At 52.2% G+C, this 143077-nt stretch overlaps 2 protein-coding genes across 2 annotated transcripts; one reads left to right on the top strand and one right to left on the bottom strand.

The window, feature by feature from the left end:
• Positions 1-26851: 26851 nt before the first annotated feature.
• Slc29a4 (solute carrier family 29 member 4) lies at positions 26852-47435 on the top strand. The gene is made up of 11 exons (XM_052167900.1): positions 26852-27027; positions 30197-30376; positions 37448-37579; positions 38367-38480; positions 39166-39294; positions 40231-40305; positions 42952-43196; positions 43794-43935; positions 44026-44213; positions 45492-45732; positions 46306-47435. The coding sequence occupies exons 2-11, from the start codon at positions 30208-30210 to the stop codon at positions 46446-46448; spliced, it is 1578 nt and encodes a 525-aa protein (XP_052023860.1). The 5' UTR covers positions 26852-27027; positions 30197-30207; the 3' UTR covers positions 46449-47435.
• A 2034-nt stretch (positions 47436-49469) lies between these two features.
• On the bottom strand, positions 49470-141334 carry Tnrc18 (trinucleotide repeat containing 18). The gene is given in 31 exon segments (XM_052168745.1): positions 49470-50649; positions 51775-51849; positions 52380-52616; positions 55675-57032; positions 57347-57514; positions 58133-58249; positions 61321-61429; positions 61556-61631; positions 62344-62461; positions 64277-64418; positions 64967-65116; positions 68058-68485; positions 75854-76087; positions 80660-80938; positions 84531-84891; positions 87479-87650; positions 89013-89141; positions 89291-89427; positions 90368-90543; positions 95875-96876; positions 97987-98416; positions 99254-99444; positions 99903-100049; positions 100269-100474; positions 100759-100855; positions 109679-110792; positions 110794-111308; positions 113082-113207; positions 116180-116335; positions 138948-139378; positions 141244-141334. Coding segments are annotated over 30 exon segments (8844 nt in total). The 5' UTR covers positions 139135-139378; positions 141244-141334; the 3' UTR covers positions 49470-50442.
• Positions 141335-143077: the final 1743 nt, after the last annotated feature.

Below are 143077 nucleotides of genomic sequence, written 5' to 3'. Positions count from 1 at the left end.
CTCTCCAGCTCCGCACATAACTTTTTTTTTCTCTAAGGTTTTAATAGACAGTGCTTCCCACCCTCTGGCTTGGCTACAATCTACAAGTACACACTAACTGTAGGCATTGGTGAGGATGTGGGGAGACAGTTCCCCTTGTCCCGTGGCTGTGTTATGAACGGTGGTGGTACACCCACCGTAGTTCCATCTGTGCACCCATCACCATCCAGATCCGTGATTCCACCCCCCGTGCTTGTATCTGAGAGAACAGAAGAAGACACCAAACCCACACTTATACACAAACATCTCCACAGTGTTTAACAGGCAGTCGCTGGGCATCAACAGAACGTGAGGTCTCTACATGACAAAATATTATTCAGCTTTAATAAGAGATTGATGTTTTGGCATGTTGGAGAAAACAGATGAGCTGTGCACATTGTGCTGAAGCCCCCACCAAAGCATGTGTCGTCTGTGATTCAGGGAGGACAAACTCCTTAGCACAGGCAGTGGGTTCCAGTGTAGGCAGATGGGGCAAAAAATGCTAATGAGGTCTTCTCGGTGAGGCCTGGGCTCTGAGGCAGGGAATGTACTATTTGTTTCAGAGGATCAATTGTAGCTGTGAATGTAGCTGGGTTGGTAGCGGGCTTGTCTCTAATGCAACAAATCCTGAGTTTGAATTCCAGCACCCAGGTCAAGGTCAGCCTTTGCTACATAGTGAGTTCAGGGTCAGCCTGGGTTAACATGTCTGGGAGGTGGGAAAACAGGGACCTGGGGGTTAAGAAAAAGCAGGGGCAGGACCAAAAGAAATCTATCCAAAAATTGCTATCAGCAGAGCCGCCATGGCTCAATACCACAGTGTGTGTCTTCCGGTTCCCTTTCCTGTCAAAAGCAGACGCATAAACTGATTTCCTAGCCACGTGTGCCTTCACAGCAGCTTCCATCTCCCCGCATTATTGATGAATCTTTATTTTTACAGACATCCCCTCCCCCATTGAAATTTGCTCTCCAAAAAATACTTATGTACTGGGTAAAAAGGCCTAGACCTAGGTATGGGGTACACATCTGCGATCCAAGCACTTGGGTAGTGGGAGGAGAGGAGAATCACAAATTCAAGGTTATCCTTGGCTACTTAAGGGTGAGGCCAGCCTGGGCTACAAAAGACTGTCTCAAAAAAAAGGGGGAAAGGAAAGAAAGAAAAGAAGGAAGAAAGAAAGAAAGAGAGAGAGAGAGAGAGAGAGAGAGAGAGAGAGAGAGAAAGAAAGAAAGAAAGAAAGAAAGAAAGAAAGAAAGAAAGAAAGAAAGAAAGAAAGAAAGAAAGAAAGAAAGAAAGAAAGGCCAAAGCAAAAGTAGGTGACTTGGAAATAAATGATGGAGGCTGCATGATCAAACATGGGCGCCTTTAGCTTAAGGCCATGGACAGAGAATGAGAAGCCATACAGGAGCAGCTTGGATTAGGGCCAGAGCACACATGAGGGCCTGGCGTGGGGCTCATGTGTGTTTCATGAGCTATTTGCATGGTTCACATGTGCATGTGTGCCTATAGTAAATGTGAATATGTACATTGTGTGTGCGTTACATGCTCCTGGGAGGGACCCAACACCCCCATTTCTGTAAAGGACTCAAGACTCAGGCTCCCGTAAGAAACCCTACTCAAGTTTCTGTGGGGAACCCGCTCACCCAGGCTCCTGGCTGGGATTTATCACCTACACTCCCGGGAGGCCTGCAGATAACTCGCTGGTTACAAGCTACCGTTGGGTGCTGTGATCCCCTTGGCCTGTCCTTGGTGTCTGTCTAGGTGAATAGACATTCGTGCATATCACCCCAGGAAAAGCAGATCACATGGTCTGGGGTGGGGGATGGGCATCCCTGAGTCATCTCTGTCCCTGAGTGGTGTTCCAGACCCGAGCTCCCACACGGAGAGGGATCTGAGACTGCTGTAGTTCCTGTCACCCAGCTTAGAGCCCCTGACCAAATTATGTGAAGACATAGAGGCCAATTCCTGTGACAATGACCTTGGCAGGCCCGCTGTAGTGGCCTTCACGGGCAGTTATGATGTCAGTAGCTCCTAGGAGATGACCCTCTGGACACAGGCCCTGGCCCACCCTCCCCCAGCCAGTAACAGAATCAGACAAGTCCCTCTCTGCAGGCCACGGGCAGGTCGATAAAAACCTGTCCTCTCTAATTTATCATTTGCTTAAGTACCACCTAGCAGGGCCCTCCTGGGAGACACCAGGCTGTGATCACAGCTACCTGCTTGTCACAGATGGCACAGCAGGGAGGTTGCAGCTCTGTGACCTAGACCTGGCCCTGACTGCCAGAAAGAAACCAGTATGAAAGCCAGCCTGAGTCACCACCCACCCCAAGTCTGTGCCACCTACTTCTCCGTTAGCAGACATGTGTCGTGACTGGGTGGCCAGGTTGTCCTCTGTCTCCCAGCCTGGGCACCGGAGTGCTCCAGTCTCTGTAGGCAGGGATGGCCCACAAAGCCAGGCTGTATACACTGAGTTTCTGAGTATGTGAAAGATGAGAAATTTTCACAAGGCTCCCCAGAGGGAGGCAAATTGATTTTCAAGTGTGTATGTGTGCTACATGCACATGAATGTGTATGTTACATGTACATGGCTGTGTGCTATATGCACATGAGTGTGTTATGTACACACAAGTGTGCATATTATGTGTACATGAATTGTTACATGCATATGAGTGTTATATGCACATGTGTTACATATATGTGTATGTGCATGTGCATGTATGTCACATGCACATATGTGAATGCATGTGTGTTACATGCACATAAGTTTTACATGCACTTATGTGTGTGCATGTGTGTGTACATGTGTATTACATGCACTTGTGTGTACATCTTGGTACATGCATATGAGTGTGTGTTACATGCACATAAATATATGTTACATGCATGTGTGCTACATTCACTTATGTATGTACAAGAGTGTGTGTATGATTGCACCCAAGTGCACACACAGAGCTCAGAGGAGGACTTCAATATGTTTTTCCATTTCTTCTGTCTTATTGGCCTGAGATAGGATCTCTTACTGGGGTAGAAGTTCATTATTAAAGTTAGGTTAGCCAGTCAGCAAGTTCTCAGAATCTGCTAATCTCTGCCCCACCCCCCCAACAAAGCTGTGTCTGGATATATATATACACACATACATATACATGTATTCGTGTATGTATGTATCTCCCTTGAAGAATGCATGACCTGGGTTAGTTTGTGGGGTTCATCCTCACCTATCAACTTGACTAGCTTTTAGGGAGTTACAGCTCTGGGCACATCTGTGAGGACATTGGCCAGAAAGTGATGTAGGAAGACCCAACCTACATATGGGCAGCACCATACCATAGGCTGGAGTCCTGACTAAATAGAAATGGGAAGGGAGGAAGTAAACTGAACACCAGCATTCACCCTGACTATGGATGCAGTGTGAGCAGCTGCCTTATGCTCCTGCCCCCATGCCTCCCCCATCGTGATGGACTGACTGTGCACCCTCAGACTGTGAGCATGCCTCCCCCATCGTGATGGACTGACTATGCACCCTCAAACTGTGAGCATGCCTCCCTCATCGTGATGGACTGACTGTGCACCCTCAGACTGTGAGCATGCCTCCCCCATCGTGATGGACTGACTGTGCACCCTCAGACTGTGAGCACGCCTCCCTCATCGTGATGGACTGACTGTGCACCCTTAGACTGTGAGCATGCCTCCCCCATCGTGATGGACTGACTGTGCACCGTTAGACTGTGAGCATGCCTCCCTCATCGTGATGGACTGACTGTGCACCCTCAGACTGTGAGCACGCCTCCCTCATCGTGATGGACTGACTGTGCACCCTCAGACTGTGAGCATGCCTCCCCCATCGTGATGGACTGACTGTGCACCGTTAGACTGTGAGCATGCCTCCCTCATCGTGATGGACTGACTGTGCACCCTTAGACTGTGAGCATGCCTCCCCCATCGTGATGGACTGACTGTGCACCTTCAGACTGTGAGCATGCCTCCCTCATCGAGATGGACTGACTGTGCACCCTCAGCTGTGAGCATGCCTCCCTCATCGTGATGGACTGACTGTGCACCCTCAGACTGTGAGCATGCCTCCCTCATCGTGATGGACTGACTGTGCACCCTCAGACTGTGAGCACGCCTCCCTCATCGTGATGGACTGACTGTGCACCCTCAGACTGTGAGCACGCCTCCCTCATCGTGATGGACTGACTGTGCACCTTCAGACTGTGAGCATGCCTCCCCCATCGTGATGGACTGACTGTGCACCTTCAGACTGTGAGCATGCCTCCCCCATCGTGATGGACTGACTGTGCACCTTCAGACTGTGAGCATGCCTCCCCCATCGTGATGGACTGACTGTGCACCCTCAGACTGTGAGCACGCCTCCCCCATCGTGATGGACTGACTGTGCACCCTCAGACTGTGAGCACGCCTCCCTCATCGTGATGGACTGACTGTGCACCCTCAGACTGTGAGCATGCCTCCCCCATCATGATGGACTGACTGTGCACCCTCAGACTGTGAGCCAGATAAACCCTTCCTTTCTTTGAGTTGCTTTTGTCACAGCAATAAGAAAAGTATCTATTGCACCACTCTTGGGTGACAAAGGAAAACTGCCACCACCAGCCAGCTGGGTCAGTGTGCAGGGGCTACCATAAGAAAGTACTATGACGGCAGGCAGTGGTGGTGCACACCTTGAATCCCAGCATTTGGGAGGCAGAGGTAGATGGATCTGTTGGGGGAAATATTAAAAAGAACCGGCAAATTCCCGCACTACTGCCGGCAACTCTCTGGCCCAGCACAGTCCTGTCTCCTCTGTCTCTAGCTAGCCCCCTCCCCACCTCACCCCCCACAGCGACTGGTCGCTGCTGTCTCTGGAGCTGGGAGTTCCTTCTCAGTCATAAACCCCTGTGGTTGGCGGTCCCACATTCCAGTAACCCAGTAAAACAAGACTCTTGAAGCTTATAATTAACCATTCAGATTTATATATCAATAAATTCTCAATTCATAAGATGCCCAGACAATAATTTCTATGCCAATTGATAATGATATAAGCTGCCCACCTAGATTAGACAAGTTACCCCAATTATTTTATCCCTATAGAATAACATATCCACCTGTGGCCATTCAAAGCCACGCTGGTTCTGAATCATCCTGTCATCCTCCATCTTGCTTCCTCTCCCTTCTGAGTCTCTTTGTCCCTGCAGCTCTTAGCCCCACCTCCCACCTCCTGTCCAGTCACAGGCCTCCTGCTGCACTAATATTTTAATGTAATTGGATATGTAAAATCCTGCCACATAGATCTCTGACTTTGAGGCCAGACTGATATACAGAGTGAGTTCCAGAACAACCAGGGATACACAGAGAGACCCTGTTCAAACAAACATACAAAAGCAAACACTATATTTTATATACTGAGATGGGGTCTTCCAGTTGAATACAGACCTCATCAATTGAGCAGGTCTAGTACCAGGATGTTCCAGGGATCCTGTTTCTGCTTTTCATTCACTGGGTTTCCTGATAGGTCACCACACACAATCAACATGTCTACAGGAACTGGGGATCCAAACTCCAGCACCACACTTGTACAACCAGCCCTTCGCCCGCTGAGCCATCTCTGCTGTCCCTGTCATCCTGTCTTCTTAGGTGGACAGCAGCCATCCTGTTGAGGACCTGCCCTGATCAAGTACAACCTCATCCCAAGATTCCAAGGGCCACTCAACTCACAGACCAACAACCAAGATCTAAACCCAGCTTGCCAGGACCCTAAAACCCTAAAACACACACTCACACCTAACCAGGACACATATGTTTTTTTATTTAAATGGAGCACGTGGAGCCCAGGTAGGTGGTATACAGCTATAAACCAACACTTGGGATATGGAGACAGGAGGACCCAAAGTTCAAGGGCAGCCTGAGTTACATAATCAGCTCATGGCTAGCCTGGGCTACATAATGAGTTTAAGATCATCCAGGGCTACATGAACTTCTATTCTGTCTCAAAACTCAAACAAATAAAGCTATGTTCTTGGGAACTAGTGAAATGGCTCAGTGGGCAAAGTGTTTGTCACTCAAGCCTGTTAACCTGAATTTGCTCCTCAGAACCCATAACAGAGATGGAAGAAGAGGACCAGTCCACCGTGTTATGATCTGATCTCCACTCTGTGACACACATGTGCACACACACACACACACACAGATTTCTTAAAACAGTGGTTCTTAACCTGTGGGTCAAGACCTCTCTGGAATTCATAAACCAAATGTTTACATTGTGATTGATCAGGGTAGCGAAACTATACTCATGAAGTAGCAATGAAAATAACTTAAAGGGTCGCAGTGTTAGGAAGGCTGAGAACCACTGTCTTGAAAGGTCTTTGTTCAATTGAGCACCACAGCTATGAAATACCCACCCGTCTCCCTCTCCACGTGGCCTCTTCAGCTGCCTTCCAACATGGCGGCGACGAGTCCACCCAATGGTTAAGTAGCTGCTGTTTCAGAGGACTGGACGACGCAGAAGCTGCCAAGGTTCTCACAGACTTGGTCCAGAACTGGCTGAGAGCCACCATGACTTCATTCCTGAAGCCAAGACAATCTAGGTCAGGGCAGGAATTGAAGGGGAGAAGCCAGCTCCCTGGGGGAAGCAATCCATGCAGGAGGCGACCCTGACTGGCATCGTGAATGGATGCAGCGAGGTCTGATCTCTGTTGCTAGGTGGGGGTCTTGGTAGATTCACCATGAACATTGTTAACACATTTGGAAGATTTGTTCTAGTTTAAATTCAGGGAGGGCGGGGGGGGGGGGGCGGGCGGCGCATTGAAACAGGGTTTCTCTGTGTAGCCCTGGCTATCCTGGAACTCACTCTGTAGATCAGGCTGGCCTGGAACTCAGAGATCCACCTGCCTCTGCTTCTCGAGTGCTAGGATCAAAGGCTTGCGTCACCACTGCCCAGCACACCCAGAAGTTTAACAGAAAGCAAAGAAGCACTCTGGGGTGCCCCGTGTACCCAAAGGGCAGGGCTGGGTGTTTAATGAAACCAATAGAGACCACGGGTGAGGCCCCATGCCCCAGCCAGTCCCAAGTCCCATCTTTGTGTTTCCTGTTGGCTGTGAAACCCAGAACCGGCTGTGGTTTCCCCATCTCTGTTGGTGGCAGTCGGTGTGGGGGCTTGAGATTTGCATAAGCTGGGGGAGAGAGCTGCAAAAGAGCTCTCAGAGAAGGTTCTCCACAGCAGCCCAAATGCTCTGAGGTACTGAAAATAAACCAGGAAAGAAAGAGGCCAGCGAGGAGATGCATGTGGACGCAGAAGTCTCCAGAGCTTTGGGACTCCGGTCCTCAGTGGCCATTCAGCTTTGCGCTTGAGTTTCTCATTGAGCAGTGACATGCAGGGTCCATCTCCTCCCTTTTCTTGAGTGTATTTGGTGTGAGCGTGTGGTGTGTGCACACTCAGAGGCCCGAGGAGGATATCAAGTGTCCTGTGTTATTTCTCCCTGCCTTATCCCTCGGGATAAGCTCTGGGTACCGGTTTCTCTTTCTAGTGCTGTGGCGAAACACCTGATGCAACAGCGTAAGTGAGGAAGGTTTGCGTTGGCTCACAGTCTGAGGGCGCACAGTCCCATCACTGTGCGGATGGACTTTGATGAAGTCTTTGATGAAGAGTCTCTTTGTTGAACCTGTAATTCAGTCGGCATCTATGAAGCCCTAGTGATCTCCCTGTCTACACCCTACCCCACCCCACTTACATACGCAAAACTCAGGTTATATAAAGCCACATTTGTAGGTGCTGGTGATTTGAACTCAGGTCCCCATTCTTGTGCAGCAAGCATCTCTGGGTATTCTCAGAGGTTTAACTGAGCAAGGAGGGTGTACCCTGAACCCACCCTGAGTGTAGACGGTGTACCCCGAACCCACCCCGAGTGTGGATGGTACTGTCCCACAGGATGGGGGCAGCAAGAGCAAATGGGTTGAGCATTCATTCATTCTTTCCACCTCCAGACTGAGACCGCCATGTGACCAGCAATCTCACGTTCCTGCCACCATGTTTTCCGCACAGTGATGGACTGTGCACCCTCAGACTGTGAGCCAACGCAACCCTTCATCACTTACGCTGTCGCATCCAGTGTTTCGCCACAGCACTAGAAAGAGAAACCAGTACCCAGAGCTTCTGTCTGGAATGGTGACATACTCTGTCTGTCACAGGTGGGCGCACCACACCATCAACGTGCTTGGTACTGCTGAACCGTACACACAACAAGGCTAGAATGGCAAAGTTTACATCGTGAATCTTTTACTATGATTTAAAAAAATAAAGAGTTAGAACTGAGGAGGCGGATTTGCCACTGTTTGCAGATAATGTAACTGTCTACCTGTGGAGCCGTGGAGAATAGTGTGTGTTTCTTAGGGAGTTTTTAGGTGCCAGAGATCATTTAAAGACACAGGGTTGCAAGAGATCACATTTGAACTGAGCTGGATGTTTCATCCTTGGGGGCTGGCATTCCGCGGGCTGGCATTCCGCGGGCTAGCATTCCATGGGCTGGCATTCCTCGGGCTGGCATCCCCGGAGTGGGAGCATACTAACCATCATAAATAGTCTTACCTAGCTGAGAACCCTGTGAAGGGCAAGAGCAACCTGGCAGGCCAGATACAGCTGCCAGTGCAGCTGTGTCGCGGTGACTGTTCCATGGTAACCAGCCCCTTTCCGAGTGGTCTTGGTATCTGCTCTACCAGAGTGAGTTCTCGCCTGCTGTAATCATAGTCAGAAGCCTTTGGATTGAGCGACATATTGTTGTTTTACAAAAAGGACATGGTATCAAAGTAGCTTCTACACGCCGATGTTTTTACCCACAGAGAAGTGATACTCAGCCTGGGTTAGAGAGCCTGTTTGAAGTGTCACAGGTGACTTTAGAGAGCCATATCTGGTCCGAGTTCTGGGAATAAATGACGGTTGAGTGCTTAGTTCTAAACAGGACATCCATGACAACCACACAAGGCTCAAGATGCATCAGGGGAGAGGGAGAAGAATGGAAGAACCGTAGGACGGGAGGCAAGCTGCAAACTGTCTTCAGCCTGTGACATGGCCCTTGTACTCACGACCCCACAGTAGCTATGGTTACCTGCAGAAAACTCACACCTGGGGGAGCCAGTGACCATGCCTGCATAGGTGGGACAGAGCTTACCCGTCTGAGCGTTCCTGTTAATGGTGCTAGGGGAGGGGAAGCCATTTTCCTCAATGGTGGAGCCACTGGCCAGGTGTCCACAGTCTAGTAAATAATCTAGGTCATGCAAGCGACCCTAATGAAACTCAGGGGTGGCAAATAAAATTAGAATTAAGAAGGGATCTATTGAAAAAGAGTTTATTAGGGATGTGAGGGGAATGAGAGGTAGTAGGGAAGAAAACCAAAATGTGTCGTATATCTTTATTAAAGTGTCAAATCATGACCATTGTGGTCATCACTACCATCACCACCACCACCACCACCACCACCACCACCATCAGCACCATCACCACCACTACCACCACCACCACCATCACCACCACCACCACCACCACCATCATCACCACCACCACCACCACCACCACCACCACCACCACCACCACCACCACCATCAGCACCATCACCACCATCACCACCATCACCACCACCACTATCACCACCACCACCACCACTATCACCACCACCACCACCACCACTATCACCACCACCGCCACCACCGCCACCACCATCACCATCATCACCACCATTACCACCACCACCACCACCATCACCACCATCACCATCATCACCACCATCACCACCACCACCATTCAGCACCATGAGCACCACCATCATTAACGCCACCACCATCACCACCACCACCACTATCAGCAGCACCAGCAGCAGCACCAGCAGCACCGCCATCATTATCACCACCATCACCACCATCACCATCATTACCACCATCACCACCACCACCACCACCACCACCATCACCACCATCACCACCATCACCACCATCATCACGACTGTGAAGACAATTGGTTGCTGAAGTTCTAATGACAGGAGCGTGGAGCTATGGGTCTGATTCACGGCATATATCATAGAAAGCCAAGCATAGTGACACATGCTTGTAATCCCAGCCCTGGGCACAGGAACAGGAATATCCTGGAGCTTCCTGGCCAGCCAGTTGAGATGAATTTGCAAGCCCCAGGTCCTAGTGAGAGACTGTTGGTAAAATCAAGGAAAATGGCTCCTGAGGATGACACTGAAGGTTGACCTCTAACCTGTGTGTGTGTGTGTGTGTGTGTGTGTGTGTGTGTGTGTGTGTGTGTGTGTGTGTGTGATCCTTGTTTTGTAGGTGATAGCAGTCTCTCAGAGCATGGCCCAGAACCTCAGCCTTAGTCCTGGGGCTGCACCCTTTCATCTTCCGGGCTGTAAAAGCTGAAGTTATTTTTGTGTGATCAATATTCCTTCCCCCCAGGGAGTCGAGATTTCAGAACCTTCTTTTTTAGGTCAAGAGCCCCCTAGAAAATCCAATAGGAGCTGTGTGTGGTGGTTTACATTTGTAATCCCAGCACTCAGGTGCCTGAGACTCCTATCCTATGAGATAGGAGCAGTGCAATAAATAAATAAATAAATAAATAAATAAATAAATAAATAAATACAAGGCTAGCCTGGGCTACAGAGTAAAACCCTAATGATGATGGTGGTGGTGGTGGTTGTGGTGGTGGTGGTGGTGGTGATGGTGGTTGTGGTGATGGTGGTGGTGGTGGTGGTTATGGTGGTGGTGGTGGTGGTGATGATGGTGGTGGTGGTGGTTGTGATGATGGTGGTAGTGATGGTGATGGTGGTTGTGATGGTGACAATGGGCTGGAGAAATGGCTCAGCTGTTAAGACTGCTTGTTGTTCTTCCTGAGGACCTCAGTTCTATTCCCAGAACAGGTGACTCACAAATGCCTACAACTCCAGCTCCAGGGCTTCCAAATCCCCTCTTCTGGTTTCTGCAGCACACATGCCAATAAACAATAAATTTTTTAAAAAGAATAATGACAGAAAGAAACTGATCAGAATGTGGCTTAGCAGCTAAGAGCACTGGCTGTTCTTCCAGAGGACCCAGGTTCGATTCTCAGCACCCACTTGACAGCTCACTACAGTTTATGAGGGGAGGGAATGAGGGGGACACGGCAGGAGGCAGCAGAAGGCATCCAAAGTTGCCTGGACAGCCCCTACCCCAGGTGCCCCGGAACTAGGCCTATGACCCGCTTGGAGGCTTCAGGACCCCTCAGAGTCCTGCTGTGCCTGCCACACCCCGAGAGAAGGAACATTTGGAACTGTCTGCAGAGATAACAAAAAAATTACCGCTGTTGTTTCAAAAATCATTCCTGGCTTGGAAGCGCTGTCTCCTGTTGTCATGGAATTAACAATGCAGATAAAGATCAAAGAGACTAGAATAGACTCAGCTCCGTTTCCCACTAAACTCCTGGACTCCCATTCCCCTAAACTTCAGACTCTTGGTTCCCTCCAAAGAGCATTCTAGATCAGTGGTTCTCTACCTTCCTAATGCTGCGACCCTTTAATGAGATTCCTTGTGTTACGGTGAGCCCCCCTACACACCCATAATTATTTTCTTGAAACTTTATAGCTGCAATTTTGCTACTGTCATGACTTTGTAATGTAAATTGCTGTGTTCTCAGAGGGTCTTAGGTGACACCTGTGAAAAGGTCATTTGACCCTCAAAGGGTCATGACCCCACAGGTTGAGAACCACTGTTGTAGATGCTGCAGGGCAATCCTCCATCACCCCAAGTGTAGGGACCCCAACCTTCCTACACGTCAGTCAGTTCCTTTTAAGCAAAGTTCCCTCCCCAAGCCCCACCCATTGCCCTGTCCATCACCGCTTGCACACTGGAAGCAGAAGAGAGCTGTCGGTCCAGCTGGCTGGGCGGTGGGGGACTCCCTTGAGCCAGAAGATGCGGGTGCTGGGAGACAGAGAACTCCCTCCGACTCTCCTCCCTGGTTCCAGCCACCCTTAGGGCTCAGCCTCCCCTATACCTGTGTCAGTTACTGTGACAAAATACTGAAGGGAAAGCACCTCAAGGAAGAAAGTTGATTTGGCTTCCATGGTTTCTCTTAGAAAGCCTGAGGCCTGTTAAATCCAGGCATTCTTACTTTGGGCCTGAGGAAAAGCAGGACAGCACGAAAAGAGGGTGGATGAAGAAGACTGCTTACCTCATTGCAGCCTGGAAGCAGAGAGAGAGAGACAGAGAACTCCAAAAGGCAACAATGGATGAGAACGAAGATATGTCTTTCAAGGCTGTGTCCCACCCTCGGACCCAGTGACCCACTTCTTCCAAACAGGCCCCATCTGCAAACAGCTGTTCCAGCTCTGTCCCCATCAATGGATTGATACTTTCATTTGTTGAGGAACATCCATACCCTAACTAGGACATTCTAGGCTCTCCCACTGAGCCACGCCCCAGCCCCTCCCTGGGGGATTCTAGGCAGGGGCTCTACCACTGAGGCTATAGCCACACAATTTAGGCCTTCTAAACACAGTTCATTGTGGACCACCTGTCCAATACCAACCCTGCCCTTTACACACACACACACAAAGAGGGAGAGGGAGGGAGGGAGTAAGAGGGAGGGAGGAAGGAAGGGAGGGAGGGGGAAAGAGAGACAGAGACAGAGAGACAGAGAGAGGGAGAGGGAACACCACAGACCACAGGCCAAGGTCACACACACGAAGTCAGGAGCTTAAGTAAGTCCTTCAATTCTCATCCAGGGCATTCTCTTGGGAAGCCTGAAACCTATTAAATCTTTAAAGGACATTATCAAGGGAAGCACGTTTCCTTAATCCTTAAGGAGGATTAGAGGATTCAGCCAAGATAAACTCCTCTGCCAACCCAGCCATGCTCCCCACCCCCACCTCTTCACTCTGGTCTGCAGCCTGGGAGATGTCTCCACTCCCGTGGCCACAGCCACACTCGCTGGCTAGCTCATAGCTCCTGTTCACACTCATGCGAACCTCCGAGAATCCCGACAGCTGAGGGCAAGGGTCTGGCAAAGCAGGAAGAACAAAGACCAAGAGTGTAGGGCTCCACCCTACCTGAGGGAGACCTGGGGACGTAGACCTGGAGATCAAAGGCTCCGTGGCTAAGTGTTACAATGCAGTGCAGTTGGTAGCGGGCTAGCCTGGCACGCAGGAAGCTCTGTGTTGAATCCCCAGCACCCCTTAAAACTGTTGTGGTGCAAACCCGTACTTCCAACGCTCAAGGCAGAGAAGGGAGAGTCGGAAATCCAAGGTCATCCTCTGCTGCACAGTAAGCTGAAGGTTAGTCTAGGCTGCTTGAGACCCCGTCTCTGTATCAGGAGTAACAGGTAAACTAAAGTGAGTGCATTTGTCCATCTTTCCCTTAAAGGAGTAGTGCACCCGATGACGTGGCCTCCCATTGCTGCTTTTGGTCAGCCCAGGGCTGCCCGACACCCCCATTTCTTTCCTTACGTGCCAGTCTGCTCTGATTCTGTTCCCTGAAACACGTGCCCTGGTTTAGTCTCAATCCAAAGGACAGAAGCAGCAGTCAGATGGAAGCAGAGGACCTCAGGACTTAACATCCAAAGCAGGGCTAAAGGTCAGGACCCTGAAACCTGGTCTGCCAGAGACTGCTTAGCTGTGTCTGGTTAGCTGTCTAGACAGTGACAGGGATTTGCAACGTGACAATGGCCTGCCTTGCTGGATCTTGATGCTTTGGCAGGCTGAGCATAAGCGGGAGTCACGGAGACGCTCAGAGACTCTGGTAATGTGCTTAGCTTTATTCCGGGAGAGATTCTGTGGAGGGACGTGTCCTAAAGGGGCAGGGAGCTACCAGGGGGCCTAGAGAAGGCCATAGCTGTCCAGGTGGCAGACAAAGGGACAGGGACCTGCGATGTATTTGGGGGACACTCATAAAATGATAATGGAATCCCCTCAGTGTGGAAAATTAACTGTAGTATGGGGACAACAATGGGCTGTTTGGTGAGAAAAGCCTTGATCTTTATCATTGGATAACGTGTGTGTGTGTGTGTGTGTGTGTGTGTGTGTGTGTGTTAGTATCGGTGCATGTGTGCTAAGGTGCATATGTGGAGATCAGAGGTCAAGTCACAGAAGTTAACGTCTTCATTTCATGTGGCTCCCAGAGATTGAACTTGTTGCTTGACGAGGCGGCAAGCGCCCTTACCCACTGAGCCACCTCGCCAGCCCAGGTACTGGTCCATTGCTACCGTGTGTATCACACCATGGCTGACCTGAAGGTAACCACATCATGTGGAATCATTGAATATGGAACTGGAAACAGACCCTGTGCCTCCACCCCGAAGGCAAGTGTAGAAATAACCTTCCCTACGCTGAGGACTCAGAGTGTGGACCCCTCCTGTGAGTTTATTCACCTTAAGTTTTATTTGTTTGTTTGTTTGTTTGAGACAGGGTTTCTCTGTGTAGCCCTGGCTATCCTGGAACACACTCTGTAGACCAAGCTGGCCTCAAACTCAGAAATCTGCCTGCCCCTACCTCCCAAATGCTGAGATTAATTGGAGTTTAACAGTCTTCTTGAAACTTTTCCTGAAAAACATGTAATCAGTTCTCGGGAGCTGGTGGTCACAGCTCCAGCTAGCATTCTCAAATGGAACTGGCCAAAGCAGGTGTCCACATTTGCCTCAGGGATGCACAAGAGGCACAAACCAGCTTCACAATAAGCTCTACTCAATTAGTACTGGCCTCACCCACCAGGCACAGGCCTCTCCCACCAGGCACAGGCCTCACCCACCAGGCACAGACCTCATCTACTGGGCACAGGCCTGACCCACCAGTCACAGGCCTCTCCCACCAGGCACAGGCCTCACCTACCAGGAACAGGCCTCACCCACCAGGCACAGACCTCACCCACCGAGTACAGGCCTTACCCACAGGGCACAGGCCTCATCCACTGGGCACAGGCTTCACCCACTGGGTACAGGCCTCACCTACCAGGTACAGGCCTCATCTACTGGGCACAGGCCTCACCCATAGAGCACAGGCCTCATCCACAGGTATAGGCCTCACCCACCGGGTACAGGCCTCATCTACCAGGTACAGGCCTCATTCACTGAGCACATGCCTCATCCACTGGGCACAGGCCTTACCTACAGGGCACAGGCCTCACCCACAGGACACAGGCCTCACTTACAGGGAATAGGCCTCACCCACAGGGCATAGGCCTCACTCACAGGGCACAGGCCTCATTTACAGGGCACAGGCCTCATTCACTGGGTACAGGCCTCACCCACAGGGCACGGGTCTCACTTACAGGGCACAGGCCTCATTCACTGGGCACAGGCCTCACCCACAGGGCATAGGCCTCACTCACAGGGCACAGGCCTCATTCACTGGGCACAGGCCTCACCCACAGGGCATAGGCCTCACCCACAGGGCACAGGCCTCATTTACAGGGCACAGGCCTCATTCACTGGGTACAGGCCTCACCCACAGGGCACAGGTCTCACTTACAGGGCACAGGCCTCATTCACTGGGCACAGGCCTCACCCACAGGGCATAGGCCTCACTCACAGGGCACAGGCCTCACCCACAGGACACAGGCCTCACTTACAGGGAATAGGCCTCACCCACAGGGCATAGGCCTCACTCACAGGGCACAGGCCTCATTTACAGGGCACAGGCCTCATTCACTGGGCACCGGCCTCACCCACAGGGCACAGGTCTCACTTACAGGGCACAGGCCTCATTCACTGGGCACAGGCCTTACCCACAGGGCATAGGCCTCACTCACAGGGCACAGGCCTCACCCACAGGACACAGGCCTCACTTACAGGGAATAGGCCTCACCCACAGGGCATAGGCCTCACTCACAGGGCACAGGCCTCATTTACAGGGCACAGGCCTCATTCACTGGGCACCGGCCTCACCCACAGGGCACAGGTCTCACTTACAGGGCACAGGCCTCATTCACTGGGCACAGGCCTCACCGCCAAACAAGTGTCTCCCTCATCACTCCCCACCCACTACACAATGGTTTTGCACCAAGCTATTCAATGCTCATCTGTTTGTGTTACTGACTATCGAGGACTTACTTGACCAAATTGATTGATCAATAGTTGTCACATATCAATTAATGTGACCCCCCTCATCCTGATGCTTTATCTGGATATACAGGTGACACAGCTGAGTCTTAGGTGACCCTAAAGCACTTGCCTTAGGTTACACAGTGAATGCAGGCCAATTTTTATTTGTTTTGTTTTTGTTTTTGTTTTTTTTTTTGAATTTGGTTTTATCAAGACAGGGTTTCTCTGTGTAGCCCTGGCTATCCTGGAACTCACTCTGTAGACCAGGCTGGCCTTGAACTCAGAAATCTGCCTGCCTCTGCCTCCCAGAGTGCTGGGATTACAGGCATGCGCCACCACTGCCCGACTGCAGGCCAAGTTTTATACCTGTTACCTTTCTACTCTCTGGAGGACAGGGTTTATGGGACAGTGTCCTCAAGAAACCACATTGGGGGGGGGGGAGGCTATAGTCTACAAGGGTCCTGACAGAGAACTGAAGGCTCCAGGAGCAGAGAGGTTGTTCCCTGTCTTTCTTTCCTGTCTGTCTGTCTGTCTGTCTGTCTGTGTCTCTCTCTTTTCCCCTCCCTTCTCTATCTGTGCTGCTAAGAATCAAACCCATGGCCTTGCCCATGCTAAACAAAACAAAGCATAACAACAAAAACAACAAAAACCCTCTATCTGACTGACCCCATCTCTGGGATTACTGGAATCACTGGGGGGATTCTAGGCAGGGGCTCTACCACTGAGCCACACCCCCAGCCCCTCCCTGGGGGATTCTAGGCAGGGGCTCTACCACTGAGCCACACCCCCAACCCCTCCCTGGGGGATTCTAGGCAGGGGCTCTACCACTGAGCCACACCCCCAACCCCTCCCTGGGGGATTCTAGACAGGGGCTCTATCTCTGAGCTATATTCCCTAACCCCTGTGGGTCTCAAAATATCTAGTCCATTCTCCTCATCCTGAACCCCAGACTTGGCAAACCATTTAGAGAGTCATCTGAAAAGTCGCTCTCCTCTTTCAGGGGAAACAGATGTTTCCCCTGATGCAAGGGACTCTCTCTCTCTTTCTCTCTCTCCATTTACCCTCCTACATCATAAGTTTTTGGATTGGAAAAATGGCTCTCTTTATTTTCAGAGGAAACAATAAAGCTATTTCCAGCCTGGGAACGAATGAGGGCAGTAGTCATAAAAGTCTAAAAGCTGGTCCTAGGGAGCCCGCATCCGAGATGTCAGCGACCTGTTCCACGTGGGGGAGGGGGCATTTAGTTTCGCGGCGTGAGGGTGTAAGTAAGAAAAAAGAAGGCTATAAGAAGAGAGGAGCAGGGAGGCAAAGAGAGGACACTGGAGTCACACAGCTTGACGAGACACCCAGCCACTGAGCCCCACAGGGAGTGCGTGCCCCGCCTTAGGACACACAGCCCGTGGGTGCCAGGGACCCACTCCGCAAGGCTCTGCTGGGCACCGGGGCTGTAGCGACAGTGGCTACGGTGTTTTCTCAGCGCCTGGGAACAGATGGCCCCAGCTCCCACCCACGGAAGCCAAACATTTTCCCTGGCTCATTCGCTCAGAAGCCTGCTCTTGTAAATAGAGAGTAGAAGAGCTTTCTCAGGCAGTGTGTGTGTGTGTGTGTGTGTGTGTGTGTGTCTCACATAGACCTGACACCACGAGGAGAAACCCTGGAGGGAGCTCAGACAGACTCAGGTAAGCAAGACTCCCCGGGTGTGGGGGCGGAAGCTGGGGGTCATAGAGCCAGGAGTCTCTCAGCAAACACCGAGCCCTACGAGGGTGCAGTGTGGGCCCAGCAGGCTTGAGACCATTCGTCCCTCTGCCAGTCCCATGGGGTCTGTCTGGGGGTCTCTAGCATCAGTTTTCCTGCCTGTGAAATGGACACACTTAGGAGCTTTCTGGAAAACAAAGGAGTCTGTAGGAGTCTGGTGCTTTTACCTTCCTTCATCTGGGGGTGGATTGTCACCTTGGGGCATCTTTTATGGCCTCTTTCACCAGCGAAGGCCATTATTTCCCCTGCTGTGTGAACTTGAGTAACCGCCTTCCCCTCTCTGGGCCTCACCCCAGTGGCAAAGGGAAGTCACAGGAGGATTCCTGGGGAAGGCGGAGTAGGCTGGAACTTACAGCGAAGCGGTAGAAAGGAGGCGATTATGAGGGGACTCTCTGGGAGGGAGATGCTTTGTGGACAAAACAGACCGAGAAGCTGGGTGGGTGGGGGATGGGTGTGGCTGAAACTCCGGCGCTGACGGGGAAGCAGGAGGGTCAGAAATTCAAGACCAGTCCCGCCTGCCTATGTACCAAAGGGAGGAAGGAGGGGAGGAAAAGAGAAAGGAAAAAAGAAAGAAGAAAGGAGAGAACACCGTAGATGCGGAAGCCACTGATATACAGCCAAGTTTCAAAGGATAGGCTGGGGAGCTGCCCACGGATGCAGCCAAGTCAGCATCAAGGCTAGGTGTCCCCTAAGGTGTCACCCCCATCCCCTCCCAACCCTGCAACCCTGCCGTCCCGCACCCACAGCGGCCAGTAATGAAGAGTTATTTCCAGCTAAAAGCCCTTGGAGCTGAGCCAGGTAGCTCCAGGATGCTGAGACAGCCTCCAGCAGTGGTCCCTGGCTCCTGCCGCCCTCAAGAGCCTTTATTCTCCTCACCAGGCCAAGCCCTCTACCGATGGCTGGGAGTCCTCCGTCCCAGGAAGAGGCTGATGCAGGGGGCAGGGGCGGGGGGGGGGGGGGCGGGGGATAGCGGACAACTGTCTGATTGCCAGGCCCAGCAGTCTGTGTGTGTGTGTGGGGGGGGGGGTGTTCAGGGGCGCACTAGATGGATAGATTTGAGGGTGGGGAGGGATGGACATCTGCCCTTCTGCAGCCTGTGACTTGAACAAACCCCTCCAGGATCCTGGGCCACCCTCTGTGATAACTCCCTCCCAACAGCAAGATGCAGATCTCAGCAGAAGATGCTCTCCCTCCCCATCCCCACCCCCACCCCTGGTAAGCCTGGCAGTGTGCCACAGGCAGCCTGCCCCACCCCACCCCCCACCCCCCTGCACGCGCCCTCTCAGGACAGTCCCTGCCTCTGTTCCATTCTTCTTTCTTTCCTTCCTTCTTCCCTTTCTTGGCTTTTATTTCTTCCAGTTTCTTTGTTTTACTTTTACTTATTTTTTTAATGCCCTTTTTGAGACAAGGCTAGCCCAGAACTGATTCTCTTGGCTGTGCCTCCCCAAAGGCTGAAGTTACAAGCGTGTGCTACCATCCCCTGATAAAAAGCACGCACAGCTCTGGGAGCTGGCAGTGTTCTCACAACCTAGGACACAAGTGCTTCAAGAATCAAGTTTGAATGGATTGCATGGGAAACGTAATTTAACTTCTTTTTTATTTTAGGTGCATGTGTGTTTTGACTGCATGAATGTTTGTGTACCGTGCCTGTGGATGCCCTGGGACTGGAGTTATGGCTGATTGTGAGCTGCCATTGTGAGCTACCTACCATGTGGATGCTGGGAATTGAACTCAGGTCCTCTGGAAGAGTAGCCAGTGTTCTTAACCACTGTGCTATCACTCTGACCTGGAAAAACTGGTTTATTTTTCCCTCATACCACAGCCCCTAGTGCTGGGTCTGAATTTGGAGCTTTATGTAAACTAAGCAAGCTGTCTGCCTTTGTTATTTTCACAGTGCTGGGGACTGAGCCCACAGCCTCTTACACACTCAGCAAGTCTCTTACACACTAAGCAAACGCTCCACCTTTGAGCCGTGCGGGGGAGGGGGGGTGATTCTAGGCAGGCATTTTACTGCTGAGCTGCCAGTTTGCTCTCCCTCCCCAGAGGCCTTGGGAATCTGTCCATGGTGCTGGACTTCAGGGCGAGCAGCACAGGAGTTGCTCCTCAGGTCCCAGACAGCAGCTCAGGCATGTTCCTCCGCAAATCTGCAGGGGACACTTCTTCCTGGGGCCAGGATTTGATGCCTCTGATTTGGTGTACCCAAAGAGCGCCCAGAAGTTCCAAGCTCTGGGGTTGCTATGAGGATAAGTGTGGCTAATTGTCACAGGGATGTGTCACTGTATTTTATTATAACACCCACCATCTCCCAAGCTTCCCCTTTTTACCAGCTGGCCTCTTGTCATCTGTGATCTATGAAAGCATTCCCTGGACACCCCAGTCCCTGAGAACAAGAGCAGGTGTTAGCATGAAGGCCACACCCACACGGGCTCACTGTGACCAGCAATGGCCCTCCCTCGCTCCCTCCCTCCCAGCGTCCTGAGCAGGCCTCCTACACAGGCTCTGGCTGCTTGTGAGTTGATGGAAAAGATCCTAATGACTTTAAGCTAATAAGTTGGGAATAAATTGGGTTTGTGTCCACAGAAAGCAGCTGGCGGGGGCGGGGGGGGGGACCTGAAAGGGTTTGGGGAGGGTGATGGGGGCACCTTTGAGCGTGTCTCTCTCTCTCTCTCTCTCTCTCTCTCTCTCTCTCTCTCTCTCTCTCTCTCTCTCTGCATTCACTGGTTCTGGGGAGCACACACTTGTGGAAGTGGGAAGACAACATCAGGAGTCAGGCTTCTGCACTGTGTGGGTTCTGGGATTGAACTCGGGTCTCCAGGCTTGCCTGCAAGCACCTTTACCCACTGAGCCCTCCCTCCCTCCCTGCTCTACCGTTTTGTTATGCAAATGCTAAGCGTAAGTGAGAGCGGCAGGAGTTACCACTCGGGCTCCCAGCCTATTCTGTCTCTTCTCTCCCATCAACCCCACCTCCCCACTGCACAGCCAGCCTCGGGCCCAACGTCTGCTAAACGGATTTCAAAGGCGCAGGCCTGTCATCCCTGCACTTAAGAGTCTGATGCAGGAAGATTGCAAGTTCAGAGTTAACTTTGGCTAAATGTTGAAACTGTCAGGAAAAAAAAGGAAGGAAGGAAGAAGGGAAATAAGAAGGGAGGGAGAGATGGAAGAGAAAACAATTGCAGATGTGAGGGTGCTGTGAACTGGACATCTCTCATGTGTGTGTGTTTGTGTGCATGTATGTGTATGCATGCATGTATGCATGTGTATGTGCATGTATGTGTGCATGTGTGTGTGCACACATGTATGCATGTGTGTATACATATGTATATGTGTGTATGTGTGTGCATGCATGTATGTGAGTGTGAGTGTGTGTGTGTGTGTGTGTGTGTGTGTGAGAGAGAGAGAGAGAGAGAGAGAGAGAGAGAGAGAGAGAGAGAGGAGAGAGAGACCCAGGCTGGAGCAGAGTTCTGACCTTTAACTTCGGAACAGCCTTCCTTGAACTCCCAAGTGCCAGGATTATAGGTGTGCACCATCACGCTTGTGTCCTATGCCTGTGTTCTCTGTGTGTGTGGGTGCAGGTGCACACCCTTGTGTAGGGCATAGGAAGACATCCAGTGTCCTGCTCTATCACTCTTTGTTCCTCTCTTGAGGCAGCTCCTTGGACTCCGTCAAAAGCTAGGCAGGCAGGCAGGCAGCCCCGCCCATCCTCCTGTACCCATCACTACCATAGGGCTGAGCATGCAGGAGTGCCTGGCTCTTTACATGCATGCTTGGAGATCCAAATTTAGATCCTGTACTTGTGCAGAAGCACTCTCGCCCCTGGGCCATCTCTCCACCTCTGGTTTATTTGGCTGGTTTCGTTTGTTTTCTGTTTTGTGGTTTTATTTTCAGACACGTCTCAGATTGATCTCAAACTGAATACATAACCAAGGATGACCTTGAACCCCTCATCCTCCTGCCTCCACCTCGGAAGTGCTGGCATGACAGGTATATTGCCCATCACTGGCAGGATCAGTTCTTCTGCTGACTTTTGACAAATCCTTGCAATGTGCACGGCACATGTGACTAGGACACAGAGCATCCCCACTCCCATAGCTCCCTCCAGCCCTGCCTCTCCCCCAAACGCCCGCAGAGGGTAGCCAGCATCTGATTGCTTTAGAGTACTCCTCTCTGTTCTAGGGATTCACAGAAATGGGGCCACATGATGTCTGTTCGCTCCAGTAACACATCCGAGGCACACGCAGGTGCAGGCCACAAGGGAGGTTTTACTTTACATTCCGAGTGGGTGCTGTGTGTGGGCATGCTGCAGGCTTTTATCCATTGCCTATGCGTAACACATGGCCTGTCTCCAGTTTACTACTATGAATAAAACGTACAGTTGTCCCTCGGTATCTGCAAGGGATTCTATATAAAACCCTTCTGGTACCACAGTCCAAGGTGGCTTGTTAGATGGTGCTGTGCTTTGTATAGAACCTGAACACATCCTTCCATATGCTTTGTTTTCAAGTTTTTTTAAAAATTTTATGTATAGAGTACACTGTCACTGTCTTCAGACGCACAAAAAAGGGCATCGGATTCCATTACAGATGGTTGTGAGCCACCATGTGGTTGCTGGGAATTGAAGTCAGGACCTCTGGAAGAGCAGCCAGTGCTCTTAATCACTGAGCCATCTCTCCAGCACCCCCCCCCCCCGCCCCCTTTTAGGAGTAGAAGACAGGGTCTCTTGTAGCTCAGACTGGCCTCAAAGTTTCTATGTAGCCAAGGATAGCTTTAGACTTCAGTTCCTCCTGCTTCTACCTCTCAAGTATTAGAATTGCAGGTCTGTACCATCCTGCCCTGTTTTAGGAAGTGCTGGTGATTTAACTCGTGGCTTCACACATGCAAAGCTGTGTTGTACTTACCCAACCAACTGAATTACACTGCTGGCTATGTTACATTTAATCAAAAGGCTTTTTTCCTTTTTAGTAACTATGTAGATAATTATATGATTCCCTCTTCCCATAAGCTAATGACTAAGTACTGGAGTGTGGCCCAGTCCACATGTGTGATGTCCATCTTATGCACTTATATGCGCGCGCGCACACACACACACGTAAAAACAAAATCTTGGGGCTGGAAAGAGGGCTCAGAGTTGAGAATACTTGCTCTTGCAGAGGTCCCCGTGGTCAATCCCAGCACACACATGGTGGGTCACTATTATAATTTCAGTTCTAGGGGACCCGAAGCCCTTTTCTGACCAGCTTGGGCAGTAGATAGACACGGATGCACATCTAAATGTGCACAAGCATAAAATTAAAAAATATGTATTTTTTAGAGCGACGCCTGTTACCCGCAGTGTAGCATATCCCTGTTTTCCAAAATCCCCGCAGATCTTGGTCGCTATAGTTAGAATTTCTTGCTACTATTCAAAGATGAAACAGCTATGTTGTTTTCTTAGGGTAATCTTCACGGAGTTGAAGCATCTCTCTTTCTCCCTGTGTTTTTACAGAACTTGGGTTCCGTCACCTTTAAAACTTTCATAGGATGCTTATATTATTTGAAGCCCAGTGTGTGGGAGCAGAGAAATAAGAATTCTTTATTATAGACTCCAGACTTTGTTTTACATAAGTTGCTTGCTTTGGGTGCGTGTGTGTGTGTGTGTGTGTGTGTGTGTGTGTGTGTGTGTATCACTGAGCCATCTTGTCAGTCCCATCATATTTGTTGAAACAGAAGCTCTCACTGAACCTGGAGCAAGTTGACATAGCTGTGGCGGAGAGTTAGCCGCAGGGACTCTCTCTCTCTCTCTCTCTCTCTCCTCACGTCACCATTTTTAATGTGGGCTCTAGGGATTTTCACTCGGGTCCTCAGGCTTGCCCAGCAAGCACGTTATTGATTGAGCCGCCTCCCCAGCGTCCAAGTTCCTTTCTCTTCCTTCTGGTGGCAGGTTTCTGCTCATTTGTCGTTTCCCAGAAAGCCATTTTACCCTGCTCCTCTGGTTTTTTTAGACTGAGAGAGTGGAAGTCATCTTTTGGATTCTGCCCCACTTCCTATTTCTGTGTCGCTTCACACTCTCACACTTCTGACTTTCCATATCATTCTAAATCCTTTCTAACCGTGTACATAGCTTGGGGACTTGAGATTTCGCTGTAGGGCTTACACATGATTTCACTGATTTTCCTGGGTTTTTCAATATAGCGTTCACATTGTTCCCCGCTGCGAGGCATGTGACATCCGCACTTTCTCATGCACCTCAACCACCTGCAGTGCTTGCTATTGCCACCAGCCTCTTAGAATGTAAAACCTTTCTATATTTAGAACTAATTCCTTGGGTTAGATTTTCTGGACCAACCGTTTTTTGCTTTTTTTTAAAGGCCAATTTACTTTCCAGAAGAGTTGTCCCAATTGACACATGAACCATAAAGGGGATTGTTTATATACTTATTTAGTTTGCACTTCTGGGGATGGTACCAAAACCCTCTTACTAGGCAGGGGCTAAATATCACTAAGCTACACTCCCTGCCCCTCACTGGAGAATTCTAGGCAGGGGCTCTACCACTGAGCCACGCCCCCAGCCCCTCCCTGGGGGATTCTAGGCAGGGGCTCTACCACTGAGCCACGCCCCCAGCCCCTCCATGGGGGAATCTAGGCAGGGGCTCTACCACTGAGCCACGCCCCCAGCCCCTCCCTGGGGGATTCTAGGGAGGGGCTCAACCACTGAACCATGCCCCCAGCCCCTCACTGGAGAATTCTAGGCAGGGGCTCTACCACTGAACCATGCCCCCAGCCCCTCACTGGAGAATTCTAGGCAGGGGCTCTACCACCCAGCAACACTCACAGCTTTCTTTTTACTTTTCATTTTAAGACAGCGTCAGTCACTCTAAGCTGCTCAGCCTGGCCTTCAGCTCACCCTATAGCCAGACTAAGCTCAACTTTTGATCCTCCTGCTTCGTCCTCTCAGGAAGAAGACATTAAAATTGAAATTGGATCTAGTCTTGTCCCCTCCATTGACAAAATGTATCCTCAAGGAAAAAAAAAAGACAAAATGTATCCAAGTTCCAACTGCTTGCTGGCCCTGTCTGATTTCATGTCCTGACCCCACCTCCTCTCTCTCTCTCTCTCTCTCTCTCTCTCTCTCTCTCTCTCTCTCTCTCTCTCTCCCCTTCACTCTCTCCTTCTCTCCCTTCATTCCTCCTTTAGTTCCATTGTGGGGTAGGAGTAAGGGCAGGGTCTCTGTAACCCAGGCTGGCCTTGAACTTCTGGGCCCCCACCTGCCTCCACTTCCCAAGTGCTGGGACAACAGACATGAGCCACCACACGTGGTTGATGGTCGTAGTGCTGAGCTACGACTATACCCCCAGAGCTGTGGACCATGCAGAGCCTCGGGGTCCTGCACACTGAGATTATTATAACTCCCTGGAACCTCCAACAGGCCACCTTCTGTGGCCTACAGAGTTGCAAAAGGCCAGGGGGACACACGCTGTCCTTGAATGTATACATGACACTCTCTAGAGTCAGGTGTGGCAATACACACCTGTCATCCCAGCACCCGAGAGGCTGAGGCACAAGGATCCTGAATCCTAGGCCAACCTGGGCTACAATAAGAGAGGCTGTTAAAAAAAAGAAAAAGACACGTCTAGGAACTCTGCTCTGTGAGAGGGAGGCTGGCAAGATGACAGGAAAGTCCTCAGCCATGGGCAGAACCAAGCAGGCTTCCGGGATGAGTTAGGGGTGCAGGCAAGAGGGGGGTATCCAGACAAATGCGTCTCTCTGTGCTTCGGTCCTGAAGACTCCTGTCCCCAAATGACAGGTCCCAGTCTGTAAGGAATTAGGGTACTGTTCCCACTTAATTCCCGGACTCATCTTTATGGCCCCCATCGGGCATGTGGCCAGGAGCAGGGCCAGAACAGACCCTTCTGCAGCCATCAGCGCCAGCCCCAGGACTATGTCACAAATAGTAACCTAGAGCTCCCGGCGAGTAAGCCCGGCAAGAAACTTGAAGTGATTGATTGGGCAGTGAAGACACCAAACCATCCTGTGTGCTAGAACGTCAGATACTATAACCTGAGGGTGGAGAGAAGGAAGTGGGCAGAGACAAGTGGGGTGCGAATGGGTAGAGGGCAGCGCTTATGCTGAAGACCATGGTGCCGGAGAGGGATGATTCCATACCGTGCGTGGGGGAGTTGGGGAGATAGGGACACAAGCATGGGAGCGGAAGGGAGGCGGGGCGGAGAGGCAGGGCAGGTGTGAAGGCTGTGGGAGGGGCCATGAGGGGCGTGGCACAGGGAAGTGATGGGGCGGAGCTAGCAGGTAGTCTAATAAGTCAAGTATGAGGTCTGGAAGTTAGGCCAGGTAGGTGGGACGACGAAGTGAGCCCAGAGGAGGAGAGTGGAGCAGGCGGGAATAACAGGGGTGGAACTAGACAAATGAAGGAGGAGGAGGGGAGGAGGGGCAGAGAAGAAGGGCTAGGCACGCGGCAAGGGAAGCGGGGAAGGAATAGGGGGTGAAGAAAGTATAGGGGTGAGGCTAGGGCAGGCAGAGAGGAAGGCAGGGAAAGGGGGCAGGCTCTGTGGTCTGGATTGGGGCTGGCTAAGGGCACAGAAAGAACGACCGTGAAGACAGCAAAGAGAAGTGGGGGCTTTAGAGTGGGCGGTTCAGAGGCGGAGCTAGAGGCGGGGTCATGTAGAGTGAGAGTAGCATAGGTAAAAGAAAATGGGGCGGGGAATATGGTAAAGACTTGGTAGGGCCTGGGGCGGAGAGCGCAGGGAGAGATGGGGCGGAGTGAAGAGGTGAGAAAGAGGGGCTTGGGGGTGGATTCACACAGAGTGGATGTAGCGCGGGCAGGGAGACTGGGAGACTGAGTGGCGGTGGGCCCCGCTGGAGGCTGGACCTGGGTGGAACCCTGTGGAGTGGGCGTGACATGAGGGGCGGGGTCCCAAGGATGGGGCGGGGCATCTGGATGGCGGAGAGTATGGCTGGAGGCGGGGCTTAGGCGGAGTCATGTGGTGGGCGGAGCTGTATGGGCGGAGCTAAGGAGGAGGGCGGGGCGTGGGCCGGGCTAGCTCGCCGCAGCTGCTGCGCCCCCCGCACGCGCTCGCGGACCCGGGCCCGCGGACCGGGACACCGAGGAGGACGCCCGCCGCGCCCGGCCCAAGCCTCGAGAAGCGGGGCGCAGCGCAAAGGGTCCGGGCGCGGGCGGCGGGCAGTCACCGAGGATCCCAGCCTGGGGCCGGCCGAGGTGAGTGTCGCCGAGGAGGTGGCGGGGAGACGCCGGCGGGGACCTGTCGGAGCCTTTGTCTGCGGCGCGCAGCCCCAGTCGCGCCGCCTCCCCCTTCCGCCCTCCCAGGCACCGGATGGTTGCCGCACCCCTTGTCCGGGGAGGATGGATACCCTCGCGCTGTGCAAGATGCCCTGCACCCGAGCTGCGAGAGCGGGACGCAGGCTCTAGAAGGGGACAAACGCTGTGGCCTTGGCCGACGCGGGTCACGGCATTGTCTCCTCCCTTGGTCACACCTCAGGGGTCCTTGCACCTGAAGTTCCTTCCGGACCCATGTCCTTCCATCACTCCCGTCTGCTGAGCCAGCTTCCTTCTAGTTCTGAAAAATGTTATGACAGAGGCGGGGCCTGGGCACTGGGTCACGACCTCCGAGTTGCCCCCGAAGTCTCTCTCTGCTGGTGGCCCTGTGGGGCGGGGTCCAAGTTTGATACTGCTAGGGCTGCTTGCGGAAGAAACATCAGGGTCTGCCAGTGTCCGGACTGTGCCGGAACCTAAAGCACGGAGAGAGATGGGCCTGGGCTACCCCTCTGCCCTGCGGGCATCCCAGGCCTTGACCAGTCTGTGGCACTGACGTTACAGTCATCTGTCCCCTGGCACTCAGAGGAGCTGCCCAAAGTAGCTCAAAACCCACAATCCTGCAGCGGGGAGTGGAGCCTTATGATGCGCGTGGAGACTCCCTAAACAACGTCTGGGCATGGGACAGGGGCATCCAAGGGCATCTAGTAAACAAGACTTGTGGCTGGAGCCGGAAGTTCAAGGCCTGAGGAGGTTGAGCAGGCTGGCTTTCCAAGTGAAATGTAATTTTTTCTGCCCCTTCTGGCTGCACATGTGGGACAAGCAGCCTGAGAGACAATCCCTACAGCAGCTGGGAGGGGCCAGTAGTGGTCAGCCAGGTCAGGGTTCAGTTAGAGCTGTCTGGCTGAGGGTTTGGCTCTCCTCTGCCTTTTTGGTTGTCTCTTCTGCAGACTGGCACTGTGTGCCTAGTTTTACAGGTCTACTGAGAGCTCCGAGCCCTCTTTGACCCACAGGGTGCTTCGGGGTGGCTTGCCTCGCTATTAAAACACCAAGTGTGTGTAGCTAAATTTTGTCTAGCAACCACCCAGTCCCTCTCTGTGAAGTACTCTCTCACCCTCTAAGTGGGTGCACTGGTGCCAAGGATAGTCTGAAAACTAAGTAAATGTCCTGTGTCATTCACAATGCTTCCGTGACAAGCACTGACAGGTCCCAAGTCAGGAGCGTAGAGAAAAGCTTCCTTTCCCCTGTCTATCTGCATACCTTAAATTTTTAATTAAAGTGGATATAGGAAAAGAAGGGATCTGAGCTCCTGGATGGGGAGTGTTGGGGGCTGGGATGAAAGCCGTGGGGACAGTGTAGGTGGCAGCTGCCCGCCACGCTGACTGAGCCAGAGCAGGCAGCCTGGCAGGGTGCCGAACACATCCGCCTTCCCGGATGGTGTGGTCTCGGCCAGGCAGAAACCTCTCCTGCCGGCTGGCTTGTCTGGGAGACTGCATCATGGGAGCCCCTACTGAAGATAAGCCAGGCTTTTTGGATCTCAGGTGTCCTCTGGGAATGAGCTTCCATTCCCGGTGGACCAGGGGACACTGTGAATGACATTACAACTGTGTCCCCTTCCCCAGCCCCTTCCATCTAAGATTGGCGGGCAGGAGTCTGATCCGGTAAGTCCAAGCCTTCGCTCACCCAGAGCCTTTGGAGATCAGGGAAGTGTATCCTGAGTGACCGACAAGACTTGGATTGTACCCAATGCCACTGTCATTCAAGCCCAAGCCAGCTATGCCTTAAGCCCTTCTAAGTCTCTCCCGGATCCAGATATGGCTAGCTAGGACCAGAGCGACTGGAGGGGAGGTTCACCTGGCTTCCTAGCACTCAGAAAGAGAAGTTTCCCGCCTCTTGTCCACTGACCATGAGTACTGGGCCATTACCAATAGATGTAGAGTTCCTTAGGTCCCAGATCTTAAATATGCTGCAGACTCCAAGGCCCCAAGAAGACCACGTTTCGATCTCTGCCCCTAACACCTCTCTGTCAGGAGTTAGAGAATAGGAGATGACTTATCCAGGAACTGGAATCTGTAACTGGTGGGAAGGTCTCACCTGGGGATCTAGGAAAGAGGTAAACTGAGGCAGCAGAGCTGCAGAAATGAAAACAGGTGTCTATGGCACAGGGCACACTGGTGGCACAGGTCCAGAAGCAATCAGTGTAGTCCTTAAAGGTGGAGTCCTTTAGAGGCGGGTCCTCCGGCTTCTTTCATGGCTTCTCTCACTTGTGCTTGCTGAGAAAGAGAGGCTGTCTCTGTCCAAGGTCTGGGTCCACTAGCCAAATGTTCCCATCGCTATGTAAGCAGCATGCTGTAGAAGGAGTCTTCTCATTATCAAATAAAAATTTCAAGAGTTTGAAAATTCACCTGACGAAAGTGAAAGGAAGAAAAACTAGATACTCACTCCATGCACACGGGATTACGTACATGTTGGGACATTTCCCACAGTTTCCCTTTCCTCCAAAACAAGGGCTGGAAGATCTGAACTGAAGCAAGAAACACTGAGTTAAGACTATAATCGGTATGGCTCCGTGGTACAGCCCCTGCCTACAATCCCCCAGTGAGGAGCTGGGGTGTTGCTCAGTGGTAAAGCACCTTCCTAGAATCCCCCAAGAAAGGGCTGTGAGCGTGGCTCAATGGTAAAGCCTCTGCCTAGAATCCTCCAATGGGGGGCTGGGGGCGTGGTTCAGTGGTAGAGCCCCTGCCTAGAATCCTCCAATGAGGGGCTGGGGGCGTGGCTCAGTGGTAGAGCCTCTGCCTAGAATCCTCCAATGAAGGGCTAGGGGCGTGGCTCAGTGGTAGAGCCTCTGCCTAGAATCCCCCCAGGGAGGGGCTGGGGTGTGGCTCAGTGGTAGAGCCTCTGCCTAGAATCCCCCCAGGGAGGGGCTGGGGTGTGGCTCAGTGATAGGGCACGTATGTGTCTCTGAGCTTTATCCTCAGTCCCACAAAATATATTTAAACAAGTAAACCAATGGGCGAGTTATGAATGGACAGAATGACCCAGGTACTCGCCCTGACGAATCAGCTGTGGGATCACAGCTCCCCTCCCCTTACTGCCTCATCTCCTTTCCTCACAGTGTGATTTGCCATGGGCTCCATTGGAAGCCAGCGCCTCAAGGAGCCCTGCGTGGCAGCCACGTCTGGCCAGAGTGTGGTGACAAGCTTTAGCTTTGACAACTTCCAGCTGGAGACAACAGCAGAGGGAGCCCAGGATCCAGGCATCAGAGTCAGGGGTGCCCCCACTTTCACAGACTCTGGTGAGTAAGTGACATTGTCTGCCCCGGGGCAGTGACTGGCCGCATGGCCCCTGGTCAGTCTTTGGGGCAGGAGGAGCTTCAGGTTGTCATAGGGCCTAAGAGGCAGTCAGGATGAGGTAGGTGGCTAGGGTACCAAAGAACGACTATGCCCAGACAATGACTATGGTCCATTGTCATGTGACCTCCACAGTGGCCATCCACAGCACTGTCCCTGGCCGTAGCATCTCCTTCTCACTTGTGTTCTTCAAAGCAAACCATTCCTGGTTGCAGAGAATGAATATTGGATGTGAAGTTCAAGTCGCTGCTTTTCAGTCCTTCTGTGTGACCTGGAGCAAAGACCTAAACATCTCTGAGACTATTTCCCCAAACTGAAGGGCTGGTCCAAATGACTGCATTTCGGACTTTCAGAGCAGCTGTGGGGTTGATGGGTCTGGGTTCAACCCTACCACCCTCCCTCGCTTGTTTGGGAACTTTGTACTTTCTTGAGGGACAAGGCCCAGGCCTCAACACAGCTGCAGCAAAAGTCACAGTGTCCTTTAGCACTGTCTGGGAGCCCCCTGGGAGGGTAGCGTCTCGTGTGCATGGTTGTCTGAAGGAGCACTGCTTCTGGCTCGGACGTGTTCTCGGTTCCTCCACCCCTGTGCAGTGTTCTGATCAATGAGCCCCACGTTGGCTTGCGAAGAACACCTGATCCTGTGCAGGATGGAATCACTTCAGTTCCAGCCCCCAGGATGACAAGAGACACGGTGGGGGAAGGGCCCGGCAGACAGGGCCAGGGAGTAGGTGGGACTTAGGTGTCAGCCATGACTTAAACTGTAAAGGCTACAGGTGTGGTGCACTTGGCATTGGAGGCTACGGCAACCAGGGTTCAGTTAGAGAAAAAGAGGCAGGAAATGCTAGATAGAAGGAAGGAAGGAAGGAAAGAAGAAAGATGGGTGATAGATACCTACATACATAGATACATAGATGATAGATAAGTGATGGATGATGGATGATACATAGATACAGAGATAGATACAGAGATGATAGATAAATGATGGATAGATACGTAGATTGATGGATACATACATACATAGATGATAGTGATGGATGATTGATAGATAGTTATATAGATGGACAGACAGATAACAGAAGATAGATATTGATGGATGATAGAGAAGTGCTTCACAGATGATAGGTAGGTAGATAGATAGATGATAGATAGATAGATGATAGATAGATAGATAGATAGATAGATAGATAGTAGAAAGCCAGGCATGGTGGCTCATACTTATAATCCCAGCATTCGGGAAGCTGAGGGAGGATTACCACAAGACCAGCCTGGACTGCATAATTTGACTTTGTTTTAATAAAGCCAAATAAATAATAGATATCTGAAATAATAGATGAATAGGTAGCTGATAGATGGTTGAGTAGGAGAGTAGATAAATGGACAGAGAGCTAAGTGATAGCTGGGTGGATAGATAGGTTGATTAAATAGACCACAGACTGGGTAGATGGATGGATAGGCAGATGGGTAGAGAGATATTCAGATGATGGATGGATGGAGGATATATGGGTGTATGAACGTAGATTGATGGAGGATGGAGGGATAGTGGGGTGGAGGATGGAGGATGGATGGATGGATGAATAGAAGATGGATGGGCGAATAGATAATGGGTGAATGGATGGATGGATAAAGGATGACTGAGGAATGGGTGGGGGATGGGTGATTAGATGATAGGTGGATGGAGAATAGATGAATGGCAGATGGATGACTGATGGATGGATAGATGGATGGATAAGTGGATGGATAAATGGCTGGCTGATGGATATGGGATGCATAGGTGGGTAGATGATGAATGGACGGATGGATGGATGGATGGATGGATGATGGATGGATGGATGATGGATGATGTATAGACGGCTAGCTGGTGGATGTAGAATACATAGGTGGTTAGATGATGAATGGAGAATGTATGGATAAATGGATGATGGATGGATGAATGGATGATGGATGGATGATGGATGGATGATGGATGGATGATGGATGAATGGATGCATAGGTGGATCAGTAGATGGAAGGGTGGGTAGATGGCTAGGTGGATGGATGGAGGATGATGGTTGGATGTATAGACGGCTGGCTAGTGGATGTAGAATACATAGGTGGTTAGATGATGAATGGAGAATGTATGGATAAATGGATGATGGAGGAGGCAGAGGCAGGAGGATTTCTGAGTTCGAGGCCAGTCTGGTCTACAGAGTGAGTTCTAGTACAGCCAGGGCTACACAGAGAAACCCTGTCTCAAAAAACAAACAAACAAACAAACAAACAAAAACAAATTAAAAAAATGGATGATGGGCAGGAGGAAGCATGGTTATAGACATGATATGGATTTGGACACATGTACAGATTATAGATATTTATTATAGGAACTGACTTACTAGAGTAGGGCTGGTGAAGCCAGTATCTTAGAGTTCTGTTGCTCTAACAAAATACCTTAGGCCAGGTACTTTATAAAAGATAGAGGTTTTTTAAACCTTCAGTGGCTGGGGAATCAAGAACTTGTCACATGCTTCTATTTGGCTTCGGTGAGGGCACCACAACGGCAGGAACCTGAGGGAGGTATCACAGGAGGAGAGAGAAAATAGGAGCAAGTCACAGGACATGCCAGGCTCCTCGACTCCTGAGGGAGAGATGGGTGAGAGCACCTCCTTGCAGAGAGACATCGACTCATCTTAGAGGTCCAAACACCTATCATTGCAAACCTCTCCAGCATGCGAGCCCTTGGTAGGGACATACCGACCACAGCTCGTCACAGCAGACCATCCAAAGTGTACAAAGCAGGCAGGTGAGAAGCAGCCTGAGTCCCCACCCAGGCTGAGGTCACCAGAAGACCAGGAGCCTCACCTGATGAGGCCAGGCCCATTCAGAGCCGTTAACCTCTCAGATGAAAGACCTCAAAGACCACTTTCTGCCGGACTTTCCCTGGCTGCACCTCAATGAGGCGTGGGACAGCCAAGCCTCAGGCCTCAGCTGCTGAGCGACAAAACAGCCCCTCACAGTGTATCACTTACCAACTCAGCTCCTTAACCATACTTACCCAAATAAAGCCAAATCAGGGTCATATTACCACTAAGTGTGCTACAGTTCATGTTTTTTATATTAGGGATCTTACGCCCTCATCGGTAACAGAAGCTATGTTCACAGAGGGCTGGAGAGATGGCTCAGTGGGTAGCGGTGAGTGCTGCCAAACCTCACAACCTCAAATTAGTCTTCAGAACCCACCTGGTGGAAGAAATTCAACTCCTGTACATTGTCCTCTGACCTCTACAACACATACATGCCCTGCACCCCACTCCCACTAGAATAATAAACAAACAAACAACAAACAAGCAAATACCTTTCCCCACGGCCCACTCCTCAGAGGCCATTGCTAACTGCTAGCAATTCTTGCAGTTCCTGTAACCTCAATACAGCTAGCAATATCAGAGCATATCTTTTTTTAGTGACTTATTTTGATTTTATGTACATTGGTGTTTTGACTGTATGTCTGTGTGCGGGTGTCAGATCCCTTGGATCAGGAGTTACAGACACTTGTGTGCTGCCATGTAGGTGCTCAGAACTGAATCCAGGTCCTCTGAGGGAACAGCCAATGCTCTTAACTGCTGAGCCATCTCTCCAGCCCCAGAGCACATCTTGGAAAACAAAAACAAAAACTTGGGTGTGGAGGTGCATGCCTTTAATAACAGCACTTGGGAGGCAGATCTCTGTGAGTTCAAGGCCAGCTTGCTCTGTAGAGCTTGTTCTGTGCTACACACAGAGAAACCAGACCCACCAGAGAAAGGGGCCGTGGGGAAAGAAAGAAAGGTATTTGCTTGTTTGTTGTTTGTTTGTTTATTATTCTAGTGGGAGTGGGGTGCAGGGCATGCACGCGTTGTAGAAGTCAGAGGACAATGTGCAGGAGTTGAATTTCTTCCACCAGGTGGGTTCTGAAGACTAATTTGAGGTTGTGAGATTTGGCAGCACTCACCGCTACCCACTGAGCCATCCCTCCAGCCCTCTGGGAACATAGCTTCTGTTACCGATGAGGGCCTAAGATCCCTAATATAAAAACTATTTGAGAGCTGGTTAGATGGCTCAGTGGGTAAAGGAGCAAGCTGATGACTTAACTGTCATCTCCAGAATCCACATGGTAGAAAGAACTGATTTCTAAAAGTTGTCCCTGCCCTCCCACATGCAGCCGGGGGAGTGGGGGAGGGTGGGGGTAGGGGGGTTGGGTGGAGAGCTCAGCAGGTAAAGTGCTTGCTGTGCAAGCAGCAGGGCCTGAGTTCAACCCCCAAGGTGTACTTGAAAACTAGGTGTGGCGGCTGGAGAGATGGCTCAGCAGTTAAGAGCACTGGCTACTCTTGCAGTGCACCCACATGGTGGCTCACAACTGTCCTTAACTCTGGTCCTGGGGGATTCGATACCTTTTCCTGGCCTCCACAGGCAGCAGCAGCACGCACAAATATACATTCATGAAGACACTTATACACATGAAATAAGTAAGTAATTTTTGAAAGCAAATATAAAAAGACCTGCTCAGCAGTAGTGGCGCATACCTTTAATTCCAGCACTCAGGAGGCAGAAGCAGGAGGATTTCTGAGTTCGAGGCCAGCCTGGTTTACAGAGTGAGTTCTGGGACAGCCAGGGCTACACAGAGAAACTCTGTCTCGAAAAACCAAAAAATAAAAACTAAAAAGTCCCAAGCAGGTTACCATGCCAGCACTGGGGAAGTGGAGGACCCCTGGCTTCTTTAATCAGGCAGTCTAGCTTGACTGGTGATCTCCAGGCTCAGGAGAGACTGTCTCAAACATGAGGTAGAGTGAGGCACCTGATGTCACCCACTGGTCTCCACGAGTGCAGCCCCAGCACGCACGCTCAGTGATATCTGTCATGATAGCATTCACTCATGACCGGCTCATTCAGGCTCTGCTGCTGCTGCCAGACACCTCCCTGCTCAGAGCTCTGGTCCTGACAGGTATTTCCTTTATTTCCCAAGGCTTGGGGCATTAGGGACCCTGCATGCACCGCATTCTTGGGATCTCCCCTTAGCTGTGACATGTGGCATGGTATTGCCACAAGAGGCCAAGTGTCCCTCTCAGACTGGGTTTATTCTTCCTCATTCCTACAGACAGCAGCAACTTGCCAGGCCCTGGATGGTCGGGATTTATCCCTCAGTCACAAAGTTCTCCCTTGGCTATTGAATCAGGACCAGATTGGTAACTCTTTATGCCCAAAATGACAGAATCATGGTATCTTGGGGTGAAAGCTATAACTCAGGGGACATAGCCAAGTTGGTGGAATGGTTGTTTAGCATGGAGCCCCAGGCTCCATCTTCAGTATTCAGTAAACCAAGTATGGTGCTGTATGCCTGTAATCCCAGCCCTCGGGAGGTAGAGACAGGAAGATCAGAAGTTCAAGGTCATCTTTGGCTACATGATGAGTTGGAGGCCAGCCTGGGCTACATGAGCGCTTGGAAGAGAAGAAAGGAAAAAGAAAGAAAGCTGCTATATGAGCCTTTGTCAGCATTTGCTAAAGGGACAATCACAGGTGTCACTGCATGTCCGTTCTGGTTCCTGGATCCCAGCATTCTACCTGGGGAGACAACTGGACACCCTGGACACTTCATTAGAGCATTAGACCTTGTTAGCCCCACAAAGCATTGCCATGACTGGTCCCCATTACAGGGTCACCCCACCATTCGGTCAGGCTTGTGGCTGTGGCTGTAGTGTGATGGGGTGACTTCTGGTGGACCGTGGCTGTGACACTGGTGGACAGCAGGGACAGTGATAGCACTCTTGGTGACCAGTGGCCATAGTGGCTGGGTTCGCTACGTGTCTCGTTGCTGTGACAAAATGCCTGACAAAGGCAACTTAAAGGAGGGAAAAGGTTCACTGTGGCTCACAGTCTGAAACCTACACACCATCATGGCGGAGAAGGCATGGCAGCAGGAACAGGAGCTGGTTGAAATGAGAGTGCTGTTCTTTCCTGTTTCCTTTCAGTCCAGGGCCCCTGCCGGTGGGATTGGTGCTACCCATAAGGTGGGTGTGTCTTACCACCCCATTTAACCCAATCTCACCAACACAGTCAGAGATTATTTTCCATTATGAAGTCTAAACCCCACCCCTTTGACAATTGACATTGGCTATCACTGGGCCTCAGGAAATGGTTCAAAGTTTAGAGCACCCTCCAAGGGAGTATGAGTTCAAATCCCAGAACCCATATAAAAAGCCAGGCACAATAGAGCACATCTATAATCCACCTGCCTCTACCTCCAGAGTGCTATGGTTAGAGACCTGTGCCACCACACCCAGCTAAAATTTAAATTAAAGGGGGCAGGGGCTGGAGAGATGGCTCAGCAGTTAAGAGCACTGACTGCTCTTCCAGAGGTCCTGAGTTCAAATCCCAGCAGCCACATGGTGGCTCACAGCCATCTGTAATGGGATCTGATGCCCTCTTCTGGTATGTCTGAAGATAACGACTGTGTACTTATATACATAAAATAAGTAAGTAAATCTTAAAAAGAAAAAGCCAGGCACAACAGAGCACATCTATGATCCACCTGCCTCTGCCTTCAGAGGGCTGTGGTTAGAGACCTGTGCCACCACACCCAGCTAAAGTTTAAAGTAAAAAGAAGAGGAGATGGGGCCAGAGAGAAGGCTCAAAGGTTCTGTAAGAGTTCTTTGTGCTCTTTGAGAGGATCCAAGTTCAGTTCACAGCACCCACATCCAGTGGCTAGCAACTGCCTGTAACTTCAACTTCAGAAAATGGGACACCCTCAGGTTCTGTGGGCACCTGCACACACACACACACACACACACACACACTTGAAAAATAAATAGACAGACGGACGGATGGATGGATGGATGGATAGATAGAACAGGCTAGGAAAGGTAACACTGGCGTGGTATTTGTGGTCTTGTAGATCGTGGTCGGATGCCTGGGCCCCTGGTGGTGGCAAGGGCTGTGGTGGTGTAGATAGCAGCCATGATGCCGCGCCACAGCCCGAGGTGCTCACCAGTCTCTCCTGGTGTCTCCCCACTTAGCGGTAGAGGAGCCTGTGCCAGACGACCGCTACCACGCCATCTACTTTGCCATGCTTCTGGCTGGCGTGGGCTTCCTACTGCCATACAACAGCTTTATCACCGATGTGGACTATCTTCACCACAAGTACCCAGGTGGGTCCCTCCGCCATCCACACAGCCCCCAAAGGCATCTCAGCATCCATTCCCCGGCCCGGGGCCTTCGGGGAATCCCAAGGGGCGGGGCCCTGCCTGGGGATTGCCTGGAGACACAGCAGATTCCTGCACCACGCTGCATGGATGAATACCTGTGGTATTCATGAATACCTTTATTTGGGGGAGCGTAGTAGTTACTTTTCTCCTTGCTATGGCAAAATGCCTGACAAAAGCCATCGAAGGGAGGAAGGGCTTATCCGGCTCACGGTTCGCTGGCTATGCTCCACCCCGAGAGCTCAGGCATGGCCGCAGGCAGGGAAGGCACCGCGAACAAGGCAAGAGTCTGGCTGGTCACACTGCAGTTACACCCCGGAGGCAGAGTGTGAACAGGATGTGGCTCCGCCTATAAAATCCTAAGGCCCTCCCCTGGTGACTTGGTTCCTCCAGTGAGGAGGAACCTCTAAAGTAACTCTGCTCCCCTAAAGGTTCCACAGTCTTCTCAAAACAGCGCCACCTGCTGGGGATCGGGTGTTGAAGTCTGTGAGCCTGTGGGGGACATTTCATATTTAAACCTTGACATGGTTTATGGACCTGTGTGTGGGAGCCGAGTTAGCCAGGCACAACCGTGGCAGACCAAGTGAGAACCTCGGCTCCATGTTGAGTAGCGTCAGCCTATCCACTGATTTACTCTGAGAAATAAGCCCTTTGGGGAGGGTGAAGAGTCCTTGCAGGGGTGACTGAGGAGGCCGGAAGTCCCTCTCTGAGTCACTGTCCTTCTTATATCCAGGGACCTCCATCGTGTTTGACATGAGCCTCACCTATATCTTGGTGGCATTGGCGGCTGTGCTCCTAAACAACGTTGTGGTGGAGAGGTTGAACCTGCACACGAGGATCACCACAGGTAACCAAGGCCACCCTGTGTCATCCCCTTCCGGAGACTCCACACTCCTCCTTCGAGCTCCTAGCCCATGGCACCTGCCCACCCAGCTTCCCAGCCTTGCCTGCGGAACGGGTGCTCTTTCTAGGACCACTGCAGGCTTTGTGCTTGGAAGTCGGGGTGAGGATGGCTCTTGTGGTCTCACCCTGCATCCCTAGGTCCCTACATAAGTCCTCCCCTTTGTCCATGTCCATGTCCATCCCCTGTGTCCTCCTCCAGGAAGCTCAACTTGTAGACCAGTTTTCCTCAACCACCCTGATGCTGCGACCCTTCCACACTGTGATGACCCCCCCAACCATAAAATTATCTTCATTGCCACTTTGTAACTGTAAACATGCCACTGTTATGAATTGTAACATAAAGATCAGTGGCTTTTGATGATGGTAGACGACCCTCGGACAAAAGTCAGCTTTCGACCCTTATGGGGGTCGCGACCCACAGGTTGAGAACCGCCCCCCAGACTCTCCCGAAATCTTTTATCTGTTTGACAGCCCCTGTTCCAACCGATAGCCTCCCTGTTGCTGCAGTCTGAAGAAAGGCTGAGAATAAGGCCCCGTCTTTAGACACAGTGTCTAAAGCGGTGGGAGGTGAGGGGCTCCCACCTGGCTGCTCTCTGTGTGCTCACCGCGTCTCCGGCCCCTCCCTGCAGGTTACCTTCTGGCCTTGGGTCCCTTGCTGTTCATCAGCATATGTGACGTGTGGCTTCAGCTCTTCTCTCACGACCAGGCTTATGCCATCAACCTGGCCGCCGTGGGCACTGTGGCCTTTGGTTGCACAGGTAGGGAATGGGGCCAGGATGCCCCAGGAGCGCTGAGCCCACGTGCTCTGTGGCTCTGTGCGGGTAGCACACTGTTCAAGGCGAGGGCATGCGTCCGTCTACTGGGCACACCAGAGTGTGCATGCACACTGCACACACACACACACACACACACAGGCTGTCACAGACACTAAGGTCACTCTCGTGTAGCACGGGCACAGTTGCAGCTCCCTGGTTCTCTTGAACCCCTGATATTCCTGTCTCCACCTCCTTAGTGCTAGGATTAAAAGTGTGTGCACGCACACACACACACACACACACACACACACACATCATCTAGTTTGTGCAGTGCTGGGTGTGGAACCAGGGTTTCATGGATGCTACGCAAACTCTATTCTAAGCTATATTCCCCAACGCACTCCCCTCTTTATTGAGACAGGATCTCATGCAGTCCAGGCTGGCTTTGAACTCCTAATCCTGTTGCCTCCAGCTCCCGACATTACATGTGCACACAGATCTCTCTTGCTTTTGGTGCATGGTCCATACCCATTGGAAATGGAGGTGGGTGGACTCTGTGCTCCATGCAGCCACTGGGGGTGAGGTTAGCTTGACAGCCCCATTCCAACCGATAGCCTCCCTGTCGCTGCAGTCGGAAGAAAGGCTGCGAGTAAGCGTGCCCTGTCTCATCCAGTAAGAGGCAACTGTCACCCCCACTCCCATCAGCCCGGACTTGTCAGTGACGCTGAGCCCCAGGGTCAGAAAGGTGACTGTGCTCTGTGAACTTTTCGGGGCAGCGCTGTCTCCTTCCTGTGTTTCTGTATGGCTGTGCTAAACCCTCCATTGCCTCTGACGCACATTCCCACCTCCCAGGGCCAATGTAGCACAGGAGTCCGCTTTGTCTCTGCGGCAACCAGAGGCACGAGGTATCTGACCACGTCGCCCTCTCTCTCTCTTAAGTGCAGCAATCTAGCTTCTATGGCTACACGGGATTACTGCCCAAGAGGTACACGCAGGGCGTGATGACTGGAGAGAGTGAGTATTCAGATATGCATGACCCCCCCAAGGGGACATACCATGGGGCATGCCCTGGTTGGGGAGGTGCGCTGGAAAGGCCTACACACTCTGGACTAGGGGTGGTGACTGTGAGGGATGGACCCCTGGGTGGGAGGGATACGTGCATGCGCACACCTGTGTATGCCAGGGTTCTAGAGGGTGAGCGGCATGTGGGATTGGGAAGTCACATTGCAGTGAGCAGGCAGGTGGGCATAATATGTGTGTCCGTTGTGTGACTTTTTCCCTGAGGGATGTTAACAGACAGGGCACACAATCTGCACACCAAAAACAACAACAACAACAACAACAACAACAACAACAACAACCAGTTCCACCCTATCTAGCTTTGGAGAGTTTATTCACAAGAGAGCGGGTGACTCAAAGACAGCCGCACTGAAAAGCCCACCCTAGCCCCGGGTGTTAACTCAGGAAAGCTGTGTTCCGGGGGCTGCCAGCACAGCCTGAAGGCAGCTCTGCTGGAGAAAAGAGACTCCATTTTCCCAGTAATTATCACTGCTTGGCTGATCTTGAGGAGAGGCCTTGAGCATCTCCTTGTGTGGTTGAGCTGGACTTTTAATCTTTATATTTTTATTCCCTGAGTCTTTTGAAGCGCCCCTTCATCTAAGAGGGAGTGTTTCAGTTTTGGAAATTTGCAACATTGTATGTGTGTGTGTATGTATGTGCATGCACACGCAAGTGTGCTGAGGGTTAGCCTGCCCAAGCCCATGACATCGGCTGGCGCCACTCAGGACCAGGCCGATGTCCTCGGACCCCCCTTCAGCAACCGCCCTGCTTAGCGCTCTGTAACCTAATTGCTTATCTGCCGAGCCACCTCCCAGATGCCCCTCTGACACCCAGCACCCTTACTCAAGCCTGAAATTTACCCAGCGCCCAGTCCCCTAACAGCCCCTGGACATGCAATCTGAGTCTGCCCGGTCTTGCCCTCTATTCTGTAGCTAGTCACAGCGAGACAAGAAGGCAGTGTCATCCTCAGAGGCTGCTCTCTGCATCCCCACCCCGCCCCTCCCCCCCTGTGTGGACTCCTTCCGCCATGTGCTGCCTGGATCGTCAAACCTCAAACCGTGCCACCTGGGGCTAACTCCTGGGAGGTGGCCAGTACACAGGTGGCTTTGCAAGCCCACAGCTATTTTGTTGCTGTTGTGGGTCTCTTGTAGCCCAGGCTGCCTTCCAACTATGTATAGCTGAGGATAACTTTGAACTTCTGATCCTCCTGTTCCCAACTCTCGAGTGTTGGGATCCTAGGCACGTGCCACCGTACTATCTTGACACAGTGTTGGGACCAGGACGCCATGCATGCTTAGTAAGAACTCTACCAACCGAGCCTGTTCATACCCGAAACTGGTAGATTTTTATGGTGGAATCCGCGAGGCTGGGCCGTGAGCATGGTGATGCTGGGTTGCTTGAGGACTGTAATGCAGTAGCCAAGAGCCCCACCCTGCCCTGCCCCGCCCCGCCCCGCCCCAACAAGACAGACTTGCCCAGAGCCCTGCCCACCTTCATCAGCTCATGGTGGACATAGCATGTCCTGCCCCACATTGCCCTGTGGCTATGGGTTGAATGTAGGCAAGCCTCTGCCCACCCTAACCCTGACCCTCCTCCAGCTGGCCCCTGCTCTGGGGAAACCTCTCAGTATTTCACTCCGCTCCAGACTCTTAACCTGCTCAGTCTCAGCCTGTGTGCCTGGCGCCCGTGTACTGCAGTCTCTCTGGCTTAACTGCCCCCTTCCGGGCCCGGTGTACACCCTGCACCTCTGTTATGGATTTCTGTGGCTTGTCTGTGGCCTCTTGCCATCAAGCCTAGGAAGGCAGGAGCCTTGTGTCCTCCGTGTGGGGAGCACCTCAGGGCAGGACGCTGATGCGGCCCGTGGTGTATGAGCAGATGACAGGGATTGTGGGAGCTCCTGGGGGAAAGGGGGCTGAGGCAGGCTGGATGGATAGACAGGCAGTCTAGGGGCGGGGCTGGGGAGGGCAGATTCTATAGGGCTGGGGGCGGGGAGACCAGGAGAGGAGCTGCAAGTGTCTGGGGAGGGCTTAGAGAGAAGCCGGGACAAGATGGAACTGGTAACTGGTGGGGCTCGGCAAAGTAGGGTGGGGCTGGGAGGGGCCTTGGCTTGGACAGGATGCAGGTGGTGTGGTCTTGTAGGGTGATGGGCCAGCATGGACCAGGTGCTGTGGGCTGGGGCCCAGAACAGTAGAAGGATGGAGTGGAGGAAGCGGGGGGGGGGGGGGGGGGGGGCGGGGGCGGAGAGATGGCTCAGTGGTTAAGAGCACTGACTGCTTTTCCGAAGGTCCTGAGTTCAAGTCCCAGCAATCACATGGTGGCTCACAACCATCTGTATTGGGATCTGATGCCCTTTTCTGGGGTGTCTGAAGACAGCTACAGTGTACTCACATACAATAAATAAATAAATCTTTAAAAAATAAAATAAAAAAGGATGGAGGGGATAGGACCCAGTGAGGATGGGGTGGGATGGGGTGAGATGGGGTGGGGTGGGGTGGCGTGGGGTGGGGTGGGGTGGAGCAAGGGCGATAGAGGCGTCCATCGGAGGGGTGGCACGGGTGACAGAGGCACCGGGACGCTGATTTGCCGCCGCCTCCCCTCCAGGCACGGCAGGCGTGATGATCTCTCTGAGCCGAATCCTCACTAAGCTGCTGCTCCCGGACGAGCGGGCTAGCACCATCATCTTCTTCCTGGTCTCCGCCGGCTTGGAGCTCCTGTGCTTCCTGCTGCACTTGCTGGTGCGGCGCAGCCGTTTTGTGCTCTATTACACCACTCGGCCCCGTGACAGCCGCCCTGTCCGGGCAGGCTACCGAGTGCATCATGATGTCGCGTCAGGAGACATCCACTTTGTAAGTGCAGAGGCCTGGCCTGGCCTCCTTCTCCCGCGCAGGTGCCTGATTGGCCCTGTTATTGATCCGTTCCCGTACTCTGAGAAATTCCATTCTGTGGGCCACCTTCCATGACACCCTGTCGGGACAGTAGAAGGTGAGGGCTTTCCTGCTATGGCCAGATCGAAACAGGGTTTCTCTGTGTAGCCCTGGCTGTCCTGGAACTCACTCTGTAGACCAGGCTGGCTCGAACTCAGAAATCCGCCTGTCTCTGCCTCCCAGAGTGCTGGGATTACAGGCGTGCGCCAGCACCCGGCAGGGTGGCCTCTTAGTACTACGTCCTTGAGTAGCTTCAGCCTGGCTTAGCCACTCTGCAGTTCTGGAAAGCGAGAGTGCCCTCTAGTGGTCGTATCCTGCATTACCCTTACACCCCATCCCACCCCAGGGTCCAGAGGAGGCTGCTGTCGGTGTCTTAAGGTTGAGCAGAGGGAAGCAGGGTAGGTAAATATTGACAAGGAAGTGCACACAGTAGGTGCTAACTTAATGTCTGGCTGACTGTGGCTCTTCGATTTGCCCTGAGTACCTGGCTCACGACTCCCATCATCCCTTTCCACCCAGGAGCACCAAACTCCAGCCCTGTCCAGCAGCAGGTCCCCGAAGGACAGCCCGGCCCATGAGGTGACCCACAGCAACAGTGGGGTCTACATGCGATTTGATGTGCCTCGGCCACGAGTCAAACGGAGCTGGCCCACCTTCAGAGGTAAGTGGGATACTGTGGGGTCACCCAGGCTGAGGCAGCAGGGGCCCCCATGGGCACCAACCAGCCTCTAACCCACCTCAATTGCCCCAGCCCTGCTGTTGCACCGATACGTCGTGGCGCGGGTCATCTGGGCCGACATGCTGTCCATCGCGGTAACCTACTTCATTACACTGTGCCTGTTTCCTGGCCTGGAGTCCGAGATCCGCCACTGCGTGCTGGGGGAGTGGCTGCCTATCCTGGTCATGGCCGTGTTCAACCTGTCGGACTTTGTGGGCAAGGTGAGCTTTGGGGAAGCCCAGGAAGGCTCTGGTCTTTCTGGAGCAATGCCAGGCTGGGAATGCGTGTGAGTTCCGGGCAGGGAGAATGGTAGCCATGAGTGTCACCATCTCTAGCACTGTCCTGGTGGGTGTAGCCCCTGCCTGGTCTCTCTGGCATCAACTACGCTTCAGGCTAGAACCAGCCCCATTCTCCCGCTTCAATCACTAGACAGGCACAGCTGCCAGCTGGGCAGCACGTCTGTCACACGAGTAGATGAGGTTGGTGTTCAGGATGGCAGTTGGTGTCCAGCCACCCTGCAGCTCAGGTGACCTATGTCTCTTTGTGGTCAGTTTGCTGCTACTGTGCTTTATGGGGTATGCAGGGTGGGACCCAGGGCCTTGGCCTTCTTAGGCAAGCATTTTACCACTGAGCCACACCATGAGCCCCTCACTGGGAGGGCTCTAGAATCCCCTAGTGAGGGGCTGGAGGCGTGGCTCAGTGGTAGAGCCCCTGCCTAGGACCCCCGAGTGAGGGGCTGGGGGCGTGGCTCAGTGGTAAAGCCCCTGCCTAGGACCCCCGAGTGAGGGGCTGGGGGCGTGGCTCAGTGGTAGAGCCCCTGCCTAGGACCCCCGAGTGAGGGGCTGGGGGCGTGGCTCAGTGGTAGAGCCCCTGCCTAGGACCCCCGAGTGAGGGGCTGGGGGCGTGGCTCAGTGGTAGACTCCCTGCCTAGAATCCCAGTGAGGGGCTGGGGGTGTGGCTCAGAGTAGAGCCCCTGCCTAGGACCCCCGAGTGAGGGGCTGGGGGCGTGGCTCAGTGGTAGACTCCCTGCCTAGAATCCCCTAGTGAGGGGTTGGGTGTGGCTGAGGGGCTGGGGGCGTGGCTCAGTGGTAGAGCCTCTGCCTAGAATCCCCCAGGGAGGGGCTGGGGCGTGGTTCAGTGATAGAGCCACTGCATAGAATCCCCTAGTGAGGGGTTGGGTGTGGCTGAGGGGCTGGGGGTGTGGCTCAGTGGTAGAGCCCCCGCCTAGAGTCCCTTAGGGATTGGTTGGGGATGAGGGGCTGGGGGCGTGGCTCACTATTAGAGTGTTTGTCTAGCATATTCCAGGTTTCACCTTCTATCGCCAATACTGTAAAGGGGGCAGGTATATGGCACTGAGTGGCCCTTCAGAGGTAAGCTGGACCGAGTCAAGGTTGCTGGGGACAGGGTATAGCTGGACGGCCTAGCGGGGAGACAGGCTCGTGGTGAGGTGGTTAATCCACCCCCCTCCCGCCACCCCCCCCCCCCCCGGCTCTCTGCAGATCCTGGCAGCCCTCCCCGTGGACTGGCGGGGCACTCACCTGCTTGCCTGCTCTTGTCTGCGCGTGGTCTTCATCCCGCTCTTCATCCTGTGTGTGTACCCCAGTGGCATGCCTGCCCTCCGCCACCCTGCCTGGCCCTGTGTCTTCTCGCTGCTCATGGGCATCAGCAATGGCTACTTTGGCAGTGTGCCCATGATCCTGGCAGCTGGAAAAGTGAGTCCCAAGCAGCGGGAGCTGGCAGGTGAGACCCGCAGGCTTGAGTGCCTGGCACTCTCCTAAGCAGTGGGGACACGACGCTGCCCACATTTGCCGGGTTACAGTTCTGAGAGAGAGAGAGATAGCCAATAAACAAGAGAGATAGAAGACAGACGTGATGTTTCACGGTGGTGAGTACCAGGGGCTATTCGTCTGAGAAGTTAGGGCAGATGCAAGGACTGGGGGTGGCAGCATGATGTAAAGAGAACAATATTGTAAGACTTTACTGAGAAGATGGCTTTTGAGCAAAATCCTGGAGGAAGAAATGAGGGAAACCGTTACAGGGCGCTGCAAGGAACAGCATCCAAGCAGAGGAAGCCAAGTGTGCAAAAGTCCTGAGGCGTGGCTCAGTGGTAGAGCCCCTGCCCAGAATCCCCGAGGGAGGGGCTGGGGGCGTGGCTCAGTGGTAGAACACCACCGGTCTCACAGGCTCCGGAGCCCTGGTAATTGCCACCACAGTGCACACGTGAGAAGCCATAGCCGCAGATATTGTTCAGCACGGTGCAGCTTCAAGCCCCACGGCTGTCCTTCGCCCTGCTCAGGCCACTCTCGTCCACAGGAAACACCATGACCGTGTCCTATATGTCGGGGCTGACCCTGGGCTCTGCGGTGGCCTACTGCACCTACAGCCTCACCCGCGACGCCCACAGCAGCTGCTTTCAAACTGCCACCGCCAATGACTCCATCCCTGTCGGCCCCTGAGCCAGGCCCACCCGATCCTGCCCCCTACCCGGGAAGGGATGCTTGGGCCCGTTACCCCAAGGCCTGAGGACCCTCCCACCCCTGCCTCAGTGCCTGCGGGGTCCTGGCCACCTCCTAAGCCACTAACGCCACCTTGCCACCTTGTCCCAGCTGCCCAAAGCAGCTGGAACTTGTCTTCCCCATGCAGGGCATCGCCTCCCCGAGTCCTGTGTTTGGTCAGACACCTGCCCTCCACCCTCTGTGTCCAGAGGCTCAACGTTTGTCACACATCACGGTGGGGCTATTCAGCCTCAAAGTCACTCAGAATAGCTGACCACAGTCTTGAGCTCACGCCCTTCAGGGTGACCCCACCGTGGGGTCCCATGGTCTTCAATGTAGTTTTCAGTTACTGCACAGGGGGCACCTCCTTGTATTAGAAATCTCAGAGGAGAGTCCCGAACCCCGTTCTGTCCCTTTCTTGTTCTTAGACACTTCTTCACAACCCTCGCCCCCCGACCCCCACACACATAAAGCATTAAGTCTGGAAAACTCATTCCTGGGTCTACACGGGGCCTCTTGTAGTCATAGCAACAGAGCTGACCTGGGTGCACCCAACTTCGGTGGAGGACTCCCCCCCCACTCACCTCCCTCTCCCCCATTAGAGCACAGGCTAAGGGCCACGCCTAACAGGGATGTCCCATTTCCTTTCGGTTCCATTCGGCTTATCCATAATGCAGGGACAGCTGAGATCCACTCATGACCTAGGCATGCCCCTAGCCAAGTAAGGGCATGACACACTTAGAACCCCGGCGAGGGGCAGAAGTCGCGGGGCCAGGATGGGCTGTAGGACTCCTGCCGAAGAGAGCTCTAGCTAAGCCGGGACGTCCCATTTGCCTCTCCACACGCTCTGGCTCCAGCTGTGACCACCCTGCCCAGTCCCTGCTGTGTCCTGTCTACCTGTGTGTTCTCTGACTACCGCACTGGCCATTAAAGATGGCAGAGACTGCCCGCCGCTGTCCTGAGGAAGTGTTTGTGGGGGAGGGCTGGGAAGTGAGCCGCCGCCGGGGTAGGGTGGGGGAGATTAGGATGGGGTCCTGATGGGATGGATGTCTTCCCCACAATGCTGAGACATTTGTGGTCGCACCTATGAGACAGCCCGCCTGCCCTGAGCTTGTAGTTTTTTAGGACTGATGCTTGGTCCGGAGTCTGCTCTTGTGCCTAAACATCTGGGACTTACACTGGCCTTAGTGACCACTGGCCCCATGAGGATGGGAATATATGAATATACGCATCTGCCTCCTAGGAAGAAGAACTCAAACGGGAGGGTCGGGGGGACAAAGGGGGAGCGTGTTGGTCCCGGCTCTACCCCTCCAATGTCCATTATCATTACATCACCCTGTCTTTCTTAGCTTGACTCATCTAACCTGCTCCTCAACATTTAGGCTAGACTGGCTGGCCAGTGAACCCCCGGAATCCATCTGTTACCACCCCTACTGCCCATACTAATTTCTTGAACAGAGTTCTGTGGATTCGAACTCAGTCCTCCCGCTTGTACTGCGCTATTACTCACTGCACGGCCTCCCCAGGTCCACAGGGCCTCCTTTCCATGTTCTGCATCCAATGGAACTGGAAAATGAGGACTTGGGGGAGGCCCCCACAAGTCCTGTAGCCTCAGAGACTTGCTATGCAACCCTTGAGGGTCTCAGTTGGGCAGCCTGATGAAATCAAGACCAAGGTTGTGGTGATACCACAGGTGGACGCTAGAGGGCAACAGTGTGACTCTTCCCACACACCACCTCGCTGTTTCCCTGGCAACCTCTAGCTCCGCCATCCCGGCTGAGCGCTAGTTGCCAACCTCCTCCCGGTCTATCTGTTCAGATTTACACTCGTGGCTGGCCAGTCCTCCACTTCAGCTTCCACGGGCCACACCTCCACCCAGACACAGGTGTGTGACCCCGACCCTTCCAGATGTGGGCTTCTCTTGTTCGTGGCGGCCAGCGGGCATCACTGACCCGGGGCTTGTTACTTGGCTGGGCTGGCTACTCAGCTCTGGACTCCCAGGTACAGCCACGCCTGCTTGCTGGGTGTTTCCTGGGTATGGGACTCGGGCAGCCATTTTACTGACTTTCTCCAACCTGTAGCTCTGCCATCCCGGTTTTAGATTTGTATGTTTTGCCTGCATGTGTGTCTGCACTACATGATGCTCAAAGGAGAGCATCGTATCCTCCAAACTAGAGTTACAGATGGTTGTGAGCCACGCGGGTGCTGGGTACTGAACCCCCGATCGTCGTGTTCTCGGAACTAAAGCTATAAACGGTTGTGAGCCACGTGGTGCTGGGTACTGAACCCGGATCTTCCGCTAGGGCAACGAGCACTGGTAACTCCTGACACATCATCTCGCCAGGCCCTTGCTCTTGGATTTTAAACAAGACGGACCACTCTGGCTTGGAGAACTTCCTGAAATGCTGGACCAAACTCATCTCTGCCCAATGAGCAAGCTCCAGGCCACACCCTCAATTTTGCCACCCTCTCCCTGGCATGTGGGGCTCCTGTCACTCGGTGCTCCAGAACATGGGACCTGCCTGGATCCTCCACACTGATTCTACCATCCCAGGACCCCAAATAAGCCACTCCAAAGACATAGTATTTTTCCAATTAAATTTTTTCTTTTCTCTTTTTCTTTCTTTTTTTTTTTTTTTATGAAAAAAGATCACACAGAATTTGCCAACAAACAAAATTCCAAAAGAAACTTTAAAAAAAAAAAACAAAAACCAGGAAACAGTAATTACCCCCCACCCCAGAAAGAAAAGAAAAAACGAAACCGAAATCTGGCTTTTCCTTCCTTCAAGATTGTCTGCTCAAAGCCTCCGGGGACCCCACTGGGGTCTGGCAGGCACAGGGGGACTGGTTAAGTGCTTCGGGCTGAGCTGAGGGCTGGGCTTGGGCCCCCCCTTTCTATCTCCACCTCTCATCCATTTGGGGCACATACAGTACACAAGGGCAGGGGTGAGTATGGGGGAGTGGGGGCAGGGGTGAGGGTACGGGGGAGTGGGAGGGAGGCATGAAGCCGGTGCTAGACATTCACGATCTAACAGGAAATAAAAAATAATATTCTGCACGTCAGAATGTGTTTTTTTTAATAATTTCATAGCTATTTTTCACAGTTTTAAAAAGTTTATATATATATATTTATATATATTTATCTTTATATATATAATTAAAAAGTTGACTCCATTTAAAGGTGTATGATACAGGGTCAGGCTACAGTAAACTGTACAGGTAACCTTTCGGATCCTCCTGGTGGAGGGGCCGGGCGGGCCGTGCCGGGCATGGGCGCGGATTTCAGCACCAATGGGGATTTCTGTAGTGTAAGGGTCTGGGCTGGGGGGCCCATGGGGTATGATGATGCTCCTGGGCTGCCCTCCCACCTTGTTCCCCAAGTCCAGGCTGTCCTGAGAGGGTGGAGGCCAGGCATGCGGACGCCCAGATGCCCGGGTGATTGGTGAAGCTGGCTGGCGTTGGGGCCCCCCGGCCCATGTAGGAGGTTTTGGATGGGCTCCGTGCTGGGTGGTGGCTGAACTCTGTACCAAACGTCAGTCTGGGTCCTTGGAACTCTCCCTTACCCCATCCACACGATCAAAGAGTCTACACAGGCCCAGAGCTCAGAGAGCAGCCGCATCAAGCGCATACAAAGTGCTGGAGGGAAGCCCTCCTCGCTGAGGTGACCCTGAAGGGACAGCAAAGTCGGACCCTGATAGCTGAGGTGGGGGGAGGGTCTCAGCATGAGGGCACCAGGGGATGACCAGAAAGGGTCTGGAAATGTGTGCACATGTGTGCACACACGTGCATGCATACGGGCACACACATGTACACACTCACACTTGCCTGGGGCGTCCGCCTGGCCACATGCACACACCCACGAGCACACTGGCATGCACACAACACACGTGGTCCCGCGCCATGGCAGTGGTGGGGAGGGAGGGGGGTCTCTGTGGGCCCCGCTGGGTGGCGGCACTCAGCAGAGCACAGGCACACCATCTGTGGAGAAGATCATGCCTGTGGTGGGCTCATAAGTGCCCGCGAGGTAGTAAAGGCCCTCGCTGTCCTGGTATTTCTTGGTCTTCAGCATCTGTTCATACTGTTCCAGGCCCACCACCAGGCACTTGTGGGACACTGTCTGAACGTCATTCTCATCCACGTGGGAGGACTGGTACAAGGCGCGCTGTGGGGGCAGAGTGTGGGTGTTAGAAACTGGAGGGAGGGGCTGGAGAGATGGCTCAGTGGTTAAGAGCACTGACTGCTCTTCTGTAATGGGATCTGTAATGGGATCTGACGCCCCCTTCTGGTGTGTCTGAAGACAGCTACAGTGTTCTTACATATAACAATAAATAAAAATCTTTGGGCCATAGCAAGTGGGGCTGGAGTGAGCAGAGGTCCTGAGTTCAAATCCCAGCAACCACATGGTGGCTCACAACTATCTGTACTGCTACAGCGTACTCTTATACATAAAATAAATAAATCTTAAAAAAAAAAAAAGAAAGAAAAGAGAAGAAAGAAACTGGAGGAAGACCCTCAGATGCCTTAAGGGTAGAGGCCTGGAGACAGAGATGGGGTGAGAGACAGATGGGGACAAAGAGAGACAAGCAAGAGATGGAGAGACAATGACAGAGAGCCCAAGCCCGAGAGAGATGAAGAGACCGAGGGGGAACAGGTAGCAAGGGAACACAGGATGCCCAAAGGTAAGAACAGATATAATGTCATCCCCATTGTGTTCAGATCCCCAGAATCCATGTAGGCAGCAGATGGGTGTGGTAGCCTGCCTGAAATCTTGGCCTTGAATGACAGAGACAGGACTGGAGCAAGCCGGCTAGGAAGACTGGTCATATCAGCGGGCTCTGGGGTTGGTATCAGGACGCCTCCCAGTGGCAACAGTGAACCTCCATCAACATCCACATGCACACTCGCCACCATGGGTACAAACGTGTGTGTGTGTGTGTGTGTGTGTGTGTGTGTGTGTGTGTGTACACGCGCATGTGCGCACACGCTCACAGACACACGGAAAAGAAATAAAACTGAGAGAAACAACAGAAGAAAAAGTGAACAGAGGTGCCTATAAACACCAGAGTAAGACACAGAAGGGGAGGGCCACTAGGAGGCACTGGGCCAAAGGCACAGTCAGTGAGCAGGGAGAGCAGAGACAGAGACTCCAGTAGCCCAGAGATGGGGAGAGGAGGGGGGGGAGGGAGAGAGGGAGGGAGGCTCGTAGGGGCCGAGCAGAAAGCTTGAGGCTCACCCCATCGGGACGGAGCTTGCACCCCAGCACCAAGAGCCCACTGCCGCTCCTTACCTCCATAAAGTCCTTCCTCTGGCTGGAGGCCCGCAGGGCTGCAGGAAGGCTGTGTCCTGACTTCTGGTCCCAGTGCTGGGGGAGGGATGGAAGAGGGTAAGTCTCAGCCGTGTTTTCCTCCCATCTGAGGTCCCAGGGCCACCACACAAACTCCCTGGACTCAACCTTCCCACTTGTAGGGCCACTATTCCCAGCATGCCCAACCTCAAACGGGGTGATGGCTTTTAATTGTCAATTTGATACCACCTAGGATTATCTGCGGAGAGTTTCAATAAGGCAGTCAGCCAGGCTGTGTGGTGGGTACATCTGATGGGGATTATCTTGATTTTGTCAATTAAGGTGGGAAGACCCAGCCCACTGTGGGCGGCTCTATTCCCTGCGCAGGAAACTACAGGAGCAGAGGAGACCAGCTGAGAACCAAAATCGAATTTGTTCCTTCTCTCTGCTCCTGTCATGCTCCTGCCACCGCGACTCCCTGCGGAGCTAAACCTTACTCCCCCAGGTTGCTCTCCTTAGGGGATTTTATCACATCAACAGAAATGAAACAGCACGGGTCAACCTTTACACACCAGGGTCTCTTTTCAGTTCCCAGCAGGGAAACTCACCTGGCCCTCGTGGAACTGCTTCCCCGGGCTGGTCTCTTCGGGATGGTAGAACCACTTGACACGCACCACCATGTTGTTGCCCCATGACTCCCACATGCTCTGGATCCGGCCAATATAGGGCAGGTTGGGGCGGCCAGCTGACAGGAAGACTGCGCAGTCGCCGATTCGGATCATCTCCTTGCCTCGGACGATGGCCTTGTAGAAGAGCTTGCGAGCTTTGCCTTTCATTCCTCGCCGCTGTGAGATGCGATAATCAGAACCAGCGCCCGGCCCTGTGCCCGAACCCACAGCCAATGGCAAGGCCCCACCAGGCCCTGTCTGGGCAGACCTGGATCCTCAAACCCTGGACCTAAGTCACCTGCCATGAATCCTGGGGGGCTGCATGGAAGGGATGCCCTCAGCTTCAGTTCAGAAGTGCGCCCACCTACCCTCTGCCCAGAGTGAAGGAATGACCAGGGGTGGTGCTAAGGGACTGTGGGAAGGGAAAAGTTTAGAGCTGGTGTCTGACAACAGCAAGCAGGTCACTGGAGGTGTGCGGTCTTGAGGAGCTATCAGGCCTCTGGCTCTTTTCTCTGTTTCCTGCCAGTCAGGAGTAGTTTCTGCACCATGTGCTCCTGCATTAGCCAAGTGAGGCCAAACCAAACCTTTCTTTTTCATAAATTGATCAAGTAACTTCTCCTAGCAACAAGCGGGAGTGTATGTGTTTGTGAGCATGTGTGCCACACGCACTGTATGTCCAGGCAGATGTACGTGTGTCCAGAGCATGTATGTGGCAGCCACAGGTATCTTCCTTTACTGCTCTCCATCTTTGGTTGAGTGTGTCTTTGTGAGTGTGTTGTGCATATGAGTGTGCAGATGCCCATGGAGACGGAAGAGAGGTTTCAGATCCTTTGGAACTAAAGTTTACAGGCCTTTGTGAGTCACCAGTGTAAGTGCTGGCATTCAAACTCCGGTCCAGTGCCCTAGTGATTTCTGAGTCACTTCTCAGTCCTTGGGCCTTCTTTCTTTCTTGGAGACAGGGCCTCCTTATGTAGCCCTGGCTGTACTGGAACTCACTATGTAGACCAGGCTGGCCTCAAACTCACAGAGATCAGCCTGCCTCTGCCTGCTGAATGCTGGGATTAGGGACACATGCCACAAGGTCTCTCACCAAACCTGGAACTCCTCAATATGCCACTGAAAATGGGGGGAGGGGGACCGGAGAGGAGGCAGGAAAGGAGGGGAAGGGATAAAGAAAACGCGCCCCCCCCATCCTGATATTACTGAACCCCCACCTCTCCAGCCTCACTGAACCTAGGAGCTGGTGACACACACACAAGCCAGGGTGTCCTCAAATGCTGAGGGAAGTCACCAGATACCCCCAAACCTGTCACCGTTAATCCCCAACTCCTCTAGAGTAGCACAACTGGGCAGAAAAGGGGTTCCAACCTCTAGGGGCACCCTGTCGGAGCTGGTCACACAGCCTGGGACTCTGACCTAGGCACACAGAGGCTAAGAGTAAGCCCAGGCTGGGCCTGTGGAAAGGGAATCCCTACACGTGAGCCAGGCTACTAAGGGTCAGTTCCTGGATCCAGAGGCTCCGGTGTAGGTCTTGGCTGCCCAGGATGGAGTTACTGGGAAGAGGTGAGTAAGTAGAAGGGCAGGGCTTGTGAGGTCAGTAGGTCATTAAGGAACACCCTTAAGGGAATTCAAGGCCTGGGATACTCCCGCTCTTTTTCTTTTGCTGCCCTAACACGCTATGAGCAGTTTATTCCCAGAGAGGCCTCTTCACTATACCTGGCCCTTCACCAGACTAAAGCGATGGTGTCTAGGACTGGTGCTGGGCTCACTCGGTATGCAGGGAGCCCCGGGTTCTACCCTCAGGATGCCATGAAGGGGACATGGCCGCACGTGTCTATAATCCCAGCGTGCAGGAGGATTAGACATCCAAGTTCGTCCTTGGCTACACAGAGGGCATTTTGTGAGGGAAAGCTGAGAGACAACACTGGAGCTCTGAATCTTTCTCCCCAGCTATGGGGTGGACTGCTGACCTGGAGGGCGGTATCCACCCACGTGGAAGCATCCAGAATAGCTCCTGACAATACCCTCCACTGAGAAGTGTAGGTACACTGTACCTCGTCCTTATATATTGCATGTATGTGTAAGTGGACATTTATTCCTGTGTATTTCTATCTAATGTGTCTATGTCTCTGTGGTCCGTTTAATCTTGTTCACTGCTAGCCAAATACTATGTGATAGATTAAACACACACACAAACACACGAAGAATTTGTTTTGTTTGTTATTTTGAGACAGGGTTTCTCTGTGTAGCCCTGGCTGTCCTGGAACTGGCTCTGTAGACCAGGCTGGCCTTGAACTCAGAGATCCACCTGCCTCTGCCTCCCTCCCGAGTGCTGGGATTAAAGGAGTGCGCCACCGCCTCTCCTAGCAAGAAAACTTTGAAAAAGAGGGAAGATTGATTTTGGCTCATGCTTTCCAAAGATCTCACGGCCATTTGACATTATGTGCTTGGGTCAAAGCCCTGGCAAGGAGAGAATGTGACAACTGTTCTCTTCACAACTGACTAGGAAGACAGGAAATGTTCTCCTCAGGACCCACCCTGCCAGTGACCTAGCCAGGGACCACTTTCCACAAGTTTCAACAACATCCAACATGGCGCCACTACTGTGGACAGAGTATTCAGAACACAGCAGTGTGTGGTCGATGGGGGGGGGGGGGACGCAGCGGGACGGAAGTTGGCACTGTTCAATTCATAATAGCACCTGTGCATGCACGTGTGTGCCTGAATGTGCATCTGCATGTGCATTTAGTGCATAAGCAGGTATGTGCACATGTATACACGTGTGTACGTGTGTGTGTGTGTGTGTGTGTGTGTATGTGTGTACTTTTTGCATATGTAGGTGGATAGCTGACAGACAGTGGGGTGGGGGTGCTTAGAACTGGCTTCTAGAAGACCATCCCCAATCGTCAGGGCAGAGGTAGGACCTGTGACCCCTGGCCTGCTGCTTCAGTGTTCAGAACTTGAGGTTCAAAGGCAGGGTTATATGACAAGCAGGCTGGCTGCTGACGAGTTTGGAAAGGCCTCTCTTTCTGGCTTGAGCCATCATAGGAGGGCCTGTGTGGATCCCTGCAGAGTCCGTACGTGAGCTTCAAAATGAAGGTTGTGAATTTTAAGGGCAGGGCCACTCTGTACAGGACATGGACTCTGGGCTACAATGACTTTTGGAACCCGGGGTGCTCTTCTGGAACTCAGGACCCCCCCCCCTTACCCCATGATTCCCTTCCAGGACCTTTACCTGGGTGGGCTTGCCAAACCACTTCCAAAGCTGCCGGGCAGGTAGGAAGGCAGCGATCTTGGGCCTGTTCTCCACGGAAGGCAGACGCTGCCGTTTGGCCAGCTCCTTGGTGGTAGGCAGGTGTACGCCTTCTCTCTTCTTGGGCCTGCTCTTGGCCCCAGCCCCAGCCTGGGTCTTGGGCTGAAGAGTCTGCTGGGGCTGGGGTGGGGGCTGGGGTGGTGGCTGGGTGGCGGGGGGTGCCTTCTTGCCTGGGGAGTGAGCTGAGGAGCGTGCCTTGCTAGTTGGCTTGGATACCTTAGTGGGGAGCGCTGGCTGTGTGGAGGGACCAGCTGCGGGGGCAGGGGCTGCTTCATCATCTGAGCTGCAAGAAGAGTCCTCGTCTGTGGTGGAAGAGGAAGAGGAGGAGGAAGAAGAAGAGGAGGAAGAAGATGAGGACGAGGAAGAGGAGGAGGAAGAGGAGGAAGAGGAGGAGGAAGAAGAGGAGGAGGAAGAAGAGGAGGAAGAGGAGGCAGGAGAAGAGGCCCTGGAGCTGGTAGCACTGCAGGTACGGCCCCCTGCACCCCGGCCATCCTCCCCATTCTTCTCAGCATCCTCCTCGCCTTCTGTCTCTGAACCGCTGCTGCTGCTGCTGCTGCTGCTGCTGCTGCTACTGCTGCTGCTGCTGCTGCTACTGCTGCTGCTACTGCTGCTGCTGCTGCTGCTAGACGTAGTCTCTGACTCCTCTGCCCCATCTTGTTCAGCCTGGGCCTTGTCTGGGCTTTTGGAGTTGCTAGGATCTTCTAAAGGAAGCCCCGGCCCGGGCTCCTGAGCGAGGTCTCCATCTAGACCCTTGGGCCAGGTGGCCTTGGGCTCACTGTTGCCAACAGTTGGTGAGTAGCTGCCCAGGCTGAGCAGCCCTGTGGACTCTGGCCAACCCCCGGGCCCTGGATCTTCCCGCAGGAGGAGGGCCTCTTTGGCCTTCTTGCTTTTGGGAGACATGACCCCCTCGTGGTCCAGTTTGACAAGCAGTTCGTCATCTTCCCCTGGCCTCCGGGGACCTTTGGCACCTGACCCCTCAGTGGCCCGAGCCTTCTTGGGTTTGGGGCGAGTGGCAGGCATGGTGACAGGTATGGTGACCAGTGGGGCTGTAGCGGGGGTTGGGAGCTCCCCAAAGGGCTCTGGAGCTGGGCAGCTAGAGAAGGCGGGTGATACGGGGCTGGGCTGTGCAGAGACCGAGCGTGCTTTGGGGGCTCTGGCCCGCTTGTCCACTGGTTCTGGGGTACTCTTCTTAGAATTTGGAGTGCTGACGGGTTCCAGGGCCAAAGGAGCACTGGGGACCTCATTGGTAGCAGCCCCTTCCTCCAGGACAACAGCTCTGTCTGAGAGAGAGATCACAAGTAGAGGTCAAGGGTGGAGAACGCTGGGAGAAAGGTAGGACTTCCTGCTGGATGAGCGAGAATCCTAGTTAGAAAGGGCCTCGTGGAACCCTAAAGTCCCTCCCTGTGTAAGCCCCTGGGGAGGTCCTTCAGACATTCTCCAACTCCTTGAATCGTGCGGTGAACCATACGAAACTGCCCAGAGGCACAGAATTCTCTTAAGATGGAGATACGTCATTTACAGGAAGCCCCAAGCCCCGGCATCCAATTCCCACAGTGGTCTCTTCCCCACACCTCCTAGGACAGGGAAAACTCACCAGCCTTGGCTTTGGTGCTAGGTTTCCGCCCTCGCCCCCGAGCCTTGCCCCCTGTAGCCTCCTGAGGCCCCGTGGCAGCTCCTTCTTTGACTTCCCCTGTGTCTTTGCTGGTCTTCCTACTACGCCGTTTTGCGCTGGGCACTAAGAGTGCTGGAGAGGGCTCAGCACCTTCAGGACAGAGGGACAGTGTCTCAGCTGTTACTGATCCTGGCTTCTTGCATATAGGGGGGGGGATAGCCTGCAGCTAACCCAAGCTAGAGAATTCAGCAATAGGGCCTACAATCATTCTGTGCTGGAGTTGTAGCTCAGTGGTACAGCCCCTGCCTAGAATCCCCCAGTGACGGGCTGGGGCGTGGCTCAGTGGTAGAGCCCCTGCCTAGACTCCCCCACTGAGGGGCTGGGGTGTGGCTCTGTGGTAGAGCCCCTGCCTAGACTCCCCCAGTGAGGGGCTAGGGCGTGGCTCAGTGGTAGAGCCCCTGCCTAGACTCCCCCACTGAGAGGCTGGGGTGTGGCTCTGTGGTAGAGGCCCTGCCTAGACTCCCCCAGTGAGGGGCTGGGGTGTGGCTCCATGGTAGAGCTCATATCTAGCTTGTACAAAGAAAAGAAACAAAGAAGAGAGAGTCGAATGCCAGCCTGAGCCCAGAGATCTGTGGAGAGACCCTAGGCAACACAGAGCAGGTCTATGAGCCGCTGGGTAGCCAGGCCAGGGCCTAGGTGTGTGGGTCCCATCCGGGCTTTTCAGGAACCCTGCCCTCTTGTTCCCCATGGCATAAGTTCCTCACTTACATTGGATTTTATAGTCCGGCGGCAAGAGGCGGATGTGTGAGAGGGGGATCCTGCCCGTGTCTCCGTCATCAAACTCCACAGTGATCAGGTCTCCGTCGTCTTCCAGGTCCAGCAGCCCTGAGAGGAAGGGCAGGTCAGGGAGGCGCCTGGGAGTACAGCCCAGGCCACAGAGGCCCGGCCTTCGAGGCCCCTGGGGTGTACACACAGGTGTGCAAGCGTGGGAGTTAAGGGCCACAGCGGTCACGGATGGACAGCCGGCGCTCTCATTTCCGGCTCTGTTTCTTACACTCTAGGGGCTATGGATGAATGATATACATCTCTGGGTTTTCTCATACACAAGACCCAAAGCCACTTTGAAAAGCCTTACCAAGTACATAAGCTCCGAATGTCAAAGACAGGGAGTGAGGCACAGGTCCACATTCTAGAACATTCCATAGTAAGAGTCACAGTTGATGGTGGTTCTGAGGTGAACCTCATGCACGCCAGACAAGCATTCTACCAACCAGCCACCTCCTAGACACTGTTCTTACTTTTATTTGTTGAGACAGAGCCTCACTTAATTATCCAGGCTGGCCTTGAACTAACTCTATAGCCAAGGGAGGCCTTGACCCTGAGTTCCTGACAAGTCTGGATGACTTTGGCTTTGGCAGGAGACAAGGTCAATAAGGGATAAAGTCAAGGCTAACAACACAGGAGACCCAAATACCTACAAGCAGGATGAATAGAAAGATTTGTACAGCTTTAGAAAGGTACTGGGTATATCCAAATACTAAACACGGGGACACACCAGCCCTTCCTAATATGCAAATGCTAAGGTCAAATCCTCAAACACACAGGCCTTATGGCCCTGACCCAGTTGAGGCGAAAGGTCCTATCCAAGACAGTACTGGGGAATCCCTGAACACAAGCTTCCGCCCACCCACCAGCACGCAGAGCTCCATCCAGACTGGCTCTTCAATCTCTCTCTCCACCAAGGATCAACAAAGATGCCTGGGCAATCTCTAATTAGAGGAAGCGGAAAAGCACCTGAGACCAGGAAGGGACACAGAGGCGAAAAGAAATCCAAACCAATGAACAAAACACCCTGTGAGAGATTCTTCAAAATCAGATGGGCTGATGGAGCAAAGATCTCCTTGAAAATTAACCCTCAAGGGAGTGGAAAAAGTCACTCGGAGAGCATGCTGGCCAGGCTTAGTCCTACAACTCTGAGGGGCCCCCAGAGGCAGCTGGGGCGCACACAGCCCTTCATGGTACTGGAAGACAAAAATCTCAGAATGCCACACTCCTAAGCAAACTTTTACTGTAGTAACACGATCTCTGGAGATTGATCAGTGATTTACAGACGGGGAAAGAAATATCGTCTCAGCTCAGTCGTGGCTCAGACCACACTGAACACCTGCTGCTCAGTGGTATACAGTCTCCTAGTGTGTAAAACGTGAGGCAGCCAAGGGCTGTGTCATGTTTGGCCTTTTGGTCGGAGAGACATCCACATCCTCGGGAGGGCTGATTTTGGAATGACTGAGGCTTGAACTGCTCAAGTATCCGCTTCACCTGTCTGTCCTGACATCCTTACTATTTATCTTCTTAGGTACCCATTTTATTTCCTTGTTAAGACTTACTGCTTTGTTTGTTTTTCCAAGACAGGGTTTCTCTGTGTGGCCCTGGCTGTCCTGGAACTCACTCTGTAGACCAGTCTGGCTTCAAACTCAGAAATCCTCCTGCCTCTGCCTCTCAAGTGCTGGGATTAGACTTACTGATTTTTATTATGTGTATGTGTGTGCCCCTGCATGAGTTTGTGTACCATGTGTATGCAGAAGACTGGGAGGCCAGCAGGCGGCATTAGGTCCCCGGGACGGGCGTTACAGATATCTGTGAGCTGCCAGGAGGATGCTAAGGAGGGCGTCTTATGCAAGAACAACCGCCGAGCCGCCACTGCAGCCCCATACCCATTTTTTCTTTTGGCTTTAAAATATGTATTTGTTTGTTTGTATACGCACGCCTGTGAATGCCCAAGCACACGCAAGTGTGCAGAGAGAGGGCCAGCGGCAGAGGACATCAGGTGTCCTCCACTATCCCTTTCAACCTAGTTCTTCAAGGCAGGAGGGTGGCTCTCTGAAGCCAGAAGCTTACATTTTCTGTTAGGCTAAAAGGCAACAAGACCTCACTGACCCTCCTGTCTCCACACCCTGCGGAGCTGGAGTTCCAAGTGTGTATGAGATGAAGAAGATGCAGCTTACTGCACAGAGCGGGGCTAGCATCTGAGTTCTGACTTTCCTGACTTGGAAGCAAGCGTTCCTGGCCTCTGACCCGTCATCCCATCCCCCACCCCTTTTGTTTTCTGTCTATTTGTCTTCTCTGTGTGATTAACAGCATCCCAGACTTCCCATGCGTAGAATACTCTGTGCCCAGAGTATTGCTGTGCTACTATGGGGTGGGCACCGTCAGAGGTGGGGCCTAACTGCAGTCGCCAGTCACTGTGGGCATCCTTTTTGAAGGTTGTATTGGTGTGTCGTCTCCCTGAACTCTCTGCTTCTTCCTGTTTACCATGAGGTGAACATGATGTTTATCATACTTCATGTTATTATCATGTCCACATGACTGGACAACCACGATGCTCTACTACACAGACCCAGAATCAACAGACCCAAGGACACGAACAGCAACATGCCTGCTGAGACTTGCAAGTCAAAACAGGTCCTCCTGCCCTGACATTTTCTGCCGGGTATTTTGTCCACTATAATAGATTATCCATGGAGAAGGGAAGCCAGCCTCATTCCTTAGCCACAGGAACAGGGTTTTAATGGGCCCAGCCCAGTGGACTCAACTGCAGTGACCTTAAGGAAACCTCATGAGTCAAGTCGTTTCCCCCCTGACCAAAGCAGGAAAGAAAGCAGGGGTGTAAACCATTCCCTGATGGTATGTGTGAAGCCGGAACGCCTTCCCAAGAAGCTGGTGTGTAGCCAGCCTACAGAATCCATTCCAAGGTCAGATACCAAGACCCCAGGTCCTGCTGACTTCATCTGAATAGCGGGGATCAAGCCATACCAGAAAGGCCTCCCAGGAATTTATTTATGCAAACCAGCAACAGTGCCTGCTGGTTTAAGCCAGCTGGGAGCTGGTTTCACTGAGCAGATGAACAGATAGTGACTTATTAGGAGTTGGGAGAGCTTAGGAGGAGGGCGTCTCACCTCGGACCACCGTGCCTGGGTACAGGCAGCGGTACTGCTGGCTCCAGTAGGCAGCGATCCTGGTCCCCTGGGGCAAGAAGCGTGTAGAGGCCGGCCTCACATCTATAATCTGGTAGAGTACAGACTGAGGGTCAGAAGGTGACCGGGAAGGAGGGGATCGAGAGCTGTGCTCACACAGGCCACTGCCTCAGAGCCCCTCCCTCCTGGTGGGGGTCCCCTCCCATCCCCCACTCACCGCCTCCTGCAGTAGCTGCTCCAGGCAGTAGATGTGGGGACGATTCCCACGCTCACCTTCCACCACCACGCGGTATCTGCAGGGACAGAGACAAATATACAACAGGGCAGGGGCCATAGAACCCCGGTCCAGAAACTGAACTGTCCCAAGCCAGCAATGCCAGCTCTGCCACCTGATCCATGGGAATTAGCTTTAGGGTCAGATGTCTGTTAACTATATCAATATAGATTTATAGTGTATGTTTTACATATGCATATATAATAAGATATATCATGTTATATCATATCATGATCAGCCACGATTATACAGTCACAATGCTCTATTTCATAGACCTAGAATCAACAGACCCAAGTAATATATATATATATATAATAGTAACTATATAATATATAATAACATATATGCTATATATATTAATATATAACATATTAATGTTTTTATATATTAATACACTACTATATAAATATGGATTGTGTTCTCACTCTTCCTGTATCCAACTTCCTCATTTCTATAATTCGGGCTAGAAAGCTGCCCAGCCAGGACCCCTCATTCCTAAGGCGGTCCATACACGTCACCCACTTCCTGCTGGGCTCCATGGGACCTGGCTCTGCCCAACAGAAGTCAGGGTCAATTTTGGCCCCCAGTGACTCCACAGAACTCCCGGCACTGTTGCTCTCCCACCTCAGAGAGGGTGAGGAGCAACCTGCCCAGGCGGCCCAGAAGCAGAGCCTGGCGTGGGCGTGGGCGCAGGAACCGAGCGGGCGGCGGGCCCCACGGTGAGCACTCACATGTCGGGCGAATGCACGGTCTGCACGTGGCCCGCGTACAGCAGCTTGTCGTCCATAGGGATGAGCACGCGCAGGCCGTCCTTCAGCTCCTCCTTGTCAATGATGCAGGAGCGGGGGGCTGCAGAAGGTGGGCGGGGAGGCCAGGCAGAGTCAGAGGATGTCTGGGGGGACACCACCCCGGGCCTTCCTGGGGACTCCGCTAGTATCCTCCAGGAAATAAAGGCTGTGGGGTGTCCAGGTAGAATGGCGGTGTATGTGTGTGTGTGTGTGTGTGTGTACACAGCTGTCCTCATATACACTGGGTCCCAATTGCACGCGGGGTAGGGGATAGGGGCCCCCCTTCCTGGTCTGTATGGACAACTAGGAAATCTCAGGTGAGTGGAAAGCCAGGAGTAACAAACCTCTCCATCCCACAGATGAATACGCTCAAGGTCCTGGGCTGTGAAGACCCCCCCCAGTGGATGTTAAAGGTACCTGCTTCAACACAGTGCCCAGCCCTGACCCCCTGACCCACAGACACGGCCCACCCCAGTTTCCCTCTTTCTCTTCACCATAAGGCTTTATAGCTGGTCCCTGTCAGAGGCAAACATGTAAAAGATCCCACCTGGGGCTGGTGATCGTGGCCTATCATCCCAGTGACACAAGAGACACAAGACTGAGGTTTATGGCCAGACTGATGTACACAGGGAGCTCAAGGCCAGCCAAGGCAACTTAGCGAAAGTCAAAAAGGATCAGGGCGTGGCTCAGTGGTAGAGCCCCTGCCTAGAATCCCCCAGGGAAGGGCTGGGGGCGTGGCTCAGTGGTAGAGCCCCTGCCTAGAATCCCCCAGTGAGAGGCTGGGGGGCGTGGCTCAGTGGTAGAAGCCCTGCCTAGAATCCCCCAGGGAGGGGCTGGGGGCGTGGCTCAGTGGTAGAGCCCCTGCCTAGAATCCCCCAGGGAGGGGCTGGGGGGCGTGGCTCAGTGGTAGAGCCCCTGCCTAGAATCCCCCAGTGAGAGGCTGGGGGGCGTGGCTCAGTGGTAGAAGCCCTGCCTAGAATCTAAGAATAAAGGGCCCAAAAATACTTGTTTAGAATGGCTGGAGATGTGGCTCAGCCTATGTGAAACTCTAGATAGATAGATAGATAGATAGATAGACAGACAGACAGACAGACAGACAGACAATTAACAAGTACATGAATCAAGCATCTCTGGAGTCTGGTGGTGGAAGAAAAACCCACTCCTCCACCCTACCTGCTTCTGTACCCATGCTCACTTTAAAGTTGGGCTTGATCTGGTCCCAGGCATGCCCATGGGCCCTAGGGACACCACCCTATCCTTGTAGTGCATACTCCATGGCATTCCAGGCAGAGTGCTGTGGCTGGGACCCTCACCTCCCCAGCCCCCCCCCCCCCAGCGTGCCTGCTGCAGTCAGCGCGGCTATCCAGACACATGAGGATGTTGCTGGCTGCCCCACCGCCAGACGCCCCCCCCCACGTGCCAAGCACCCACCCAACCTGCTCCCCACAGTTCATACCCACCATCCCTCCGCCTAGATCAGACTGTAAGGTCCCAAGCACCCTCCACAGGGCATGGTTACAACACCCCAAAACTGAAGCCCTCAAACACCAGCGTGTGATCACCCACACCCCACCCATCTTACGTCTCTGTGGACCCCCTAACATCAGCCCTTATCTCTTTCTGCTCACGTGACCCACCACCCCACCCGTCCGTTCTCCCAACTAGCCCATCAGGCACTAAGTAGTCCCTGCCCCCTGTTGTCCCAACTGTAGCTGAGGCTTCCTGCTCGCACAGCCTGGCTTACATTCCAATGCACACTGACATCCATGCCTCCTCATCTCCACCACAGCCTGGAGAGGCCAGAGTTGAGCTGCCCCAGCCTCAGGGCCTCATCCTGGGCTGCTAGGGAACCCCTGAAGCCTCTCGGGACACTCACCTGGGGTCAAAGGTCTCTCTGCGGCCCCCCCACGGGGCAAGTGCTCATCCTCAGAGAAACTTGAGTCCTGGTTGGGTTCAAAGTCTTCCTCTGCCGCCATGCTCTCCATCAGCTTGCTCACAGCACCCCCTTTTCCTCGGCTCTGGGGAGGACACACACACACACACACACACACACACTGAAGGCTCTGCATGAGGCACAGGCCATCCCATCATGCTGGGAACATTCCTGAGAAATCCAGGGCCGAGGTCAATTTGTAGAGGCACACTGGTCATGCGCACTGTAACCCAAGCCTTGTGTACTTAGCACAGTGCTTCGTACTCAGTACTGTCCTCATGTTAGCACAGCGACACCTTGCTACTGCCTTAGAGAAACTGATCTCTAACCACATAGAATGAAGTGGAGGCTGAAATAGGGTTATGGGAGTCGCTGATAGCACACCCAGGCGCGCCATGGCCCTCTGTCAACAGACAGAAGCCTCAGCACACCCACGGGGAGCCCTGCTGAGGAACAGGTCTTTAGGGTAGTGGTTCTGTGGCCCTGGGTTGCTAATAAGGTTGGAGTCTGGTCTGAGAGTGGAGCTTGTCACACCCACGGGACAATGATGACAGTGGACTAGGGGCAGTGCTTGCCTGCATCTGGAACTAGGCCAGTGCAGCCTTGATGTAGAAGTCGCCCTGGCACACTTACCTCCTTCTTTGCTTCTTTCCCTCTGGCCTTGGCCTTGCTGCGCTTGGCAGTCGGCAGGGCCCCTGGGTGGGGTGCCCTGGAGTCAGGCAGGGTGGCAACACGCGGTGGTGGCAGCGAGGCTGCTGACCCAGCCTCTTTCCCTTTCTTCTTCTGGAGGAGAAAGCCAAAGGTAGGGAGTTGTCACAGGGCATGGAGGGCCCAGGCCCCCATGGCAAGGAGGCAGGGTGTGGAAGACACAGCTCACAGAAGGGATTAGAAAACCCAGACTTGGTAAACACGAAGGCCTGCTTAACTCAACAGAAGAGAATGACGGACGCCTTCACCAGAAGGCTGGGGTGCTTACCGTTTAACAACCTGTGATCTTTGCTGTTCTGTGGAGCCGGCCTTCCAGGATCCCCCGCTATCCTGGGCATTGTCTAGACCCTTATCCTGAGCTGTGTCTCGGTGAACAGAGCCCACACTTATGAGAGAGTCCCACGCACTGTGCACCCTCCATGGACACGATCCTTCCAGATGCTGTCACAGGTCCTCCCGCCCTAGGCCCCAGCCCTGAGCTCCGTTTATCAGACAATACAGCTCCTTCTTAAAGGTCACAGGGGCTTTGCTCCTTCGCAAGGGAGTTTAGCTGTGTCTAGGCCTGAAGCTTTGTTGTAACTGTCACGTGGCCATCTCTTCCCAAGGTTTTACGATACTTACATGTGTAAGAAATAAACCGTGAGGTCAGACTCTGGGAATTTCCAACCAGAGCCTGCTAAAATGGGGCTAACCTGGGCTTCATTTTTCACCTCCCACAGATCACCTTCCTGTGAGGTTTATCCCTTCCTCTCTCTTTACAAGTATTCTACGTTTTACTCATAAATTATTTTTATTAAATCTTTGTATTTATTTATTATGTGTGTGTGTGTGGGGGGGGGGATGTTACTGCCAGTGTGTATGTGAAGACTAGAGAACACCTTGCCAGAGTCAGTTCTCTCCTTCCACAATGGAGGTTCCTGGGATCGGACTCGGGGCATCAATCATCAGGCCTGGGAGGTAGTGTGTTTACACACTGCGCCATCTTGCCAGCCCTCATAAATGATTTCTATCATTACCATATACTTTATTGTACTAACAAACAAAAAAAGTGCTGACACGAGAGTCTCCGCAGCAACTCCCCTAAGTGACAGCCTGGGCATCTTTACAGAACTTTCCAGAAACACATACAACCAGGTCACTATACAGAAATATTCACGTATGAGCTTTGGGCCTGCTAGGGAGGGCCTCTACCACTGAGCCACACCCCCAGCCTCTCACTGGGGGATTCTAGGCAGGGGCTCTACCACTGAGCCACGCCCCCAACCCCTCACTGGGGGATTCTAGGCAGGGGCTCTACCACTGAGCCACACCCCAGCCCCTCCCTGGGGGATTCTAGGCAGGGGCTCTACCACTGAGCCACACCCCAGCCCCTCACTGATGGGTTCTAGGCAGGGGCTCTGCTCCTGAGCCACGCCCCAGCCCCTCCCTGGGGGATTCTAAGCCAGAGGGCTATAGACAGGCACTCTGTATTTTGCTTTGCTCACACAGGCTCACTGAGGTCTCATTTTGAACATCTCCTCTGAGTCTCCCTGGCATGCACCGAGGCTCTGTTTTGCTTAGGGCTATCCTATGGCACAGAGGGAACAGCTTTATTTCCCATTCAAAGGCTATCAAACCCCAAGAAGAACGATAATAAGATCTTACCAATGCGTTCTAGCGGCCAGACTCCTGGAAGGGCATTTAAAATGGTTTAGCTGTTGCCCAGTCCCCTGTGTGTGAGACTCCTCAGGACTCTGCAGTGAGGCAGCCTCCTCCTGGGCATCTCAATATAGAGATCTACACACTCCGCCCTGCAGGTGGGGTGGGCTAACCAACGTCTCACAGACAGGGACGTCCAAACATAGAACTGGAAATAACCTAGGTGTCCAGTGAACTGTCACGGACGGTGGCACCCACACGTCCTGCCATCCCAGACCTCTGCTACAGGCTCTGAGTTGAAGGCCACCGCCCAGGTAACCAGCATGCTGAAACTTTGCTTCAAACCTCAAGACTACAACACACATGTGGCAGTGGTAGAGGAATCAGAAGTTCAAGGCCAGCCTGGGCTACAAGAGACCCTGTCTAAAAACCAAACTGGAGCTGGTGACAAGGCTCAGCAGGTAAATTGGCTTCTCATGCAAGTCTGCTGGTCTGTGTTTGATTTCCAGAACCCACATAAGGGTCAACGGAGAGAACCAACTACACACAGTCATCCTCCGGCCTCCACACATGTGCCAAGACACATAGCCTCAGCAAACACACACACACCATACACATGCACACAAACCATACACACACCATACACCCATACATATACCATACACACACACACACAAACCATACACACACCATATACACAAACACAAACCATACACACACATACATATACCATACACACATACACACAAACCATACACACACATACATATACCATACACACACACAAACCATACACACACCATACATACAAACACAAACCATACACACACATACATATACCATACACACATACACATAAACCATACACACACACACACAAACCATACACACATACACACAAACCATACACACACATACATATACCATACACACAAACCATACACACACATACATATACCATACATACACACCATACACACACACACAAACCATACACACATATATATACCATACACACACCACACTCACACGCCATACATACACACACCCATACACACACACACCCCATACACACACACACACACACACACACACACATCAAATATGTGCTGTGGTTAGAGACAAGAGTCACCAAACCCAGAAACCTTTTCTCTTTACCCGCTGCCTGTGTTGGATATTTTGTTAACAGTCACCTCAACAGGGTTCCCGGTATTTATTCACATTTTAATCCATTATCCTCACACAGTGAGAGACTAAGGCCCTCTGTGTGGAACAGGAAGAGGAAGCTGGGTCTCTCACGAACCTTCTATGGACACACTGCTCACATCAAAGCCGCACCCCAAGGATGGAGACCAGGGGACCTGTGCTGAGACCTTACCTTCCTGGGGTCCTTCCTGTCCTTGGCTCGCCCAGTGTCCTTCCGGGGGCTAGGGGCACCACCCCTGCCACAGCGGCCAGGCTTGGTGGCTGGCGCGGTGTTGCTGGGCGCCTGGACTGCAGCGGAGGCGTCGTGTAAGAAGATGCGCTCGCTCCTGCGGCGCGTCCACAGGTCGTCATCACTGGCCTCTGGCCCCGCCTCAAAGCCGGGTTCCTTGGGGCCACGAATCTTCCGGGCTTTGCGTCCCTTCTCTGAGGCCAGCTTGGCCTTGTCTGGGCTGGTGGGACCAGAGGCCCGGGCGCCAGGTCCGGGTGCAGCCAGAGACTGGCCTGGCTCCCCGACCCCTTTCTTGGCCCGTAGCAGCCCAGCAGGCGACTGCTTGGGAACCTTCACTTCACTCTCCGAGTCTGTGTACTCGAACTCTGTGCCTGGAGGTGGGAAGGAGGAGGTGGGGGCTGGTGGGTGGGTCTCCACGGGGCCCGTCTTCCCACCCACATGCCCCTGTGAGGCCACCAGCAAGAAATCCACAGACCCATTTCACCCAGTGGCACACTCTCTCCTGTTACCAGGAGAAGGTAAACTGAGGCTCAGAGAAGGACAAGGGTTTGGCCAAGTCCCCTATCCCCTACCCCACGGATGTTCCCCACCTCTCACCCCAAGAACATCGCTCAAGTATATCAGTCCTAGGCCCACATGAGGCCCTCCACGCTGCCTCTCAGGAATCCCCAGAAACTAGACAGGTTGGGGCAAGGGGTACACAGGGAGGCAGTGGGGAAAACCCCAAGAAAGCCCCAAGCCTGAGGCCTGTTCCTACCTCCCGACAAACCCCCTTCCTGCTCTTGGGGTCCCTAATCATCCAGGCCCACTCCCTGCTGAGAGGCTCCTCAGAGGTCCCCCCTCCCACCCTCCATAACAAGTCTCTACATAATGAGGACCCTTTTCCTTGTGCCCTACATCTCTGAGACACACTACTAGACTTCAAGGCCACTGTCTCTCCTCCCTCTTCTACCTTTCCTGACCTTCGAGGTGCTGTTCCACTGTTCCCTCAGCCTAGGGTACGACCACCTCAACAGGAAACACAGGTATGCCACAACCCACTTTATCCCCTGGGTGTTTCCTCTCTATTCACAATGCCCCTGCTGCTGTCATAACAATCCTTCCCCATGCTTCTAGCCTCTCTGTCCACACTGTGGCCCATCCCAGACTGCCCTGGTCTAAAAATAGCTCTCTGAGTTCTGTTGGGTTCTCTCCTGTCTATAAAGTTCAAAAACAGAAAGGTATATACATATCTATCATCCCACAGACCAGATAGCCTGTTGGGTTGACAGTCCCATAGAGGGCCAGCAACCCCTCCAAAAGGACCTGGGGGTCCAATCCCAGCCCTACTGACTCTCAGGCAACAGGAAGCCTGTTTACAGGGGTCCCATGTGAAGCCCTCTCAGAGGCAGCCATAGAGGCAGGGATGGGTCAGGAAACTTGGTGAACAAGAGTCCCTTCAAAGCTTAAAGATCTTGTTAATGAACTTGCTAATAAGTTTGTCCCTGATGAAATTTTCCCTTGTGCCCATATGTTCAAGGCTCTTCCCCAGTTTCTTCTATTATTTTCAGTGTGTCTGGTTTTATGTGGAGGTCCTTGATTCACTTGGACTTGAGTTTAGTACAAGGAGATAAGAATGGATCGATTTGTATTCTTCTGCATGCTGACCTCCAGTTGAGCCAGCACCATTTGTTGAAAAAGCTATCTTTTTCCCCCCACTGGATGGTTTTAGCTCCTTTGTCGAAGATCAAGTGACCATAGGTGTGTGGCTTCATTTCTGGGTCTTCCATCCTATTCCATTGATTTACCTGCCTGTCACTTTACCAATACCATGCGGTTTTTAACACTATTGCTCTGTAGTACTGCTTGAGGTCCGGGATACTGACTCCCCCGGAAGTTCTTCTACTGTCGAGAATAGTTTTAGCTTCCTGGGGAAGCGGCTGGAAGCAGAAGGAGGGGGCATTCCTGTACATGAGAAGGTTCAGGACATACAGTCAGGTTTGAGAGTTGAGCTTTTGGGGTTCTGGTGTGTAGGGTAGTAGCTGCTTGCCTAGCATGCATGAAGCCCTGGGTCCCATCACCAAGCACCGCATAAAACCTGCTTGGTGGTGCATGCGTGTCATCTCGGCACTCAGAAGGCAGAGGCGGGAGGATCCTCACCGTGTAGCCCCTGTGAAAACACTAGACCATGCTGCGTGGAACAGGTACAGAAAGCTGACTGACAGCTGCAAGAGGAGAGTGTTCTTGGAAGAGAAGCATGGAGCTACAAGGGTCAGGTCTCAGCCTTGCACCCCCTACTTGGGGATTTGGGCAAGGTATGGAGCACATGTGCAAAAGAAATGGATCTGGATCTCAGAAATCAGAAACCTAAGAGTCACAGAGAAAAAAGCAAAAGAGAGGCCATTCCAAACTGTCTAGCCACACCTAGGAGTAAGCCTTAGGGACAACCACCCAGTGAACCACAGTACCGCAAATAAACTTGCTAAAGAGACCTATATCTGAATGGGTCTGATAAAGTCAAGTCCTGGTAGGTCAATTCAGTCGTGATCCAAACTCCTGGGAAAAGAGTCTCCCTTACTTCCTTCCTTCTTTCCTTCTTTCCTTCTTTCCTTCTTTCCTTCTTTCCTTCTTTCCTTCCTTCCTTCCTTCCTTCCTTCCTTCCTTCCTTCCTTCCTTCCTTCCTTTTCAAGATGCAATTATTTAAGACAATTACACGTCATTGTCTTTAGACACACCAGAAGGGGGCATTGGATCCCATTAAGGATGGTTGTGAGTCACTATGTAGTTGCTGGGATTTGAACTCAGGACCTCTGGAAGAGTAGTGCTCTTAACCACTGAGCCATCTCCACCCCCGAAAAGAGTCTCAATGAGGATTGTGTAGATCAGGTTGGCCTGTGGGCGAATCTGTAGGAATAGTCTTTACTGAGGTAACTGAGGTAGGAGCCGCAGGCTACTGTGGGCAGCATTGTTCCCTAGACAGGAGAAGCAGGCTGAGCACCAAAGCTCTCATTTTCCCCCTGCTTCTTGACTGTGGTTGAAACGTGACCAGCCGTTTGAAGTTCCTGCTACCTTGACTGCCCTGCTGTGGCGAAAGGTAAACTATGAACTAAAATAAACTTTCTCTCCTTGTCTTTTATCAGGATAGTTTATCACAGCAACAGAAACGTAGCTAGGACAGCCAGTAAGATGCTCAGTGCTTTAAAGCATGTACCACTCTTATAGAGGACCCAAGTTCAGTTCCCAGGGCCCACATGGGAAAGCCACCTGTGACTCCAGCTCCTGACAGCATCTCTCATCTCTGTGCACTCATGTGTGCGTTCTCTCTCTCTCTCTCTCTCTCTCTCTCTCTCTCACACACACACACACACACACACACACACACACACACACACACGCAATTAAAAAGAATATTTAAGGGCTGGTGAGAGATGGCTTAGTGGTTAAGAGCACCAACTGCTCTTCTGAAGGTCCTGAGTTCAAATCCCAGCAACCACATAGTGGCTCACAACCATCTGTAATGTAAGAGATCCAATGCCCTCTTCTGGTGCATCTGAAGATAGCTACGGTGTGCTTACATGTAATAATAAATAAATATTATTTTTTTTTAAAAAAGAATATTTAAGATCAAAAAAGGAAAAAGTTTAATAGTTCCTCAAAAGGCTAATAAACAAACTTTACAACGCACCTAGCAATTCAAGTATAGAAGAATTAAAAAAAAATTCCTCACACAAAAAAGAAAAAAAAAAAAACCAGCCCACAGACAGTTGAAAGTAACATTAGCTACAAAAGCCTAAAAATGAAAGCAACTCAAATATGCATCCACTAGCAAGTAGATGTGGTCCAGAGCCGGACCACGTAGCTATAAAAAACATGGCGTCCTAGCAACTGTTACTATGATGAGTTTCAAAACCAAAATGCCAAACACACAGGGCTACGCACGACAGGGTCCACCTCATTCTCCGTATTGTCAGAAATAGGTAAATATAAGAGGGGAGAGCTAGAGGTTAGACCTAGAGGAGAGCTAGAGGCTAGACCTAGAGGAAAGCTAAAGGCTAGACCTAGAAGATTTATTTATTTAGTTGCTTGGAGGGAGGGAGCGAAGGAGGGCCAAAGGGAGACAGGTGGATGTATAGTACACGTATGGAGATATCTCCTCCCATCATGCACTGTGACATACATGTCCATTATACACATCACACACATGATCATAATACATTTTTTTTAATTGAAGAAGAAAAAGAAAGAAAGAAAACCAGAATGACTATGGAGTATTAGATAAAAGTGGATTTTAGGGTGCTGGTGAGATGGCTCAGTGGTTAAGAGCATCGACTGCTCTTCTGGAGGTCCTGAGTTCAAATCCCAGCAACCAAATGGTGGCTCACAACCATCTGTAATGAGAAACAAACAAATAACCTATGGGCCGGAGTGAGCAAGAGAGAGAAAGGGAAGGGGGAATGTGGATTTCAGAACAAAAACATAATCCCAGAGAGGAGAAAGGAACACTTAATAGTGAAGATCAAGAGAATAACAAAATATCAAACTTGTATGCCCTCAATAACAGAGCTACAAATACATAAAGCAGAAATTGACAGAATTAAAAGGAGCAATAGTGAATTGTGCACATTACAGTTGCAGGTCTTAACACTTGTCTCTAGCACAATGGAAAGAGTAAATCTGAACTGCAGAGAATCACACAGGTGTGACTAAGAGTTAATAGGATATCAGTATGCATTACATGTTTACCTCCTAGGAAGTACCACAGGGCTTCAAATTAATTTCCTTTTTCATTGAAATTATTGAATGTACCTTCCGACTAGAATGAAATCCAAGCAGATCTCTACAAGATGACCAAGCAACTGCCCTCAAATGTCTGGAGAATAAATAACTTTCTGAGTCATCACTGCATCAAAGCGGAAATCACAAGAGAGATTCAAAATGGTTCCCAGATAAGGAGAATTCCACAAGCATCGAAATGTGAGAGGTGTGACTGAAGCCGTGCCTTCAGAGGGGCTCGTATCTTTGAACAATGTTTCTACTGGAAAAGAGTAAGGCCTCCAATCAGTGATCTGAGAGGCTACCCTGAAAAACAGGAAGTAGCTGCAAATGACTGACACGCCCAAAGAAATCGAAGGGAGCGAGGGTCAGTGATCGATCAATGAACCTGGGCAGGCCTGATGGTTCAGTAAGGAAGGAAACTCGGCCGCCAGGCCTCATGACCTGGACTCAACCCCTGGAACCCAGACAGTGGAGAGAACCAACTCCAGAAAGCTGTCTTCTGATCTTCACACAAGCACTAAGGCAAGTACATGCCCACATGCATGCATGCATGCATCCATACATATATATGTACAAAAAAATAAATGTAATAGAGACAGAATGAAGGGGGGAGGGAAATTAATGAAACAGGTAAATTCTAGCCAGGCTGATCAAGGGAGAGTGTATCAACAATAAAAGAAGATAAATTACAGCCGGGCTGCAGTGGCGCACGCCTGTAATCCCAGCACTCTGGGAGGCAGAGGCAGGCGGATTTCTGAGTTCGAGGCCAGCCTGGTCTACAGAGTGAGTTCCAGGACAGCCAGGGCTACACAGAGAAACCCTGTCTCAGAAAAAAATAAAAAAATAAAAGAAGCAGTCGCAGTCTAGTGATCTAGCAACTGTGCATATGTTTGACACCTCTCTGGACACCACTGAAGTAAGTATTGAGAAACTTGTATCTCTAAAAGACATTAGGAAGTAAGTTGGTGAGGGAATCTTTGTGAACATTTGCTGGTGCTGATCGTGACCTAACATGGAAATAAGAGACTAATGTATCTTCTGGCACCCCCAGAATCATGCGCGTGCCCCACTGGCTGGACCAGAGAATGCTCTGCATATAGCTGCCCCAGGGACAAGGTTTCCTTCCGAAGTTACACTGGAGAAATGTAGATATAAAAGGCCACAAAGCAAGTGGGAGGAGAGGGGGCCTGCACTGGGTCCAGGTTGGAGGTTCACAGACCAAGCACTAGATGACTTCACAAAGTATCTATGAAAACGTCCAAAACCCTCAAGATTAAAAAGAGGACAAGACTGGCTCGGCGACATTGACAGAACTTCCAGAAGGATTCATACACAGAGGCCAGACCCAAGCAAACTACAGGCTAGAAAAACAGAGGAGGGGTTTGTTGAAGAAGCATGAATAAATGACTAGGGGCTGGCGAGATGGCTCAACAGAAAAGAGGGTCTGCCACCAAGCCTGGTGACCCGAGTTCTATTCCCGGAACCTTTGACCTTGGTGTGTCTGTGTGCACCGGGAAACACACATGCCAAGTAAACTGAAGTAAAAAATTTAAAAGTGCTTTGAATAGTTCATTTGAGTGGTGGCACATATGATCAAGACATTCTGCTCAGTCACGTGTCAAAGAATAAACGAACGCTCCTCTGTAGGGGCGGTTCAGATGCTAAGGTCCTGTTCCCTAGTTGATTCTTGATCTATCAATAAAGATGCCGGGGGACGGGACTTCTGCGTTCCCGCAGGCAGGCTAAGAGATGCGCAGGAAGAGGAAGGGGGATCTTGCCCATGCTTCAGAGGGAGAAAAGGTGACCACCCACGTGAGATCTCGGGCAGAGCAGTCACAGGCTGCCTCCCCGAGATTAGAAACGCAACTAAGCAGAGGGCAGTTCTGGGTTGTTGAACAAGAAGGTAACCAGGACACTAAGCAAGGGGGGCAGATCAGAGGTGCTGAGAGTGTTGGGGAGGGTATGTTAGCAATGTGTGTGTCTGTCATCCGTGGATCCAATGTTCTCTGGGTGGGGGCTGGTAGTGCTGTCCTCCCAGAACTTAAAGCAGGGCAGCAAAAACTACATGCTACACACATCTGTCGAAACAAAGTGGTAATGGTCTGAAGAATATGCCCGACACCTGGAGAACAGGATAGGAACAGCCAATGCAAAAGCCTCAAGACACCAGGGCAATCGGTGGGGAATTTTAAGGAGGAAGGAAGGAAGAATTTTAGGGTAGGAAAATTGGGGACGTCTTGGGAAAATCTGGTTTATGCGATGCTGGAGATACAGAACACAGGGCTCTGCTGGCCAGGAAACCACCCTACCAACTCAGCTGCATATCACCAGCTCCAGGAACCACATCTACACCGATGGTGGGGGAAAGAACCTCTGGACTCATCAGGGACACGGGGCCCAGACTCAAGGAGATAATGGAAGTGAGGCAAGGTGAACTGAGCCTCCTGCCCTAACGTTAACATGGAAAACCTCAGCCCACGAAGGGAGTAAGAGAAAAAGCCTTAGCCCGCCAACCCTGGCCCCTCCAGCCACCAGTTTCAGGCCATCGAGGCCACTCTTCTGCCTCACTGGACTCAGAGAACCAGAGAACGCCTCCAGTGGCGTGGACAGAATGTTTCCCCTTCTTCTTCTCTCTGCAATCTCCTCTCTCTCTCTCTCTCTCTCTCTCTCTCTCTCTCTCTCACACACACACACACACACCACACACACACACACACACACTATGTTTTTCTCTGCCTGGAGCCCACTAGCCTCTAGCCACCAGGTCCAGGCCTTCCCTGAGCTCCTGGAGATCTTCAATGAAGACATGAGGATGTACTCTTATGTGACCATGGACACAAAGATAACAGCCCAAGGGCTTTCCAGCAGTCAGGTGATCAAAACAGTCAGGTGACCATTCCAGCTCTCCCGCCCACCCCTGAGCCTCAGTCTCCTCATCTCTGTGATGGGCCCACAGCACTCACTTGGCAACCAGTGACACTCACCCATCAAACTCTGCCGCTCCTCCTTCTTCCGGGCCTTCTGCCCAGCCTCCAGCTGCACCACAGATAGGGGCGGCCCCACGACAGGGCTGGGGAGAGCACTGGCCGCAAAACGGGCCAGCAGCCTCAGCCCACTCTCCTCCAGGCTTGGCGACAGGGCCTGTTCCCCGGCACCCAGCCTATAGCTACCAACGCCTTCCTCTTCCTCATCTTCCTCCTCCTCTTCGGAGCTGTCATCTGGCATGCAGAAAACAAGGAACGTGTGAGAGTCCTGACCTGGGTGCACGCTGCCCCCCACCTCCTCCCACCACCCACCCTGGCTCCAGTTTCTGTCCTCACCGAGGGTCGCCAGGGGGGGAGGGCCCAGAACCAGCCCACAGTCCCACCCATGGCCCAAGGCCTCTACCAGTCACCCACACAGGGGCAGCCTGGGGAAGGGAAAGGGTTGGCTCCGGGTATCAGGATGGGCTTCTGGGAGAACAGCACCGACATGCACCTGTGCTGTAGGTGGGGGGACAGACACACAGACAGACAAAGACAGGAGACAGCGCTCGTCACAGTACACGCACGCGCGCACATACACACACCCCGACATAGACATGGAGGCTGAGAAAGGAAGCAGGAAAGAAGAGAGAGGCAGAGGAGGGAAAGGGAAGAGGGAGGACTGGGCTCAGGCTAGGGGATCTCGACAAGGGGCCCGGGGCATTTTGATCAGCCAAAGGTCACGGGGCTGTTGGCAGAAAGCAGAATTTGATCTCTTCCTGGAGACTAGGGGACCCCCATAGTCTTATCCCCAAGCAGAGGTAGAATCTAGCATCCCCACACTAGGGAGCCTCTCTGAGTCCTGGGTGACCCTCCAGCCCACCAACCCAGCTAAGGGGTCTGCGTCCTATGTGGCATGGCCTGGTACGGTGACACATGTCTGTGGTCTAAGCATTGAGACTGAGACAGGACGACTGTGAATTCAAGGCCAGCCAGGGCTACAGAATAAACCCTCATTTCAAAAAGAAAAGAGAAACTGAGCCAACCAGGGATGTGAACTCAGACAGCCATGGAGGCCAGCAGACCAGCCCACTCTGCAACAAACAAGGAGGACCCCTAAGGCCAAACCCTTAGGCAGCGGTAGAGACTAAACAGTCCAGCCAGGTCTCTGTTGGGTCAGAGGCCGGTTTCACCCCAGCAACTGGCCACACTGGTTCAAAGGCTGAGAGCCCCTGAGGTAGGATGGGCAACGGGGCTGGCTCACAGAAAACAAAACTCAACACTCCCCTAGGCATGTAAGGAAATTCTCCACCAGATGGTGAAGACACCCTAAGGTGCAGACTGGCTTATGACCTTTCAAGGGAAAGAGTACCAAGAAGCAGGTAAACACCAGGTGTGATCTACCTCGAGGGCTTGTGCACTGGGGCCCAGGAAGGGCTGGAGGCTACACTGGTCTGGTAAAGCCCTGTTAAGATACACATATCCTAGATGTGAGGGCTGGACAGGGTGATCAAATACTGCTTTTCCTGCTAAGGCCCATACCACGGCTTGGTAAGATAAACTAGGGGCCACGGCAACACCAGCTTTGCAGAGGGTAGAGTTGTAACCAGTTTTAACCAGTTTTGTCTATGACAGGGAATCCCAGCTTCCAGGATGGGAATAGCTAAGGAGGGTCTGCATAGGGGATGGGGGGGGGGAGGGAGAGAGGGAGAGAGGGAGAGAGGGAGAGAGAGGGGAAGCTGGTTAAGAGGGTGCGAGGTGGGAGGCGGGAGGTGTTCCCAGAGCGATGGATGAAGCAGGCTGGGGATGCCAGCAGGGCAGGCAGGGGCAGGCAGGCAGTGCGCACTTGCGATCAATCACATTGCGACGTCACATGGTTCTGTCTCCGCCCCAGTGGGCCACAGCGGCAAAGCGGGCTAAGTGTAGGCAGACTTTTTGTCGGCAGCCTGGGTAATCTCACATCAGGGTTCCCTGGAGTTGGCCAATTTGGGTAGGGTGGGCAGGGAGATGGGGAGGGCGGCTGGCTGGGACGGGGACTGGGAATTTCCCCTCTCTAAAAACTCCCCCTCTGTCCTGGCTGCTCCGGTGTGGAAGTCCTAAACATTCTTTCCGGAAGGATCCCTGGGCAGTGGGCTTCACCAGCAGGAAGACAAGTTTGAGTCCCTGCTCTGGGTTTCTGCGGGTCACTGTCAGATCCCAGAAAGCCAGGTGCAAGGTGGTCTCAGCAGTTTGATGCTGCAGAACATTCCAGAAGGCGGAAACCCAGAATGGACACTTTCCCCCCAAGAGGGAAACAATTATTCTGAGGTCTCCTGTGGCCCTCACAATGAGGTGCTTGACAAGACTCATGCAGTGTCTCTGACTGGACCAGCATCTATGAGGACAAGGAGACCTGACAGACCTTGCAGGACAGGGAGGTGGGGGGCGGGGTGTCGAGAACTTCTGGAATTGTCTATACCTGGATCCACAGAGCTTGCCAAGGGTAGAGGGGGAGAAAAGTCCCAACAAAGGCTCAAGGGAATAAAGGAGGAGGAAAAAAAATTTTTAATGTCAATATATTTTTTTAAAATCCTGGCTCAGGGCAAGGGGTTGGGTAATTGAGTTCCCAAAACCTGATAAAAGTCAAAGGGACGTCCTGCTGCCAGACCCGGTGGGGGCAGACCCCGAGGGGGGGTAAACAGAGGATAGAAAAGGAAAATGTTTTTTGCCTACCGGACTCAAACTCAGTAACCCGCTACGCCGTCTGCCCTACTCCCAGCCTTCGCTTTGCGTCCAAGTGCAGCGTGAGAGCAAATGCGAGAGACCGAAACAGACACTCAAAGCATCATGGGTAGGGGTCAAGGGTTGGAGGGATGGGCAAGCTGCTGGGGGGAGAAAGCAGACATACTAGAAAAGCCACGTCAATCAAGTGTTTTAGTACCAAAGGGGGCGGGGCCCTATTACCCAACTATCCCTTTCTGAGACCCCATTGGCCGGTTTTGCTTTGAATGGTAGAGGCAAGCTAGGGACTCATGCCCTGGGCCTCTCCAAATCCTCTGGCTGGGCTATCAGCCCTTGGTAATCACTAGGGGGCCCCGGGGAGGCCTGATTCTGTGTCGTCTATGCTGGAACAGGAGAGGCTCGAAAATGGCAAGGCTGGGACCCTGACTCTGAGGGCGTGTAGGGAAGGGTAGCCACCCCGAGTCATGGGGAGGGAATAGGGGAGTAACCGGTCTCATCCACATTAGACCAAGGTAGGGACGCCCACGCAAGAGGCAGGCCGCCTCTTGATGGCCCAGGCTGTGCTGGCTCAGGTATTACAAGAACAGCCCGAAAGGCACCAGGTCACCCCAAAACCCGCCTCTGCCAATCTGAACGGCTGGTGTGCGAGGAGAGGAGGCGGGAACTGAAGAAAGACTGGCCAATAAGAGCAGAGTCCTGGTCCCAGGTTGCTATGACGCTCCTCCCCACGCCCGGGGCCATGCTCTGGACAGGTGGCTTGGTACTATCCATCCGGGCATTTTCAAACACTCTAGCTCTAAAGGGAATTTACCCTGAAGCAGACCCTGGCTAAGGGATGACGCCCAGTTTCTTCCCTCGCAGGGACATTTTCTGATTGAAGGGTCTGCGGGCTCTTGAATTTCTAACTGTGGGCTACAATTCTGGTGTTGGAAAAAACGGGATCCTGAATGTTCTTTTTGGTGCTGGGCCCCAGACAGACCTCAGTCCAGCAACCCCAAGAAATAGTATTTTTGACCCTCAGTGTGGCAACCGAGCCAACACTTTCAAATTAAACAGGGAAGAGAAAACAAACAAACAATCAAAAAACCCCAAAATAAACAAACAATAAAACCAAAAATACCAAAATCAAGGAGACGGCCAATAGGCCTTGACTCTGGACTGCCCGCATGCCCTTCAAAACAGAATATGTGTTAGCAAACAAGTACTGGCAAGTTAATTGTTGTTCTTGCTGGGTTTTTGATTTTTGTTTTTTAAACCATGGGTGGGAAGTAGCAGAAGCTTCCAGAAAAATAAAACACAGACAAGCAGCTTAAAAGGAAAAAAAAAAAACAGATAGATGGTACAACACTGGACTGTACACCCGAAAAATGGAATGAGTGCTGGAGATACCAGGGATATTTGAATAACAGAAAAGCAGTCCACCATGTCTATGGCTTCTAGAGTGGGGACAAAGAGCGGGAAGAGAGGAGGGGGAGGAGGGATGGATGGGGAGGACGGCAACCTAACGTCTAGTTAAAGACATAGCAAGAGAAACAAGGCACACAGTTTAGTTAAAAATGAACTCGGTATGTTTAATAGAGCTTGGCATTACCAAAATCGCGGTACAAACAGCAAGTCACACGCCGGCCCACACAAGAAGTCCCTTTTTGTTTTTTTGCTTTTGTTTTTGTTTTTGTTTTTTTTACAAAATGTTCCTTGGGCAAGCCTCCGCCAAGCTCACACCAAGAGAAAACCCAGGCCGGCCTGGGGGTCTGGAGAAGGTACGGTCAAGGCTTTTGGATTTGGGAGTGTGGGGCTCCTTGGGGAGGACTAGTGGGGTGCAGAGGGAGGAGGGTGAGAAATTCTGGGAGACTAAGAAGTCCGTGTAAGAGCTCCCTATGGGCTGGCCAGTGGTGTTATCACAAGTTTAAGTAAAAATAAAAAGCAAACACAAGCCAAAAATAGAGAGGCGGATAGGGCAGGCTACGCTGCCAAAAACCTAGACGGCTACAGCCATCCTGCTGTGCACACACACTCTCACACGCTCGCCTGCTCGCTCGCTCTCGCTCTCCCACTCGCTCTCGCTCTAAAAACATGGAAGGTTATTTTGTGTTTGGCACTAGTAACCTTGATCAAAGGAGTCCTCCCCGGAAGAGTCGCTGAAGGAGGAGCGGGCCTCCGCCTCTCGGAGCAGCAAACAGAAGGACTGCTTCCTGCTGGTGGCCACCTTGGGTTTCAAAGTCCGGGGGCCTGCCAGGCCCCTCTTGGTCAGCTTAGGTCCTACGGCTGGCTTGCTGTTCTTGGGCACCATGCCACACAGGAGGGACGAGGCCAGTTTGGAGCAGGAGGGGCCCTGGGTAGACCACTCATTCTTCAGGAAGTCTTCCTCTTCGTCAGAGTCCGTATCTGCAGTCAAAGTAGGTTTTATTTGTTTATCTGTGTGTGTGTAGGTGGTCTCGTGAGTGTGTGTGTGTGTGAGTGTGTGAGTGTGTGTGTGAGTGTGTGTGTAGGTGGTCTCGTGTGTGTGTGTGTGTGTGTGTGTGTGTATGTGTGTGTGTGAGTGTGTGTGTGTGTGAGTGTGAGTATGGGAACCAGAGGTCAACCTTGACCTTGGATCCTCAAGTACTCGCCATTTTTAATTTGGTCTGTGTGCGTGTTTATGTCTGGGGGCGTGAGTGTGCCAGGAACACAGGAGAGAGTCAGAGGGACAACCTGTGTGTGTCCATTCTCTCTTTCCGGTCTATGGGTCGCAGGGACTGGTGGCCTGCACCTTTTCTCCATCTTAGTGACCCCACCTTATTTCTTGAGACAGTCTCTCAATGGGACCTGGGGCTTGCCAGGTAGCCAGGGCTGGATGGTTAGGGAGCCCCAGATAGCCTCCTTGTCTATGTCTGTCCAGCAGTGGTATCAGAAGCATGCACCTTCCCACTCGTTTTTTTATGTAAGTGCTGGGGCTGGGGATTGAACCTGGGTCCTCTTTCTTGCACAGCAAGCACTATACCCACTGAGCTATCCTCCCAGCCCTTCGAAGTATGTTCCGAAACAGGTAAATCGGGGCTCAAGGAGGAAGGCGCTGGTGTCTTTTTTCCTATCGGTGACCCAGGCCACAGATACCATAGAACCCAGTGCCAACTGCCCACAGACCTGGGCACGTGTGACATCCCCGCTCTCCACTGATCTGTTAGGCACAGCTTGGATTGCCTGCTAAGAGACAAACAGGCCCTTCCCACGGCTGCTGTCACCTGCCTTGGGTACATCCACTTCTCCAGTGTCAGAGCCAGGAGCAATGACATCCCAGTACCTCTACAACATCTCCTGGCCAAAAGTACGTGGCTCCCTCCACCCTACAGATGTCACAGAGCCCAGTGGCTATTTCGAGAAGACACAGTTGACAGGGACCAATCCTACACATCTCTTCCCAGCTCCTTGTTCAACTACCCAGCAGCAGCAGATTAACATGGGCTGCAGGCGAGGTATTCACACCAGTGGAACTATTCCAAGAGAAACACGCAGGGGCACGGGCGTCACGAACAACACTGTTAAACTCCACCAAACCGCCAGTCCTTTACCATAACACCTCCCATGTTCTCACTCACACACACACACACACACACACACACACACACACAACACGTATCACAACAGGCACATGTGGAAGTGAGATGGTATTGGCTCTCTCCTTCCACTATGGGTTCTGAGGACTGCACTCGGGTCTGCAAAGCTTACGCTGTAAGCGCTAACCACTGCACCACCATCCCCCTCTCGTGTTCTAACTTGTTCCTTCCAAGGCCACAGAGGCCTAGAAGTGACATTCGGCCAACCTGGCCTTCCATAAAAATACATCAGGTGTGACATGATGTTCATGTCTTCCAGTCCCAACTGGAAAAGCAGGAGGCCACCGCCACCACCGCTCCCTTCCACTCACTGTCACAAGTCTTTCAAGCTCCTTCTCTCCTTGTTGAGGACCAGAGACAGAGATTAAGTGATCAAGCCCTTCGGGTGTGAGGGACACTGCCACTAACACAATCTAACATGTTCCTGGTGCGTAAGGCTGAGGGGGGTGGGTCTCATACCCACTGGAGCGTCGTTGGTCCTGGAGACGCCCCCAGGTGAACTAAAAGCGTACATGATTCACACATCACAGCAACTTAACCCTATGGCTGGCACAGTCCCCCTCTCTGAACTCACACTGGGGAAGCCTAGGACAGTGCCTGAACTCCAAAGCTTATAAAACTGTGAGTTTAAACTGTGTGCCAGGTACATTCCTTTAATCTCAGCACTCGGGAGGCACAGGCAGAGAGAGCTCTGTGAGTTCAAGGCCAGCCTTAGCTATATAGTGAATTCTAAGCCCACCAAGGCTACACCCTGTTGAGAAGGGAGAGGGAGTGGGGGTAAGGAAGTGGGGAAAGGAGATAATAGGGGAAGGGAGGGAAAGAACCGGAAACACTGAGCTAATGACGTAGCCCAGCAGTTACACGCATTTGTTCTTCTAGACAGCCCAGGTTCTGGTCCCACCACCCACGTGGTAACTCACAGTCGCCTATAACTGCAGCTCTAGAGAATCCAACACCTTATTCTGACCTTCAGACACACCCATATGCACCCATGTATGTACACACACACACACACACACACACACACACGCAAATAAATCATTTTTCAAGAGGCGAGCAAAGCACACTAAGGAAGCGGGGCTCAGAGGCGCGCATCCACTCTCCCTGCGCTCAGGTGGCGGAGGCGAGTGGATTGAAAACTCAAGTTTAGACCAGCAATGGCTACACAAAGACATTTTGTACCCAGATGGAAAGGAGAGGAAGACACAGGGGGGAACTCAGAGCTGGAGAAGCACTCCTATCTGGCAATATCTAGATCCAGTTCTATCCAGATCACCTTCCCCACACTACCAGCAAAAAAACGGAGAAGAAACACGTGTTATCTTTTTTTTTTCAGCTGACATTCAAACTCATACCCACACACAATTCTCAGGAACCAGGGTCTATCTAGCCAAGTCTAAAACGCAGTGACTCTGACAAAATATATGCAAACCCTGCGGACGCCAAGTCAACCTCTGTGACGCGGGCTAGAGGGCAGAAGCTGCTCCTGTCTTTCCAAACAGCCATCTCCTTGTTCCTGCCTGTCTAAGACATCAGGTATCCGTCCATACAGAGTGTGTACCTATGCCCCTGTCAGGCAGAGGCCCGAGGCCCACAAGAGGCCAAGGAGAGCTGCCTTGCTCTGAACACTCACAAGGCCAGTCTCAACTTAAATGGATTAACAGCTCAGTCAGTCCCTTGGTCCCGTAGGCTGCTTCATATCCCTGGCTCCCTAGTCACACACAGCTATTGTAGTAGACAGGATCAAAGTGAGGACGCGTCTAGTCACGGCAGCGAGCTGTAATGGGCAAGTGTATCAGACAGGACCTGATCCATTCCAGTTCGTCTCGTCCTTCTCAGGCTTCTCCCAACTCCTCCATAACCCACTGATACTACCGCCCATTTGCGAGCACGTATGGGTGTGTGGGTTGTGTGTGGGTATTGGATATGTAGACCTGTGTGGAAGTGTAGATGTGTGTGGATGTGTAGGCATGCGTGAATGGGGACATGAATGACACAAATGACCCACGTCCTACAGACAAAGGAAGCCGTCACCTCTAGCACACGGAAGAAGTCACTCTCCACGACTCTCTAAGCTAAGTGGCTACAAACTCTACGGCGCAAGGTCTCCATAATGACGGCTTCCGGCAGGCCAGTGGAAGGCCAGACGCTAACATCTGCCTCCGCCCACAGATCGCAAGTCTGTCCAACAGTGCATCTGCTACTCAGTGGCGAAATTTCAGGGTTTTTTTTTTTTTTTTTTTTTTTTTGGAGGGGGGCGGCACACATCTAACCTCAGCACAGGGCAAAGCAGCAAGAAACCCTGAAGTCCCTCAGGAGGGTGAGATAGATTAGGAGCAGATGAGATCAGCGTGCCACCCAGCGATGCTCAAGGCTGTACTTACTGTAAGACTGACTGCTTACTCCCGAGGCAAATGGAGAATGGACAGACTTGGGCTGGCCTCTGGCCTGGAAGCCCCCCTCCATCTTCCTGGCTTTGGAAGCTGTTTTGTGTTTACCTTCTCTGGAGGGTTTCAGAGCCAAGCCGAGTCCTTTGGCCAGCGCTTTCCGGTCCTTGCCCAGCAGGCCGTCATACTGTGTCAAGAACCTGCCACAGCCCCCACTGGTTTTCGGTTTCCCCCCGGGGCTGTCGGAAAACTTGAAGGGTGCCTTCAGTTTGTTTTGCTTTGTGAGGGAGAGGGCTCTGTCCAGCTTGCTCGCCAGCTGCTCCTGGTCGCTCGCCATCTTTTTCTTCTTAATCTTCAGCTGGGGACGAAGGAAGGTCACAGTTTTTAAGACATACAACCAACTAGGAAAGCGAGTCTCAGGTCACAATGCTTAGGAAACCGAGCTGACTACTATCCCATATCCTCTAGACTTGGGGTAAACTGTTTAACTAACTAGTCCTCAATCCTTCCATCTGAAATGGGGCTGTCTGGGTCTGAGCATCGCGAGGGTATCATGAGGATAACCAGGGTTAGTAATATCCATGTAACACGTATTCAGGCCGGTGAGACTGCCCAGCAGGTTGAAGGTACGGGTCACCAAGCCTGAAGACCCAAGTTTAATTCCCTAGGACCTAAATAATGGAGAAAACAGACTCTGACTTCCAAGGGTACCCGACACACATGACCACACATGCATACACACACATACCCATATACCCTCCAACACATACACCCACTCACATATGCTCACACCCATACACACACTCACCCACATACACCCACACATGCCCCCACTCACACCTACACACACACCTGCACCCCCTACACACAAATACAAATAAATAAAGTGGGGAGTTAGATGGTGCAGAGATTTAGATCTTGTAATCTTCTTGCACAGGACCCAAGCTTGGTTCCCAACACACAGCCCCCTGTAAATCCAGCTCCAGGGGACATGACAACTCTCTTTGGATGCTGTGTCCATCTGTAGTAATGGGCCCACATACCCACACATGGATGTGCATTAATTTATAAATAATAGAAATAGCTCTTTTTAAAACACAGACACAGTAAGTAAAGCACGTATTAGAAATGCCTTGTCTGGGGTCTGGAGAGATAACTCCATGGTTGAGAACACTGGGGAGCCAGGTTCGATTCCCAGCACCCACAAGGCAGCCACAACCATCCATGAGTCTGGTTCCAGGAGATCTGACACCCTCTTCTGGTCTCCACAGGCAGTGAACGCAGGTGGCGCACAGATATACATGCAAGTGAACATCTATACGCATGAAAATTTCAAGTATTTAAAGATGCCTGGCCTAGTAATCACTTATTAAAAAGCTGTTGCCATAGTAACAATCCTGGCTTTCCACAGCCCTGTCTGAGCGTGTCTATAGAACTCTGAAGACGTGGGCTACAGATGGGTTGAGAAGGTAGCTGGATAAACCAGCAAGAGCCAGGACTGGAACCAGCCCAGAGTGGAACTTTACATCTCGGCCTCCCACGGCAGCTGCCGGAGGCCGCTGCTCAGTCTGAACCAGCCTGGCCAACTAAACGGGTCAGAGCTGCCAAGAAAACGCCCGGAGTGTGCCTTGGATGCCTGGACCAGGGAGAATGATTAGAGATTTCACAGATTAAATTTCTCCTTGCACGTTTATCGCCAACGGTAGTCATTTGTTGAAATGAAATGTGCAGTTTCAAAGGCATTAACGCTCTGCCATTTCTGCGCACTAGCTCTGTATCTTTAATCAGGCAGCAATCGCAGGAGGCAGGGGAGAGGCTGGGGTGGCGCTGCTGAGATAATTAACAGAAGCGTCTCTCACCATGACCTGAGAAGAAAAGAGATCCTGGTGTTCAAAAACAGGCAATCTTTTCATGCCTTTATTTTACACTCTTATTTATTTAAATTTTATTTTTCTGAGAGGGGGGGTCCCACTAGGAAGCCCTAGCTGAACTTTTTATGTAGACCAGGCTGGACCTGCACACACCACTATGACCTGCTGCTATCTTTTGTAGCTTAATTTTATTTTTTTGAATATATGTATGGTGTGTGTGTGTGTGTGTGTGTGTGTGTGTGTGTGCAGGAGGCACACATGCATTGAATGCAGGCAGAGAGGAGATTGACAGCGGATATATTCCTCCCTCCCTCTCTCTTCCTTAGACACTGAGGCAGGGTTTCTCATTCAAGCTACCACAAGGCCTAGAGCTGGCTGTTCTGTCTGGTCTCAACAGCCATCCTCCTAAGATCAGGAATCACAGATTCACCACCACGCCCACCAGTGGTTATAATAACTCTGGTTATTATACTTGAACATCAAATGGTTTACACACTGAGCCCTCTCCACAGCTCCCAAACCATCCACCTCCCCCATGCAGTCCTTTTATGTGACATTTGCCCTCTGATGACAAAAAGCAATCCTGAGAGCCCCTTCCCACAAGGCTCCATGAGGCAGAACATTAGCATTCAGAATCCCAGTCCGTAAGTGCAGGGTCTCAGGGCTCTGCAGAGATGAGGAATTCCCCCTGGAGAAGCCAGACTGAATCACAACGGCATCAAGCCCATGTGCAACACTAAGGTGCTCATTAAACAATTACACGGCTAAACCACGGCGTTACTGCCATTTGGCTGTGCACGTGTGATCTAACCGCCCGCTTGCTGAAGCGACGTCTCAATGCACACAAAGCAATGTAGCTTTTAGCCCCACCTCTGCCTCCTGCTCCTTTGCCAGGTCCTTGGGCCTTCCTTTTCTCCCAACAGTGAGGAAGCGAACTCTAACCGGTTCTCTATAGAAGCAGGGATCAAGAGACCCCCTCCCACGGAGAAAGTTCAGTTCCTCAGGTATGACCTACAGTCCTCCGCATTGAGACCTTTGTCTCAGTAAATCTGCAAGACTGAGTTGCTGACTGACCTGACTCATGAAATCAGACGAGGATTCGTGATCGTCCCAGCTCTGGTTCCTGCTGCGGGCCTTCCCCAAGCCGATGAGGGCCTCTTGCTCCTCCTCAGGCCCCTTGTGTCTCTTCCGTATTCCCACTCCCAGGTCATAGTCATCTGATGTCAGCAAGGACTTGCTGCCTGGCCTGAAAGCCAAACACACCATTTGGATCAGCACCTCAACCAGGCCAAAGACAAGGAAGAGGGGCAGTGCGCCCGTGTCCTGAGGGTGGGTTCTCCGTGTGGGAAGAAACAGTGATGGACACCGGAAGAATCAGTGTGGGGAGACAGGTGAATGAGAAAGAAGAAAACCTTCAAGTCAGCATCCTCCATCAGCCTCTCTCTGATGTGGTGACAGAGACAGACAAACACACACACATTTACACATTCACACATGTGCACGCGCGTGCGCATACACACACACACACACACACACAGACAGAGTAAGACATATCTTTACCAAAATTGCACCAAAGGGTAGAACCCATGGCTTTGTACACACTAGGCAATTACTGTACCCGGCATGTCTATGACCCGGTACTTGTGACCGACTGTTTTAGGGAGTTTAGGGCTTTTTTTTTTTTCTTCTTCTGGCTTGTTTTTGGTGGAGGAGGGTTGGAGCCAGGACTCCAGCAGTAAGTTTAATAGATTGGCAACACATCTCGGGTTTACTGGGCCTGTTTTGCCAGTGGCCCTGGCTGCTTTATCTGTTTCTCATCATCTCTCGTTCCGTCTCCTGCTGCTGGTGACAGACATATGTTCACCTCTTGTTCTTTTCTAGTCAGGAACATCCAAGGTTAACTATAAAATGCTGCAAGATGGGGGCCATTTTCTCATGACAAGACCATAACCACTCTACTGCCTTGCCTATGGTCACTCCAAGACAACCTTCTGTTTCCAAGCACTGGAAACAAGCACCTACTATCCATCCACCCCAATGTACCAACCCCTTTCCTTAAGCACCTCATCATGTGGCCTGCTTACAGGTCTGCAGGGAGACTCAGCCCATCTGGATAGATGCCTGGCCCTGGGGAGAAAGAGCCCTCATCCCAGCCAGCAATCAAGACAACCTCAGGAGGACCCCCTCTGGAATGGCTGCAGAGGACCTTGTCCCCAGAGAGCAGCCCTGGTCTCCTGTGGGATCCCGGGAGGACAGCCATGTATGCAGCCTGCCCTAGAAGGCTGGAGTTGAATTGATACTTCCGGTAGGGAGGAGCCATGGATAGAAGCAGAAGTTTGTCTCCAATGGTGAGGAAGTGGGCGGGGCAGAAGGCAGGGCCAAGTGTTCAGGTTAGAGTTAAGCCACTGAGGGTCTTTCCATTCTCCTCTTTGCTTGCCCTCCTGGACTGGGCAGCACTCCGGGCTCCCTGGGAGCTGCCGTTCAGGGATCAGAACGCCAGGCACTACCAGGTCCCCTGGTGCCCTGCGGTGGGCGCCGTCAAGGCCCTGCTCCTCCCTTCCGAGCTGGGTACCAGTCAGTCCCCAACCCACCGAGGGGCCAGCCTTACTTTCCGCTACCGCTGTGGCTCTTCCCTCTCTTGCAGGGGGGCGACAGGGCGCTCGGGGTGTGTGTCCGTTTCCTCGGCCTGCCAGGGCCTCTGCGTGCCAGGCTTCTATGGGCATCCTCGTGCCTGTCCCTTAAAAAGAATTCACAGGCTCGGCTAGGAACCTGGGGTGGGCGGGAAGCAGAGTGGGGCGCTTGGGTCCACGCACACACCTGACCACTACCAAAGTCGACCTACCGACCAGCTATCCAGGACGGGGCACAAACTGGGGAGACACTCACCCGGAGTCCCGCCGTCGCTGGAGCTTGACCAGCTCCCGCTGTTTCTCTTTGTACCGCCGCTGGACCTCTGCCAGTCGCATCCGGAAGTCCAGCTCCAGGGCATCCATGTCCTCCAAGGAAGACTTCATAGCAAACATCTGCAAGGGATACCAGGAGAGGAGATAGAAATCATAAGGATGCTATTGTCTGCTGATATCTCGCTCCTTGCTTGAATCACATTGCTGTCCCCTATTTTGGTTGATTTGTTTTAGAGACAATGTCTCATGTAGGCCAGGATGGCCTCAAACTCAATATGTAGCCAAGGATGACCTTCAACTTCTAATATTCCCCTCTCTTCTTCCTGAGTACTGAGATCACAGGTAAACACCACCATGTGCAGTTTCTCCAATGCTGGGCTCAAATCTAGGGTTTCTGGCATTAACGCTTGTATTTCAGGTTGGTGTGGAATTCACTAAGTCGCCTGGCCTGGCCTGGAACCCTCGAATCCTCCTGTCTTAGCCTTGCAACTGCTGTTCCCTAATGCCAACTTTGCCATGTGGTATCAACACTTAAGAGGTCATGCGTAAACACTACCCAGCAGAAATGGTTTAGTGAGGTAAATTACAAGTGTGTTATTTACACACACACACACACATACAAGAGCTTGCATGTTCAGGGTGCTTTCATGCCGATCCATCACGCTGTACCCAAGGGGCATGTCTGACACAGTATGAGAAGGATAAGAAGGCCAAGAGAGGGGCTGGAGAGATGGCTCAGAGGTTAAGAGCACTGACTGCTTTTTCAAAGGTCCTGAGTTCAAATCCCAGCAACCACATGGTGGCTCACAACACAACCATCTGTAATGAGACTGGATACCCTCTTCTGGTGTGTCTGAAAACAGCAACAGTGTACTGATATATAATAAATAATAAATCTTTTTTAAAAAAAAAAGTAAAAGAAAAGAAAGCCAAGAGAGGGGAGGTGACCCACTGTGGGCCACACAGCGGAAAGGTGCAGGCGCTGGATGGTGGGATCCTGCCCACCCGCCCCACCCTGCCTCTCAGGCCTCCAGGAGGGAGGGAGGACGAGAGAGCTCACCCGTTCCTCTTTCTTCTGCATCCAGCTATACTTCTTGTTGGAGTTCAGTTCCCGTGGAAGCCGCAAGTTCTTGAGTGGGTCTGAGAAAGGGCTCTCCAGCACTTCCTTCAGCATGTGGCTGCTGGCCGCCAGCAGGCTTTCCAGGGAGGGTCTCACGACTAGGTTTGGCTCTGGATCTGGGGAAGGGAGAGAGACCAGTGAGTCAGTGCTGGAACCTGGACCACTGGCAAGATGGCTGCACCCAAGCAGCCAGCCATCAAAGAGGTCAGACCAAACTCCCAGATATCACAGTTTTGCCCTGGCTCTGGACCACACAGCCTCACAGCACTGAGATCTACTGTACCGTGTGTGAAAGGCTAGGAATACCTTAGAGTAAGTAACCAAACACTGGCAGAAGTCCTTCCCAGGACAATGGAAATCCCCGGGGGTCTCTACTTGATTTCTCCTTAGTGAGTATGTTATGTCCCACATCAGAAAACAGGTCCAGGGAACCAGGTGTGGTTCACACCCTGCACCCCGCAGGAGGACTGACTGGGCTCAGGCTATACAGAAACCCTCTTTCCAAATAAACAAATAAACTGGGGTGGGGCACAAACGGCTGGAGTCAGCTCAGCAGGTAAGGGGGCTTTCTGTTCCTGAGGAGGATCTGGGTTTAATTCTGCAGGGAGGCAGAAGCAGGCAGATCTCTAGGAGTTCAAGACTAGCCTGATCTATAAAGTGAGTTCCAGCACAGCCAGGGCTTCACAGAGAAACCCTTTGAGAGGAGGGGGAGGGGAGAGGAGGGGGAGGAGCAAGAAGAAAAGAGAGAGGGATAAAAAGCAGGACCTTGACTAGAGAAGTAGCTGGGTGAGGGAAAGGCTTACTGTCTCAAATACCCAGAGCGCGGTAAAGCCCAGCACAGTCACACATGTTTACAGTTCCAGTGTTCCTAAGGTGAACAGGAGTCAGGCAGAGGAAATTTCCCACAAGCCCAGAGAACCAGCTACCTGGCAAGGCCTGTGGCAAACAGGATGTAATGGGAAAATAGACCCCAAGAGGTCGTTCACAGACCTCCACACACATGCCACGGCATGTGCACATAACACTAACACACACGTGCACGCACGCGCGCACGTGCGCGCGCGCGCGCGCGCACACACACACACACACACACACGCACGCACAAAAAAAAAAAAAAAAAACATGTATCTTAAAAGCAGAAAGCAAGGAGAAAGGTGGAATGTCCCAACAGAGTCTCCTCCGGGGGAAGATGTGATGCAGTGCGTGCTAGAGTTCAGGAATGTACTCTCGTGTTCCAACATTCCTAACACACCCAGCCTCCCGTAGAAATATTAAAATACAGTGTAGGGCTAGGGATGTTGGCTCAGTTGATAATGTGCTTGTCTAGCAAGCTCCAAGGCTGAGAGGTTCAATCCCTGGGACCATATAAAAAGGCATACTGGTCCACAACATTAATCCCAGTACCAGGAAGTGAAGGCAGGGGGGTCAAGAGTTCAAGGTCATCCTTTGTTATATAAGGAGTGGAGCTGTGTTAGACTACGCCTGGCTTCAGCTAGGGCTGCCCCAAACTCAGGAGCCTCTCGCTCCAGCTTCCTAAGTGCTAGAATTTGAGACGTGCACACTATGCCTATTTTAATTTTACTTTATTGCTTGTGTGTGTGCACATGCACATATGTGTGCATGTGTGTATGCCATGTGCACGAGTGTGCGCGTGTGCATGTGCCCATGTACATGTACCAAAAAAGATACAGAGAGAAAGAAAACATGCTACATACATATACAACAGTGTGTATACGGGGGTCAAAGAACAACTTTCGGGAATTAGTTCTCCACTTTCATCCTGTGTTCTAGAGAATCGAACTCAGATTAGCAGCAAGCGCCTTACACACTGAGCTATCTTGAAGGTGCTCTTTGCATTTTAAAATTGATATGTTCTTTTCAATCTAAAAGCTAACCAGTTTTGGAGTACCTTCCAAGCATGCTTGAGAAAAAAATGCAAATCTCTGTGCCTGAATAATCTCATCACTTAAACAATGATCAGATTCACACCCCTGTTCCTAACGCTGCATGACTGCTCCCTCAGTCATTGAAGTCTCCCTGACTTCCCCCACTAGATGGCAACAGCGTCTTCCTGAACCGGTTACAACCAGAATTACTGCAGCCAACAGAGGTGACGATACCTCGCTGATTGAAAAAAAAAATCAATGGCTTGGAGATTTTATTTCAATTTTTATTTATATAATTATTGACATTTTGTTTTGTTTTGTTTTGAGATATGTAGCTCTGGCTGACCTGGGACTCACTATGTAGACCAGGCTGGCCTTGGACTCCTAAACAAGTCTTTTCCCAGCTCCATTTCTTTTTTGTGTTTGAGACAGCCCCTCATGGAGTCAAGGCTAGCCTGGACAAAGAGTCTGACTGTGAACCCCAGACACTCTTGGTTCTGCTGGGTGAAAGGCTATCCCACTGGCTTATACAGAACAACAAACAGAACCTGGACTCTGGGTTAGGCACGCACTACCCTGAGCTACAGCTTCAGAGCTTTTTGATTTACAACAGTTCCCCCGCTGGCTCTCACAGCCGGGATTACAGCTCCGTGCCACCCAGCTGGTGGGCTTTATTCTTGTATGTTGGGTGGTGAGCTAGGACATCTCTCCAGGCCAGGTTTTATTTGTAAAATAAATGAACTCCATGCAGCAGTGAATCCACCAGGTTCCCAGCATAGCGGGCTAGCCTGCTCTGCCCCACCCCTATCACTTCAACATCCTCAGTGAGGCAGAGGATGGCTGATCCAAATTACAGAAGGGGACAGGTTTCCCAGCTCCTTCTCCCTTCAAACAACCAGCCTGGTTGATCCAAAGCACACCAGACAACACATCCAAGCCAAGCTTTCTGGTTTGTGACCCCTAACTTAGCAAACTGGATTCTAATCCCAGTCATCTTGGTACAAGAAAGGCCTGATTCAGCCTGCTAAATACCAGTGTGGCAGGTGTGCATCATCCTAACCAACCAGGTGTATCAGGGTGCAGCCTACGTACAGGGTTTCTACAGAGGTGGCTGTGTTAGAGATTATTAGGGTAGGCCCTAACTTAATGTATATACGGTATCTTCCAGAGGGAGTCAAAGTCTAAAAACAAAGACAGGCAAAGGTCAGGCATCTACAAATAAAAGAAAAATGACTGGATATGTCTACACCATGTTTACAATCCCAGCACTCAGAAGGATGAGGCAGGGGAATTGCTCCAACTCCTAGGCCAGCCTGTGCTTCATATGTCTTACACACACACACCAAAAGAAAGAAAATCTTAGTCAAAGAGGCCCAGCTACTGGCAAAGTGTCAAGTAAAATCCCACCGAACCGCTTGTGGCTGTCAGTACTGGGGGTGACTGAGAGATGGGCCCAGCTGGTGCTCACAGCTGGCCTTTGATTTGGGGGTTTATCTCTAGCAGAATCGGGAGAGGTTCCTCAAAAAGCAACAGAGTAGTGCAGAGGGGCATGAAGGCAACCCGTTTCCCAACAAAAGGACTTCCTCTGTGTGTGTGTGTGTGTGTGTGTGTGTGTGTGCGCGCATGTGCACATGTGCATGCATGTTAGTGCATACGTAGGTGTGTGTGCATGTGTGCATTCATATATACGTGGCCCCAACCCCACAGAACACACCGGGAGGTTCAGACAGACACCAAGTCAGGTGTCCATCTCTCCCCTTATTTGAGAAAGGATTTCTTGTTCTTGTGTATACACCAGGCTCAAAGGGCACTGCACTCCCAGAATTCTCCCCTTTCCACCTCCAGTTCTGTTGTAGCAACAAAGGAATTTTCAGAGGCATGCACGCACAGCCAGTTTCATCTGCATTCTAGGGATTTGAACTAAGGTCCTCACGCGTTACCCTCGGTGCCAACTCCCCAGACTTTTTGTACTACAAAAAAGCATGAACCCCACCCAGTGGGCCCAGGATGAGGCATCTTGGGAGTTCTTACTAGGACTTCTGGGAACGAGACATTCAGCCCAGCTGAGCAGGCCAACGGGCATGGGAGGAATTACTGGAAGCCCCAGTGAAGAGAGCGAGCCTGGCAAAAATGAGGTCAACAGAGAAAAGTAGAACAGGAGACAGAGGCGGAAAAAGGAAGAACCAACTGGATATGCAGGAGAAAAAAACTCAAGATGCCTTCCAGCACCCAGGCTGTTCCTAATGTCAGGCCCTGATTGCTCAACTCTGCTTCCACGAGCAGATAAATTCTCTCTGCCTTTTTTGGGGGGAAGGGGGGCCTTGTGGAGGGTGAGACAGGCTCTAACACACATGTCAGCAACACACATGTGGAACTCAGAGGACTACTTTTGGGAATCAGTTTTCCTCTGCTACTACGTAGGTCCCAGGGCTCTCAAGATCATCAGGGCTTTGTGGTAGGCCGTTCCCCAGAGTCACCCCTCTCGCTGCCCCATTCCACCCACCCTCTCAAAACTCCTGCTTTCGTAAGACACGTCATACCAGAGGCAGGAAGTGGAACTGGAGGCTTAAGTCCATCAAAATGGCACCTCTGGTTGTACACATTTCTCACTCCTTCCATCGCTATTCAATACTGGACATGGAACCCATGGTCAATGGCTAAAGCAAGCACTCCACCACTGAGCCACGCCCCCAGCCCCTCCCTGGGGGATTCTAGGCAGGGGCTCCACCACTGAGCCACGCCCCCAGCCCCTCCCTGGGAGATTCTAGGCAGGGGCTCTACCACTGAGCCACGCCCCCAGCCCCTCCCTGGGGGAGTCTAGGCAGGGGCTCTACCACTGAGCCACGCCCCAGCCCCTCCCTGGGGGATTCTAGGCAGGGGCTCTACCACTGAGCCACGCCCCCAGTCTGGGGGAGTCTAGGCAGGGGCTTTACAACTGAGCCACACCCCAGATCTCTTTTTATTTTTTATGGTGAAAACAGGGTCTAAACTAGTTGCCTCAGCTGGCCTTATATTCTCTCTCTCTCTCTTTTTTTTTTTTTTTTGGTTTTTTTTGGATTTGGTTTTTCTGGGACAGGGTTTCTCTGTATAGCCCTAGCTGTCCTGGAACTCACTCTGTAGACCAGGTTGGCCTCGAACTCAGAAATCTGCCTGCCTCTGCCTCCCAGAGTGTTGGGAGTGTGCGCCACTACCACCTGGTTGGCCTTACATTCTAGTTCAACTGGCCTTAAACTCACAATCCTCCTGCCTCAGAAAGTTTTATAGCCTGGTTTTATAATTAAAAGCAAAAACAGAACAGAACAACAACAACAACAAAAAGACATATTCTGGTGATCTTGGAAGTTTTCAAGAAAAAAAAAATCTACATCTGTAAATCTGCTTGCTCTGAAGCTCTGGATAGCCCAGACCAGGTTGGCCTAGAACCACAGAGATAGACCTGGGCCTGCAGGTTCAGACACTGGGTTCTGGACCAGGCAAATCATAGCTCAGGAATGCTGAGATTAAAGACATGCACCCCCACCACTGAGTAAGAATCTTGGAAGCCTTCAGCCCAATGCTTACCTGTAACCTCCTGGCCCTTCCGGTCCAGCTCCAGCTCGGCGATCTCACTCAGGAGGGTGATGCCCTGTAGGAAGCTGTGTTCCAGGACTAGGCTGGGGGCTGTGTCCAGCTTCTCCCCGGCTGGGACTCCGGGACCCAGGGAGGGCAGAGGCCTGGCCTGGGGCAGCTCAGCTGCAGCTGCCAGAGCATTCATGCCGGCCAGTGGGTCATCCAGGCCAGGCAGGAGCGGTTCGGAGTGGCTTTCTTCCAGAGAGCAGGTACTGGCAGGAGCAGGTGCAGCCTCCTGGGCCTCCAGATTGAGACACTGGCCCTCTGGGACAGGCAAATCACAGTCTGAGAGCTCAAGGCTGGCCAGAGGCTCAGTCAAGGATGGCTGGGGCAGACTGTCCTCAGGCCCTGCCTCTGCCGTGGCCTCCTCCATCGGCACATCCAGGGGCACCTCCACCGGCTCTTCCTTAGTCTCCACCAGCGGCTCAGGTGTCAGCTGTGTCCCCAGCTCCAGGGCAGCCATGCAGGGCTCTGTCCCACTCGGTAGTTCCATCTGCGGCTCAGCAACCTGTGCGAAGTCTGACACTTCAGAGGGCTCTCGGCAGCCCGGACCTGCTGTGCTCAACGCCTGGGCCTCTAGAGGACTACCTCCACAGCCACCTGCAGGGCTCCCAGCCACCATGGTCTCTGGGACAGGCAGGGCCAAAGGTGACTGGAGGGGAGGCAGCTCTGTGGGACCCTCTTCGATATCCTCAACTTCAGCCTTCACTTCCCGGTCCGCCAGCGGCTCCTCCTCCTCCTGGCTGTCCCGAGGAGGCTCTGGGATCTTCGAGGGTGACAGGCAGATGGGCTTGTCTTCAGGGGACAGTGCCAGGCGCTCGGGCCCATCAGCGGGGAGTGGCACATCTGGGGCGAGGCCATCGGCATCAGCAGCCGCTGTGGGTTGCAGCAGGAAGGGGTAGGGTCGTCCGTAGTGCGGAGGCAGGGCTTGGAATGGATACCTGGGAGGGATATCTGTCAAGGACAGAAGAAGTCAGTGCAGGGGCCTCCCCAACGCTCTGACCTATCCCCATAACCTGAGTCAGAAAAGACATCATATAACCAACTGTCCCTTGCTTGACCAGCTGCAGGGTGGGTAGCACTGGCCACCTGCCCCACCTCCACTGCCCTCTGAAATAACCCAGGACCCTTCTACATGTCTGAGCCTTGCAGAGCAAAGTCAGCGGCCACTATCTTTTCCTCATGAAGATGAATCAAGACTGGACCAGAAGCAAACGCTCTATGAAGATCTGTCAGTCAGTCCAGGCTGTGTCTCACGCCAATAAGGCATGTGTTCAAATCGCTCATAGCAGCTGGCCATGGTAAAACATGCCTTAATGCCAGCACTCAGAGGCTGTGAGTTCAAGGCCAGACCAGGTAGCATAGGATAGTAGCACAGTTTTACCCTAAGAGGCGGGGCTGACCGCAGCAGCTTCAGGCCTGACACACACCTGGGCAGCGCCCAACAGGAGCCCTAACAAAGAACAGCAGTGTGGGGGTGTTTGCTCCAGGACAGACGTGTGCTTGGCCTTAGCACGGCATGACACCAAATGGCTCCAGAGGAGGGCAATCCCGGTGCAAACTAACACAGCACTGATACGCCATTCTGAATTAGCACCCAAATACAACCTCACGAGGACACATACCCCAGCCCCGAAAGCCACCTGCAGCTAGTCCTGATGACCACCAGGCACTGGGACAGCACCTGTCGGGAGTCAAGGACGCTGCCCGGATGGGTACACGCAGCATTTACAGGTCTGGCTTTTTACTATGCTTTGAGCATCCATCCCCCTGCAGGGACACCATCAGGCCTATGTCCCCTGCACTCCACTTACAAGGGACAGGGAAGAAATCTCAGCTGCCATTCATTTCAGAGTTGGGTAATAGGCTCTACAGAGTACTCAGCAAGAGTGAGTGAGTGAGTGAGTGAGTGAGTGAGTGAGTGAGTGAATGAATAGAACCAGTGAATGAATGAATGAATGAAGCCAGTGAATGAATGAATGAATGAATGAATGAGCAAATGAACAGACCAGCAGAGAGAGGAAACCAGGCCACCAAGGAACACTCAGGATCTCAGCGTCCCACCTGTGAACAGGGCCTGGAACGGGCTGGGCGCCTCCTTCTCCAACTCCAGGTCTTTCTTCTCCACCACGTTCTCGGGAGCCTCTTCCTTGCGGGCGAGCCCAGGGGTGGGAGGCGGGGAGGCAGGTGGTGGGCTGCTGGGGTGCGAGCTAGGTGTGGCGGGGTAGGTATAGGCCGGAGGCTTAGACACATCCTCTACCTTCTGGATGACCTTGGCCTTCAGCGAGGTCACGGGGGAGGCTCGGGGAGACGGGGGTGGGCTCACGGCCTTGCTGTGGCTGCTTGCCGGGCCGGCAGCCAGGCCGGCAGACTTGCGAGGCAGCAGCCCGGGGCCTGCAGCACTCAGGCCGGCCTTGCCCGGGGTCTCCAGGCTTCTCTTACTCATCTTCTCCTCCATCTCTGTGCGATGCTCCTGTGCTTTCAACCGTTCCTGCTAAGGACCGGGAGATGGGGTGGGGTCAGCATGGCGGGAACCATCGCCTGCCCAGTCCCAGGAGCTTCCTGCTCCAGAAAATATCAGGCAAGATCCAAGGTCCAGGCCACCCAGCCCTCCCCGCCCCAAGGTAATCAATCCACCACAGACATTCTACCATGGCGCACATGTAATAAACGTGGCATTCTACAGAACCCAGAGAGCGGGCCGGGGGCAGGGCACAGCGCCCTGGGTGTTGCGAGGAGGGGCCATGGCCCGAAACTCCTTGACAGCAGGCAGGTAGAGATCTCCATCAGGACGCTGGCCCAGCTGGGACGCTCTCAGTTAAAGCAAGAAGCCCTTGACAATAACGGGAGAGCCCACGCCTTGGCACCACGCACTGTGCTCATGACGGAGTACTTAGTACTGACTCAGTACTAAGTTGCATTATCTAAGCACCTCAGTGGGGACATATCTGAGAAACCTAGCTCTGCAAAAGCCAGTACCCAAAGCACAGGACAACTCCACACACCTGCTGCTCCTGTGGACCCCTGGACCTAAGAACTGAGTAACTACCTACTCCTAGTACCCCAACTTCCTGGAAGCAGAAACTTCTAGACCATAGATAGAGATAACTTCCAAAGACAGAGAGGATCCTCTGAGACCCTTTGGGTATTCCCAGAACAAGCACCTCCAATCTACAGGTCAAGTCTTGGGTTTCTTTCCACTGCTCACTGGGGTCCTTATATGTTCCCGGTGCCATCCATGACACCCAAGGTCTCTCTTCAGATGCTTCTTCCTACAGGGAGCCCTCCCTGATTGCCACTACCTTCAGGTTGTGCAGGGCCCAGGACTCACCACCAGCTGTGCGCTCCGCTGCAGCTCCAGGGCCTGTGCCGCCTGCTGCTGCAGGTAGAGCAGCTCTTGCTGCCGCAGAAAGTGCTGCTGGGAGAAGAGCTGCAGCTGCTGGGCGTGGTGCAGGGGGCTGCGGCCTGGCGGGTAGAGGGCCGGCCAGAGGGGAGGCACTGCCGCGCGCTCCATCAGCTCAGCTGTGAAGACAAACACCAGGGGCTACACCCACAGCCCCAGCTCCTGGGCGGGCTCCCACCCCATTTCCAGAGGGAGACACTGAGGTCCAGTGCAGACACAACAGGCACCCGCTGGCTTCCCCAGGCTGGAAGATCACCCCTCACCCTACATTTGCGTGCGCCACAACTCTGCCTGAACCCCCATGTAGGATGGAGCACGCGACCCTGCAGAATGATACCAAAGCCACCACGGGAACTATACTCTGTGGTCTGCAGAGTGGGCCCCAGAAGGGACAAGGACACCCAGTCTCCACAGGTGACCCTAAATGAATTCTCACAGAATTCCCAAGATCTGCTCTCTGGACACAACTGAGGTCCGGGCTTCCCTGGACACCCTTGTCCCCACCCCATACACAGAGCTGTTCCATCTCCATGGGTAGCCAGAAGAAGTCCCTGGCTGTGACTCAGGGGCCACTTACCAAAATGAGGCAGGTGATCACTAGGGATAACCACCAGCTGGCCAGACTGGGGGTCCCTGACGAACTGGTAAGCTGACGGTAAGGAGCCCCCTAAGCCAGGTGGAAATGCAGGGGCCATGCCCTGGTGCAAAGAGGGGGGTCCCAGGCCTAGGGGGAGAAAGCCAAGTTTACACAAATGTCAGGAGGTTCCCAGCCCACTGACAGCACCGCAGTCCCTGATGTCCACTGAGAATATGCAAAGGAGCCTTAAGAGTTCAGGCAGACTGGGGACAGGTATGTCACCCCACCTTACGGGGAGCCAGAGAAAGAGGAACTCGGTCCCAGCTTTCCCCCCTCCAGGAAAGAAACCCCACAAGCTACACTCACCATAAGGGTGTCCGGCAAGCCACATGGATGTGCTCCCTGAGCGAGGCAGCCAGGGGTTCGTGGCCAAGTGAGCCGCGGGATCAGCAGACCAGCGTCCTGAGCCTGCCAGCGTCGGGCCACCGGTCACCATGAGGTTAGGGTTCAGACCATTGGGAGCGCAGCTGGTGGGGTGTAGACGGGCCAAGTCAGCCAGCTCCTTACTTTCTCTACAAAGGGAGACAGAGGTATGGGAACAGTTGATAGCTCAGGAATGGGGACGGAGTGAGAGAGAGCCACCGCCCAGGGAGCTGACAGGCACTTAGAGCGAGCCTGGGGTCAGCGAAGGCTCTTCACAGTGGCTGGAGAGGCCTTGAGTCACATGACAGACAAGCCTAAAGTAACTGGCTCTCAAGGACCATGGCAGAGCAGAGGTCACCGCATCATCCCTGCTCCAGGAGCTCCCCCCACCCCCCACCCCACCCCCGCCCTCACAGGCCCCCCAAGCCCTCACCGGAGCAGCTTCTCCTGGTCGCGGTCCAGCCGTGTCCCTAGCAGCCGATCCTCACGGTGCCTGACTTGATTACAGTCATCATCAGCCCGGCCATGCCCTGGGGACCAAAGGTGGCAGTGAGTCCCCAGCCAGCAGTAGTCCAGACTCCCATTACACCTTCACAACCCTCCCCTCGTCTACAGAACCCTCCAGCAACCCCAGCAGCACCGTCCCTCAGGACCCCTGAACCCCACTGAGGGGGTCTTTGACCCAACAACTTTCCATCCGTCCTTCACACCCCACAAGCCTGTCTGCCACTCACCTGTGGTGAAAATCACACTAGCAAATACAAGTTTATTTATTTTATTTTATTTTATTTTATTTTATTTTATTTTATTTTATTTTATTTTATTTTCGAGACAGGGTTTCTTTGTGTAGCCCTGGCTGTCCCGGAACTCACTCTGTAGACCAGGCTGGCCTCGAACTCAGAAATCCACCTGCCTCTGCCTCCCAAGTGTTGGGATTAAAGGCGTGCGCCACCACCACCTGGCTCAGATACAAGTTTAAACACAATAAAAATCTATCAAACAGGCACGGTGGTACATGCCTTTAACCCCAGAAAAAAAAGTGGGGGTATGGGGCACAGAGGAGGCTTGGTGGACCAAGGTACTTTCTACCAAGCCTGAAGACCAGAGTTCAAGTTTAATCCTCTAAACCCACAGAGGAGAGACCTGGACTCCTGCAAAATATCCTCTGACCTCTACATGTGCACAGTACCGTGCCCAGGCCTATACATATGCATGAACACACAAAACTGACGCCATTTTCTTTCATTTTTATTTATTTTAGGCTTGTACATGGTATGCCCATGTGTCTACATATGCTATCCTCAAGTCTGCATGATGTGCTAGGAGTCCAGAGAAGGACGGCTCCACAATAACCCCTAGAGGCCACTGAACCATCTCTGCGGCCCCAAGAAATATACTTAAGAATTAAAAATGACAGGGAGACCCTGGTAAAGGTGCTTGTGCTAAGCCCGATGACCTGAGTTCAATTCCCGGAACTCACATGGTAGAAAGAAAGGGAATCGGCTCCTACAGGCTGTCTTCTGACCTTGACACACATAGGCTAACATGGTAACAAGTCCACATGTATATGTACACATGCGCGCACATACACACACACACACACACACACACACACGCACGCACGCACGCACGCACGCACGCACATGATCAACAAACATGCTATTATCGAGGAGAAAAGGCTAGGAATGGCAAACGGCGTGCCTAGCAGCCCGAGGTTGCATGCCCCCTGTAGGGAGGTGCCAGGTATACACGGCAAATTAAAGTCAATTTGGGCTACGTAAGCCTCTGTCTCAGTAAATAAATAAACTGATCAAAGCAGTCAGCCTTAGCCTGGCCCAGCAATGTCTCAGGTGACAGAGACCGCCAACACAGATGACTCAGAAGTGCCACTGAGGACCCTCTCTGGGTACCCTTGACAGGGTCTAAAGTAGGCCATGTTCAGGACCCTCACAGGTCAAGATCCCACTTGAGATACAGCACCTGAGCTCCTGCACCCCATCTATCATCTCCCTGCACCCCGAAAACTTCAGAGTCCTGAAGAGCACTGTCCCCGCCCAAGACAAACTCAGAGTCTGCAGAGCCTTCTGGTCTCCCCGGGAAGATGGAGCTGCAGCCATCCAGAGCCACAGAAGGGCTAGGATAGAGGGCGGTCCTGTAAGCACAGGACAGGAGCTCAGAGATCACGGCCACGTGAGCCCAGACAGCCCAGAACCAAACGTGCTAGAGAGACAGCCAAGCAGCCTCCTGTGGGATGGGGCCAGTCTCTAGAGGCAGAGACAGTAGGGCCAGAAGTCTTCCTGAAGTAATGCTCAGGATTGCCTAGGACATCTAAAACACAGGCCCAACTCAGAAAAACCCTGACCAATTTTAAGTGGTGAGAGTGGTCAGAGACGGGTCAGGGAGGGAGGTGGCCCTGGTCCTCGAAGGGTCCTTTTCCCCAGAGCCACAGTCACCAAGTTCTTAACTTACACGGTTACAGTGACTGGATGGATGAGGAACGAAAGGGGGAGGGAGGGAAAATAGGAAGCAGAGAGCAATACCATGTACAGATGGGGGCAGAGGAGAGGAGGCCCAGTCAGGACACGCCTTACCTCTGAGGCCCTGAAGTTCTCGCTCTGACTGGTCCATCCTGTGATGGTCACTACTGTCAGCCTACCAGGATCTATAATCACCTAGCAGGTGAGGCCCTGGGCATGCCTATGAGGGGTCTCCACAGAGCTTTCACGACAGGCAGAAAGTCCCAGTCCTGAAGGTGGGCAAAACTACTCCCTGGGTCACTCGCTGACTTAGCCTGGGTAAGAAGTGGCATGGCCGGGGAAGGCTCAGTGAGCAGAGGCTCTTGTAAGCAAGCCTGGCAGGCCAAGTTCGATCCCTGGGACCTCCTAGGTGGTGGACGGAGAGGAGAGATCCCTGCAAGCTGTCCTGTCCTTGACATGTGCATGCCTTCACACAAGACAGACAGACAGACAGACAGATGCAAAAAGATTTTTTTAAAGAGAAGAAAGTGGCTGCACGGGCAGCTCAGCAGTTAAGAGAACCTGTTTCATCATTCTAAGAACTAGAGTTTAGGCCCCAACACCCACGTAACCAGTCAGGCGTCTGGCACACACCTATAACTACAGCTCCAAGGGACAGGAGACAGGAGGATACCTGGGACTGCCTGCCTGCCAACTGAGCCAAGAAGGCTTGAGCTCCAGCTCTGAAGAGAGAGACCCTGCTTCAAAGACATAGGGGAGGGCTAGAAGGTGACACCATACCCTCTTCCAGTCTCCGCATGCACCTGCACACACATATACGCACACAGATAGATGTGCATAAATCAGTAAATACATTTTTTAAAGGAGAAAGCGCGCTGAGCCCCAGCATCTACCGCTCTCTGCTTCCTGACCACAGATGCACAGTGACTGAGCAGAGTTCCCCCGCCGTGATACCCTGCACACGCAAACCACGAGCCAAAATAAACGCCTCCTTCCTTCCTTCCTTCAATAATGTTTTTGTTGGATATTCCATCAGAGCAACCAGAGAACTAACACACACACACACACACATGCACACATGTACACACACACACGCACACACGCACGCACGCACGCATGCATATACACACCCTTACCCTTAAGCACAATAACAGCAGAGCAGCAGGTTCTAACAAGAAGCTGGGATGACAGCTGGACTGGTAAAGTGGTTACTGTGAAAATCATGGGGCTGGAGAGATGGCTCAGCAGCTAAGAGCACTAACAGCTCTTGCAGAGGTCCTGAGTTCAAATCCCAGCAACCACATGGAGGCTCACAACCATCTGTAATGGGATCTGATGCCCTCTTCTGGTGTGTCTGAAGACAGCTACAGTATATATATATATATATATATATATATATATATATATATATATATATATATATATATATGTGTGTGTGTGTGTGTGTGTGTGTGTGTGTGTGTGTGTATACACACTAAATCTTGAAGGAAGAAAGGAAGAAAGAAAAAATGAAGACCCGAGTTTGAATCTCTACAACCCATATTTTAAAAATGCACAAGCCAGACATTGGTAGTGCACGCCTTTAGTCTTAGGCCTTGAGAGGCAGGGGTAGGTGGATCTCTATGATTTTGAGGCTGTCCTGGTCTACAGAGTGAGTTTCAGGATACAAACCTTGTCTCAAAAAACAAAACAACAACAAACCTCAAAAAGGTAGAAAAAACTGAGGAAGACACCTCTGACCTCTGGACATAGACACACACACACACCCCTCTGGACACAGACAGAGGCAGACACACACACACACACATATACCACACCACACCACACCACACCACACACACCAATGGCAGAACTAGAAGAGGCTGTACCGGGAACCAGGGGGAAACTACAGCTCAGAAGGGAACAGCAGGTTTGAGGCAGGGCGCAGGCACAGAGAGCCACCCAGGGTTCCACAGCTGTGCCTGGAAATCAGAGCCTGATCTCATGCTTCCTTGTCCCAGGGGAGACGCCACGTCAACCAGGCTCGCACGCTCCCGAGGGCTCAGCCATATGGGAAGGGCACGTGCCACCAGTCTCCGTGTCTGAGACCAGCTGTGGGGACAGGCACTTGCTGCTGGGGCCCCAGAGGGGGAGGTACCGGGAGCACACTAGGCTGGGGCCACAAGTCCTCTGTACACCCTGACTGGATTGCCCTGGGCTACTTCCTGTCCCAAGTGTCACCTGCCGCTAGACACCAACAACTCAGAGCAGCCTTCATGCCCAGGGCCACTAGGCAGAGCTCCAGGTCACTCTGCAAACTGGCTGGCTCGCAAGGAAACGTGACATGACTGTGGCACCTGGCCCCGTGCTCCGAGCGAGGGGCTCCCTGTGACCTCTAGGCTCAGCTCGCAGTCACTGTGAAGAGCCAAGGCCCTGCTCTGGGCTCACACCATGGGGTCTGGATGTCCCATCCAATCTCTTCATGCGAGTCACACGTGTCTCTGCCCTAGGGATGTGTACGCTTTCTTCCCTCCACACAGAATGCCCTTCCACAGAACCATTCAACACAACTTCAGCTTCCATCATTGTCTCCTCCAGGAAGGAAGGAAGGAAGGAAGGAAGGAAGGAAGGAAGGAAGGAAGGAAGGAAGGAAGGAAGGAAGGAAGGAAGGAAGGAAGGAAGGAAGGAAGGAACTGCCCTCACCACCGCCCCTCCATCACCTTCCTCATTCACCTCCCTCACCCTGCTGATCACAGCATGAGCGACTGTTCACCACCCAACTACCAGCACCGGAGCATAAGCACTGCGCACTGCTCAGGTCCCAAGCAGGCCACCCATAGCCCCTCAGCCATCTCCTCTCTCCACAACACCGGGCAGAGAGAAACTCAATCAACAAACAGTACATGCCAAGAAGGACGGGCATCCCGAAGAGGGGGAGATATGGAGAAGAAAAGGCACCCGTGAGCACCTGAGGCAGGAACCTACACAGGAGGAGCAGAGAGGAGCCAAAGGGAACAGAAAGAAAGGGGTCTGAAAAGAGAACTCACCAGTACAGGCCTTGCCTAGAATCCCCAGTGAGGGGCTGGGGGCGTGGCTCAGTGGTAGAGCCCCTGCCTAGGATCCCCCAGGGAGGGGCTGGGGGCATGGCTCAGTGGTAGAGCCCCTGCCTAGAATCCCCCAGGGAGGGGCTGGGGGCGTGGCTCAGTGGTAGAGCCCCTGCCTAGAACCCCCCAGTGAGGGGCTGGGGGCGTGGCTCAGTGGTAGAGCCCTTGCCTAGAATCCCCCAGGGAGGGGCTGGGGGCGTGGCTCAGTGGTAGAGCCCCTGCCTAGAATCCCCCAGGGAGGGGCTGGATACTGGCAAAATTACAGCCAGTAGGATGCATACATTAGACAATGGTTTTCATTCCCAACAGAGAAAAAAAGCAACAGATAACAACAAACAACTTCTCAGCCCAAGCTTCAGCCACACCCTCTTCTCTTTGCACAGGCACTTATGAGCCTTTGGGGCACAGGTATTTTACACACTCAATCATGAACCACCCTAAACACAAGAGGAATACCCTACCATGTCATAGAACCCTACTCAGACTAGAAGACTTGCCCCCTGTCATTCCATCCCAGAATAATCAGGCACTGCTGTAAACCCCCATCATCAGAGGACCGGCGTCCTGGTGAGGTATCCCCGCCCAAAGCAAGAGGATCATTTAGTCAGTCAGCAAACATCCACCAGGCACCAGTCACTTAGACCTGCATACTGGGGGAATTCAAAGGCAGGACAGACATGGTGCACATCCTGATACAAAGTCCAAAGTCTCAGATGCTGTGGAGTCACGGGGACATCCAGGCACAGTCAACAAAGGGACAAGGAGTGCTCTGCCAGGAAAACAGGCACAGGCCAGCTGGAGTATTGGGTGATATAAAGAGAGATACCACTTTGAGTGGGGTGTGGTCTCACAGGCCTTTAACTTCAGCAGAGACAGGGGGGTCTCTGAGAATTCCAGCCCAACCTGGTCTGTGTAGTGAGTTCCTTCCTCATCAGGGTTGCACAATGAAACCCCCATCTCCAGAAATAACAACCGTGAGGGAAACAGACCCAGGCACAGCACTCTCTGCCCCCGGGGCAGGGTGAGTCCAGAAGTCGGCTCTGACATTACAGAAGGGTCAGAGGTGAGACAGAACACCTGGCCTTGCTAGGTTGTCTGGGAAATAGGACTTCAATGATTCCAGGAAGAAGGCCTCAGAAGGGGCTGCTTGCAAAGACCTCAGAAGGCAGCAGGAGGCAGGCAGGGGAAGGCAGGGGAGGAGAGGGACCCAGGAGACAGCAGGAGGTACGTGTACAAGGCTTCTCAGTGTATCTATGGGTGTCTAGTCTGGAAATTACCGTAAGGGAGCATCTTTCCTTCGTAGGTGACCCTGGGCTGTGGTCTAGGAGGCTGGGGACAAGAAACAATGGCTGCCTTGAGATGTCCAGCTGGACACGACCTTTCCCGGCCTTCGTTTAGCCTGCTGTGACATCATGAGGGTGCACCCGAGGGGTTTCAGTGCCTGGACCCACAAGACCCTCGGCACAGCAGCAGGCTGACATAGTCCAGGGCTCAATGAACAGGGGGAAGATAGGTCTCCAAAATACACGAGAACTCAAGGACACTGACCAGCTTACCAAGTTCTGGGGAAAGATTCGCGCGCACCCGCGCACACACACATACACACAACTAATAATAAACAAATCATTTTACAAAAAAAAGGAACAGCAGCCGGGGTGCCGTTGTGACGGCTCAGCAGGTAAAGGGGATGCGAGTTCCCTTTCTCAGCTCTGTGGCACTAACACACACGTGACCCACACACATGGACAGTTTTGTTTTGTTGTGTTTTCAGTTAAAAAAGATTCGCCAAAGCCTGTCAGGAAGCCTCCTCTACTGTTCACAAGTGTTCATTCATTCATTCATTCATTCATTCACCTGGTTACCCAGCGCCTACTATGCCCCAGGCCTCACGTTGATTGGACTCCAGAGGCACTGAATGAGTCAACGCCCAGCTCTACCTCACAGGAAGACTCAGCATGGAAGGCTTACGGTGGGTCTATTCCTAGGAATCCCTCGGACAGAACAAAGCGACTCAAAACAGCACAGAGGTGCTTACGTGCAAAAATATTCCACACAGCGTTCTCCACACAAAAGAGAGCAGGCAAAGACTTAAAATGCCCACTGGGGAACGGAGACCTAACTACAGCGCCTGCTGGTGTGTGCTCTCCACGGAATATTAAAGGCCGTAAAAAAAAAAAATGATACTTTTAAAGAGTCTGACATCTCAGGAGAAACAACCCACACTGTGATGCAGGAGCGACGCCTAAGACCTGGGCTGCGCCATGCTCGCCGCTCTGCGGGTACACACAAATTGCACAGGAAAATGAATTCAGGGACAGCCAAGAAAGTGTTTGGGGTGCTGGGGGAACATAATGGTCTTTTTCTTCTCCTCTCCTGCACTCTACGCGTCTATGTGGATAATGGGAAAGGCAATCAAAGTTTCAATAGCAGCCGCGATGGGCAAGTGGGGAACAGGCAAGCAGTACCGGGAGAGGGGGGAGGGAGGGAGGGAAGGAGGGGGGAGGACGGAAGGAGGGGTATAAGGAAGGGACACTTGGGAGAAAAGACTCAGAAACCAGCCAGGGATCCCAGCACTCCAGAGGCAGAGGTGAGTGGATTTCGGTAAGTTCGAAGCCAGCCTGGTCTATATAGTAGGTTCCAAGCTAGCCAGGACTGACCACACTGTGGAAACCCATCTTTATACAAAACAAAATAGGGCCGGAGAGATGGCTCAGAGGTTAGAGCACTGACTGCTCTTCCAGAGGTCCTGAGTTCGATTCCCAGCAACCACATGGTGGCTCGCAACCATCTGTAATGAGATCTGACACCCTCTTCTGTGTGTCTGAAGAGAGCAATGGTATACTCATATACATAAAATAAATAAATCTTAAAAAAAAAAAATAGGTGCTGGGCGCACACCTTTAATCCCAGCACTCAGGAGCAGAGGCAGGTAGATTTCTGTGACTTCGAGGCTCACCTAGTCTACAGTGAGTTCTTGGGCAGCCAGGGCTATCCAGAGAAACCCTGTCTCAAAAAAACCAAAAGAACGAAAAACAAAACAAATAAACAAGAACAACAACAAAACAAAGAGAGCCAGACCTGAGGCAGATAATCTGGAGACGCTCCCGGGCAAGCCAGGCTGGCGTCTGCAGCCCCAACAAGAGAGACTGTCACCTGCCAGTCAACTGACGCGGAGTGTAAGGGCACCTGCTGCCAAGCCTGAAGACCTGGGTTCCATCCCCAAACCCCCCCCCCCCCACACACACACACACACAGACACAGGAATATAAGAGAGCCTGTCTCAAATACAGAGCAAACACCCAAGGTTGTCCTCTGACCGCTACACACGCACACCACACGGCAACACCACACCCACACCCAACTTTTAAGAAGAGTGGAGACTAGTCCTGGTTTAATTCCCAACTATTAAGGAGAGAGGTCACCAGTTCAAATCCCATCTAGACTACATAGCAACTCAATGAACAATGGGGGCTGGAAGTGTGGGTCAATCAATGGTTAGAATACCCGCACAGCACTACATGAACCAGTGTTTCCGGGGCACACGCTATTACCACGACACCCAGCACTCAGGAAATGGAGAAAAGGGGAATAAAAGTTCAAGACCATTCTTGGCTGTAGAGTGAGTAAGCTATATAGAGAGTCTATATAGGCTGCCCCTCCCCCAAAATAAAAGGAGGGGTGAGACGGCAGAGCACCTTGTGTATCTTGTGCATGAGATCCTATATTTTCAAAACCGCCGCCGCCCGCCTCAACCACCACCACCACCAAAACAATAACAGGACCCAGCACCTACCTTTGACGTTGTTCAGTGACAAAGAACGTTCCTGGTCTGCCAGCCCAGACCCCAGCCGGCTACTGCTCCCACTGTCCTTCTGCCGGGCCACAGCCACGGCAATGCCAACGGGCGGGTGCCTCACTTCGGCTTCCCCCTGGGCACCAGCGGCCTCTCGCCCAAAGGCCTTGGCACTCTCGGGTCTCTCTGGGTCCCGTTTCAGCTGCCGGCCCCCTCCAGTTGTGGGGACCCCGGGGTGTGTGAGCCGGGCCTGGGCTCTAGGGGGTCCGGCAGACGTGGGTGTAGGTTCAGGTTTCATAGTGCCCAGGCCTCCAAAGGGGCTCTTCTTCCCGCAGCCACCAGGGCGCACTGCCACCGCCTCCCGAGCAAAGCTACCGCTGTATTTGATGAGGCTCTGCATAGCGGAGGCCTCTCCGGCGGCACCGTGGGCTGCGGCGTGGAGGTCGGCGCCGGGCCTGGCACAGGTGGCCGAGGCCCGGGGCACTGCCCCCCCGGGGTCCAGGTAGGCCTTTTTGGATGCTGTGGCAACAGCAGCTTCCTCTTCGGCTCTGCTGGCATGGTGGTGCTGGGCTGCCAGGACAGCCATCTGCGTGGTGGCAAAGTTGCCCAGTTCAAAGGGTTTCCACTTGTGCTCCGGGCCGGGGGGTCGGGAGGGTTCCAGGCCAAAGAGCTTAGCAGCCTGCTGGGCGGCGGATGAGCTCAGACCTCGGGGCGCTCGCTCGCAAGGCCTCGGATCAGCCTCGGGCTTGAGTAGTTCCTTGGGGGGCAGGTAGGCTCGGGCATCCGGGGAGGAGCGGGAGGAACGGGCTACTGGAGGGCCATCCGATGGAGGCGGACGCTTGAGGGAGCGGATGACCGAGCTTTTCTCCCGCAGGACCTCCGGTCGCTCCAGTCGTGGAGATCCGGGTGGGCCTTGCAGGACCCCGGGGCGGCCTGGTTCGCGCTCCCGGGTCCGGACATCACGAGCCTGGGATGCTATCTGGATGGGTCCCACACGCTCATCAAAGGCCTCCACAGAAGGCACAAAGGTGGGCGCCACCACGCGGTGCTCACGGCCTGGTTCACGGAACACGGTGTAGACACCTGCTGGTGTCGAGGAAGGGGGTGCGGGGGGGACCCTTGGGGGGCAGTGGTGGTGGTGGCGGTAGGGGAGACCCACAGGGCCTTGCGGCAGGCAGCAGGGCCTCAGCCCGCCGCAGCAGTCGAACATTCTCCTCCTGCCTGGCCACCTCCTTGGCACCTCCACGGCCCAGCTCGGCCACCAGTCCCGTGTCCACCACTCCATTGCACAGGCTCAAGGCGGATGGCTGCAGTGCGCCCTTGGCTTTGGCCTCGGCCAGAAAGGGAGACAGGCGCTCAGCCAGGCGTGAGGATCCTCGGTCCTGGCGGCCCTCAGCTCGGGCCTCCTGGGTCAAGTCCACCACACCACGGGCCCCGGACACCTCCTCACGTGCCCGAGGATCTTTCTTGCCAAACAACGGAGGAGGGTCTCCACCACGGCCTGAGCGATCCTTCCCTGAACCCTCCCGGGAGGAGCCTTTGGCTGGACCGCCTGAGGAGTGGCCACTAGGAGTTCTGGATGAGGGCGTGTGAGCAGGTAGGGTCCCCGGTGCGGGCAGATAGAAGCCATCTAGGGAGAAAAGGGCACAGTGAGCCAGGACCATTACCCAATGCTAACCTCCAGACGTCCTCCCTTCACCCCAGAGAGAGAATATGCAGGGGCCTGGTCCTTCAAAGAGAAGCCAGGCATGGCCGGAAAGTGAATAGAAACCTGGCTCTTGGGGGCTGGAGAGATGGCTCAGTGGTTAAGAGCACTGACTGCTCTTCTAAAGGTCCTGAGTTCAAATCCCAGCAACCACATGGTGGCTCACAACCATATGTAATGAGATCTGAAGCCCTCTTCTGGGGTGTCTGAAGACAGCTACACTGTACTTACATATAATAAATAAATAAATCTTTAAAAAAAAAAAAGAAAGAAAGAAACCTGGCTCTTGCCAGGTAGCAGTGGCACAGGCCTTTAATCCCAGCACTTGGGAGGCAGAGGCAGGTGGATTTCTGAGTTCGAGGCCAGTCTGGTCTATAGAGTGAGTTCCAGGACAGCCAAGGCTACACTGAGAAACCCTGTCTCGAAAAAAACCAACCCCCCCCCCCAAAAAAAAGGAAAGAAAAGGAAAGAAAGAAACAAACAAACAAACAAACAAACCTGGCTCTAACCATCTTATCCTCCCAGGCCTGTCTCCTCATTGGTAAAGGAAGAAAGGCCAAAGGTCATTTTTAGAGCTATCCAGAGCTGATTAAAAGGTAAACTCAAGGACAACTGAGGGGCCCTTGGGGCTGGGTCTCGGTGATGGTTTGTATATGCTCTTCCTGGAGAGTGGCCCTATTAGAAATGTAGCCCTGTTCAAGTAGGTGTGTCACTGTGGGTGTGGGCTACAAGACCCTCACCCTAGCTGCCTGGAAGCCAGTCTTCCACTAGCAGCCTTCAGATGAAGATGTAGAACTCTCAGCTCCAGCACCATACCTGCCTGGATGCTGCCATGCTCCCACCTTGATGATGATGGACCGAACCTCTGAACCTGTGAGCCAGCCCAATTAAATGTCATCCTGTATAAGATTTGCCTTGGTCATGGTGTCTGTTCACAGCAGCAAAACCCTAACTAAGACAAGGTCTCAAAAAAGCATTTTTGAGGCCTAGAATTCAGGAAGTAAAAGCAGGTAGATGTTAGATTTAAGGCTGTCCTTGGCTGTGAACTAAGGTCTAGGCCACTGTGGACTACATGAGGCGAGAGAGAGGGGGGTGGAGAGAAAGAACTAAAGGAGGGGGAGGGGAAGGACAGACCTATAAGATGCTTCAGTAACAATGTCTGCCCTCAAGCCTGAATACCTGAGTTTGATTTGATCTCCAGGCTATTTGGTGGAAAGAGAGAACTCTAAAAGTTGTCCTCTGATCTACACACACATATGTGAAAAAAGGAGGGAAGGAAGGAAGATGATTCAATTATTAATTTTAAATTAAAAGAGGAAAAAAATATTGATGAAGGGCCAGGAATGGCGGTGCACATCTTTAATCCTAACACTTGGAAGGCTGAGACAGGTGGATCTCTGTGAGTTCAAGGCCACCCAGGTCCACATGGTGAGTTCCAGGACAGCCGGGGCTACAAAGAGAAACACTGTTTCCATTTTGAAAAGGAAACCTTGGGGAAGGGGCTAGAGGGTTCAGCTCAGTGGCAGAGCCCTTTCCTAGCACCAGGCTCCATCCTGGGCCCCCCCCCCAAAAAAAGAGGTAAATACAGCATACAAGATACCTGGAACCCCAAAAAGGACCCCCTGAGAAACCCCCAGGGAATCACTCTGCCACCCCCTCCCTGCTTAGCAACAGCCCCACCCCTTCTTGCCCCCTTACCTTTCTGGGTGTCGAAGATGCTGGGCTGACCCAGCTGGCTGAGGAGGGGGCTCCCACTGCTGGGGGGATCCAGGTGGTTCAGGTGGAGGTAGGATGGATACAGCCCACTGGGCAGGTGGGAAAAACCTAAGGAGAAAAGACAGAGCGGTCTACACTACTCACACTAGCCCACGAACAGCCCTCTAACATTTGCTTCCCCTTGGGAAAAGCCACGGCGCGGGCTTGTCAGTCCCCTGGTACAAGAAGCTTATTGGTTAACACCAGTTCTGATGGCAACAATTGTCCCACCCGTCCCCCACCCCAAACCCCTGCCACTTCAAGCCTTCCATGAGGCCCAGGAAATCCACAAGGGCTTGGATACGCGGTCAAACGCTCTGGGATCAAAGTCAGAAAGGACTTAACCAAGAGGGGACTCAAAAGCCGCTATTCTGATTTAAAGCAACCCTGAGACCACTGCCCTCTCAGTTTACAGATTAAAAACAGCAAAGCAAAGCAAAACAAACAAACAAACAAAAACAGAGTCAGAGTAGACCCCTGTCTCTAACAGCAAAGTGCGTCTAAACCTGGCTTTGAACTGAAGTCACGGAACCCTAAGGCTTAGACGCAACCTCAGTAGAGTGCGGACTCTGGATGAACAGCTTTCTGTGGGCCTGCTCTCTGCTGTGTGCCTCAGAACCGACTGCTTGCCTTCTCTGAACACTGAAATCAGCATCTCTAGCTGCGCAGTCTTGCAAGGAGGACCTCTTAAGTTCCCTAAAATGCCTCTTACAGTGAGGACCCAAGGGAGAGAGAGAGAATAGTATGACTTCAAAAAGGGGGTGTGGCCACAGGTGACAAAGGAACAACTAGGGGCAAGCAGGGAATAGAAATAGGGCACCAGGGGTCAGGCAGAGCCAGGGACTGGCGTCCTACTGGGCAGCAACAAGGGACACACTATACCTGGCCCTAGTGTGAGGTCTGTCTAGGGTCAAGGATACGAGGCTTGTCCCTGGCCATCCCTGAGAACTGATGTCCTTTCTTCCACCAGCACCTGATCCATACAGACCACCAGATGGAGCTGCGGATGGCACTCTGGATGCCTGCCTGATATGCGTGACTTCCTGAATTTGAGTCCTCATGACCCCCAAATAGACACTACATAGGCTGCACTCTAGTGATCCTGACCACCCGAGAGACTGAGGGCAGGCAGTTCAAGGCTAGCCTGGGCAACTTAGTGAGAACCTACTACAAAATAAAAAACTAAGGTCAAGAGCTAGAGAGATGGCTCAGCGGTTAAGAGCACCGACTGTTCTTCCAAAGGTCGTGAGTTCAAATCCCAGCAACCACATGGTGGCTCACAACCATCTGCAAGATCTCATGCTGTCTTCTGGGGTGTCTGAAGACAGCTACAGCAGGCCTGGAGTGAGAAGAAAAAGTACCTGAAGATAGCTACAGTATACTTACATATATAATAAATCTTTTTTTTTTTTAGTTATTAAAAGTTTTTAAAAACTAAAAAAAAAAAACAAAAAAAAACAAAAAACAAAACTAAGGTCAGGTGTGGTAGTACATGCCTTCAATCTGAGCATTCAAGAGGCAGAGGCAGGTGAATCCCTGTCAGTTTAAGGCCAGCCTAAGCTATACAGTAAGACCCTTTATCTTAAAACAAACGAACAAATATATGGGGGTTGTCCAGAGTGGTGGCTTCACACATGTAATTCTAATTCTTGAGAAGCAGAGGCAGGAGGATTGCTGCCAATTCATGACCATTCTGGTCAACCCAGTGAGTCCCAGGTCAGCCCACCCTACTTAGCAAGACTATCTTGAAAAAAACAAAACGAGACACAAGAGTCCTCTTCGAAAGCCACAGAATAAAACAGACGCCCAGTCCACAGTGCCGCAGTTACACGCCAAACCAATGCTCAGCTGCAGGTGGCGGGTCCTCTGCAGGTCCACTGCAAGTAAGATGGGCACTCCGGCCCCGGCCCCAGCCCCAGTCCCGGCCCCCAGACCCAGACCCAGGTGCTGCAGAGGATGGAGGGGACAGACCTAAGCACACAGCCCCAGAACCAGGTTATGCCTGTGGTGTATGCTTGTGTGACTGTCAGCACCTGGAGAAGAACTGAGGAATGAGCTGATGACACAGCAGAGGTAGCCTGTGCTCTTCCAGGTCCCTGCTCTACAAGCTAGCTGAGCTCGGTGGGAGGAGCTCAGTCAGAGCCCCGCCCACACCAGCAACCTTCCCGCCAGCCTGAGGCAGACATCCAGCAGAGGCCACACAGTCTCCAAGCATGGCTCATCCCTGGATTCCCGTGCCTGTCCTAAGAAGCCCAAGAAAAATGGCTTTAGTGACTTTCTCTGTACAGGAAAGACCACTCTGTTATGCCTGACAGTGACACCTCTAACTGGGCAAAATATAGCAAGTCCACACCCCAGTGCTGGTGGGCATTCATTCTGCCTCCAGCCTCAGGAGATAGGGAATGGCCCAGACAGTCAAAAGCAGACAACAGGGGCCTCCTAGAGCTACAATATCCTGGGTTCTAGGTGAGCCCAGGAGGCCCACTAGATGTTAAGAGGACCCTAACCTCAACAACCCAACAACCCAAATGCACCAGAGACAGAGGTGGGGGAGGGGGGCCTTAGGTCCTCAGGTTCATTCAATTCTCAGTTCAGTACTGCAAAGAAAATGGCAGGGAGGGGGGAGAGGCCAGAGTACCTAGGCCGAGGCTCCCCACAATAATGGGGGAGGGGGGAATAAGTGTGTGGGAAGGTGTTTCACTGAATATTCACCGGTCCCTGCCCTCACAGTGCACACCACGTGATCAGGGAACAACCACACAGGTAAAGCTTTGGTCTTCCATCACAGTATCAATGGGAACTTGACTGAGCAGCAGAGGAGGAGGAGCCAGTGGGCTGGGGTGAGAGGCTGCAGACAGAGGCATGAAAGGCTTGTGCAAAGGCCCTGTGGTAACAAAATAAGCGCTAAGTGCTAGAGGGGACACACCCGGAGGCCATGGTGAGAAAGGTGTGGAGAATGGTGTTGGGGACATTAAATTGCCATCACCGTGGAGACAGCAGCCCAGCAGCCCTCGGCCCCTCCCATCTGGCCCACTCCTTACCTTCATGGGTGTGGGCAGCCCACAGCTGCACCATGGGCAAGTTGCTGGGGGTGGGGGAGCGGAAGGAGAGGCCAGAGGGCAAGGACACCGGGCTTCCCTGAGATGGGGTCGAGGGCCCCATCCCACTGGACACAAAGCTGCCCAAGAAGGCCTCGCCTGCAGAGAAAAGGGAGGGGGGTCCCTGTCAGGCAGCCAGTAGACCAGGCTATGCCACCTGGACCACCGTCCCAAGGCCCTCCACTGCATAAAGCCTTCACTACCGGAGACATCAAGAGGCGTCCCTTGGCCAGCCCCAGCCATACCCCTATGGGCCCAATCACCACAGTGACCAAGAAAGAAGGCCAGACGCCCCACCCGCACCCCCAGCATCCATAAATTCTTTTACTACCCTGGCCGCAGATGGAAGGAAGCCAGAGTCAGTCAGGAATGGGGGGGTAGGGGGGCGGGGTCTCCCAAGGACTGCCCAGGCCACAGAGTAAGAGAGGCAATGGTCACTGAAGAAAAGAGCTCATATTTTGAGCTCAGCACAGGACCCTGTCCAGAGACCAACGTCCCCAAGGAGCTCATGGTCACCCAGGATGTACAAGAGCCTCTGAGTGTCTAGTGACTGCATATGCCTGTGTAACTGATGGGGAAACTGAGGCCCAGGAAGACGACGCCTCAGCTCAGCTAAGGACTAGCAACTCCCTGCACACCCAGCAAGGCATCTCAGAGCCCTTCATGATGGGCCTGAGAGGTGGAATGAATCACCAAGGAAATTGCAAACAGCAGAAGTCAGGAACGCTGGCATGCACAGAATACCAGCTGCCCTTGGACACTGAGGTCCCAGGGCTGTAGGTTCTAAGCCAGCCTGGACTATGAGGTGAGCCCGTTTCAAAAAAAAAATGTTTAAAAAAGATGAATCCTGCTGGGCGGTGGTGGCACACGCCTTTAATCCCAGCACTCGGGAGGCAGAGGCAGGCAGATTTCTGAGTTCGAGGCCAGCCTGGTCTACAGAGTGAGTTCCAGTACAGTAAGGCTACACAGAGAAACCCTGTCTCAGAAAAACAAAACAAAACAAAACAAAAAGATGGATTCTATCATGATACCTCACATCTGTTATCCTAACACTCGAAGTGGAGGCAGAAGAACTGCTGCAATTCAAGGCCAGCCTGGGGTGCACAGCAAGTTCCAGATAATATGGGCTATATATAGGGTGAGACCCTGTCTAAAAAAAAACTCGACCAAAGTCAATTTGGGGGTGTAGAGTGCCTGCCTAAGTATGCATGAAGGACTAGGTTTAAACTTCAGTACCTAAATAAATAAATAAATAAAATTACAAAACAAAAACAAGATAGGAAGAAGACATACATTTAACAAGAATTATATAACAGATCACACGTATTCGTTTTAGGAACAACAATAGTAAATAGGCCAGATGTTCCGTGGGTGACTCAAACTCTCCCCAGGACACCCTGCAGGAGAGGGCGTGGAGCCCTGGGTCCAGTACTCTAAACAAGCTCCCACCAGGTGCCCATCCTGGTTGGTCTCCAGAGGAAAGCTCTGTGTAAGTTCTCAAGAGCTTCTCTAGTCCCTGAGAGGTGGGCGCTGTTTGCAGACAATGCAGACAGGATGTGTGGCTCCGATGCCAGGGGCCCTGCCACCGGTCGAAGCCACAGGGATCTCAGAGACTCCGCCCACATACATACGCAGTCCAGTTTCTGGGTCCCTGAGAGCCCTCCCATGTAAGCCCTATACAAAGTGTCCACTGACCGCCTCCCTAGGGAGATAAAATTCCAAAATACGTCCCCAGGCCCTTGGGGGTACACATGGGAAAACTGAGTCAGAGCAGAAGCTGGAGACCGCACACACCCTCGGATCGCACGCCTGTCACCATGACCTACACTCAGTCACCCATCACTGAAGCCCAGTCCCTCACCAAAATCCAGCGCCAACTCCAGTGGCCCAAGGGCCCTTGTAGCCGCTCAGCACATCCATGTAGCCCAAGCCTGGGAAGGTAGGGCCTCTGGACCCTGCCAAACCCCAAGCTTCCTCCTTGATGTGGCAGACGGCCGGTAGAAGGCTCCGGAAGCCAATAGCCAGGGGTTTGCGCAAAGGCTTACATCAGCCACCAGTTCTTCCTGCCTGGGCTGTGCGGAAGCAGAGGGTGCAGGCCTGCCCCTGCCTGGGCTTGTGAAACCCAGCAAGCAGCACCCCAATCCAGAGAAGCGTTGGCGCCCGGATGCCACTAACGGTTCCTGTCACCACCAGGGCTCAACTACCTCCTCCCAGGCTGGGGTTGGTGACAGCTGGGGATCCCAGCCACCAGGCAAGCCAATGATCCTCTCGGGTCAGAGTTGCAATCCTAAAGTAGGCACAGGACAGGAGTGGTGGCATAGGACAGTTAGAACTACTCAGGATGCTGAGGCAAAAAGGAAAACTCGGAACCACTCTGCACTGGAGTGAGTCAATGCTCGGAGGGACAACTCAGATGGTCTCCATAAAACGTAGAAAGAGCTGGGAAGGACAGCTCAGCAATAAAGACCCTGCCTAGAATTCCTCAGTAAGGTGTTTGAGGTATCAGTGGGAGAGCCCCTGCCTAGAATCCCCCAATGAGGGGCTGGGGGCGTGGCTCAGTGGGAGAGCCCTGCCTAGAATCCCCCAGGGAGGAGCTGGGGGCGTGGCTCAGAGGGAGAGCCCTGCCTAGAATCCTCCAATGAGGGGCTGGGTGGAGCTTAGTGGTCCAGCCCCTGCCTAGAATCCTCCAATGAGGGGCTAGGGGCGTGGCTCAGTGGTACAGCCCCTGCCTAGAATCCTCCAGTGAGGGGCTGGGGGCGTGGCCCAGTAGCCAAGCACACACCTAGCATGATCAAGGCCCTGGGTTCCATTCACAGAAGCTTAAATAGCTCCTACAGAACAGTCACGCCAAAACCACCAGCCCCATCACCCTGCCCGACATCCTCAGCAAAGCCACAAGCATAGCTGCGTCTGTCAGACGCAGGACTGGGTAAATGAACAACACACGGCGGAGACCAAGGAGCTGCAGGCGCTCCATGCTGTGGGACGTGCGGCCACTGACCATGTGTCACGCCTAAATCAGAACTGCAACCCTGGGACCTGAAGAACTGTACGTTCTAGTTTATTAAATCTCAATTAATTTAGATTTAATTCAGCCATGTTCTAGGCTGAAGGTCTTTTCCTGGCTAGAAACTGAAGGAGTGGACATGAACCGTCGTCTCTGTGGGGAAGAGCTGGGGACACAATGAGATTCCGAGACAGAGCGAAGCCACATTCTAGTTCCTGGGCTCATGTGTGTGTGTGTCACATGTTCACTCAGCATGTGCACACGCAGAACATCCTCCTGCCTCCAACTTATTCACTCAGACAGCATCTCTACTGGGCCTGGATCGAAAGTCCCAGTGACCCTCTTCACCCCAGAAACAGCCTAACCACACCCACCTGTTAATGTGGGTGCTAGGATTTGAACTAGGATGGTCCCTGAATACCATGGAGCCGTCTCCATGACAAAGTCTTACTATGTAGCCCAGGCTGGCTCCCTGCGTCAGGTGGTCCTCCTGCCTTAGCCTTTCTGAGTGACAAGATCACAGGCGCGTACCACCACTCCTAACTCATGGCTGTCATCCTGGCCAATCTGTAAATCTCCCTGGGCTATGGGAAGTACATAACACTGTGAGACCGTGTTATATATAACTATATATTACATGTGTATGGGTTTGTACCCAGGTGTGCCTGTGCACACAGAGCCCTGAAGTTGACCTCAGATGTCTTCCTCAGCCACCGTCCAGCTCTGATTTGGTTAGAACGGCTGGCTAGCAAGCAGCAGGCATCCTCCTGTCTCAGCCTCCCCAGAACCTGGATTCCAGGCAGGTGATGCATGCCTCTTGTGGTTTTTCACAGGGGTGCGGAGTATCAGTCCAGGCTTGATGCTTGTGAATGCCATTTCCCCCACCAGCACACCTCCCAAAAAAAGAAAGAAAAAAAAGCCAAATGCTTATCTCACTCAAGCGCAGAGGCAGGCCCGAACTTGTTTAGCTTTTAAGATCAGAACGTTCATCCAAAGCGGCATTAAAACTCCAAGCTTCGCGGCTTCCAAACCTCAGGTATCTTTGCCCACACGTCTTACAGCCCTTTCCGGATCCAGGCTCACAGCCCTGAAGCCCTGGGGCCCAGGAACCTAGTTACTCATTTTGCATATTAAGAAATTAAAGACAGGAACAAATGCCTTTAATCCCGGTATTTGGGAAGCAGGGAAAGGCAGATCTCTGAGTTCAAGGCCAGCCTGGTCTAGAGAGTGAGTTTTTCAACAGCCAGGACCACACAAAGAAACTTTTTTCTCAAGAAAAAAGTCAGATGTGGGGACACTCCCATGTCATCCCCAGGCTAAGGAAGTAGAGATGGACAGATCCCTAGGGCTCAGTCAGTCTAGCCAATTCCAAATCAGTCTAGCCTATTCCAGACCAGAGACCCAGCTTCAAAGAAAATAAACAGCTTCCTGAATAATATCTTTCAAAGTTGTTCTCCAGCCTCCAAACACAGGCATACCTACCCCCCACATACACACACACTTAAAAATAATAAAAAATAAAAAATCAGAAGTAGACGGGCTTTGCAGGTCAGCTGAACATCATACATGAAGCCCAGTTCTAGCATCTGAAGACCGGAACAAGTCTTCAGAAGTTGAGGGTTAGCAAGGGGCCTCCTGCTCAGTCAGGAGCAACACTCGGTTGGTGTCTCTTGCTTCTTGTGCAAAGATTTAATGACATCCCATAAAACTCCCAACTTTCCCGAGTCGTTTTCCTACACACCAGGCTGTGTGCCAAGTGCATACCTCACCAGCTCCAGTAACCCCATGCCCATCACGGAAGGAGTTAGTCATACTGCGCCCAGTTATGAAAGACAAAGAAAAGACGCTGTGGCTTGCCCCCAGGTCATCATGAGGGGAAATCCAGACACTGTACTTCCTTATCGGCTCTGATACTTCAATAGACAGCAAGGGACACTATCTGTGGGGATCTGGGGTGCAATCCTCTCAGAGACCTGGATGCCACTGTAGGTGCTAGTGGTATGGATGAAATCGGGAGGAGACCTACAGCTGACTGTACTTGTGATTTCAACAATAATCCAAAAGTGCTGGGTATAAACTCCAGGAATAAACAACGGGCTGGGTTTTAAATCTCATGCCATTCCGAACGGCCTGATGGGACCCTGCCTGTACCCTTCTAATCTATCCTGCTCGTAAGTGAACCATCTCTCTTTCCAACACCATGGGACAGCCTGAGGCTCCGTGAGACCATCTCAAAGGAGAAGGGTGAATTCAACATGAAGCCAGATGGGAATATAACGGAAGTCCATCTCGAATAGACAGACAGACAGATATAGGTAACAGGAATTTTAGGTATTTTGAGAAACCAGTTACACTACTTATATTAAAGTGTGCTTGTGGGCCAGCAAGATGGCTCAGCAGGTAAAGGGGCTTGCCAACAAGCTGACAACCTGAGTTCAACCCCTGACCCCCTAGATGGTGGAGGGAGAGAACTTCTCCAAGTTGTCCTCTGACCTACACTCATGCACGATGGCATAAATGCACACACGGATGTCCGCCACAATAAAGAAAAGGAAAATCATTTTTCAGAGTATGTCTGTTCTAACTGTCTTTTAAAGTATTTATTGTTTTAACTATGTGGGCATGGGTTTATATCCATGGGATTAAAGGTGCCTCATAGCTACGGGTGGTTCTGAGCTACGTAGCTGCTGGGAACTGAACTCAGGTCCTCTGCAAAAGCAGTAAACGCTCTTGCCTGCTAAGCAGTCTATCTAGCCCTTATTTAATTTTTGAGACAGGGTCTCATGGATCCCAGGCTGATCCCTAAACTCTCTATGTAGCAGAAGATAACCTTGAACTCCTGATCCTCCTGCCTCTGCCTCCTGAATGCTGGGATTACATGTAAGTGCCACCACCGCGCCTAGCTGCGGCATTGCTGGGAAAACCCAGAGCTTCCTGCATGCTAGGCAGATGCCTATGAAAGGAGCCCTGATCATTCTATTATGCAACTAATCTCCACTGCTTGGCTCTTCCAAGTTAATCAGAGTTATGAATATGTAAGAAAATCTGCACACCTTTAATCCAGCGCTTGGAAGGCAGAGGCAATCAGGTCTGAGTTCTACGACAGCCAGGGCTACACAGAGAAACCCTATCTCAAAAAAAAAAAAAAAAAAAAACATCACTGCCACCACCACAACAAAAAGGAAAGAAGAAAGAAAATCCACAGGCCATATTCAGATTGGTGCTACCTGCAGTCTCAGAGTCTCAGGTGCACACAAATGATCTTGGAAGCCATCCCCTGAAAGATGACAGGGGCCTCCCAAGACTACACCAGGCTCAGCACCTAAGGGCCTTTGCACAGCAGCTGGGAATCTATCTTCCGTTAGACAACCGGAAAGGACCGCACAATGACACATCAACACACAGAAGGAGGCGCAACTCTCCCCACCCTATTCCCAAACATCCCAAGCTGTCGGTCCACCAGTCTCACTTCCCTGTTTACCTGTCCTGCCCCACGCTGCTCCCCAAGGCCTGTGGCAGGGAAGCCAACCACAGTGGCTCTAGTCCTTTCCAGAGATTAGGACACACAGGCTTGGCCTGCCAAAACCACACTACTCAAAGCCTGTGTGGGAATGCTCACCTGTAATCACAGACATTAGCAAGCAGACCAGGATGAACGGCAATTCCCCATCTCAAAGTACAACGCCTCCCAACCCCCAAAAGAAGCAATGCTAGGACGACGGTGTATGCCTATGATTCCAACACTTGGAAAGTGGGGGCAGGATCAGTGTACAATATCATCCTTGACGGCATAGCCAATTCAGGGCCAACCTGAGATAGAGACCCTGTCTTAGAGGGAAAAAAATGTAAGGCAGGCTTGGAGACTCTGTCCTTTAATGCTAACCTTTGGGGGAAATTTGAACAGTTATCTGCATGCCTGGAGCATTGGAACAGCGTTCCCAAATAGTCCACAAACAAAAATTGCCCAAGAGTTCTTCAGTGGGTGAGTGGCTAAACAAACTGTGGTGTGCCTATGCAGTGGAATATTACTCTGCCAGAAAAAAGGAAAGTGTCCTCTTTCAAAGGAAAGGGCAAATACTTCCTGATGCACATGTTGATAAGGAATCCAGAACTATCAATTCAATAAAGAAGAAGCTGAAGGGTAGGTGCCAGGGGCTGGGGAAGGGAAGGGAGGAAGAAGCCAAGGGGCGAAGACTGGCTGTACAGTGTGAGCGCACTGAACTACGCAGTTAGAAATGAAAACAGAGCTGGAGAGACGGCTCAGCAGTTGAGGGTGGTGACTGTTCTTCCAGAAGACCAGGGTTCAAATCCCAGCACCCACAAGACAGTTCACAACCGTCGGACTCCAAGATCTGACACTCTCGCATACAAATACACGCAGGAGAAACAGCAGTACCCATAAAATAAAGATCGATTTAAAAACAAAATAAAGAAAATTAAAAAGAAATAAAATCGTGAGGGAGGGAGGGAAGGAGAGAGGGAAAGAAGGGTGATCGAAAGCCCATTCATTACCCCAGCGCTGAAGGAGAAGGCGAGTGTGCTCTGCGTCAGCCTGGGCAGAATAACACCAGAGCTGTGTAAGTTAATAAAAGTTGAGTCCGCGATGTGAGACGGTTCAGGGGGTAAAAGTGCTTTGTGTGAAGTGTGAAGACCAGAGTTCAAGCCGTGGATGATCCAACACTGAAAAGAAAGGACTGACTCCCTAAAGAAGCTGCCCTCCACATGTAGTATGCTCTCTCTCTCTCTCCCTCCCTCCCTCCTTACACACACACACACACACACACACACACACTACAAATTTTTAAGTAAACAAAAGTCAGCTGGTGAGAGGGCTCAGCAAGTAAAGGGCTTACTACCAAGTCTGATGACCTGAGTTCGATCCCAGGGACCCACATGGTGGAAGGAGAGAACTGCTTCCTGCAAACTGTCCTCTGACCTACACTTGTGCACCTTGGGCACACTTCCACCAGTGCACACACATGTACACACACATCAAATAAGTAAAAAGTAATTTTTTTAAAAGTGACTCTAGTAATTTTTTAAAAAAGCCCCTTTTATTACCCCCTGCCCCCACCACCCTGCCCCCCCCACACACACACACCGCAGCTTCCCACCAGACAGCTGAAGCCTGGTTTCTGGACAACCCAACCTCCCTGTGCCTTCCCACTCCAGTAATATAAGAGAGGGCATGAGAAGGCCAGGACCCTGTAACTCCCCATCCCAGGCCTTCAGACACTCACCGGGCAGCAGACTGAGCAGCTGGACAGCCACTGTCGGTGGAACCTTACTCAGTACTCTCTGGGTGTAGCAGCTGGGGCCCTATGGCTGCCTCCTCCTCTGGGGTCTACTGTAGGCAGCAGAGGTAGGTGAAGGGCAGGAACTGAGGCAAAAGTCAGCCTTAAAACCCAGCCCCACACCCAGGAGGAAGGCCTAAAGGCTGGTCCTGGAGATAAAGCCCCTCCCAGCCTCCCTTCCCACCCGCCCCTCCAGCTCAATCCAACAACCACAGACCTCACCCTCCCCTCTCCTCCCAGGTCTTCCCATCTACACAGGGTGTTCGGATCCCCAGAGCGTCTTTTAGAAGAGACCCTACAGTTCCTAGAACAAGTGGTCAGCAGGACACCTCCAGACCAGACCCAAGCTACTCCATCTTCACAGATCAGGGCTCTAGTCCCCACCAGGTCTTAAACCCAGAAGTAGAACCTTAAGATTTAAATTAAAAAAAGATCACTAAAGGCTCCGAGAGGCCGGCGAAGACCAGCTTAGCCAGTGATATGCAAATAAACCCACAGGCCCTCAGGGCTCCAGACAGGTCCCAATCAGCAGGCAATTACAGGGGGACTTCCTTCTGGAAAGAATTTATCCCCTAAGGACCACTCCAGCCCACGAGTGGTGGAGTTAGGAATGGGATGGACTTCTAGGGACTTCTTGGACAAAGGAAAATGTTCAGAATGAGGCATAAACCAACCAGAAATGAGATAGGGGCTGACCCCTGGACACCTAAAACCACAACTGAACTTTAGAGCTAAGAATTTCTTCTACTGGGACTGGAGAGATGGCAACAGTCCCCAGCACCCACATGGCAGCTCCCAACGCAGTCTGTAACTTCAAGACCTGACACCCTCACACAGACAGACCTGCAGCAAAACACCCATGCACAAAAAAATAAAAACAAATAAGTTATATACGAAAGAATTCCTTCTGAGTTGACAAGATGGCTCAGTATATAAAGGAGCTTGCTGCTGATGACCTGAGTTTGATCCCAGGGACCCACATGACGGAAGAAGAGAACCAAATGCCCATACCGCAAGTTGTCCTCTGACCTCTATGTGTGTGCTCCGGTGTGTGCAGGCTCACGTGCTTGCGCGTGCGCGCACGCTCTCTTTCTGTCAATCTCTCTTTGGTTCTCCTGCACTCTCTCTCTCTTTTGTTCTCGCTCTCTCTTACTCTCTCTCTCTTATGCTCTCTCTCTCTCTCTCTCTCTCTCTCGCTCTCGCTCTCACTCAAACATACAAATTTCTTGCTTGCCTACTCTTACAAACACACACACATGCACATATAGACCCCATACATACACACAATACAAACTCACACATACACACACATACGTAAACTCACACATACACACACATACGTGCGTGCATACACTCTCAAATGCATGAATTTCTTGCTTACCCACCCTCACACACACACATACAAACTGTCACACACATGCACATATACACACATACGAGCACACACACACTCCCTCTTAACACATGAATCCATTGCTTGCCCACTTACACACACACACATATACACACTCAGACATGCATCTATATACATGCACACACACACAAGTACACACACTAACCGAGCTGGGTTATGGCTCAGTGGCAGACTGCGAAGCCCTGGGTTCCATCTCTAGCACCAAAGCAAAATATTTTTTTTTTAATTAAAAAAACAACAACAACAAAACCAAATACCTAGCCAGATGTGGTAGCCCATGCCCCTAACCCCAGCACTTGAACAGTAGACAAGAAGATCCCAGGAGTTGAAGGCCAGTGTTCACTGAGAAGAGATTCTGTCTCAAACCAAACAGACAAGACAATCAAATTAGAATATTTCTGGTCCCTCCACTTTAGAGGCCCGGGTATGTCTAACACCCAGAGGGCAGGAAGGTGCTCGGAGCACAGCTGGACTGGGCAGGGTTTGCTTTGTTTTGTCTGCAGTGCTGGGGACAGGGTATTGCATCTTGCAAGCCGCAAAAGCAAACTGTCCCGCTACACCTGGGGCGCTGTTTGTACCAGGGAAGAATCCGGGACTCTCCCACAAGCCTGGCTCACAGAGATGAAGTTACAAAAGGCTGCAATTGAAGCTTTCAAGCAGGGTAGGGGGACCCACTTCCCTCAGCCCAGCTCTGCCCCTTCAGGCTGAGGTAGAGGTTCCAGAGGGAGGAAGACCAAGGTCAGCCTCACCTACAGAGGCTAAACTTTAAGGGAGGCCAGCCAAGGCCACAAAGAGACCCTATCTCAAACAGTAACAATAGTCAGTTTAAATTAGCGAATTCACTTTTAAAAAGAATGGGACTTGTCAGGGCTGGGTTTAGTCAGAGGGCAAAGCTAGGCGGAAACCCTAGAGCTTAAACAGCGACATACAGTTCTCTCACACAAGGCCAGAAAGGAAAAGTATCAAAACCAGGCACCAGATAGGCCCTGCCCTTCGATCCAGGCCCTTCGGTAGGAGAAGGCTGAGGCAGAGGGTTAGAGACCTCAAGGTCAGCTACATAATAGCTGTCTCAAAAAACAAACAAACAAACAAAAAATCAGGGCGGGAAATACCTTTACACAGAGATAACACCACAGAAGGAGTGTCCAGCGCTCGCTCACTGTCCAACACTCCCGGAACCTGGAGCTAAACTGGAGACCAGCAAGTCCTAGCAATCCTCCTGTCTCCACGCCCCAAAGCTCTCCATCTACTCTGCACACGGTCTGCCCTGCTTTTCAAGTAGGTGCCAGGAACTGAACTCAGGTCCTCATGTCTTCATGCATACGTAAGCGGCCCTGGCTCTTTCCAGACACGTTCTCACATAGCTCAGGCTGACCTCAAACTCATTCCAGACCTTAAGGCTAGCCTTGGACTCACTCATTCCTGATCTTCCTGCTTCTACCGCCCAAGCACTGGATTGGTTAGTATTCCTTTTATTCTTAAAAGGCAGAAGACAAGAAAGGCCCAGCGAGCTAGAGGATGGGGGGTGGGGGGGGATTCACAAACAATACAGTCATGACCACCCAGGTCATGAGAACGAACACAGCCACAGAAGAACAGGATGCTATCCTGACAGTAATAACAGTAACAGGGCTGAAGGTGTGTCTCAGTTGGCAGGGTGCTAGCACTCTAACATTCAGACGTCGCAAGTTCAATCCCCCGCACTGGCTGTAGTGGTACACACCCACAATCCCAGGACTCTCTAGACAGAGATGAGAAGAGTAAAAGTTGGGAGTCACCCTGACCTACATACTGAGTTAAGGCCAGCCTGGGCTACATTACACACACACACACACACACTTTTTTTTTTAAATTCCAAATCCAACCTCCCATTCTTAATATATACTCTATATATGAATGGCAGCCAACTTCAAAAACTATAGTGAAGGTTTTGTTAACCGGTTCTAAAATTCTATTGAAGACTCTAGAAAGATTGTAGCTACTAAGTAAGTGTGGGCTGGTGAGATGGCTCAGTGGGTAAAGGTGATTGTAGCAAAACATGACAACCTAGTTAGAACTACTCACAAAAGTTGTCCTCTAAAACACACACACACACACACCAAAAAATAAAATAAACAGTATAGCTGGACCTGGAGGTGCTGACTTTGATCCCAGCACTCAGGAGGCAGACCCAGGCAGATCTCTGTGAGTTAGGCCAGGGTAGCTGTGTCTACCATCATGAGCTCCAGCTATGTATCAAGGCCTCGCCTCGGGAAAAACTCAGAAAAGAAAGAAAGGGACCAAAAAAAAAAAGATACAGAAATGTGTTTATTGGAGCAAGATATCTCACTACTTGTACAAAGAAAGAATGGTAGACAGGAAATGATCAAATATGAATAAAAATAGAAACTCAAAAAACAATTTCAGGCTGCAAGGATTGAATCCTGAGATTGACAGGCACCCAGCACAGCAAACACAAAAGGAGGCCACAGCAGACACTCCCGCACTCACACACACACACACACACACACACACACACACACACACGCACGGAATCTCAAGACAGCGAGGGTGGCAATGATGGCGAGAAAATCCTTAATCGAAGCTCAGGCTTTCTTTGAGCCAGGTGTAGACGGATTTACCCTTCACACAGTCATGAAAATCAACTATTAACCAGCCATTTTAGCAGAGAGAAAACCGAGAGTCAGTTAGGCAAAATGTCCAACCCACACAGCTAGGAAGAGGCCAAGCCTTCCCCTAGGTCCCTGTCACTATCGTGATGCTCAAAAAGATGTCAACGGAAACAGGGGTGGGGCAGTGGGGGGGTGGAGGGGCAGGGGACAGACACTTTGCCTATGTGATCAAAGATTCAAAGTGATTTGACGCCAGCACTCTGTGAGTTCAAAGCTAGCCTGGGCTACACGTGAGTTCCAGGACTACAGAGTACGATTCTAATGACTCTGAAGCTTTATAGACAGTTAACAGTTACTGGAGTGTTGGTGTGTTGTTTTCTTCAGTGATATGGCCACTGGTTAAGTTGTTCATGCTTCAAGAGGTGACCTGACACCCAAGCTCAAGACAGAGACACCAGCCGGGCCATGGTGGCACACGCCTTTAATCCCAGCACTCGGGAGGCAGAGGCAGGTGGAGCTGGAGGCCAGCCTGATCTACAGAGCAAGTTCCAGGACAGCCAGGGCTATACAGAGAAACCCTTTCTCTAAAAACCCAAAAAGAAGAAGGAGGAAGAGGAAAAGGAAGAGGAGGAGGAAAAGGAAAAGGAGGATGAGAAGAAACAAACAAACAAACAAACAAACTCTAATACACTGAGTGGGTCATTCACAAAACAGCCACGAAACTAAGAGGAAGATGAATTTCAAAAAGCAGCCAGCAACTGAGAGGGTACTGGGGTGGGGTGATAAAATACTAAAATTCATTCTGTACATGCATGAAACTGTCCATGCACACAAATAAATACATAACCACTCACAAACTAAACAAATAATAATACTAAGTTGTGCTGGTCGGGTCCCCAGCCCCACCAGTGGGAGGGGTGGGAGCGGCACCAGAGCCTTCAGAGACGGCAGAGGGACACGGGAGATCACTAACCACTAACGTGACAAGACAGAACAAAGGCATGTTCCGGACACACTTGGCCTCAGAGCTGCCCTCTGCACAGCCTTCCTCAGAAAACGGCTGCTCAACACGCTCCCCAGAAACACGGATGTAACCCTGGAGACAGGAAAGCACCGGATCCAAGGAACGCAGTGACCGGCAACCAGAACGGAGACCTGGGCAGTAGAGAGTCCCAGTTACAGACTGCATCCACAGAATGGAAGGCAGAGATTCTAAAACACAGAATGAACCACAATAACAAATAAATAAATAAAAATGAAAAACCTGGTAACTCCAGAAAATAGAAGTTGATTCTATTACACCATTGACTCTAGGCACAAAATTTACAAAAGCCATAGTTTAAAAAAAAAAAAAAAACGGGCTTAAAGAAAACTGTAGGGGGGTGCCGTTAAGGCAGAGGGAATCTCTGTGAGTTGGAAGCCAGCCTGGTCTACAGAGTGAGTTCCAGAACAGCCAGGGCTACACAGAGAAACCTTTTCTCTTAAAATAAAAATTAAATTGAATTTAAAAAGATTGAAAAAAAAAAAACCTTGTATTTCATATATATCAAGAGAAGGGGAGCCGGGTGGTGGCGCACGCCTTTCATCCCAGCACTTGGGAGGCAGAGGCAGGCAGATTTCTGAGTTAGAGGTCAGCCTGGTCTACAGAGTGAGTTCCAGGACAGCCAGGGCTACACAGAGAAACCCTGTCTTGAAAAAACAAATTGAGAGGGGGGGGGGGGGCTAGAACTGGGTAAGAGGTTAAAGAAACCTCAACCTCAATTACCATAATAATAAACATCTGCAAGGTCCCTACTGCATATCAGACACAGTGTTAAATGCTTTTATTTGCAACATTTAATCCTCAAAAACTTCTCTCCAAGTATCCTATTGTCAAACCCTGTTTTGCTTGCATACATTCCTCACCCGGTATAGTGTCCGCTGAGGCTAGGCACAGAGTGGGACTCTGAAGAACTGGGAGTCAAAATGAAGTGAGTTCTTGTGAGGGTGCTGGAAACGGAACCCAGATCCTCTGTGAGAGCAACAGGTGCTCTTAACTGCTGAGCCCGTCCGTCTGTCCATTTCATTTTTTATTTTTTTATTTTTTTATTTTTTGGTTTTTTGAGACAGAGTTTCTCTGTGTAGCCCTGGCTGTCCTGGAACTCACTCTGTAGACCAGGCTGTCCTCGAACTCAGAAATCCACCTGCCTCTGCCCCCAAGTGCTGGGATTAAAGGTGTGCGGCACCACCGCCTGGCCCCATTTCATTTTTTAATGCTATACCTTTTTCTTTTCTATCCTTTGTTGTTGTTAAAGATTTATTTATTATATGTAATTACACTGTAGCTGTCTTCAGACACACCTGAAGGGGGCATCAGATCTCATTACCACCATGTGGTTACTAGGATTTGAACTCAGGACCTTCAGAAGAACAGTCACTACTCTTAACCACTGAGCCATCTCTCCAGCCCGTCTATTTTTTTTTTGTTGTTGTTGTTTTTTTAACGTTTTTAACAAAACTTTGTTTGTTTTTTTTTTCAAAACAGGGTTTCTCTGTGTAGCCCTGGCTGACCTGGAACTCACTCTGTAGACCAGGCTGGACTAGAACTCAGAGTTCCATCTGCCTCTGCCTCCTGAGTGCTGGCTGGGGTTAAAGATACAGGCCAACACACCTAGCTTGTTTTGTTTCTGTAATTACATAACACAGGCTAGCCTGGAACTCACTATAGACCCAAGGGAGGATGCTCTTGCACTACTCAGTCAAGAGCTCTATCTGCCTCCACCTCTAGGATCACAGGCATGCATGCACCACCATGACAGTTAATGTGACTGTCCATCAAATCCAGGGCATCATGTGTGCTGTGAGCTATATGCTCGGCCTGCTTTGCCCTGGCTGACCTGAAACTCTCTCAGTATATAGCCCAGGCTAGCCTCCAATTCAATAGAGATCCTTCTACCTCCCAAGGGCTGGGACTAAGGGCCTACCCCACCGGGTGTGGCAGCATTGAAGCCTAAAGATTACAAGTCTGAGGCAAACCTGAGCTCTAGTGAATTCCAACCTAGGTTGGGCTACACAGGAAGACCCTAAAAAAGTCAAATAAACCAGAGATGAAAGCATTCAAGTCTGGGTGTGTGGGTATGATAGCCATACTTGAGATCCAGGCACTCAGGATGTGGAGACAAAAGAATCAGGTATTTGGGGCTGGAGAGATGGCTCAGCGGTTAAGAGCACTGACTTCTCTTCCAGAGGTCCTGAGTTCAATTCCCAGCAACCACGTGGTGGCTCACAACCATCTGTAATGGGATCTGATGCCCTCTTCTGGTGTGTCTGAAGACAGTGACAGTGTACTCATATAATAAATAAATCTAAAGAGAGAAAGAGAGAGAGGGGGGGGGAGGGGGGAGGTTTTCAAAGCTAGCCTGAGCTACATAAGATGGAAGCATTTTAGTCTGGCTATTATAAAAGGGGGGGGGGGTAATAAAAAGCAATAAAGATGGGTGTGGGGGGGTACTGCTCAGGGGTAGCAACAAGGTCCTGGGGTTGATCACCGCCAGTCTCAAGATTAAATAAAAGCGTAGGTTGGCCCCCAGTGGCTAAGGACTATATTCCAGCCAGAGAGGTTAGAAGGAAATTCCAAAGCCCTGGGAGAGGTGTGGACTGCTGGAGGGATCTGTGAGTCACCCGCTAATGAGATCCATAATTACAGCAATCACTTTTTCAGTAACTTCAGCAGAGGGCTGGGCCTGGGTCAGGCACCTGGCCTGAGCCCTACCTCATCAAATGTCACAAGGCAAGGAAGCTTTCAGTATTAATTGGTCCACTTTGTAGATGGGAAAATTGAGACTCGTAGACTCATCAAAGGAGAAAATCAAGACTTCAATCCCAGGCCTGGGCGGGTGTGATAGATCACAGGGCAAGCTGATGTTCTAAGCTCAGTCCTCTGGACCCAAATGGTAGGAGAGAAGTGATTCTCTTGAACATACACTGGAACACATATAAACATGCATATACACATGTACATACACAAGCATGCACATTCACACACACAGGCACAATAACTGTCAAAAAGAAAAGAAGAAAAATCTAGATCATGATTGATCATATATGCCTTTGGACCCTGTACTCTGGAAGCAGAGGCAGGCAGAGCCCTGTGAGTTTGAGGTCACCCTGGACCTACAGAGCAAGTTCCAGGAAAAACAAACTCATTATAAATAAATAAATAAATAAATAAATAACCAACCAACCAACTAACCATCAGCCAGCTTCCAGATTAAGTAGTTTCTTATCAAAGGATTCCAGGTTCAGAACTGCTGAGAAATGTGTAAAATTGTTAGAAAGGGTATTTGAGCCCTAGATCCTCACTGGAGTATTAGAGGCAGGGGCTCTGGGGGATTCTAGGCAGGGGCTCTACCACTGAGCCACGCCCCCAGCCCCTCACTAGGGGATTCTAGGCAGGGGCTCTACCACTGAGCCACGCCCCCAGCCCCTCACTGGGGGATTCTAGGCAGGGGCTCTAACGCCCCCAGCCCCTCACTGGGGGATTCTAGGCAAGGTAGCACTACTACTGAGCCACGCCTCCAACTGAACCTAGGAAGACTCTCTACCACTGAGCCCTACTTTTTATCTTGAGTCAGCATCTATGTGATGGCTTTTACTTCCACCAAAGGTAGATATGATGCTTCTCTGGGCAAGAGGGATGCCAAGACCCCTGGCCTTCCTGGTCTGGGGATCTGATTCAGTGGCATGTGCATATGGCACTGGGATTTACTGCCAGCAACGCAAAAACAAACAAACTCAACTCCAAATGGTTGGGTTTTCTTTTGTTGTTGGGGTTTGTTTGTTTGTTTGTTTGTTTGTTTGGAAACAGTGTCTTACAAATCCCAGGCTGGCCTCAACCTATCTCTACCCATGCAGAGCTGGGGAGCAAACACTGGCTTTCACAAATGGTTAGTAAACGTCCTACCAAGTGAAGTCAAAGTCCTGGCCCCTTTAGTTGAGGTTGCAATGACGGCAGAAATGGCCTAGAATCTAGACTGAAGACCACATCATGGGGTGGAAGCAAAATCAGATTGGACAGCAGCCGGTCCACCAAAAAGAGTCAAGAACATGGCTAACTGGCCACAACCAAATCAAGTGGTGCACTTGTACACCAAAGCAAGAACATGAGTTCCAGATCCTAGTCCTGGATATGCAGTGAATTGGAGGCCCACCTGGTCTATAGCAGATCCTGTCTTCTAAATATGACATGTGTATGTGTGTATGTGTGTGTGTGTGTGTGTACATTCATGTGTGTGCATGTATATATTAATATCCACAACAACAAAATACGAACACCTCCCACCACCACAGGCAATTATCATACATACTCCTAAATTCCCAGCACTCAGAGAACTGGGTAGGAGAATCATAAATTCCAGGCCAGCCTGAGCTTCATAAAACTCTTAAATGGAAAAAAAGAAATTCAGGCACGATGATGGTGTATGCCTTTAACCCCAGCACTCCAGAGGCAGAGGCAGGCGATCTCCTTGAGACTGAGGTAAGCCTGGTCTCTACAGCAAAGTCCAGGCCAGTCAGAGCCATACAGTGAGGTTTTGTTTAAAAAAAAAATAGAAAGGTGGGGAGAGGTGCCTCATCTTTTTGAGGAACTGTTCCTCCACCCCTATGAACATCTCCGACCAAAACCCAGGGTCTCTTTCTTTGTGTGTGTGTGTGCACGTGTATGTGCATACACATACACACATACACACACACACATACACACACACACACACACAGCTCCTTCTACCATGTGGATCCCAGGGATCAAGCTCAGGTCCTCAGTTTACGGACAAGCTCCTTACCCTATGGGCCATCTCACGCACACACACCCCTTCCCCTAGCCTGCTTATTTTGGAAGAATTTTAATTTCAGAGGAGTTCAACATAGTTACAACGAACTATACCATCACCTTCACGGGCTCTAATCGCACCTCTTAGTTTGTTATCTGACGTTACCTGCTGTCTCCTGTAAACATGCCTGGACACCTATATTGAAAGTATTGGTTTTTCCCACTTGCCCCAGCCATCTGCAAGACAGTGGCAGTCATGCCCCAGCCCCCTAAGTACTTCAGCATCCTTATTCACATAAAATAAGAACAGCATTTAAACAAGCTAGGCAGGGGCTGGTGGCTGGGGCTACTATATTGACTCAGCCCTATGGAGCTGATCTACAGCTCATATTCCAATTTTTCTAGTTGCCTCCACGATCCTTTGAAACGATTTTTCCGTTAAACCAAGACCCAATCTCGACTACACACTGCCTGCCTATGGTCAATTTTTCCGCTGTCTCTTGAAACAGTAACATCTCCTTGCCTACCTTCGCCTTACATACCACTGACTTTATTTTTTTAAGAATCCAGGCCAGTTTTGTAAAATGGCTGTTTAAAATTCCAAGACTTCATTGCTGGTCTTCAGGGACCGGGTAAGATCTGCCCCACCCCATACAGTCTATCTCCCACGGGCCTACTGATCCAGGGCTCTCAAACCCCTGATACCTCACCCGGCTCTGTTTCTGCATTCTGTCAACTTTCTGCTCTTCAGACACACAAAAGAGTTCGTTCTGAGGATGGCTGAGGTCAAGCCCTCTGACCTGGCCCTTCACCCCAAGGGCCAGACCAGACCCGGGGCGTTTTATTTCCTACATGGCCTGTGTCTTCATGATTTGTGTGTTTATTGCCTGGCTCCCACACTTAGAAAGCGAGCCCCAAAGAGACACGACGCCTTCTGGCTGTGTGGTTCCCGGCCACAGTTCCGGAGCCCAGTGCAGTACCGGGAGGGCAGAGAGGCTCTCAGAAACCATTTGCCAAGCAAATGGACGGTCAAAGAAGCAAAGAAAAGCAAGGATTCGGCTGGCAACGCCCCAAAAGGCACCGCCAAGATGAGCCAGCGGGTAAAGTGACCCGTGGCCACACCTGAGTCCCATCCCAAGACCTCCACCGGCCAGGAGAGAACCAACTCCAGCAAACTGTCCTCAGACCTCTGCAGCCCAGTGTGTCCATGATGCAGTCTGGTGTGTACACAATGCAGTCTGGTGTGTGTGTGTGTGTGCTGCAAATGTAATAAAAAAAATAGAAGACAAGCAAGAGGTCACCACTTTAAGAAACAGGCGCTTCTAGATTCTAGAACATTCCCCATGCCTTCCTTTACTGCCTTCTGACCAAAGAGGGGGGTTCAAGGAGAAACAAAAAAGCAGAAAACAATCTTCTCATCCCTCGACTCCAGCAGCCAGTCCTAACTGATTAATCTTTCTAAATCAATCCCAGCAGGCTGACAGGGTAGATTCCAGAGTTGGGAGCCCACGGCTGGTTGCCTATTGTCCAAGGACCAGGTCAAAGTGCAGTGCCTCCTGTGTCTACATCCCTGAGTCCCGCCCCTCATTCAGTCCAGGGAGTGTGGGTTCAGAGAAAAGAAGCACCCAGGTACAAGATCTCTCGCCAACCGCACTTTAAACTGAAAGATAGGTCCTTCCCGGGGCCCCAACTCCCGCAATTAAGAGTCTAACCCACTGGTCAGTCTCACACTGACAAGCTGTGACTATTCACAGCTGCTCAAACTACAGCAGGACCTTACAGCAAGGGGGAAGAAAGAAGCCGCCACCCCTGCTTCGATTCGACTGGTGTATGTGTGTGGCATGTGTTTGCGTGTGGTGTAAGGTATGTGTAGGGTGGGTGTATGTATTGTGGTGTGTTCATGTGGTATGTGGTCTAGTCTGTGTGTATGTATATTTGTGTGTGTGTGTGTGTGTGTGTACTATATTTGTGTGGTATGTAGTGGTGTGCATGTGCATGTATTTTCAAGTAACAGTATCTAGGTACATAGCATAGGCTGGCTGGGCCCCAATTACCCCTGCTCCCTCTATCTCTGCTTCTCTGAGTACTGTGTAGGTGTGAGCCTCCATCCTGACACCCCGTTCTTTATTTTTAATTTCACCTGAGGAAGGGGCTGGAGCCCTCAGCCAAACTCACAACAGAGGAGAAAGCTTTGCCTACAACAGACCCTCACTCAACAGCCCTGCTCCCCTGGGGTCACCAGGCTGAGCTCCCCCTGCCTGCCTCGTGATCTTTCACTGGGGCTTCTGCACCTCAGCAGCCAAGGATGCACCCTCCAACAGGACCAGCCCAGAGGTAACAAAAACCCTCTTCCCTCTCAGGCTGCGTGACCCTAGCAAATTGCTCAGTTTCCCTGACATTTTATACAAAAGTAAACAAATAAAGACCGGTCTGATAAGGCTGGCAAGGTCTAAGGAGCTGGCATCCAGAGAAAAGCTCAGGGTGGTGCCCTGTGCAAAGATCTAGCACCTGCACCCCCTGCAAAGAAAGCGGGGTGGGGGAGGGGTGTCTGGAGTCTCATTCCCTGCCGCCAGCTCCTCCCTTTGAACGGGGTGCAGTCCCCTATACTGGTTAATGGGATTAAGTATGGCTTCAGCTCTGGGCCTTGACCTGGGGTCCGGTCTATCTGCCCCATCTGGAGGTGGGGACAGATGGGACTAGTGGGAAGTAATGGAGCTGCCTGCCCCCCCCACACACACACACACACTCTTCCCTCTCTGGTAAGCAAGGCCTCAAGGGGACTGCAGTGACTTTCCTCCCATTTCCTCCAGGCCCTCAAGCTTCCCTGTACATAAGTCAGGCGCACAGCTCCAAGCAGAGAAGGCCATGACACAGGATTCCAAGGCTGCTTCCAGCTGGACTTCCTAGTCTCCGCCTCGGTCACCTCATCCACTAGATGAGAGGTTAGGCATGGAAGGCAGTCTGACTATGCTACAGCCACCAGGGTTGGAAAACGCTGTGCACTTAGAACGACGCAGCAGCAAGGAATGGCTATCGGCGCTGCTCTCAGCCAAGCCTGGGCCACATCCCAGGCAGACCTGGAGCAGGCGACAAGCTGAGATTCAGCCAGCCAGGAACACCCTGAGATCAGATTCCCAGGCCACAAGATGAGCCTCTGCCGCCACTTCCAGCTAAACCAACTAACCCAGAGATCCCAAAAGTCCACAAATGCATACACCCTTAAACCTCCAAAAGCCCCTCTCAAACGGGGTTGGCCCAAATGGCCTTTGAATCCCAAAGCCGGCCCCAGTTCCTGCCTTGGGAATGGTCCGATGCCCCTCCTGGGTCGCAGGGCACCATGCCTGTATGAATCTGGCCTTGTTACCACCCCCTAAGCCCCGAGCGGACGCGCCTCTAGTTCTCAAGGGGCACACGCACACCGGGGGAGATGACCCGGGTCCCCGCGCCCCCGCCGGCGGGGATCTCTGCTCGCCCCTCCCCCGCCAGGCGCTTCACAAAGGCTCTTTGTCCCGCTGAGTCCCGGACTCCCAATTCTAGAAAAGTTCCAGGAGAAAAATATCAAAAGCAGAGGCTAATTCGGCGAGCCGTGGTCACCCTGGCGGGCAAGGGGGAGATACTAAAGTGGTGGCTCTGAGCTCCAGGGTGTCCAAATCTTATTCCAAAGGACGAGGGCGCGGGTTCCTGGGGAAACCTACCAGGTTTGTTTGTTTGTTTGTATGTTTGTATGTTTTTGGAGTGTTCTCCTTACACCAAGCGCAGAAGCGAGGAGCAGCAGGGTGCAGGGACCCACTTACGAAGCCGGCCACCAGGCAGGTCTGCAGGTCCCAGGCTCCCTGTGTTCTGGCGCACGGTGACCAAGACTTGGCTCAACCCTGCCTGTCCCTCTGCTCCTGCCCCTTCCCTGTGCAGCCCGGGCAACGGTGAGGGACTGGGCCTTCTCAGCCACCATCTCGTGCGCGCTACCGCGGGGTTCCCACTAAACCCCGGTCTCTGCTAGAGTAGCGGCTGGGTTGCACTGACCCATATCTTCCCCCAGATAACCAGGGTCCCTAAGATCTTAAGGGTTCAGCACAGATCAGGCTCCTAAAACTGGGGTCACTATTCTCTTTCATTCCCCCATACCCACCCTTAGAGGCGTGGAACCACCCGGGACGCAGCTACACGCGGGGACAGAACCCAAGACCCACCAGTGCTTGCCAAGAAAAGAATCTAAGATCCATACGAAGGGGCTGTCTGTCTCTCGGGGTGTGGAACTGGAACGCTGTTTTCGCGCCCGCATTTTTTTTTAATTTTTTTTCAAACTCCACTTCCTCAAGAGCCCTCGGACTGAGATCCCCTAGGGTGGTGGTTGTGACTGCAGACACTTGAGCCTCAGGAGGGCTAAGACTACCAGGTACACCAGGGACAGGTCTGTCTTCTTGGAGACCGACCTCTGCACTAGGAGCTGAGCCTCCTGCATACCCTGATGAAACAGGACAGAGACGCCCAGCTCCAGCCGCCTAGGTTTGACCCGGGCTCCCGCCCTAAGATCCCCATCAAGGTTGGAGGGTGGGTGCCAGCGCAGTGCGCAACACTTACCCGGGTGCGGGTGTAGGTTGAGACCGGCCATGTATTTCCCGGGCGGCGGGGGACCTGGCAAGCCCGAGGAGGGCAAGCGTCCGGCGGTGGCCGCGCCCACGCGGTGGCTGTCCATGGCCAAGCCGGACAGCAGCGGCGGCGGGGGGCCGTGGACGGACCGCTGGGGCCCGAAATCTCGGCCATCCATCCTCCGCGGGAGTGCCGCGGTCAGCCTCCCCACCCGGCCCGCCGGCCTGCTTCAGTGGGACTTAAAAGTTCGGCCTCGATGTAGTCCTAGTATCCTCGGGTGGCGGGCGCTCCGTGGCGTGCATGGCGGCGGCCAGCGGGGCTTGCGCTCAACCACGGGCCCGAGGCCCGGGGCGCATGAACCGCCCGCGGTGAGTCCCCTCCGGGCGGCTGAGTGGAGATGAGGAAGGAGGCGTACACGGTGTCTTGGTGAGGGAAGACCGCGGAAGACACAGAAGAGGAAAGGGGGAAAAGGGGAGGGGAGAGAGGGGAAAAAAAAAGAAAGAAAACAAGTTTCAGAAAGTCGCCTCGCCCTTCAGGGTAGGAGAGTAGCGAACCGAGCTGGTAGCCAGAAATAAAATCGGGAGTAGCCGCCCCCTCTCCTCGAAATGCAGACCTATGGTCCTTCCTCCAACAGCTAAGGCTCCAAGGGACGGGGCTCAGGAAAGCGGCCCCGGCTCGCTGTGTCCCAGCCCCGACTCTTGCCTGCGAAGTACTCCGTAACTGGGGAAGGCCACTCAACCGACCGCGCCCGTTCAGCTAAATCCAAACCCGGAGTACTTTATTTTTCAGGAGTCAAAAGCTCCAGAGGTTTAAAACTTCAAATGCTTTTGAGTTGGTCGAAATGTGTCCATAACGCCATGCCACTATCTGATTCGGAAAGTTTAATGTTTAACCTTTTTGGGGCCTTCGTCTCCCTTTTTTTCCCCTCCCGAGTCTTGGATCCCATTATGAGCCAATAATTAATACTACTAATAATAATAATGGGGGTGTTCAGTTTAGGGACTTTTTGGTGTTGTTTACCAAGATCAGATACGAAACGGCCTTATTTTTAAAGGAAGATCACCGCCCCCTCCTGCTGCCCCCGTTGGGCCACTGGGAGTCACAGAATCCGAGTCCCCGAGACGTGGCATTCTCGGCCGTGAACTGGAAAAAGACTCCTTCAAAACAACATTTGGTTTCATTTTCTAACGCCTGGGCCTGGGAATACCGACGCCCGGAGGACCTGGCCTGGTGTGGAGGATTTGGGGATCATCAGAGAAGAAAGAAGGGGGCTCCAAAGATCTCGCTTCTACCCTAGCTTTGCGACCCACACACCCCCAAAATAACCTACAAAGAAAAAAAAACCTTAACAGCGCGGGCCAGCGGAGGGGCGACTCTCCAGCATCGGGTAAACCCCCCTGTAATTCCTGTTTAAGCTGTTTGTTTAAAAGATCTGTCGTTTTCCTGTTCCCGAGGGGGTAAGAAGGGGGTCTCAGAGAGCCCACCTTTCCCCCGCTGACCATCTACCAACCCCAGGCACCTCTAGATCCCGATTCCGGGAGACCCGGGGCGCTCTAACAGCCGGGGACTAAGCCACAGCCACTGGCTCCTGGGTGACCAGCCGCCCTACGCCCAGACCCAAAAGTCCTCTTCCCCCAACTTTGCTAAGGACGCCTATTTTAACGTGGCTTTGGTTACAAACACCCCCTCTTCCTCTCGCCCTCCCTCGCTCTTATCAGGCTCTGGTTACCAGAATCGCGTTTACTTTTGAAAAAATCTAGGATCGTCACAGCCGGGGATACTTGTCTCAAAGGAGCCAGGAGCTTGCCGCATACACTTAAAGATAATATTCTTTAAAGGCAGCGTTTTTGAAAAAGGCAGTGCCCAGGCGCCCCACTTTAAGGAAGTCGGGGTGAAGCCCTATGGAGCAGCCTTTGCCACGGCCGAGAAGCTGGCGTGGCTATCTGCGGGATTCCACTGCGTCCTTCTCTCTACTTTTCCCCTCTTAAATGCAGCTAAAATGGCTGAATTCCGGCTTTTAATTAAAAACAGCCTATAATCGAAACCGTCTCGGCGTCCCCGGGCTAGCCCGCCGCCTGCCGGGAACCGAGTAGGGAACCGCCGCCCTCGGAGGTGCTACAGACTAATAGCTCGGGTGGGAGTCCAGGGCGCAGCGACGCGTCCTCTCCCCCTGGTCCCTGCCCTCCGCGTCCCTTCTGGGGACCCCGACAGTTTCGGGGACCTCCTGCTCTGCGGACCCGAGGGGTGCGCTGCACAAGTTCGGGGAGCATCGGGGCCCGGAGCGTACCTGGCGCGGCGGGGCTCCGGGCTCCAGGCTCCGACGGCGACTCCGGCAACCGCCGCGGTTCCTGGCGCGGCTAGGCGCCCGTACTGCCCGCCATCCCTCGGCCGCCGCTCCCCTCCGCCACCCGCAGCCGCCTCACACTTTTTGCCCGCCTTTCCTTTTTTTGGTAGAAAACCGCTCCCCGGGCCGGGCGCGCGGCGCGCCAACTCCTCCGCCCTCCCGCGGCCCCGCTCCCGCAGCCCCCGGAAAAGCCAGCTTTCCTCCCGCCGAGCTCCCCGCTTTTTAATAAAATCCAGGTAGCGCCGGTTTAAAGAATCCCAAATCTCCATATACAGCCCGGGATTGGAAAAGGTACATTACACAACCCCCCTTTCAAGTTCCTCTCGCTAGATCTAAAAAAAAAAAAAAAAAAAAAAAAAAAAACCGCGGGGGGGGGGGGGGGCGAGGGGGACGGGGGGAGGGGAGCCTCGCAGGCGAAGAAACACGCATTGTTCCCGGGTGCCCGCCCCCCCCCCTTCGGGCCAGCCCCCGGCCGCAGCGCATTGGCCCCGCGCGCCGCCCATCACGCGCATGTAAACACCTTGGCCCTCAGCCATTCCTATAAAACCAATTACGGACCTCGGGGCTCCAGCAGTTTCCAGGCTCCCCACGGCGGGGCTGAATGATCAAAACTGGTGGTGAGAATTTTTCCGAGCCGTTTCTAGGCAGCCCTCCCCCTCACCAGCTCCAGCAGACCCCCCCTTCTTCTTTCTCCTTCTCTCCCCCCCCCCCCATCCCAGCCCCTCCTTCTGCGTCTGGGCTGAGTGATCAAAATAGAGGAAGATGGTTGTCGCCGCAATCCCGGGCATTGCAAGGCCTCCTGTCAGCTTCCTTCTTCGGGAGGAGGTGACAAGCTAGCCGGGAAGAGCCGGGAGCCGGCGGGCTGCTGCTCATTGCGCCCGCGCCCAGAGCGCTCCCTCTCCAGGGTGCCACTCCAAAGAGCGAGGTTCAGACGCCAAAATAATCAAGGCCTGCTTCTCTCTCTCTCTCTCTCTCTCTCTCTCTCTCTCTCTCTCTCTCTCTCTCTCTCTCTCTCTCCTTTTAAAATAAAGCAGCGATTCATTCCCTGTCCCCCTAGCAGTCGCGGTCGGGTGGGGTGGGCAGGCAGGCGACAAGGACTTTTTTTTCTTTCGCCCCAGCCTGCGGGTGTCCCCTCCCTGAAACGCGGTGTCAGAAGGCTTTACTGATTAATATTTTGGACAGGCCGCGGCGGTCGGCAGCGGTGAGTTGCATCTTATAAAAAGGGTTCCTATAGAAACCCGGGCTGTGGGGCTCTGCGGCCGAGTGCGCACCGCGCGCCCCTCCCCAAAGCCCCTTTTGGCGTGGGCGCCCCTCCTATCCCCTCCATCCCCAACCCCCAAGAAAAACCAGAGCAGAAAAAAAGGATTAGATCGGCGGAACGCGAGCTGAATCCCTCTCGGTTCTGACATTTCAGCCCTATTAGCATTTCTCCACGGGGCCTTCTGAAACCTATTAAGGTGTAATATTAAAAACCTCTTGGCTGGGGGCCTCTCTCGCCTTCCATCCGCCGCGCCCCCTCCAGGGAGGGCGAGACCGGGAAAGGGGGAAAAAAAATCTGTTGAGCTCAGAGGAAGCAAGCCAAGCCCAAAAGTGCTTGGCTGGCCACGGCGGCCAGAGGGGGAGGGGAGCACCACTCCCCCAGACTATGTACTTTTATTTTGCTTTTTCAGCAAAAAAAAAAAAAAAAAAAAAAAAAAAAAAAAAAAAAAACACTCGGGGTTAAGTGGCCAGGAGCCGCCGACGGCAGATGTACCTGGCCGGGGACCCAGGGAGTGTG

Source organism: Apodemus sylvaticus, chromosome 22 (assembly GCF_947179515.1).
Source record: "Apodemus sylvaticus chromosome 22, mApoSyl1.1, whole genome shotgun sequence".
NCBI lineage: Eukaryota > Metazoa > Chordata > Mammalia > Rodentia > Muridae > Apodemus > Apodemus sylvaticus.
Note: the sequence above shows the minus strand (reverse complement) of the source record. Positions and strands in the feature narration are given on the sequence as shown.

What these genes read in the sequence shown, in the direction of transcription:
- Slc29a4 (XM_052167900.1), top strand. Translation starts at nt 30,208, where the DNA reads ATGGGCTCCATTGGAAGCCAGCGCCTCAAGGAGCCCTGCGTGGCAGCC. An exon ending in CCCCACTTTCACAGACTCTG is followed by an intron (nt 30,377 to 37,447) that starts GTGAGTAAGTGA and finishes CTCCCCACTTAG; the next exon opens with CGGTAGAGGAGCCTGTGCCA. An exon ending in TGTGGCCTTTGGTTGCACAG is followed by an intron (nt 39,295 to 40,230) that starts GTAGGGAATGGG and finishes CTCTCTCTTAAG; the next exon opens with TGCAGCAATCTAGCTTCTAT.